This window comes from Canis lupus, chromosome 6 (genome assembly GCF_011100685.1).
Source record: "Canis lupus familiaris isolate Mischka breed German Shepherd chromosome 6, alternate assembly UU_Cfam_GSD_1.0, whole genome shotgun sequence".
In the NCBI taxonomy this organism is placed as follows: Eukaryota; Metazoa; Chordata; class Mammalia; order Carnivora; family Canidae; genus Canis; species Canis lupus.
The window spans coordinates 21,104,955-21,249,133 of NC_049227.1; the positions used below are offsets into that span (position 1 = coordinate 21,104,955).

Consider the following 144,179-nt stretch of genomic DNA (forward strand, 5'->3'; position numbering starts at 1 on the left):
ATGTACAGGAAAAATGGTATTGTTCTTTCAATCTACTATACTTTTGTTATGAGGAAGATTAAATTATTTTTTGTTTGTGCACTGTACCATTTCCTAAAATAGTTAAAAAAGAGGGCTTGATCTGAGTATCTATCATATCTACCATCAAAATGATTTGTGAAATAATTTGTGGAATATCCAGCTTATGGGAAAAAATAACAATGATTAATAAACATGAGGGAAAATGCTCTAACTATAATTAAAGAAATGTGAGGTAAAACGATACATATGATACCATTATTTTTAACTTTGTATGTCTAGCAAAGACCTAAAAATTTAATAACTTCCACTGTTGGCAAAGTCCTAGCACTGCTGTGATTAGCACTAATTCAAATAAAAGTGATGACCTATGTCATATTCTTTTGCCCCAAATTCTGCTTTCCTTTCTAATTTCTCAAGCTACTCAAAAGGTAGCATTAAAATCTCTTGCCACCACCATCTATTTATGTCCCCTGAACAAGACACTTAATGTCCCTTACCTCTGGATGAGAAATAAGACAAGGGGAGAGACAGAAATCAGCTAGATTTCCACTTGCCAATGTTTGCACCCCAAAGAGATCACCTCGTGTCTTAATTTGGGTTTCCCCAAAAGCAGTCTCTGACGACTTGGGTGCAGGTAGTTTATTTGGGATGTAATACCTAGAAGTAACAGTCAGTGGTGCTGAGAGCGAGGTAGGGAAGGGGTCACTGTCATTAGAGAGCAGTTCTGAGCTACTTAATGCTGTGGGCAACTGGAACTCATCCCCACCGGTGATGAGTACTGTATCTCAGAACTGCCCCTCTGAAGGACAGGAGGTGGGGGTCTCTGTTCACTGCCCCCCATTCCCCCTCCACGGAGGGTTACTCGGGTTTTGTTGACTTCCCTGTTCTACAGGCTGTCCTTCAGAAAAGTACCCTGAGGTGTAAGGGTGGAGATGTGTAGCAGGTACTTAAGGGAGAATGCTGCCAGCATCCATGAGGACCGTCCTCCAGAACTAAAGCTGGTATAGAGGTGGGCCGAGAGCATGGAATAGGGTGCACACAAGGCATGCACCTAGTCCTTATACTGGCCCTCTTGTCTTGTTGCTGTGATTAAGGAAAAGCCTGTGTTGAGGCAAGTTCCCCTAGCTCTACTGAGGCCTTGCCTTTTCCAACATAGTACTTCCTTTTATTAATAAAGATTTTATTTATTTATTTATTTATTTATTTATTTATTTATTTATTTATTTGAGATAGAGAGTGAGAGAGACAGTACGAGCAGGAAGACTCCCCATAGAGCAGGGAGCCCGATATGGGGCTCAAACCTACAACCCCGGGATCATGACCTGAGCCAAGGGCAGATGCTTAACCCACTGAGCCACCCAGGTGCCCTGCAACATAGAAACTCTCAGTTGACCCCAAGAAAAATATAAATATCTCCAACCAAGTGAGGTAGGAGTGAGGCAAGGAAGAATCTTCGCTATTTTTTTTTTTTTTTTTTTTTAGCTCTTGGGAAAGTCTTCCTGAGCCCCTCAGATGGATTTCTTCTCCCCCTACCCCAGGGCCCGAGTCTGAGGGCAGAAGTTGAGGTCCTGCTGATACTACAAATACATGACCCACACCTGCTGAAACCACCTGCAACTACAAAATAAGGTTCTGGAACTCAAGTTAAAGGCCCCTGATGTCCACTGTTATAAAGTCTTCCATTTTCTAGAACCTTCTGCCTCTAAGAGCTGACTGTGGCCTTAGAGGCACCATCAACATCCTCTGTCTCCCTGCCTTGTTCCTTTTCCTCAAGTGCTAGTCCTTGTGTGGGATTTTTCAGACTTCCCAGCCAGCCCTACATGTGTTAAAAATCTGGGGACATCGGTAATACCTTTCCTTCCCATATGGATTCTTACCAATTTAATGAAAAGATGCAAGGAGCCAGAGAAGGAACAAAAGCAAAACTAGTTTTATTTCAACAGCTGGATTGAAGAACATTGCACAACTGACCTTACAAATGGGCACATTGAGATCAGTATGATCCAGATTTACCCACCCAAGAAGTCGGAGCAAACACAGAAGAGCCTGCCTGGTCTTTACAAGGAGAAAGGGATGCCAACCCTTCTTGTATCTGGGAGGACATAGGTCCATGAGAGGAAGGGAAGGGCAGAGAGTAGAAGGGGAGGGAGGGAAGGAGAAAGTGAGAGAGAGATGCTCGGAGGAAGACCCCAGACACAGAGAGTGGAAAGGATTTAAGTGGCCACTGGTATGCCCAACGAGGAGGTAAGTCAAGCCTTGCCCAAGTACAGAAGTTCCCTTTTCTCACTTATTAGAGATCAGAAATGTTAACAGAACTACCTTCTCTGTGGGCCAACATGGGGATTAAGGAAAATAGGATCGGTACCCACTAACAACCTACTGCTTATTTCTTTTAGACCCCAAACCTATACTAAAGGGTACCGCCGACATTAATGGAAGGTTTTGTACATTAAGAACCTACTTTGTAGGGATCCCTGGGTGGCACAGCGGTTTGGCGCCTGCCTTTGGCCCAGGGCACGATCCTGGAGACCCAGGATCGAGTCCCACGTCGGGCTCCCGGTGCATGGAGCCTGCTTCTCCCTCTGCCTGTGTCTCTGCCTCTCTCTCTCTCTGTGTGTGACTATCATAAATAAATTTTAAAAATTTTAAAAAAAGAACCTACTTTGTAGAGTTCTGTAATGCCAAAAGGCCAGGTGTGAGGTCCCCAGTAACCTGTCTTCTCACACCACTCCTGCATTCATGGAAAATGATGCTGCTGCCCCTCCTGGGAGACCCCAGGCCTACCTGGACATCTCCAGGCATCCATATCTACCCGTCCCAACTCTGAGCACCAAAGACTGCCTCTGAGAAATCATTATTTACTGCAAGCCTGTTTGTGGGGGAAATGTGTCACAGCCACTAAGACACTTGTATTCTCAGCACACACTCATGCCTTTGGGAAGCCTGACCACAAAATGAGTTGATTTTAACTGTGTCTTGCAGGGAATGCAACTATTTTTAGCAATTATCTTTGGAGTCGCTGAAATAAAAGCTTCTGAAAATTAATGACTCTCACAAGGTATTGGCTTCTTGATATGCAGAGCTGAAGTGCATAAGATTATAGAAGAGTCAGGCAGAGGGTATTAAGGCAAGAGTGGGTTTTCCAAGAAGAGAATGCAGAAAGAGGGGGATCCCTGGGTGGCTCAGCGGTTTGGCACCTGCCTTTGGCCCAGGGCGTGATCCTGGGGTCCCTGGATCAAGTCCCGCGTCGGGCTCCCGGCATGGAGCCTGCTTCTCCCTCCTCCTGTGTCTCTGCCTCTCTCTCTCTCTCTCTCTGTCTATCATAAATCAATCTTTAAAAAAAAAAGAGAGAGAGAGGATGCAGAAAGGGTGGTGGTGCTGGATACAGGAAAGAGCTCTGGAACATGGAGTCAGGAAATCGGAGTCAAATTCTGGAAGTGAATGTTAAGTCAGCCAATGGAAGAGAGAAGAAATTCAAAGGAGGGAGGAAGGAATATCAAGTAGGATAGAGAACTGCATCAGAAAACAAGGGATAACTAATTAGATATGAGTGGAGGTGATGGTTGTCACTTCCAGGATGAAGCAGTGAAAAGCACATACAGAAGTATCTACCACCCTCAGAACTGAGATGGCTCCATGTTCCCTTGAGAACCTACCAGAAGTTACAGTACCATTAGCTGAGGCCCCTAAGCCAAATGGAGCTGAGCATGTTCAGTGTGCATGGCAGTAATAAAGATTTGTCAGGTTAAACCACTGTAAGATACAGAGGTTGTTATGGGAATATCCTATTTTCTTCTAGATCTCCTTTATTTTTAAAGATGTGGAGTTCAATCCTAGGACCCTGAGATCATGACCCGAGTTGAAGGCAAATGCTTAACTGCCTGAGCCACCCGGGCACCCTCTTCTAGATCTCCTATCCTGTTTCTAGCATAAATCCCCCAAGAACTTCATGAAAAACTGAGTTTCCCATTGTACATGGGATTGAGATAGGCACTGGTTCCACTGGTTCCATGCCATACCCTTCACTGCCATGCCATACCCTTCACTGCTCTCTGCCCTGTGCCCAGGGAGGGATAACCTTCCCAGATTGAATCACCAGGCATCCCTTATCTTCTGCCTCTTGGATGGAGGCAGCCAACCAGATGGGACAGCAAGAGCTCAGGGTAGGAAGGAAGAGGAGGTGGGATATTTTGTTCCTGGCCCTCAGCTGGGCTCTGTTGTGGCCCACCCACTACTGCCACTCCTGGCTGCCTGGCTGACCCTCTCCTACTTCTAGGGCTCCTTCAGGCTCTGCTAACACTGCTTCTCTCCTCCTGTCCTTACCTCTTGGTCCTGAGGGTGGTAGTGGCTCCCCAGTGCTTCTATTCCTGTGTGCTTCACCAACCCTTGCAGCTCCTCCTCCTGCCCACACCCAGATAAAGAGAAGACTCCATCCTTTTCCTCCTGGAACTCATGTTGGTTTACAAGGCTACCATCAATTTTACTTAATTTCAAAGGGTGAGATAAACCCAGCATGCCACAGGTCTTAAGAGCACCCAAGCAGCTGACATCTGGAGTACAAATAATTATTTCAAAACATTGTTCTGAAGGGGCCTGGGACATAGGAAGCATGTGACACACAGGGATCTGAATCTGAAAGCAAGCAAGCTTTTGTTTCAATGACATGTCCTGGCCCTCCACATCGGTCCATTTTACACTTACTGTGTAAAGCAGGGTGTCCTGGGTTGAATTGGGTCATAAATCAGGGCTACTAAGACACATTTAGAAACAAATCTCTTGTGGATTTCATCCTGGCTCTAACAGGCTTTTCAGGATGGGTTGGAGGGAACGTGAGGTGACAATAAACTCCTGGGGTATTATTTCTACTCTCCCCAGAAGTTCTCCCCTGAACCGACAGGGCAGGTACCCTCAGGCCCCTCCCTCACTGCCGCCTGCAGGAGTCTCAGTGCCGCACACAGAATCTGAACATCTCAGAACTTTCTTTTCTTCCCTTCCCTTGGCCCCTCTCAGACATGGAGTCAGGCATCCACATGATGAGCTGGTGGCAGGAGGCACCAGGAGGCAAAGCCAAATCACTGTGATTTGAGAGGAACATAAGCTAGATTCCAAATCCTGTTGGATGACGTAGGAGGGAGAGTGAGGACCGAAACAATTTGAGGTTAACCCAAGAGGTGATGCCAAATGGGAAACTGATGCTAATGAGTGAGAATGAGATATGTTAGTACACAAAGCAACTCCAGTGGATGCAATTCAAATACAATGTGAGTGATGCCCACCCCCCTAACCCCCCAGAGCTAGGCAATGCAGTGCACTTGTTCATCCCAGAGTCCAGAAGCCAGCTCAGTAAAGACGAATCCTTGCGGTTTTTCATTAAACCATGGTGGCTACCCCCCTAGCCTTTCACAAACATTCCCTAGCTTGTGTTTAAGGCATGGCTCTGTGAGCCAGGCTTAGGATAGGCTAGATTCTGCTGTAAAGCTGGAAATTCTAACAGGAGCTGCTACAATTTCTGATGTATCATCAGGTCAGGACACGTCTTGGAGTTTGCTCAATCCTGTGTCTCCCAATATGAACAGACAGAGGGAAAGAGTGAAAGTTATTATCCTTGCTGAGATTAACAAATATACAACCGAATGACTCTTTGGACCAAGGCTCTATCAAGTAGCTTTTGAGCAACAAGAGATAGAAAGACATGGTTCTAAAATCCTGAATCCTCAGATCGGAATCACATCCCTCCCTAACACTCACTTGCTGGGTGACCACTTCACTTGGACAAATCACTTCACTCCCATGCCTCAGTTTCCCTATGAAGTAGGGATAATAAGAGTATCTTCTTCACAAGACTATTATGTACAGTAAATGACTTTGTATGTTTGGTGCCTAAAATAAGCACATAGAGCCATGAAAGTACTTTTTATTCTTATCCCTGGATGGCTCACAGGCAGCTCACACTCAAATGTTCACTATGGAACTCCTCATTACCTTTCTCTTTGAAACACAAAATTTCTGTTAGGCACACTGACTTACTGATCTGGCAAATAACTTCATTTCCCCAGGGACCTAAACCCACTTGCCATTCAGACCTCGTTCAGACCCTGAACTAGATCCTCCAAAACAACTTCAGGATTTATGACCCTGTTTTCAGCCTCATCCTGAATCTTCATCCCCATCCCCATCCAACCCTTCACGCTGCTGCCAAAATGATCTCCCTAAAACACAGATTTGAGAGTGTGTGTGAGGCAGGCTACACTAGGCTATGCTACATAACAAACTCCAAATATCAAGGGCTAAACATAATGAAAGTTTCTTTTGCTTTAAGTAACAATCCAGTGTGAGCTGCATGGCTCTTCTCTGAGCTGCTTCCATATTTGTAGCTATGCTACCCATAGCCCATGGCCTGGGGTTCTCAACTCTGATCTCAGGATCACTTTACAGTCCTAAAGATACTTGCTTGCGTGGGTTATGACTAGCACATTTGACCACATTAGAAATTACAACAGGAAATTTAAGAAGCTTTTTCTATTTTGTTCATTTAAAAATAATAATAACTCACTACATGGTAATATAAATACCTTTATAAAGAATAAAATAACAAAACAAATAAGTAATCGAATGTTTTGCTTCAAAACAAAAAAAATTATGAGAAGGGTGGTGTTATGTATTTTTGTAAATCTTTTAAACATGTGACTTAGAAAAAGAGCTGGATTCTCTTATCTGCTTCTGCTTTCAATCTATTGTGATATGTTGTTTGGGTTGAAGTAGATGAGGAAAATCTAGCCTCCACAGATGTATAATTGAAAAAAGATTTGAAAAGGGAAAACATTGTAATAATGTTTTCAGATAATTGTGGATATTCTTTTTTGAAACTATCCCAAAATTTGACAAGTGCTTATTTTCTTAAAGGTTATTTGTGATGTAGAATATGAAATCCTATCAGTAAACTTTTCATACTCTGCTACTGTATGATGCTCCATCATACAGTTTGATGGATCTTTTGCTTGCATGACTTTGCAATATCATGCATTGATCATTTGAAAAATATTAGTTCACCGGCTTATGTAGATCTTCCAAATGTTGGCACATTTCATTATACAACATCTTTTTAAAATCACATCAATTAATATCACCAATTTCATCAAAAGGTCTCTAAGAATTGAAAAGCTGTCAAGTTCATGGTAGCAGACACATGTTTTTAAAGACTCTCATTTTCTCCTGGGAGATGCACTTTATCCACTGCAACAAATTCTGTCAGTTGTTTTCCTTAGAGTGATTGGTTCACTCCATTCATTCTCAAGAAAGTTTCTGCCAAATACCCAAATCTGAATAATCATAGTTGGTCAGTCATTCTTTCAAGTAATCTAGATCATTAAAAATAACTATATTTTCCAAAACAAAAATTTAGTAAAAGGAATGGCATTGTTTTATATTTTGAAAAATCTAATGGGCTTGCAACTCAGTTGTATTTTCTTTCTTTTTCTTAAGATTTCACTTATTTATTTGAAAGAGAGTGAGCAGGGGTGGGGGCAGGGGCAGGGAGAGAGGGAGAAGCAGATTCTCCGCTGAGCAAGGAGCCCAATGTGGGGCTCAATCTCAGGACCCCAGAATCATGACCTGAGATCAAAGCAGATGTTTAACCAACTGAGTCACCTAGGTGCCCCCTCAGCTGCATTTTCTCAAGACAGCCATCATACCTTGGTTTGCAAAAGTGCCCAATGCATACATCCTAATTCATCACACAAATAATAAAAAGATTTATACTGAAGGCTCAGGATCTAATAGAATTAATAATTTTTACTACTACATCAAGGACATTTATAAGTGAAGCTGGCATTCTTTTTTAAAGATTTCACTTTTTTGTTTGTTTATTGAGAGAGAGTACATAGGAGCAGGGGGAGGGACAGAGAGAGAAAAAGAGAAAGAGAGAATCTCAAATAGCTTCCATGCTGAGCACAGAGTCCGATGTGGGGCCAAATCCCACGGCCCTGAGATCATGACCTGAACCAAAATTGAGTCAGATGCTTAACCAATTAAGCCACCCAGGAGCTCCTGGCAATTTTTTTTTTAAGCCAAGTGTGTTGCAGTGAAGAACAGAGTGGCCACTGGTGTGGTGTAGTTAGTTGTGGTGCTATTGCCTTTATTCACGGTAAGTGCCAGTTTTATCATGAAGTAGTTTTTAGCTTTATTATGAAACAGTTTTGACTCTAGTTTGATCATGAAAATAGTTTTGAACTCACAGATCCCCTTCAAAGGTCCTGGGGGGATTCCCTGGGATTGGTTTTCTATACCTTGAGAACCTACTGGCCCACCTGACTCTGATTAATACAGTATTTTACATCTCTGCTCAATAAGCTTCCCATCACCCGGGGAAGTGCTACTCAAAGTTTTTCCACTTGAACTGGTACCAGTTCACAACCCACAACAACATATAGAAATTGAGAGTGAGCATTTAGAAATATTTACAGAAATTTTATGTCTGTGGAAACTGATGATTAAAAAAATTAAGGATTTGTATATGTCCTTGCTTTTTTACTTCACTTTGTAAACATTTACTTTTATTTTATCTTATGAAATATCCATCTGTGACAAACTAGAGTTTTTTTTTTAAGTTTCTAATTTCCAAATTAGAATTTTTTAAAAAAAAGGTTCTCTCCTGGGGTGCCTGAGTGGCTCAGTCTGTTAAGCATCTGCTTTTGGCTCAGGACATGATCCCTGAGTCCTGGGATCGAGTCCCATGTCAGGCTCCCTGCTTGGCGGGGAGCCTGCTTCTCCCTCTCCTCCTTGCTTGTGCTCTCTCTTGCTATCTCTCTCTCTCTCTCTCTCCCTCTCAAATAAATAAATAAAATATGTTTTTTAAAAGTGTCTTTCCTAACTCAGCCAGTATAGTCTTGATTACTGTGACTATGTAATAGGTCTTCAAATCAGATAAAGTGATTCCTCCTACCTCAATCTTCTTCAAAATTGTTTTAGTTATTCCAATTCCTTTACCCTTATATATAAATTTTATAATAATCTTGTCTATTATCTACAAAATATCTTCCTGGGATTTTTATATAAATTGTGATAAACCTGTCAATTTGTGGAAAATTGACATCTTTACTATGTTCCAAATCTTTAGTAGGTTCAGGCTTTCAATAAATGAACATGGTACGTCTCCATGTTTATTTAAATCTTTTCTTAGGGCATCTGGGTGGCTCAGTGGGTAAAGTGGCTGATTCTTGATTTCTTCTTCTCGAACCTATATGCCTTTTATTTGCTTTTCTTGCCATTGCACTAGCTAGAGTTTTTTTCAGCATTAGGTCAGTTTTTAGTTTGATTATAGAATGTACTTTGTATTATTTCAGCTCTTTTAAATTTTTTGAGGTTTGTTTTATGGTCAAGGACATGTTCTACCTTGGTATATGTCCCATTGGGTACTTGAAAAGAATGTAGAGTCTGCTATTGTTGAAAGGAGTGTTCTGTATGTAAATGTTGATAAGATCCCACATACTCATGTTACTGAGGTTTTCTACATCTTTGTTGATTTTCTATTTGTTCTATCAATTGTTAAGAAATATTTAAAATGCCAACTATAAATGTGAATTTGTCTATGGTTCCTTTCTTTTCAGTTTTTTTTTTTTCTTTTCAGTTTTAACTTCACATATTTTGCAGCTCTGTTGTTTGGCACTTACATATTTAAGACAGCTATGTCTTTTTGTGGATTAATTATTTTATCATTATATAACAGCCTTCTCTGTGATAATTTTCTTTGCTCTGAAGTTTACTTTATCTTGTATTGATGTAGCCACTTTTGTTTTCCATTGATTAATGTTTGTATGTCTCTTTCCATTCTTTTACTTCAACCTGCCTATATCCTTATTTTGAAGTGAGGTTCTTACAGGTGGCATACAATTGAGTCATGTTTCTAAATCTACTCTGCCAATATCTTTTAGCTATTATATTTAGATCACTTACATTTAGTGTAATTATTGATATCTTAGGGCTTACATCTCCTTTATTTGTTGCTCCTTGTTTGTTCTCTCAGTTTTTGTTTCTGATTTCTTTTTCCTTCCTTCCTGTGTTTTATTTGAGAATTTTAGAATTCCATTGGTTTTTTTTAAGTGTGTATCTCTTTGTACAGTTTTTAGAGTTGTTCTACTTGTTAGTGTATAACTTACCACATCTACTAGTGTCAGAATTTTACCAGCTTAAGTGAAGTGTAGAAACCTTACCTACATTTTATGTTTCTTTACTTACTAACAAACAATTGTAATTGTTTTAAGTAATTCCTCTACTAATGCTTTAGAACCACATCCAACAGTGTTATAATTTTTGCTTCAACTGTCAACATGATTTAGAAAACTAAAGAGGAGAAAGAAAGTATTATTTCCCATATTTTTGCTTACTGCGTTCTTCCTTCCTTCCTGGTATTCCAAGATTCTTTTATCATGCCTTTTCTGTTTAGAGAACTCCCTTTAATCATTATTGTAGGGCAGGTCGGTTGCCTATAAATTCTTTTAGTTCTTCTTTATCTGAAAATGTCTAATTTCTCCTTTATTCATCAAGGATATTTTTACTGGTATAGGATTCTCAATAACCAGCTATTTTATTTTAGTGCTTAAGAAATACTGTGTCACATCTTTCTGACCTTCATGTTTTCTTCTTTTTTAAAAAAAGTTTTTATTTATTTATTCATGAGAGACACACAGAGAAAGGCAGAGACACAGGCAGAGGCAGAAGCAGGCTCCCTGCAGGGAGCCCAACATGGGACTTCAACCCCGGACCCAGCAATCACACTCTGAACCAAAGGCAGATGCTCAACCACTGAGCCACCCAGGCGTCTCTGATCTCCATGTTTTCTGATTAGAAATCTACTGTCATTTATATTCTTTTTCCCCTATAGTTGTCTTTTTACTCAAGCTGCTTTCAAGATTTTTTTCCTCTGTCTTTAGTTGTCAGAAGTTCAACTATAATACATTTTGGCACAGATTTCTTTCAGTTTATCCTTCTGGGAGTTGATTCAGCTTCCTGAATGTGTAGGTTTATGCCCTTTGCCAAATTGAGGAGCTTTCAGCCATTATTTCTTCAAGCACTTTTTAAAACTCCATCCTCTTTTTTTCTCTTTCTGGGCCTTTGATGACATGAATACTAGATTTTGGGTTATAGTCCTATAGGTCCTTGAGGCACTGTTCATATTTTTTGGCCCATTTTATCTCTATAATTTCTATTCTATCTTCCAGTTCAGTTATTCTTTTTTTCTGCCCCCTCTATTCTGCTGTTAGCCCATTCACTGAGCTTTTATTTCAGTTATTGTTTTATTATTTTAAGTTCCATTATTTCCATTTGATTCTTCTTTAGATCTTTTGTTTCTTTGCTAAGACTTTCCATTTTTTCACTTGTTTCAAACATTGTTTACAATGCTGTTGAAGCAGTTATGATGGCTACTTCAAAGTCTTTGTCATATAATTCCAACATCTTTGTCATTTCAGTGTTGGTATCTATTGATTGTCTTTTTCATTCAGTTTGAGACTTCCCTGGTTCTTGGTTTGATGAGTGATTTTCAATTGAAACTGAACATTTTCATATTATGTTATGAGAATTCAGATCTTATTTAAACCTTCCATTTTATGGATTTTTCTGATATCACTCTGAAAGCAAAAGAGGGCATGCTGCCTCGTTCCTGCCAGATAGAGGTATAAATGCAGGTTTCCCACTTGGTCTGTGTTGACATCCAAATAGAGTTTTCCTCATTACTGCAGAAGATGGGGGTTCCTGCTCTTCATGTGGTCTCCATGGACACTTGGTGGGAGCTGCCTTGTAACCTCCAAACAGTGGTGATGCTGTGGCTCTACTTAGGCCTCCCATGGCATGCCCCAGAGGGGAGAGGGAGGGATACTCCATTATTACCAGGTAAGGGTGAAAGTCGACTCTCCACATCATCTCTGTTGTTACACAGGATGAGGATGGGGGAACTTGTTGGCATTAGATGAAGTGCCAACTTCTAAATTAGCATTCTCTGATACCATCCACTGTGAGAGCTGGATACCTTGCTAGATTGTCAAAAAAAAAAAGTGGAATTCTAGGCTTCCCATTCAGCCTTTGCTGGTGTGTTTGGGACTGGGGCCACAGTTTCTATGGTGTAACAGTAAAGCAGTTATTATCTGAAATTTTATCTCTTGTTAGGTTGGTCTTTTCCTGGTGCTTTGGCTAGTGAGGTCAGGTTTTTACTGGGGTGCTTTTTTGTCTGCTCCATTTGTGTTCTGGGTGACTGACTTTTTCAGCTCCAAGTCCAGAATATGAAGTGAAAATAAAACCAAGTGAGTTCACCAACATGTTTTTCCTTACTCCCTAGCCAGTATGCCTTTTTTTCTCCACCTTTCAGAGTCTTATGTTTGTTTTATGTGCAACATCCAGGAATTTTAGTTTTACTTAGCAGGAAGAATAGGAAAAATTACATCTATTCTGTCTTCTCCAAAGCAGAAAATCTAAAACTAGTTTTTAGAGGGGTGGAGGTGGAGTTACTAAAGAAAAAATAGTCATTCTTATCCTCTCTCCTTTCCCACCTTCTTTCCTACTAAAATTACAAGTCTTAACAACCTGGAGTATCTCCTTCCATTTTTCTCCACACTTATTTAAATAATTACAAACACACACACACATATACACACACTGAATTTTTCTCATGGTTTTTGCCAAAACAAAATCATGTTAGGTAAGTTCCTATGCAACTTGCTATTTTCATTAATAATGCATAATGAGCATCCTTTCAGGTCAATAGTCAATAGTCATAGATCTAACTCAAACTTTTTATTAGCTACTTAATATGCCATAACATGGAAGGGCCACACTTAATCCTAAATTGTTCTTAATTTTATTGCCTCAACAAATAATTTTATTTTTGTAGGCTAGATTGCCAAAAGTGGCGCAGATCAAAACAAACAATATGTATATTTTTAAGTTACATAAATATGGCATGGCTATGGTCCCAAAATGACTCTGATGATTCACATTTCCACCAATGATATATGAGAATACATGTTTCTTCCAGCATCCCTTCCAGCTCTAGGAATTTCCTCTCATTTTTAATTTTTGCCTGTCTGCCAGGGGTAAAATAGTATCTTCTTTTGATTAATATATATCTACTGGCCATTTGGATGATCCCATTCATGCCTTTTTCCATTTTTCTGTTGGGTGTTAGTATATTGCTCATCAGTTTGTGACAGCTCACTGTACAGTTTTATCTGTCATATGTATTACAAATATGTTTTCTCTGTCTAACTCCAACCTATTGCCAGAGCATTTTGTGAACATTTTCCTTATCACACTTACCATGTCACACTGTTCTTTGCTGACAATTGCTGTCTCTGCAGAGGCTGTGTCCCTGAAGCTAAGGATCATTTGCTAAACTCTATAGCCCAGTCCTAAGCAGTAATTTGTGCATAGTAGGTGTTCAAAGGGTGCTTAAATTGATTGTGGAATTTCCATCTCAATAAAAAGGTCCCTCCATGTTCCCTTTCCTTTGTGCCATCTGAGTGACGCATTAATTACAGATGTTCCATCAAATGTCAAACTAACCTCAACAATTACAACTTGAAGCGAAGAGCCCAGCCAAAATGACAGGACCCTTATCCCCAGGACTGAGATGTGGACATGAGGAAGGACAAGAAAATTGCACCATCTGCTTGAATTTAGATAAAAGGACTCATCTCATACAGGACATTGCATGAGAGGGGAGGGAATGTGCTTATTTGCTATTCCGGGTTATGAAGCCTATTTTCATGTTATGTGTCATTTATGGAACAATCTGATGTTACAGATGGCTTGAAGCTTTTATGCTATAAGAAGAGGGAGTGAGATAGAGGAGGAAGTCATTTCTCCTCAGTCTACAGACTGTCCCTCACTCCAGCAAACTGGGGAGCCTCACGGTCAGCCAAAGCCACCAAAATAAAGCATGATAGAGCGGGGGCTGGATGGAGGATGAAAGAAGGTAGGGGTGTGTGGAGGATAAGAAGTGGAGGAAGGTGTGGGGGAAACAGAGGGTACAAGTGTTTAAGGGACAGCGAGGACAGCAGTATTTGGGGAGCTCCCAGAGGTAGAAGAAGAAAGAATGCAGTCCTGGAAGCTGGACCAATATCAGTTCTAATCTTGCCTGTGTTGTTTACTAACCCCACTCCCACCCCATGCTGTCCAAACTGACTGGTCACCTTAATAGCACACAAAGCTGCAGGCACCAGCCCCTCCTAAATCCCACCTCTCTGTAGTGTTGCCATGGAAAATCTCCCTGTGTTCAGGTCCACATTGGGTTGCTTTTGTGTGCTTAATGCTCTTACTGAGTTGAAGTTTTCCACTAACTTGACCTCTTGGATGCAACAAGATTCATCTCTGGTTCCACGAGTCACCCTAATTTACCTGAGATTAAAAGACTAGTTTTTCCCTGATTCCATTTCCATAGCTGATCCTTGCTTCTGAGACCCTGATGTTAGAAAAGTTCAGATGTCTACATCATCCTGCCAGTTCCCAAAGGCCATGCATGGTCATGCCAGGGCATCTTCCACTGGCCTGATTAAATGCTCCCAAAAAACAGGGTCATGTTGTCCTCATATGGCAGACCCTGCAATAATGATGTGACCTGAGTGTGATGAATGAAGAGGGAATGTGATTAACAGTGTGTGTATTAGATTAGCATGAATGTGATTAGTATCTCATTACCCAGGAAAACTTTTAATTACAAATGTGAAAGAACTATATAATGAAAATACCAAAAGACAAAAAAGAAAACCTAAGTAAATTGAAATACATGCCATTCTCCTAATTAGGAAAAGTCGCTATTTTAAAGAGATGCCATTCATCCCTACTACGGAGTGAACATTTGTGTCTCCACCCCAAATTCATTTGTTGAAGCCCTAATCTCCAGTGTGATGGCATTTGTACATGGGGTCTTTGGGAGGTAATTAGGTTTAGGTGATGTCATAAGGATGAGATCCTTACGATGGGATTAATGCTCTTATAAAGAGAGGAAGAGACATAAGAACTCTTTCTGTCTTTCTACAATGTGAGGATACAGCAAGAAAGTGAACATCTACAAGTTAAAGAGGGGGTCCTCACCTTGTTGGAATTCCAGCCTCCAGAACTATGAAAAATAGATCTCCATTGTCTAAGCCACCCCAATCTAAGGTATTTTGGTAAAGCAGCTCAAGATGACCAAGACATTCCCTGAATCCCTATGATATTGTCCACAGTTAAAAATTGAGTTCCAACATTTTTGGAGGGGGAAAAGGAACACGTGCCTAAGAACAGTGAAGGAAATCTTGAAATAGAATAATGATAAGGAACCACATATCACAACATATTATGAAGCTGCAATAATAAAATAGTGTGATATTAGTCCAGAAATAGGCCAACAGATTAACAGAACACAATTTGAATGTCCAGAAATAAACAGATCAGAATTCAGTGTATGATAAAGATGGAATTTCTCATTGGTGAGAGCAAGGGGAGAGTTATTCAATAAATAGTGTTGCAGTACAACTGTCTATTCATTCAGGGAAAAAATAAGTTAAATTCCAACCTTATACCAGACACAAAAATCAATTGAAATGGAATTAAAAACTAAATGGAAAAAATAAACACTAAAGGTACCATAACACATTTACTTATTACAACAGCTCTAAAAGATAGCTATTTGATTCCCATTTTGAAGATGTAGAAACTCAGGCTCAGAGAAATAAAGTAGCTTACCTGAGGTCACACAAGGTCACACACCAGCAGTTCATAGAGGATCACAGACACATTGTTTTCCAGATGTCCCTATTCAGTAAATTTACTTTATAGTTTTCTTTCAACCTAGCTCATAACTCTTAGTAGATGATCTCCACCTCCAGTCCAGGACAGAGCCCAGACAAAAAACCTGATGAGTCTTAAGTTAAAAAGACCTCCAGTGTTGGAGCCTGGGTGGTTCAGTCAGTTAAGCGTCTGACTCTTGATTTTGGCTCAGGTCATGATCTCAGGATCATAAGATCAAGCCCTGCATGGGGATCCCCACTCAGAAGAGTGTCTGCTTGAGATTCTCTCCCTCTCCCTCTGCTCCTCCCCACCATGCCATCTCTCTCTCTCTCTCTTTCTTTCTCTCTCTCTCTCTCAAATAAAATAAATAAATCTTAAAAAAAAAAAAAAAACCTCCAGTCTCATAGCCTGGGTCCTCCCCATGAGGGTCACACATTCCCTGAACAGATGCCATAGGTATTGTCTTCTGGGCTTTAATGTTTTAGTGATGTAGCAGAGAATGCCCTGGGGGAAGATGAGCAGGTAGCTCTTGAAGAGACTGGAGAGGCCCTGCCTGTCAGCTCACTCCTTAGCCAGAGTTGCTCTCAAGGAGATGGAGGCTCAGCCATTTCACACTCCTCCTTGACTACATCCCAGGACTGAGAGGAACTCACAGATGGCTGGAGGCAAGAGAAACAGCATCCAACACCCGATGTGCTCAGTTCTATACTAGGGTCTTCGCAGAGTGTTGCAGAGAGCAAAGGGGTGCACAGTCAGCTCTCCTAACAACGACATCTACCACCTTCCACTTACCTCTAGTCACATTCAACTCCCCATAGTCCCCATCCCCTCACATGGCCTATAGCATCCCTGAGTCTAAGCCTATGCTTCCCCAATTCCTTGCAGACCTTCCCATTTCCCCAGTCCTTCCCAATTGCCTGCCTCTCTTAGACTCTCCCAGTCCAAGATTTCTTCTGTCTGCCCCATACACACAATTTGCACCAAGTCATTCCCATGTCCTCCACATCCAAAAAATTCCCCTCCACGTCCCTTCCATATTCCTAATTCTAGGAGGGAGGGCCCCTTTGGGAAAGGCTTAGAAAGATATGTAGGAGTCTTCCAGGGAGAAGGGTAGAAAAATAGAACTCCAGGTGAAACTAACATGGGGAGAACAAAGAGGCATAGATAGTAAAATTTCAGAGTGGCCTGAGTGAAGTGTGCATTGGCATGGAGGCTTGAGAGTGGACACCAACCAAATTTGAAGGATCCAATATTTATGCTAAAAAAAAAAAGTTGGGCTCAATCCAATAGGAAATGGATATTCTGGAAGGCACAAACCTCCTCTACCCCCCAGAGTTATAGGTTTTGTCTTGAAAACCCTTATGATGTCAAGAGTCTAAGACCTTTAACTTCAGGTTACTTCAAGTGATACTGGTTACATGAAATGCATAAGGCTGGTGCTATCTAGTCATCTCTATTTTAGTGGTAAAGCTGGAGAATCATAACTGTCAATCAGTATCTTGCATGATGCTTTCTAGAAACTCTTGCTGCCTTCAGACCCCTCTTCCAGGATCCTTCCTCAGGCTAATGAACTCAGATTCTGCCTCTACCAAGGACAACAAACACTGATCCATGACAAACAGTGCTTTCATATCCTGACACTTGGACCCCATGGATACTTAAACTTTGACATACATTTAAGAGCTTTGCAAACAGTATTCTTTCTCAATCCATCTCTCTCCTTCTCTCTTTTTAAATCTTTCTCTCTTCACATACACGTGCATACAAAAATTTTTTACAATTTCCTCACAAATGAGAAACAAATACAAAACATCACTACTTTAATTCAATTTGCAGTGGGCTGATCTGTAAATTATTGGCGTAAATAATAAATGCTAAATAAAACCGATAACAGCTGAAACTGCACAGAAAGAAGAGACCCTGTAATTGACTACAAATTGACAGGAGAATTAAACTCTTAAAAAAAAAAAAAAAACGGGATCCCTGGGTGGCGCAGCGGTTTGGCGCCTGCCTTTGGCCTAGGGCGCGATCCTGGAGACCTGGGATCGATTCCCACGTCGGGCTCCCGGTGCATGGAGCCTGCTTCTCTCTGCCTGTGTCTCTGCCTCTCTTTCTCTCTCTGTGACTATCATAAATAAATAAAAATTTATTAAAAAAAAAAAAAAAAAAAACAACTTTTAGATCTATAAATTTTGACCCAGAAGGAAAAGATGGACTTAATAGAAATGATGACTATTGCACAAAGTACAAGCCAGGATCAATAAAATTTGATACAGACAATATTTAATCAATACATCAATTTTTGTTTCAAATTTTAAGTGGAAAATAATTTAAAATGAAAATGATTTCAGCAGAGTTAACATTTTTGGAAATGGTCTAACTGTGCTCTGGACAAAACTGATAGGGGAATAAACTGGCTTAATAGAATTCACTCCAGAAAACACCTTCTGGACAGAAAGTTCACCTGAGTTGGTATAATTCTAAATAAATCTTAGATTCAAAGCATTTCAGGGTCAAAAGAGCAGGAGCAGGATGCCTGGGTGACTTGGTTAAGTGTCCAACTCTTAATTTTGGCTCAGGTCATGGGACCAAGCCCTGGGCTCCTTGCTCAGCACCAAGTCTGCTTGAGATTTTCTCTTTCTCTCTCTGCCCCATCTCTCACTACATGTGTGCATTCTCTCTCTCTAAAATAAAAAATAAATAAATCTTTTTTTTTTTTTTTTTTAAAAAGCAGGAGCAAGAATCCTTATGGTCAAAACAGAAGAGTCAACATGGTAAGGTCAAAACCTCCTGTGGTATAGCAACAGATTTAAGTGGACACTGTGCTGGGTGACTTCAGATGGCTTCAGAGCAGAGCCTTTAACCTTCTTTAAAAACTATTTTTTTAACTCTATGACTCTTAAGAAATAAGGCAGTTACACAGAAAGATGTGATATCTAGATGTGAAAAGATGGAGAACATTTGTCAATGAGGATAATAGGAGAATGGACTCATAAAGACCTGGAGATGAAATGAGCCAATCCTCAAAATACATTCAGCTTGGGACCTAGTAAGAGTGCAACAAATGTGATCTCTGTGGTAGTCCCAGTAGTACTAGTAGTATCTAAGAGGTTAATACAAGAGATTAACGTGTTAGTTATAAAACTAGGTTAGATTTAAAGAAACTTCTAGTATTTCTTGCTCTCCTCCTCAAAAGCAACTCCAACCAGCTCCTACTCCATTTCCTATGCATGCATTAGTGAACACACTCGTGAGCATGTGTGCGGGTGTGCACCACTACATGGGAGTCTGCAAAGCTCTGCCCCTGTCCCTTTGCTCTGGACATTCTTCTTTCTGGAATGCCCTGTCTCTCACCCCCACCTGAAAAATATTCATGTGTCCTTCAGAACCCAGATCAAATGTCATTTCTTCTATGAATTTTCTATTGGCTTTTCTGTCATGCTTTTAGAGCCTTTCATTCATATTTTATAACCTCATATTATAGAAGTTTGTTGCTATTTCCCTCTTAACTGAGTTTTTAAGGATCTTTCTCTCCTTCAGTTCTCAGCACCTGGCACCCAGCAGACAGTAAGTGTTTATTTAGCCCAGATTTACTAATGACATTGAAATTAGGATAAATCTTCCCTCTAAAGAGATTCATTAGTATAATCTAGCCTGTTTTGCAGAGAGAATTAGATTGTACTGCCTTTGAATAGGAACAATTCTAGTAGATGTTCAGATGAAATGCCAATTTAATGCTAAGAGAAATGTTCTGGAACATTCCACAGAGCTGTGCAGACATTCACTTGCAAGGTTTTTTTATTGTTGTGTTTGCAAGTGTTCCTAATCAGTGGAGATTCCCTTACTGACACAGCCAAGGGGATTAGGGAACTACCTCCACTATAGCCACAGAAGCCCTGGGACTTACACCACATTGACATCCAGAATGGTTTGATGCTCGGAGATGCATCCTATTCCAACTTACCATTGTGGCAGGATAATTTATTGAGATATTAACAAAATGAAGAAGTACAAGAACAGTAGTGTGTTTTGTGCTTTGGAATCTGAACATCTCCATGTCTGAGAAGGTAGCTAGCCCTTTGTTTTCTCTGTCTTCAAAGGGTTTTCAGAGCAGAGTCAAAGCTCCTGAAAGACAGTACCCTTCCCTGATTTTTGTGAAATCCTGAGATTACAAAGATGATTCTAGGCATCCTAGTGGAGGGAGATTGGTGAGTGCTCGAAGGTGGTGAGTATAAGGAGGAAACACAGGAGAGAGATTCCACCACAAAAAGAAAAAGATGGGATCCTCAGTAGTAGAATTATTAACCCATGTCCCAACAGAGCACAGAAGACTAGGCAGGACTTTTGGGGAAATGACTATATGGTGCACCCAGGAAGACTGGGCCTTGGTCACTTGCAGACCCAGTGAAAATTTTCATGTCTAGGCACTGGATGGAAGTTGAGCTTCCCAATTTCAAGGCACCCTATGGACTTATTATAGGTAAAGAGGATTGGCTAAAACCAGAATGGACAGCTCCAAATATTTAACTCCTCCTAATACCCTACACATCCCTCCAGGGTGGGTCAGAGGAGGAGAATGCCTTCCAGTAAAGATAATATAGAGTTTCCCATTGGCTAGGAAGGTTGCCAGCTCACAGTAGAAATTAAGAAGATAAAGAGAAGTGACATTTCTTGCGTAACATGGATCATGGTGGTGAATTCATTGGCTACATCATAAGAATATGCTGATGGAGGACACAGGAGCATGTGGAACCTGACCACTTATACTGGAGGTACCTCTAGGACATGTTCTCCCTGACAAGACTCCCCCTGCAACTCCTCAAGGGCTGTGCATTCACAGTTTTGCTTCCTCATGGCCTGGAAGCTGTCAGGTCAATGTCAGTTTATCTTGGTGTGTTGCAAGTGGACCCATATCAAAATCCTGTTTTACAACCAGCATTGAGACCTAGTGAACTCAATGGATACTACTCATATTTAAAGTTCTAAAACTTCTGTTTTTTTTATTTTTTATATATTTCTCATTTTCATAAAGTAGTTCATTTAGTCAATAAACAGGTATTTAATGCTTTCTATGGATTAGGCACTGTGCTAGGCACTGAGGATACAATAAGGAGTAGCCATTCCTAAATAATGACACTTTCTGTTGTATTCTTACAAGGACTGAATTAACAGCTAGCTCCCTGGATATCATATATCATTATGACTTTATAGCATGAAAGGAAAATGAGGAAGCTCCTGTTAGTCCAGAAGTTTTAAGTGTCTCACATGCCCAGGATGATGACAGCAAGCTCCTCTGAAGTAGATGACCTCTGAAACTATGGTAGAGTGTTAGAGAGAACACCTGTAGTTACCTCAGCACATGACATCACCATCCACCTAGTTCTGTGACTCCCAAGGGTGGTGACATGTGATTAGAGAATCCCCTGTAGAGCTGTGAAAGTATATGTGTCCAAGCCCTACTACAGACCAATTAGAATCAGAATCTGGGGATTTTCCAGATATATGAATATATTAAACAAGTTCCCAAGTGATTCCAAAGCCTGATACTTGGATCCCATGCCCAGAGATTCTGAATTAATTCACTGGTATTTGGCTTGATCAGAAGTTTTAAAAGCTCTACTGTTAGACTAAAATGTGGTTCCTGGACCAACAGTATCTCCTGGGAAACTATTAAAAATGCAAATTCTCAAGCCCTGCATGCAGACATACTGAATCAGAAACTCTGGGGGTGGTGTCTAGCAATCTGTGTTCTAACAAGTCTTCCGGGGATTCTGGAGCATGGTGGAGTTTGAGGACCATTGCTAAGAGTTGTTCAAGCCAGAAACCTGGGCGTGATCCTTGATTCTTCCCATTCATCCTCTTCCCACATTCAGCCACGTGTGTCTATTCTGTCTCCAAATAAATCTCAAATTCCTCTCTATTGCCATTCTCTTCATCCAGATGGCCAGCATATCTTACCTGGGGTTCTGTGACAACGTCCCAAAGCAGTGGTTCTCAACACTGGCTGCACTGATGCCCAGGCCCCTCTTTTAAAAAATACAAAATTATAAATATAAAATTAGATATAAAAGTAAATAAAAAATTATATGGTAGCTGGGTGGCTCAGTAGGTTAAGCACCTGATTCTTAATTTCAGCTGAGATCATGATTAAGGGTCATGGGATCAAGCCCCACATCAGGCTGTGCCCTGGGTGTGGAGTCTGCTTGAGATTCTCTCTCTCCCTCTCCTCTGCCCCACTCACCTTCCCCCCCCCTTTTCCCTTTTAAAAAAAAGTAAATACAAAATTAGATACAAAAGCACCTGTCAAACTCACAGAATAGTACACCCCAAAAATAGGTAAATTAAAAAATAAATTCTAAAAATAAGCAAAACTAAGTGTCTGACACAGAAGTACTTAATAAATGTTACATTGCATTACTGCCTCCAAAGAAAAAGTAAATATGTGTTAAGAATGAATTTTAAAAATCACAATTATAAATTTTTGAATCCAGAAAAAATATTGTAATATTTATATATTTCTTTCTCCATTATTTTGGTGTATATTCTGATTGCCTTTTCAATATGATGACAAGTTTATAACACGATTCTCAATGGAAAGAAGAGAAAGATAACTCTGTTTTTCCTCATATGGTTAAGTAAAAAAAAAAAAAAAAGAGGCGATCCCTGGGTGGCTCAGAGGTTTAGCGCCTTCCTTTGGCCCAGGCCGCGATCCTGGGGTCCCAGGATCGAGTCCTACGTCAGGCTCCCAGCATGGAGCCTGCTTCTCCCTCCTCCTGTGTCTCTGCCTCTCTCTCTTTCTCTCTCTATGTCTATCATAAAATAAATAAATAAATAAATAAATACTAAAAAAAAAAGAAATTTTTAAGTAGGTTCCATGCCCAGTGGAGCCCAACACAGGGCTTGAACTCATGACCCTGAGACCCAGACCTGAGCTGAAATCAAGAGTTGGAGGTTTAACTGGCTGAGCCACCCAGGTGCCCCCAAATTTTTAAATCACTTCTTTAAGCTTCATAATTTATTATCAGTATGTTGAGAAAAAAAATCCTATCTTGGAAAACCTCTATTAAGTTGTTTTCACATGTGAGCTTTAAGATTTGGAAGAATCTTCTGCAGAAGAGGTTTTTAGCTGTGCACATTGCAAACTTTGCTTCTCATCCCCTGCCCATATAGTTCTGGTACTAGGTACTGAAGGGCCCATTCCAAATATTGATTCAACTCTGGCCCTGAGCTGTCATATCATATCACCCCATCAGCTTTTACAGCAGACAGCAGTAGTATACCTGAAAGCCATTTCTATCATGAGATTGCAAGCAATAATTTAGCCATATGCATAGGTGACTGAAAACTACATATTTATCTCATTAACCTTAAACTAAAATGTATCCCCAACTTAGTTATAGAAAATTATCTGTAGTCCCTCCAAAGCTACTCAACATGAAGGAAATGCAGCGCAGGGGAAGGGAAAGTCAGAGTGAACAGAAACATCAGTCCTAATGGATTGCACTTAAAATATTTTACTTATAAATGTTATAAGGGGGTGTATGCAAGTATGGGACCTTAATTAAAGCTTCAAGCTTTATTGGCTTCATGGTATAGAAATAAAAAAGCAAGTTCACGGTCTGCTGGAAATGGATGCTATTATCTTGTATATACCCAGCACCTTTCTCCCCTTCTTTGGACAACAGAACCCCTCTTGCCAGACAACAAAATATTATTCCATGTGATCTGGAGTGAACATGTGAACTAGACATAGGTAGTTCTAGTATACCCTATTCCCTTGATGGGTTCGGGGTGGGCACTTATTATGAAAAAGGCCAATGAGCATCTTCTCTGGAACTTGAATCTGGGAGAATGACGTATTTTCCCTCTTGTGCTATACTTGCTATGATTGTGGGTTACGAGGTTAATATAAACTAGAACTAGAACTTCAGTAGTACAGAATGCTAAAAGAACAAACATTTTTTTAAAAAAGGAAGAAAGGAAGGGAGGAGAAAAGGAAAGAAGAAATTAAGACAAAAAAAGAAGAGGAAGAAGAGAAGTGGGGGAGGAGGACGAGGCAGCAGAGTGGCAAAGATAGGACGAGATGACAGATAGACAAACTTCAAGACACAAATTCAGCTTCTATATCCACTGTGGCTCTATCCACAAATGCTACTTGGCTCTTCTCAATTACATGATTCAGGGAATTCCCTTTCTGCTTAAACAGGCTTAACTTGAGTATCTGTCCCTTCCATGCAGAAGTGTGTTACAAGGGGATCTGACCTAGTCTACATTCTATGAAGCCAGGAGAGAGGGCCCTCAGAAAGCCACCCTTACACTGAGACTAGAAGGGGTAGGGATAGTGGGCAGTAACCTCCAAATCACTTTAACTTCTGAGTAATTCAGAACTGCCTGGTTGGCTTCAGAGCAGAGGACAAGAGCCTATAGATTTAATGAGATTTTTGCTCCTTTTGAAATGAAGAAAGATAGTGACAGTCCAGGGGTTTTTCCCCTCTCTGTACAGAAAGGCCAAATGAGGACTTTTCACTAGACTGAGAAGTAGAAGGGAGGATTTGTACCCTCCAAAGGTCAGGTGTTTCGTTCAACATGGGTTGGGCTTCTAACCCTACCTGAGGCTCCAGCCTCCATCCTCAGGAACTAGGAACTTGATCCTAAAGCTGATATCAGATGGTGCTCCATGGCAAGGACAGAGGATCACGAATTAATGGCCCCTACCCACAGAAATAAAAATGACATGTACTTTACAATATCACTCTACTATTCACAGAGATAGTTCTTCTACAATATAGTCTCTTTTAAACCTAATAACCTTATATATAGCTCATGTATTTAATTTGCATATATATATATATATATATATATATATATATATATATAACTATTGTATATAGATTTTTCCCCAAGAAATGAATGGCTAAGAATTACCCTTCTTAGTCATTTTTCCTGTGACACAATTTGAATTTCTTATCCCGGGGATCCCTGGGTGGCACAGCGGTTTGGCGCCTGCCTTTGGCCCAGGGCGCGATCCTGGAGTCCCGGGATCCAGTCCCAGGATCGAGTCCCGTGTCGGGCTCCAGGCATGGAGCCTGTTTCTCCCTCCTCCCGTGTCTCTGCCTCTCTCTCTCTCTCTCTCTCTCTCTATCACAAATAAATAAATAAATAAAATCTTTGAATTTCTTATCCCCATTTTATTGATAAATTCAAGGCACAAAGAATAACAAAACTGAAAATACAAGAAGTCCGATATGAGACAGAGAGATTATCTGGCCTGGCATGAGAACCGTTCAGAACCTGGGATAATTCTTGGTCACAATCACATTTCACAGAATTTTATTTTTAAAAAAGAAATTTCAAGCATGGAAGAATCTGTGGTTCAACATGGCAGCCTGAGTATCCCCAACCCTCCCTCATCCCATTCCTTCCAAGAGGTCTTGGAAGAGAGGACGTACCAAAGAAATATATTCAGTATCGATTTGAGAGGGTGGAAAAATTGAAAATACAATAAAGGAACATTATTATTATCATCATTGGCAACAAAGGGTAATGAGAAACTCCAGGCTTAAAAAAAATTATAAGAAAGTAAGGTCTAAACATGGAAGTAATTAAATGTGTCCTGATTTTAAGCAATCGATGTTAAGAATACAAAATCTTGGGGCACCTGGGTGGCTCAGTGGTTGAGCATCTGCCTTTGGCTCAGGTGATCATGGGGTCCTGGGATCGAAGCCCACATCAGGGAGCCTACTTCTCTCTCTACCTGTTTCTGCCTCTCGGTGTCTCTCATGAATAAATAAATAGAATCTTAAAAAAAAAAAAGAATATAAAAATCTTTTAACTTTGATGCTTTGACATTCTGATTTGAATGATCCAAGTGTTGTGACTTTATATCCATAGAAAAGAAAATGTAATCCTAGCTCAATCCTTGGTCCAGGCGTAAAGGATAATTACATCGTTGTAATAATGAGGACATTGGTTTGTATTCAACTTTATTGTCAACCTAATGGCAAAGAACAACTTGACTGTGTCTAAGGAATGGAATGTAGCTGTTATCCATCTTGGCAATGTAAAATAAAAAGATAGTCTTGGGGCACCTGGATGGCTCAGTCAGTAAAGCATCTGCCTTCAGTGCAGGTCCTGATCCCAGAGTCCTGGGATGGAGTCCAATATCCGCATCTGGCTCCCTGCTCAGTGAAGAGTCAGCTTCTCCTTCTGCCCCTCCCCCTACTTGTGCTCTCTTGGTGCACATTCATTCTCTCTCTCTCTCTATCTCTCTCTCTCATAAATAAAATCTTTTTTAAAAAGGTAGTCCTGGACAGCCCTGGTGGTGCAGCAGTTTGGCGCCGCCTGCAGCCCCGGGGCGTGATCCTGGAGACCCTGGATGGAGTCCCACGTCAGGCTCTCTGCATGGAGCCTGCTTCTCCCTCTGCCTGTGTCTCTGCCTCTCTCTCTCTCTCTCTGCATCTCTATGAATAAATAAATAAAATATTTTTAAAAATAAAAAAAAAGGTAGTCCTCAGAAAGGCGAGGTGGGAAGGTAAGCTGGGACAGAAGAAACAATAAAAGCAAACAGTAAGGTCCTCATCTTACAAAGAATGTAGAAAAATAACATTGATAAAATAAGAAATGTGAACATAGGAATAGCATTTAAACTATATTATATAAAGGTATAAATGTCATTTTTAAAGAATTAAAAACAAACATACCAACTATTGGGAGAATAAGACAGAAGGAAAAGTGTTCATGTACCCAAATTAAATTTTTTATAGAAAAGAAAAGGAAATAAAAATTGCTTGCAGTAAATAAAACAAAAAATAGAGATGTGAGTATATTTGACCTTTGAGTGACCCAGGTTTGAACTTCATGGGTCCACTTATGTGTGGATTTTTTTTTTCGATAAATACAGAATGGTACTGTGAGTATATTTTTCTTTTTTTTAAATATTAAATTTATTTTTTATTGGTGTTCAATTTGCCAACATACAGAATAACACCCAGTGCTCATCCCGTCAAGTGCCCCCCTCAGTGCCCATCACTCATTCACCCCCACTCCCCGCCCTCCTCCCCTTCCACCACCCCTAGTTCGTTTCCCGGAGTTAGGAGTCTTCATGTTCTGTCTCCCTTTCTGATATTTCCTACCCATTTCTTCTCCCTTCCCTTCTATTCCCTTTCACTATTATTTATATTCCCCAGAAGAATGAGACCATATAATGTTTGTACTTCTCCGATTGACTTATTTCACTCAGCATAGTACCCTCCAGTTCTCTTGTGATTTTCTTAGTAACATTTTTTTCTCTAGCTTATTGTCAGAATATATGGTGTAGCATACATATAACATACAACATACATGTTAATTGACCTTTTAAGTTGTTGATCAGGCTTCCCAGTCAACAGTAGGCTATTAGTAGTTAAGTACTTGGGGATTCAAAAGTTATATGCAGATTTTCAACTGCACAAAGGCTCCAAACCCCTAACCCCCTGCATTGTTCAAGGCAACTGTATTGTTTAGAGTCCAGTAGAAACAAACAGAAATAGTTAAAAAGAAGGTCTCTGGAGAGAAGAGTACATGCAGATGAAAGGCTGTTGCTTTTTGTCAATAAATGCTTCTGGATTATATGACTTGTTACCATGTGGATCTATTCCTGTGGTAAAAAAAAATTTTTTTTGAATTTTAATAGATAAAATTCTGGAAATGGATTCTCTGAGTCAATGACAATGTTATGACAATATCTTTTGACGGTGTTAAAAAAGAATGGATATGATTTAATAGTGCCCTACGGAGCAATGGTATCCCCCACAATTCAATTCTGCAAACATTTATTGAGTAAATAGATTCTCTGTGACAGGACCTCTGCTAAGCCATAGAGAGGATAAAAAGATGAATCAGACATGGTTCCTGCCTCCGGGAGCTTACAGGAAAGTAAGAGGAAAACATGAACACACAAGATAAGATAGAATGTACTAAAGGCATATAGTTCCATCAAAACCCAGTGGGTGCTGGGAGAAATGGGTGGCTATGGGATTTAACATGAGGCAATGAGGCAGCATGTGGCTCATGCTGCCAGGGCCCCACCCCATACCCTCTTAGCTCTCTCTAGTAAATACTGACAGTATCCCATTGAGAACACCTGTAACTCTTTACATAAAGGTGAAGAAGACCTAGACAGAAATATCATTATTTAGAGTGAGTGACCCTGGACCACAGCACCTCCAGACCACTGGCAGGTTAACAGAGAAATTCCCTGACCACAGGATTATGGTCTTTTTAAATAAAATACCTCCTGAGTGGAGGCCTTGAACATGGATAAAATTTGAGTAGGCAAAGATCAAGGGAAAGGACACTGCAAACAGAAAGAGTAGCAGGAGCACAGAACAGACATGTAAACACAGCTTTGCTTCTCTATGGGATTTCCTATGGCCTCTGAATTTCTCTTTTAGAGGATTCATCTGGCACTGGTAGTTATTTGGTTCATGCCTGTTTTCCCCACTTGGGTAAGCTCACAAAACTATGCATTAGCTTATTTACTAACTATATCCCCAATATACCTGACATCTGGAAGATGTTCAACAAGTTGATGGAATGAGAAATCCCAAAACAAGGAGTGGAGAGGGGAGAGACAGGATGGTAGCCTTATATACAAGCCTGCTCTTTGCCCTGAACAGTGACCGTCCTATCTGTAGAAACGGTGACTGGCATCTTGTAAGAGGCCCTCTCCACTGTGAACCTTCACCTGCAGTCATTTCATTATGCACTACTCTACCCCTGCCCACGACCTGTTTCTGTTTGCCCTGGATCCACTTCTTGCTTCCCACCCATCTCTTCCCATTTGCTACATCAGCCATTCCCTGGCTTCTGGACTCACCTGTGATCTGTACTCAGATATATCCATTTGATCACAAAATGTTAATTGAGTACTTTTTGTATACCAGACACTGGGACATGATGAAGAACTACACGTACTTAATTTCTGCCCCCTTTGAACTCACATTCTCCTGTGGTAAGCAGATAATCGTGCTCAAAAAAATATCACAGACTGTATTTGAGTGATATGAAGGCAATGAAAAAGATGTTACGAGGTAGAATAATAGTCGATCTAAATTAGTCCCGTGTTGCTGGAGGAGGAAGGGAGTTATAAAAGACTTTTCTGGGGAAATGACATTTAAGCTGGGAGGAAATGTTTGAGAGATAAGATTGGAGAACTTGGACCAAATCATTAAATCATTCAACCCCTTACAGATTGTATTAAGTTTTGCTATAGTAATACCAATAGCTTACAATAGCAACCTATTTCTAACTCATGTGATATGCCCATTGTGAGGCTTGTCTCTATATTCTCTTCATGCCTGATGGATCAGCCTTTATCGGGGCCAATGCCACTCTTATAAAAGAGGGAAAGGAAAGAAATGAGGAGCCATATATATGGCTCTTAAGCTTCTGCTTAGAAGTAACATACATCATGTTGGTCTGTGTTTCATTAGCCAAAGCAAGTTACAAGGCTACCTTTGTGTTCTACTGGGTAGGACTATACAATCTCCCTACAAGACACATGACCAAGCCTAACACTAGGGAGGCAGAGAAGTAGAACCCTTTGCTAGGGAGGGACATCATGTATTGAACACAAATATAATATCCTACATAGATTTTATCTTCAGAGCAATGGAAAGCCATTGAGGATCTTTAGCAGTAATAAGATACATTTTTTCTAAAAAATCACTCTGGTTACAGTGTGAAGAAGGTCTGGAGACAGTCAAAAGTGAATGTTAGTTGGGGTGTCTGGGTAGCTCAGTCAGTTGAACATGGGACTTGGTTTGGCTCAGGTCATGATCTCAGAGTCCTAAGAATGAGCCCAGTAGTTGGGCTCCACACCCAGTGGGGAGTCTGCTTGACATTCTGTCTCTCTCTCTGCCTCTACCCTTCCCCTGGCTCAGTTGCACACACTCTCTCTCTTTCTCTGCCTCTAAAATAAATAAATAAATTATTTTTTAAAGTCAATGTTGGTTGATTAGGGCAGTGGATAAAGGTGGGAGAAAATGATGGGTTATGCTAGGGTTGCGGAAGGAAGACATAAGTGGGTGAGTTAGAGAACATTTTTATGACATGAAATCTATAAGACCTTGATTATTTGTTGTGTACGGACAGTGAGGAAGAAAAGGAATAAAAATAGGATCCAGATTTGACTCTCTCTACCTTCACATCATAGTTACCCACAACCTCTTCCTTCACTAAATACTCCATATTCTACTAAATAATTTTCCTCTCCATTCCAAATGCTGTCATCATTCCAAGTGACTTCAGTATTTATTTGAGCAACCCATCCATTACCTATGCCTTCTGAATCCTGTGCCTTCTCAACTCAACTTCTCAAATCTTGTGCCTTCTCAACTCCTTCTCTGCTTCTCTTTGTCCATCTTCTTCCATGATCAAACTTTAGACTGTGTCATCATCCAACAAGAAATGCCATGCCTTTCAAATCTTAAATCCTACAATATTTCTTTGGCAACAGCTGATAATCATATAGGCTTTTTGGTTTTTTTTAAATCCATTAATCTAAAATAATAAATAAATAAATAAATAAATAAATAAATAAATAAATAAATAAATCCTTTAATCTTCTTTACTAACGTCTGACTTTCTCATCTACCTGGGAAAATGCCAACTCTGGATCAATCTAACATCTGCCTTCCATGTATCTATACTAGACTGTGAGATCTGCTGGAAGAGAATAATCATGAATAATGATATCTTTGCAAAATGTTGGTTGGAAAACTCAATGGGACCCTTCCTGCTGCTTGAGCATCTTCTAGGCTTCAGAAAGTTAGTCTCTTGAGCTTTCTCATCTATCTCTTCTCTGCATACCCTTGGGTTAAGACCTCACCTTCTACTTCCCAGAGAAAATAGAAATGCTATAGGACTTCCCCTTCCCTAGAGCTCCTTCAAAGGGAAATTACCTCTCACATTTCCTGTAGTCAGGGTATGGCCAAGACTCAATTCAGTGGATGAGTCCATCCACTGTCCAGCAAAACTCAGATCATCCATTGACCAGCCAATGGCCAATAATTGGCCATTGTAAGCCAATTTATAAGCCTGGCTCAGAAAAGTATCCAATCTCCCAAATCTGGAGTTGAGAAACCAAAGCACCTGAATGAAGGTCAGCTGGGTAGCCAGTACAATTCATGGGTACACAGAAGTTACTATCAAGTAGAAACAAAATGTAAATAGAATAAGCTGGTGGCAAAGGGAAAATGGAGCAGAGGGACATGGAGAAGACAGCAATTCCTTGCCATCCTTAGAGAGGGAGAATCTTAGTTCTCTGTTCCAAATTCTGTAAGGATGGCTCTCCTTGGGTTCCTAAGATTCTTCGTGTATTCTGTGGTAGACCTTGCTATTGCCTTATACACATTTCTTCTCCTCTTGTCCCCTCTGAATAATATAACTCTGATTTTGTTTGGAGGACAAAATGGCCAATTAAATGTATTTGCCTCCCCAAATCCTTTTGCGGACAGATGGTCATATGACTTGGTCTGACCAATAAGTGGTAGCCTATCACAGATGTCCCTGGAAATTTTTTTTTTAAGTAAAAAAAAAGACTATCAATTGACACCCACCTGTTACCCTTCCTTCCTGCCTAGAGATCAGGCATGATGCTTGACCAACAGTAAATATCATATGGCCAGGAGAGCAAAAGCTACATGTTAAGTGTGGTGAATCAGGTAGCTTGAAAGAGCTCAAATTCTTTATGTTTCCTTAAGTAGCTGTATCATCCTGAACTACCTACACCTAGAGTCTCATATTTGAGATTTAAATATAAGACCCCTGTTAGACTAAACATCCATACTTGGCTTTCTGCATGCAATTCTAGCTGATAAGCTCTCTTACACAAGCTTGAGTAGTTCTCTGTTCCTTGTACCCACAACAGCCACAATTGATAAAACAAAACATCAGATACATCTTTCTCCACCTACATGCCAACTCACCTACAAAATATACGCATCCACATCATCCTTTCCTTGCCCAAGAAGGAGGCCCTACTTGCTAACAGGTCCTCATACATTCTAGACTGTGTCTTCTCGTCCTGAAGAACCCTGCTCTGTTGGGGCACCTGAGTGTCTCAGTAGGTTAAGCATCTGACTCTTGATTTTAGCTCAGGTCATGATTTCAGGGTTCTGAGATCATGCCCCATGACAGGCTCTGCACTAAGCATGGAGCCTATGTAAGATTCTCTCTGTTCTTTTCCCTCTGCCCCCGCCCCTCCCTAATCTCTCTTTAAAAAAAAAAAGACAAAACCAAAAAAACTCTGCTCTGTCATCTGCCCCCTTCACTCCTTACCTCTTTGTTCTGGCCCCTGCCTATCAGTATTAAGCCTGAACAACTCTCTCTCATTTAAAATAAATCCTAGTGCCCTCAATCCCATCTCTCCTTCTTGTCCCCTACCCTGTACTTCCTGTCTTCTTCAAGGCTCTGTCAGGAATTATCTTTACTCTCAACTCCTGTGTCATTCCCTTTCATTCACTCCCAAAAAGTAACTTTATCCCCACCACTCTACTGAAAAATTCTTTTCTAAAAACAGAAGTATAATTGATGTACAAAAAACTGCACATATTTAATGTATACAGTGGGTTTGGACATATGCACACACCCACGAAGCCATCACCACCATCAAGGCAATAGACATATTTGTCACCCCCAAGAGTTTCCTTATGTCCCTTTGTTCGGTTTTGTCTTTTGTTCTTCGTGTGTGTGTGCGTGTGTGTGTGTGTGTGTGTGTGTGTGTGTTAAGAACATTGCAGGGGTGCCTGGGTGGCTCAGTCCGTTGAGCATCTGCCTTCAGCTTAGGTCATGATCCGGGGTCCTGGGATCGAGCCCCATGTCGGGCTCCCTGCTCAGCGGGAAGCCTGCTTCTCCCTCTCCCCCTCTTTCTGCTTGTACTCTCTTTCTTTTTCTCTCTCTCTCTCTCTCTGTGTCAAATAAAGAAATAAATAAAATCTTTAAAAAAAAAAAAAAGAACATTGCACATGAGATCAACCCTCTTAGCAAATTTTTAAGTGCACAATACAGTATTGCTGACTCTAGGCACTATACTCTATAACAGCTCTCTGGAATCAATTCATCTTGCATTTAAAGGAAAACTCTTGAAGTCTCCAAGAACAGAACACATTCTACACTCCAGTCACCAAACTTACTTGTTGTTTATAGAAAAGGCCATGCCATCTCTCACCCCCAGGCCTTGGTACAGACCCTCTCTGGGAAGCACTGCTCACTGTACCGCCCCAATCTCACCAGCATTTACTGGCCCTGCCTTGAACATGCCCTTCAGGTCTCGACTCAGGCATCTCAGTTTCCTAGAAGCCCTTCCTAAAACACCTTCAACCCCCTTGTTCCTAATTAAGCTCTCTGTGCCTCAGTTCCTCAACTACAGAATGGGGATATGAATAGTTCTTACCCTAGAGAATGTTATGAAAATTAAATGAGTTAGTATCTATAAATGCCTATGACCCTAGACTAGCACACAGCAAGCCCTACATAAGTGTTTTTTTTTTTTTAATTTATTTATGATAGTCACAGAGAGAGAGAGAGAGGGGCAGAGACACAGGCAGAGAGAGAAGCAGGCTCCATGCACCAGGAGCCCGACGTGGGATTCGATCCTGGGTCTCCAGGATCGTGCCCTGGGCCAAAGGCAGGCGCCAAACCGCTGCGCCACCCAGGGATCCCCTACATAAGTGTTTATTCAGTGAATAAATAAACAATTCACTTGCTGAAACTACTATAAGACCCCTGTATGGAAACTGCCTATTTGTCTTGCCTTCTAGACTAGTGGTTCTCAAATCTGGCTTTACAGGGGAATCACCTGGAAAGGTTTAAGAAAATTCTGATCCGGGCAGCTCCGGTGGCGCAGCAGTTTGGCGCCGCCTTCAGCCCAGGGCATGATCCTGGAGACCCAGGATTGAGTCCCGCTTTGGGCTCCCTGCATGGGGCCTGCTTCTCCCTCTGCCTGTGTCTCTGCTTCTCTCTCTCTCTCTATCGCTCATGGATGAATAAATAAAATCTTAAAAAAAAAAAAAAAAGAAAGAAAATTCTTATCCCTAAACCATATCCAGACCGATTAAGTCTTTGTAAAGATATTACTGGTCATAAATATTCCTTTTTTTTTAAGAGAGAGAGGGAGAGTGGGCCCAAGCAAGCAGAGTGAGGGCTGGGGAGAAGGAAAGGCAAAGGGAGAGGGATAAAGAGAATCTTAGGCAGACTTCTTACAGAGCCCCACTTGGGGCTGGATCTCATGACCCTAGACTAATGACCTGAGCCAAAATCAAGACTTGGACACTTAACTGACTGAGCCACCCAAGAGCCCTATCATAAGTATTTTTAACACATACACACACACAACTCTACTGTGTGACCAGGTGAAAGCCACAACTCTAAACCCATTGATTCAAATCCCTAGCTGTGCAATAAATTATCTAAAGAGTTTTTTTAAAGTACTGATGCCCAGGCCCTACTCAAGATTGCACTCAGAATTTCTGGAGGTGAGGTCAGACGTCAGTTTTATTATAAAGCTCCTACATGGTAAACAGTAAGGTATAAGAACCATGCTTTAAACCAGAGGCTGGCAAACTACAGCTCTCAGGCCAAACCCTGCCCCCTATCCATTTCTATAGAGAAGGATTTATGGAGACACAGCCACACTCAGTCATTTGCATATGTCTATAGCTGCTTCCATACTACAAAGTTGTACAGAAACTGTATGTCTCAGAAGCCCAAAATAGTTGCCTAAGACCCTTGTTTCAACATTATACCCATATTACTGAGCTTGGCGTGTGTCAGGCCTTTGAAAAATTAGTGTCCATGTTAATATCCACTCCCTCTCCCCTCTAAACTAACTGCCAAGATTCTTTTTTTCTTTTTTGCCTTAGCTTTATGGTTCAGTACAATAAATTCAGCAAGTCTCGGAGACAATGCCCTTTGTGGGATGTTTCACTAGCTCTAGGACACTTCATCAAAACAAAGCTCATTTTACTTTTCTACCAGTGAGTGGCTGCAAGCAAAGATTGCTCTCCACTTCTCCAATAAGCAGCAGTCCTCTGGGAGACTTGACATTCTCCATTTAATTACCAGTAACACAGTTAGATTATTTCCCCTGGGCATTACCCCATTGCAGCTGGGAAAGCCACTCATGCTAGCAGAGGGTGGGGTGTGCTTCCTAGGACACTGCTGTCCATGCCTAGCCTCAAAAACAGTAAAAACAGAGGAAACTTAACTCTAGGCCTTCCTCTTGGCTGCTCAGGTCATTTCATTTTCTCAAAAAAACAAAACCAGAAAATGTTTCAGCTCATTTGGCTCCGGGTTACCTCAAAAGAATGAGCCCCTTTTCAGCCTGTAGTTAGATCCCAAAGAAACAGCTGCAAATTTAAAATAAGGTAGTGTACCTGCTTCGGGTCTTTCCAAACCTTGTCAGAAATGCAAGATCACAGTGAATTTGGGAGAAGATACAGAGCCTCTGGACCACAGGGAAAGAAATTGGTGAGAATCATGGGTTATAGTCTTCCAAGGTCCTGTCCCCTCCTTGGAGGTTCAGCAGATGAAAATAGCCCCTTTCGTGGCATGGTGTGATTTTATTTCTATTAATCTCCCTTAGCTGCCAGGAAGATCCCACCCCTAGTTTTTGGGATGCTCCCAGGCCATTATTCAACTACTGACTCACTCTGGCTCCTTAGGAGGATCAGTTGTTACACAGCATAATTTAGTTTCTGCAAAACAGGACTCATTTCTTCTTGTCTGTTTGCATAGCAGTGCTGTGAGGGGGAAATCCAAGGAGATGTAGAATTGGATGATACTGCCAAAGTCCATAAAATCCAGTCCTCCCTCCCCCCTCCCAAACCTGCCTCTATCCAGGTTGTATCACTCCAGGATCAGAGGATTTTAGGGTGATTGCTCATTTTCTAAAGCCAGAAACTAAGTGACATAAGTCACTTATGTGACTGTATTTCCAACAGCCTATGTGACATCTCCCCTTGTATAGCTAATAGGTTCATCACACCTAGCATGTCCAGTTTCTCCCATTATCCCCAACCTCCTTCCTCTCCATGTAAATATGCAGCTGCAGTGCCCACCTGCCCAGTTGTGCAGGTTGTGTACAACCTGATGGTCACGCCTGATTTCTCTCTCTCCTCTAAGCTCCACATTCAGCCCATCAGTGAGCTTGGTCACCTCTGCCTCCCTAACCCTCTGCTACACCCCTAAACCACCTGCAAGGGATCCCTGGGTGGCGCAGCGGTTTGGCGCCTGCCTTTGGCCCAGGGCGCGATCCTGGAGATCCGAGATCAAATCCCACGTCGGGCTCCCGGTGCATGGAGCCTGCTTCTCCCTCTGCCTGTGTCTCTGCCTCTCTCTCTCTCTCTCTCTCTGTGTGTGACTATCATAAATAAATAAATAAATAAATAAAAATTAAAAAAATAAATAAATAAACCACCTGCAATACTCCATTTACCTGGAATACTTAGTGCCACTAACACAAAAATCTCAGCTTCTACTCTTGATTCTCCTACAACGTATTTTCCATTCAGCAGTCATAGTTAATCTTCTGAAATGTAAATCTCATCAAGACATCCCACTGCTTTAAGTCACCTGAAGGATTCTCTTTCACCTAGAATAAAATTCAGTCTCCTTTCCTTGGCCTCAAAGGCTAAGAGACCCAGGGTTTCTCATGGACATTTGGGGTTGGATAATTTTCCCAGCGGGGGCTGTCCTGTGCACTGCAGGCTATTTGCATGCCAGGAGTGTACCCCTACCCCAAATGATGACCCGGCCTCTCATCCCACTCCCAAGCTCATCTGAAGCCACCTCAAACCTCCAATGCTTACCCTACCCTGGTTCACCACTCTCTGTCGCCACTCTTCCACTTTCACGCTTGTTCCCAAATTCACATTTGCTGCTCCCCTGCATGGAAGGTCCTTCCCCCAGATCTGCACAGGGCCACTCTGTCCCATCAACCAGAGCTCAATGCAAGTTGAGATGCACCTCCTCAGAAAGACCTTCCCAAGCATCCTTCCCGAGCAGCCCAACCAACCTTTATTCTCTATCATTGCTCAGTTTTATTTCCTTCACAGCACCTGTTAGTACCTGAAATTATCCTATTCACTTATTTGTTTCTATCCTGTAGTCTTTTCCTGGATTATACTAAAACTCCATGAGACTTTATCCACCTGCTCCCTGCTGCTTCTTGAGTGCCTACGTAGGGATTGCATATAGTAGGCATTCAATAAGTCATTGTTGAAGGACTCATTGGATGGATCAGTAAGACTAGAATTCATGTCTGCTGGGGCTTTACACAGGATTCCCACCAAGGCCCCAGAGCAATTGGGTCTATTTCAAGAAAGTTATAATCAAAAAAAAGAAAAAAAGAAAGTTATAATCTATCACGAGATATATTATCTATCCCTGGTTAAGAATACAGGCTTCCTGAGTTCAAATCCCAGCTCTGCTTTCCATCAGCTGTGTGACCTTGGGCAAACCACTATAGTCTCTCACCGTCTGTTTTATTGTCTATAAAATAGGAATAAGAATGGTCTCTTCCTCCTAGGATTCTTGCAAAGATTAAGTGAGCTAATAAATACAAAACAGGCAGAGTTGTATTTTATATTTAAACATAAAACCAGAGTAAGTTCTGTGTGTTTGCTGCTTGGTGTTTGTTGTTCTGATATATTGTTTCACTGATCAACAACTTTTCAGGGGAAGATGACAACCAGTGCCTCCTCATCCACCTGCCCTGAGAGAAGAAAAGCAGTTCCACAGAACTTTCTACCAGGGACTTTTTCTCCCAAAAGCTATTTCCCTCTAGTTCAAATAAATCTGATTTTATCTTGGGCCCAAGCAGCAAACTACCTATATAGTAGTAACCTTTAATAGCCCAGAACAATATAATTGCCACCTCTTAGCATTCTCTTCTCCAGGGTAAATAATTCTAATGCCTTGAATGCCTACTTGCTTTTCCTACTTTCTGATCTCTTACATTCATTGTTCTCAATTTGGAAAAGGATCTAAATGAAGAAAAAGAGAGCTGCTGTTGCCATAGCAACTGCAAAGGGACCGACAACCCAGTTGGGATGAAATAAGAAAAGTCGAGTTGTTTATGTTTTGTTTTTTCCATTTTTCTGATTGAAAACATTCCATTGCTTTGAAATGGAGACACGTGACTGACACTGTCATTCTTATACAGTGCCTCCAGATTCTTCCCTCTCAACCCCCTGACTGGCAGTCTGATGAGAGAAGGTGCTTGGTGACATCTCTATTGAAAAGCATCCCCCGTTTTATCACTTTTAAGGCTGAGTTTTGTGTTCATCCAACATAGTACACAGCCTCTCTCCCTACTTCCTGCCTTGGTTTGCATTACAGTTGGGCACTTGCCTCCTCCCCAGCTAAACTGATAACCTTAAAAGATCATTATTCCCTATATTAAAATATATATTTTAAAATCACACAAATAAAAGAGCATTATACCACAACTCAATCTACATATATATTCCCTTCACATCACCACCAATTCTACAGCAAACACACAGATACATATATAAATGTTTGTTAACATATATATAATTATATGTGCTATTCTCAGAATTGCCTTATTCATATCACATCACACAGATATCAATATATTATTGCCCCTCTTTTCATTGTTATTATTTGCCTAGTATTACCTTTTTCAACTCTTTATTTTCAGACTTTATATATTTTTTTGCATTAGTTTATCACTTACAAATAATATATAAATAATTTTTTTATTTTTTAACCCAGCTGAGGGGTGGTTTAATAGAATGATTAAGAGCATAGTCTTAAACAGCAAAGAGTCTGGGTTTGTGTCCAGCTCCTATGCTTGAAACAAATGGCTTCATCTCTCTTAAACTTCAGTTGTCTCATCTCTAAGAGAAGAAACTACCTTGCAGGATTTAGTGTTAGCTTTTTTTTTTTAAAGACTTGTCTACTTGAGAGAGAGAGAAAGAGGGAGAGAGTGTGCATGAGTTGGGTGAGGGGCAGAGGAAGAAGAAGAAAGAATCTCAAGCAGACTCCCCCACTGAGTCCAACACAGAACTTGATCTCAGGACCCTGAGATTGTGACCTGAGCTGAAATCAAAGATTTGGATGCTTAACTGACTGAGCCATCCAGGAACCCCAGTGTTAAAGGTTAGCTCTTAACAAAAGCAGCTATTTAAAGACTAAAACATGGTATATATACACTAAATGGTGGCTATAGTTTCTGCCTTTTTATAGAAAAATTTGTCATTTACACTTAATCTGAATACCAACACTTGAGTTTATTTTCACCACCATATTTCAGGTTTTCTGTTGTTGTCTTTCTTAATTTTTTCCCCTTTTCTTCCTCTTTTTATGTAATTGATGTTTTCTTTGCTCAATTTTTCTAGTTGTTTTGGAGATATATATCTATGTCTATCTATATATCTATATCTACAGATATAGATCTCCAAACATATATATATAATACTAAAGTACAAACTTTGTTTTTCTCGCTACACTGGTAGTTAATCAAGATCTATATCCTCCTTCTGATGACCCTTTGTTTTCACTTCTCTCCCCAGCTGCCCACTCCACTCTCTGAGTTGAAAGCAGCTGAGTTTTTATTCTAAACTGTTGCCCTGGGATCCCTGGGTGGCGCAGCGGTTTAGCGCCAGCCTTTGGCCCAGGGCACGATCCTGGAGACCCAGGATCGAATCCCACGTCGGGCTCCGGGTGCATGGAGCCTGCTTCTCCCTCTGCCTGTGTCTCTGCCCCTCTCTCTCTCTCTGTGTGACTATCAGAAATAAATTAAAAAAAAAAAAAACTGTTGCCCTGTTTGCATTATGCATTAAATTCTTTACCCTTAACTATTTGTTGTGTTATCCTTGTGCTTTTTCAGGTCCCAGGTCTTCCTTTTTTTTTGAATTTCCATTTTCATTTTTGCTGGAGAACATCCTGAAATAATACTTTCAGAGAAGAGTTCTGAATGACACAATTCCTAGATATCTGTAGAGATGACAATGTCTTTAATGTCCCCATACTTAGCTAATAATTTGAATAAAGAATTTTAGGTGCAACATAAGTTTCTGAGAATTCCAAACTGTATTTTCTCCTAGGATCCAGTGCTGATGTTGAGAAGTCTGATGCACTAATCTAATTCTCTTTTTTTCTTTCTTGGAAGCTAGTTTCTTCTCTTCTGGAAGTTTCAAGAATGTTCTCTTTACCCTTGGGGTACTAGAGTTTATCTAATGTGTCCTGATGGGTATTTATTGCTATTATTGATACTGCTCAACACTCTGTGCTTCTGTCTTCAGCTCTAGGAAATTTTCTTTCATTGCTTCTGTCATCATACTCTCCCTTTCATTCTTTTAACTCCTTTCAGAACATCTATTTGATCAATTTTGTAACTTAAAGGTCTATCTGCCTGTCTTTTAATATCTCTTATGCTTTACACCTCTAGACCCTTTATTCCATGTTCTAGAAGAGTCCTTCACTTCCAATTTTCTACTTCAGTCTTCAGCCCTCTTGTTGACTTGAGCTTTGCTTTACAATCCTACTTTAAAATTTTAGGCCCTCTAATTTCCCATTTATCATAGTGGCTTTCTATGGTTATGACAGACTCCTGTATCTCTCTGAGGCACTGATACTAATGCCAATCTTTTCTTCCTTCCTTAATTCTTTCTCAAAAGTTAGTTTTTATATTTGGTGGGTTTGGCATCTTTCTTGTGATGTCAGTTTTTCTCAAATATTTGGTGATTTCTTTCCCCTTATATTTTGCAAATGAGGGTTTAGAAGGAAAATATTTGGCAGGTAGACTAGATTTCTTCAGCTCAAATAAAATCTCTATATACCTGGCAGCAAATTCAGGTTTTGATCCTAGAAGCTCTTCATCAGATGATTTTATAGTTTAGAGGTGGGGTGTGCAGTCACATATGATGGTGTGTGGCAGACTTCAAGGTGGTTCCCATGATCCCTGCCTCCTAGCATTCAGGTGCTTTTATTACCCCATCCCATTGGATGTGGTGACTGACTTCTATCCAATAGGATATGACAAGTGATGGGTCTCCTGATTATGTTACATAATGTAAGACTCTTTCATGCTAGCAGCCTCAAGAGTCTCCCTCCTCTCTCCATTACAAGGTTTGAAGAAGTAAGCTGTCATAAATCCTATAGCTATAAGGAAATTAATTCTGGCAACAACCTCATGGAGCTGGAAACAGAACCTTCCACAGTCAAGCCTCTAATAAGAACCAAGCCATGGTTGACAAGTTGATTCAAGTCTTGTGAGATGCTAAGCAGAAGATCCAGCTGGGCTATTCCCAAATTCTTGACCCACAGAAACTGTGAGAAAATGTGTCTTAAGTTGCTAAGTTTGTAGTAGTTTGTTATGCAGCAATAGATAACTAATATAGTGCTTTTCTTTTGGATAGAATGACTCCCTTCTCGGGGATATTGGTTAACTAAGTGAGTTATCCCATTTCTCTATCCTCAATGCCCATTTGTGAGAGTTTCCTTCTAGAAAACGAATACACACACACACACACACACACACACTGTAAAAAAGTATACTTTCAGCTTTATCTTGGGGCCAATGCCTGGAATCAGGAGTCCCAAAACTCCTTTTTGCTATAAAAAGCAGTAAGACTAAAGCATAACTAAATAAAAATGAGTGGCTATTTTCATGCAAAATTCCTAGATAAAATATTAGTGAAGAGAGTTCAAGAAAACATAAAAGAATAATAAATCATGAGCAAGTAGGATTCATTTTAGAAATGCAAAGACAGGGAACGCTGGGTGGCGCAGCGGTTTAGCGCCTGCCTTTGGCCCAGGGTGCGATCCTGGAGAACCGGGATCAAATCCCACGTCGGGCTCCCGGTGCATGGAGCCTGCTTCTCCCTCTGCCTGTGTCTCTGCCTCTCTCTCTCTCTCTCTGCGTGACTATTATAAATAAATAAAAATTAAAAAAAAATAGAAATGCAAAGACAACTTAGTATTAAGAAGATTTAAGAAAGTATCCATGAGATTCATCAGAGAATTTAGTATATAAGGTAACATTTCAATTCAGTGGTAAAATTATAAATTATTAAATAAATGGTATCAGACTGGTGGCCAGCTTTTTGAGTGAATAGTACTAGATCATCTGCTCATTTTTTATATCATAACAAGTCTCAAAAGGACAAAAAATTTTAAGTATAAAAAATTACTTGAAACAAATATGGATTTTAAAATAAATTTGGGGGAATCCCTGGGTGGCTCAATCGTTTGGTGCCTGCCTTTGGCCCAGGGTGCGATCCTGGAGTCCCGGGATCAAGTCCCGCATCGGGCTCCCAACATGGAGCCTGCTTCTCCCTCCTTCTGTGCCTCTGCCTCTCTCTCTCTATCATAAATAATAACTAACTAATAAATAAATCTTTTAAAAAATAATAAAATAAATTTGTAATGGGAAATCTTTCCAACTGTGGCACAAAATCCAGAAGCCATAAAAGAAAAGATTAAATAAATTGACCACATAAAAAATTTAAATATCTGCACAGCAAAAAATACAAACTGGTGCAGCTGATTATCTGTTTTGTGAAGAAAGAGAAGGGATCTGAGGCTTAGATATATGTAAACCCAGTGAGCCAGCAGAATGGCCTGGCCTGATCAGAGAGTGACTCTATATCAGAGACAAAGTGGGTGGACATGTCGAAGTGCATTAGAGGGTGAATATAATCCTGTCCACTACAGAACATCCACCAGGGACAAAGCACTATACACTTTGGGGGACAAAATGCTCAGCCATTTGACATCAGTCAATATTTTTCATAAATCACTCCAGTCCTGGCACAATGGGTACATCCAATAACTGATACAGGAGAGCAAAAAGCTCATCCTCCAACTGAAGATAACTCTGAAGGGTCATCCACACTTCAAAACTATCTGTAGGTCAGCTGAGGTCTCTGCTGAGACTGCTTCTTAGCCTAGTTTCTCCCTGTGCCCAATCCTACTTTCCCCTTTCCTTCTGGATTTGCTGATCCCAATAACATGCTTTAATAAGCCCCTTACCCATAACTCTGCCTTAGAGTCTCCTTCCTGGGGACCCAACGTACAGCACACACAAACAACATTTGAGAGTGCCTATTTCCCAAACCCTGGTCAGTGGTGGGATATATATATATATATCAAATTGGAAAGAATTAAGGTATAAGAATATATATATATAAGAATATATATAAGAATTATATAAGAATATATATAAGAATATATATAATATATATAAGAATATATATATATCTTAATTCTTTCCAATTTGATAGGTTGAAAGTAGTATCTCTCTGTTGTTTAAATTTGGAGGAACACAGACACTTTCATATGCCTTATTGTCATTAAGAGCACACACTGAAGCAACATTTTAGGAGGGCAACTTGACAAAAATATAAAAATTGAAAATTATGTACAGCCCTTTTTTACATTTTTAATTTATATTTTGAGTAACTGTAGTTTTATATGAAAGAATACAAAGAGATTCCAAGGACTTTTCATCCAGTTTTCCCCAGTGATAACATTGTGCAAAACTAGAGTACAATATCACAATTGGGATATTGGCATTGATACAGACCATTCATCTTATTGAGATTCCCCATCTTACTTATATTCATTTGTGTGTGTGTATGTGTGTGTGTGTGTGTGTGTTTAGTCCTATAAAATTTCACATTTGGATTCACATATCCCCATTAGAATTCACCACCACAGTGAAGACACTGAACAGTTCTACCACCACAAGGATGATTCCTGCTGCCTTTTATGACCAGCCCTACATACCCTCCAACTCTCCACCATCCAACCCCACTGCATCCCTAACCTCTGGAAATCACTAATCTGTCTTCCATTTCTAAAACTGTGTCACTTAAAAATGCTATACATAAGGGGAATTATATAGTAGGTGACCTTTGAGGATTGGCTTTTTTCGCTCAGTATAATTCCTTAGATTCCTTCCAGTTGTAGTGTGTACCAATAATCTGTTCCTTTTTAAAATGCTGAGGTATATTCCATGGTTCAGAATGCAAAGTAAGCCACAATCTGTTTCACTGTCCACGTGTTGAAAGACATCTAGGGTGTTTTTAATCTAGCAATTCAAGATCTAGACATTTAACCCTCAAATACAGTGACACAAAGGCAAAGAAGTGTTTACAATAGCAAGAAAAGAAAGAAAAAAATCCAACATTCATCAGTAGGGACCCAGTTAAACAAACTTCGTGAATTCACCTAATGTCTATGTGCCCCTATAGAGATATTCCATATATATAATGGAGTTACAGAAGAGGAAAGAGAATATGCTCCTTATGTGGTTTAGGGTTTTTAAAGTATAACTGACAGCCAAGGGAACAGAGAAAACAATGTTTTAGTTAATACCATCCTATAATTTACATTCCTGTCCAGTATCTATCTTCTCCCATTTCCTCATGTTGCATGGGGTAGGCCCTCACCAGGTTTGTAATGATTGGTAGTTAAAGCCAACATCCATGCATTGCTTCTTACTTTGACGGTAATGTTTCTAAAGATTCATCATTAAGTATAATATTTGCTCTATATTAGCATAGGGAATATAGTCAATGCCATTGTAATAGCACTGCTCAGTGACAGATGGTAGCTACAGAGCATAATGTACAGAATTATCAAATCACCATGTTGTATAGTTGAAACTAAACATTGTGTGTCAGTTACACCTCAATAAAAAAAAATTGCTGTATATTTGTGGTAGGTATCCTTTGTGTCTATTTCTCCTGTGTTTTAATCCTGAAAGGATGCTGCATTTTACCAATGTCTTCCCAGTACCCATTGAATGACTGTTACCTTTTAATCTCTAAATACAGTAGTATCTCTCTGTTGTTTAAATTTGGAGAAACACAGACACTTTCCTATGCCTTATTATCATTAGGTGTACACACTGAAGCAACATTTTAGGGGGGCAACTTGACAAAAATATAAAAATTGAAAATTATGTTACAGCCTTTTTTTACATTTTTAATTTATATTTTGAGTAACTGTAGTTTTATATGAAAGAATACAAAGAGATCCCATGGACTTTTCATCTAGTTTCCCATCCAGTATTTACATTGATTCCCCAACCTGAATTTCTCAGATAAATTCTACTTGATCAAAATATATTATTCTTTTTAATACATCACTAGATTCAATTATCTGGTATTATTTAGAGTTTTGGCCCCTACATTCATAAGTTAGATTAGCCTGTAATGGTAGTTTCTAGCTTGAAATCAGAAATAAACTAGTCTTATAAAATAATACTGGTGGGGTCTGATGTTTTTCTACACTCTAAAATGTAAGATGGGAGTGAGCTCTTCTCTGAGATCCCTTAGAACTTGTCTATATAACTACAAAAGGCTTGTGTCCCAGGTGATAGGGAGGGAAGGGCAAATTGATAGATGGGTCTTTACCTATTTTTTGTAAGTGTTTTCTATTGGCTTTCTTGGGCCAATTTTTGGTAATTTATATTTTCCTTGACATCTTTGTCCATTTTATCTAGGTTTTCAAATGGATTGGTATATAAAGTTATATAGTTGGATCATATCATTCATACATTTATTATGTGAATTCAACTATACATGTTCTATTCATTTTTTAAAAATCTTTTTAAAGAAAAGAAGAGGGGATAAAAGAGAGCCTAACAATTCAAACCAGGTGGGTAATTCCTCCTGTTATTCCAATTAAAGAAATTATGCCTCACATGAGCAAGATGTGAATCTGCTATTCATGCAATCAGCCTGTTTCTACATTTGAGTATCTCACCACTCCAAGAATAATTCAGTACTTTAAAGACATTTTTCATATAAGTCGGCCATGAATCATAAATATAATGATGGGATTCAAAGCTGAAGAAAAATCATTAGATTTTTGCAAGAGCATACCTATCTCTAACATCAGCCCAATTTACAAAAGAATTTCAGTGGCAATTTTCATTATTTGCAGTTCCTACCTCACCCTCTGACTTCAGCTAAGATGCTATACAAAGAAGTCTTCTAATTTAAAAATCTCTGCATCTGTGCTCTCTCTCTTGTCATGAATAATACCATTTGTATCTTCTCTCTCTGCCTTGATCACCCTTGTTGAGAGTTTGTATATTTTTATCATTCTTTCAAAAACTCCAGCTTGGGTTTTATTGATTATCTCAATTACTGTTTTCTTAAATTTATTTCTGCTTTTATTTTTATTAACTTGATCCATCTATTTTATTTGAGTTTATTTTGTTTTTGTTTTCTTGTCCACTGTTGCTGAGGTGTTATTTGGGATCTTAAAGGGAAACTCAGGAGTTCTTTAAAAAAAAGAAAACAGGGGATCTCTGGGTGGCTCAGTGGTTTATCACCTGCCTTTGGCCCAGGGCGCAATCCCGGAGTCCCGGGATCGAGTCCCACGTCGGGCTCCCGGCATGGAGCCTGCTTCTCCCTCATCCTGTGTCTCTGCCTCTCTCTCTCTCTCTCTGGTATGTCTATCATATGTCTATCTCTATGTCTATGTCTCTATGTTTATCATAAATAAATAAATAAATCTTTAAAAAAAAAAAAAAGAAAGAAAAAGAAAACAGTACATGCATTCTGACCCAGCAATTTCACATCTCTGAATCTACACTAGAGAAGGATTCACACATTTGTCCAAAGATGCTATATAAACATTTTCTTTTCACATTATTGTTTATTAACAAAAAAGGAAAAACCTAGAAGCACATCAATATGAATTTAACTTACTACCCTATGCTATAATAGGGTATAGTATTTTTATTAACAAAAAAAGGAAAAACCGGGATCCCTGGGTGGTGCAACGATTTAGTGCCTGCCTTTGGCCCAGGGCGCAATCCCGGAGTCTCGGGATCGAGTCCCACGTCGGGCTCCCTGCATGGAGCCTGCTTCTCCCTCTGCCTGTATCTCTGCCTCTCTCTCTCTCTGTGTGACTATCATAAATAAATAAAAATTTTTTAAAAAGGAAAAACCTAAAAGTACATCAATATGAATATAACTTACTACCTTATGCTATAATAGGGTATAGTATAATTCACCCTGTACTGAAATAGAATAGTATATAGCAAATAAAAAGAGAAAAGTAGAGCTTTGCAAATGCTGCTTTATGCCTTTCCTCTCCAAAGACCTATCCAGTTGTCTTTAAGCCATTTACTGAATAGTCTTTTCTCCCACCACTTGGATATGCTACCTTTGTAACATACTAAATCCTCATCTATTCTTGGATCTGTATTTTCACACTTTATTCCACACCATTGAACTATTGGTCTACCCCCCTGTCTATATTCTGCTGCTATAAATTTTGTTGTTTTATAATGTATTTTAATATATAATGAGCAGGTTATTTCTCATTACTCTTCTTCTAGAGAATGTCCCTGGTAATTGCTGCAAGTTTCAAGGGAAAAAAATGCTATTGAAATTTTGATTGAAATTGCATTGAATTTATAGATTTATTTAGTGAAAATTGACATCTCTACAATTTTGAGTCTTCCTATTCAAGTGCAAGGTTTGACACTCCATTGATTCAAATCTTCTTTTATGGCCCTCAATAGAGGTTTATAGTTTTATTCATATAGAGCCTTCACATTGCTTGTTAAGTTTATCCCTAGATATTTATGGCTATTGTCTCACAAGAATATGGAATTCGGTATTTCCAAAACTGAACTTTTAATCTACCTCCTCAAATCTGTTCCTTTGCCAGATCCTCCCCAGTGCAATTAGGACACCTGCACAATTTCCAGGAATCTGAGTCATTCCTGAATTCTCCTTCAACCCCCATCTAAGTCATGACCAAATCGAACTACACTTTCTCTAAAATATATCTCAACCCTTTTATCTCTCTCATCTACACTAGTTGTCTACAAGGAGACAACTCTCCTTGTCCAAGCCAAGCCACCATCTTAACTTACTGTAATAACTTGATAACTACTCTATGTCCTCTTTTCTTCTTCTGTTCTTTACACAGCAGCATCTTTTTTTAAGGATTTATTTATTTTGGAGAGAGAGGGAGAGCAAGCCTGGGGGGCAGGAGCAAAGGGAGAGGAAGAAGGAGTCTCAAGCAGATCCTGTGCTGAGTGTGGAGTCCAACATGTGACCCGATCTCACAACCCTGAGATCACGATGTGAGCCAATACCAAGAGTCAGGTGTTTAACCAACTGAGCTACCCAGCTGTCAAGGGGCATCTTTTTTAAAAGGCAAATTGACCAAATCACTCTCCTGCTTTAAAGCCTCCAATGGCTCTGCATTGCACTTAGATGAAATCCAACACCTTTAGTAAGGCCAACAAAGCCCTAAATGATCTGGCCCCTATCTATCAGTCACTTCGACCCTATATCCCACCACTATCCTTCTTGTTCATGACACCTGAGCCTCAGTGGACTTATCTCAGTTCTTCAAGTTATTGACTATGGTTAATTAGATCACTGTTTTTCTATTTCTTTACTTTCTCTACATAATAGAATTATAAATCTTAGTCTCATTGATTTGGACTTGGCCATGTGATTTGCTTTGGCCAACAGAATGTAAGTATATAGTGCAAACAGAGCCTTTAAATGGGCAGACATGGTTTGGCTCTTGGGATTTCTGCCATCTGGCAGGAGAGCACTCTGATTAGCTGCTGGTCCCAGACCAATAGACGAATGGAAGAGACCTGAGCCCACCCCATATACCAAGCTAGCACTCACCAACAATGAACACTCTTGAGCAGAACAATAGATATTTATTGCTTTAGGCCACTAAGATTTGGGCCAGCATTCATTACAGCAATAACTCACTAATGCACTAGTTCTTTTCTACCTCAGGGACTTTGTTGAATGTATACCTACTTCTCTAGACTGTGAATTTTAGAAGTGTTAAATCTATGTCTAATCTGTGTACCTCTGTATGGCTAAAGCCTAGCATAATATTAGTTATGTGGTAGTGTCTAAATAAGTATTCATGAGGTAAGTTACTGGTATGGTAAATACTACCTTTGATTTTATTAAACTTTGTAATGCTGTTTAGGTATATTATTGTTTTTATCTATTCTGTTATTAGTTATTTCACTAAGCTCTTATTGCTCCTAATTATTTTCCAGTTGATTCTTTTGGGTTGTCTGTAACTAAAAGCATATTGTCTGTGGTAGTAGCCTGTTAAACTGTGGTCCTGACAAACCATGCCTCTTGCTATTCACACCCTTGTGTAGCCCCTTGCCCTTGATTCTGCACTGGGCCTGTGACTTCCTTTTAATCAACAGAAGCCTAGAAGGTTCTATTTTTGTGCCTCTGTCAGTCTGCATATACCCTGTTAGAAGTCTGGTTCACCTGATGGAGGGACCACATGGAAAGGCCATATAAAGAGAGAGGAGAGAGAAACACTCTGATTGGCAGAATCATAACCAAACAAAAATGGTTGTTGTCTTAAGCCACAGAGCCTTGGGGTAGTTTGTCAGGTTGTTACATATCAATAAATAACTGAAACATCTGCAAATTACAACTTTGAGCGAAAAAAAAATAAGAGAGAGAAAGACAAACCAGGAAACAGATTCTTAGTGACAGAGAACAAAGTGATGGTTATCAGAGGGGAGGTGTTAGGGTGATGGGTGAAATAGGTGATGGGGATTAAGGAGTACGCTTGTTGTGATGAGCACTGGGTGTTGTATCAAGGTGTTGAATCACTAAATTGTATATCCAAAATGAACATAACACCGTATGTTAACTAACTAGAATTTAAATAAAAACTTTTAAAAATAAAATAAAATAGATTTGAATTTAAAAACAATAACTTTTGTCCCCAGTTGAAACTGTTATGTTACTTTATACTCCTGTCTAAATGTGTTGGCTGGGGGCCCCTGGGTGGCTCAGGCAGATAAGCATCTGATTCTTGATTTCAGCTCCAGTCAAGATCTTGGGGTTATGGGATTGAGCCCCACATCGGGGAGCCTGCTTGAGATTCCCTTTCTTCCTCTCCCACTGTCCCTCCCGGCCTTGGACACCTCCTCCTCAAATGAATAAATAAATCTTTTAAAAATAAGTAAGCAAATGTGTTGGCTGATTCTTTGATTCCATTTTGTGATCCATCTGAAAAACAATCTTAATTTGCTGAGGAAAGTAAAATTTAGAGGAAAGGTATCAAAATATTCATATTGGTTATTTCCTGAGCATGGCATTATGGGAGGAAAGACTTCCAATTTCCATTGTATTTTTTGTTACTTTAAACTTCTATACATAATGTTCACTGCTTATATACTAAAAATATATTAATAATAGTGATTGTAGGTGTCATTTTATGCCTCACTTTCATGTTTTACTGCAAAGTAAAATGGCTTTTCTTACTATCTGTATAAATGTGTATGGATTTTACATATTTTGCCATGTTAGGTACATGTCCATTTTTGTAATGTAACCAAATATTTAAAATCGGCATTGGACTTTGAAATTTATTAAATATGTTTTTGCATTTTTCTAAATTAAATGGTTTTCCCCCTTGATTTATTAACATGGTAATTTATGTAACCTAATATTGAATCATTCTTGCATAACTGATTCTTTTGGTAAAAGAACATTCCTCTTAATCCTGTAGAGGGTCTGCTACAGGAGGATTCCATGAGGAAGGGTTAGGGGCTGAGAAAGAAGTAAATCAGTTTCCCTAGTCCCTTCCAGATGACCCAACAGATAAGGAGTCTTTGTGCCCAAAATGCAGCCACTTTCTCCATTCTTTAAACTCAATCGTCCTGCATATTCTCACACTAGATCCCCTGTGATCCTAAACTACTTTGAGCCACACTGATTTTCAGTTGTGCCAAAATAATCACACTAATCAATCTAGATAACCAAATAATTGAGGCAAACAGCATGAAAGAGAGGTAGGAGGCTGAATAAAGGAGGAACCAACACCAAGTGAAGTAAAGTTAACACAAGAACCAGAAGAGAACTCTGAAGTAAGTATATAGGTAATGTACTAAGAGATATTTAAAAGTTGGTATCACATTCTTAAGTCAAAATTAGGCTGCCAACAATAAAAATAAGCAGAATTCTTGGAAATTTAAATAATGGTTTGCTAAAATTAAAAACCTGGCATAAAAGCTGAATAGCAGGACAAATACATATGAAGACCAACTTAGGATCTGGAAAATTAAAATAGTTTATCCTCCAGAAAGCAGTGCTAAAGTAAAAGTAAGGATTTTTCTATACCTGACACTGTCTCCCTCCATCCAATGCAGCTCTGGAAAATCTGGAAGCAATCTGATGAGTGGGATGAGAGGAGAAGCCTGAACCAGGAAAAAGAGAAGTAGATCCCCACCTTCTCCTTCCCCAATGTGGACTACCAGCCCAAGCATACCCTAGAAGCAGGAAGACAGAGGCTTTTCTTTTCCTTGTAAAAATCTTTAACCTGAGTTTGAAGTATTACATGGGCTATATTTGCTAAAATAAGACTTTTCTATGGCTTGAGATGAGTGGAGACCTGATTAACAATGACCTGGAAAGTCATGGGGCTTCCCTGGGATTTCTCTCAAGGCTATGGAATGGATTTGAACAGACAGTGGAAAACAAAAATAAAAGCACTGAGTGATTATCCCTACAGTCCTACTGGTTCCACTGAATGCCTCCATGTGGTCCTCAAGCTATAGAGTACATCAGACACTCTGTGGAGCTTGTTAAAAATGGAACTGGAGGCCCCAAACCTCAGAGAGTTGGCCCCTCCCTCCGGGTGGGGGTCCCAGCAATCAGCATTTTAAACAAGGTCCTCCCCCAAATGATTCTGATTAAGTTAACCGGCTTGCCACACATTAAGTAATACTCTTCAAACCCACTGCTCAACGGACGATCACTTTCCTCTGTGCCTTAATGTAAGCTTTTCATTTCTCTTAAAAGTCTCTATTTTCCCTTCAACAGCCTCAAGTGCCATTTCTTTGCAAAGCCCTCTTGGATTCCTTTCTGAACTCCCATTTTCTTCCCTTCCTTGGGGCACTTGTAGCCTCCTCCAAATTTTAGCATTACAGTTAAAAGCACAGGCTTTGGAGTAAAACAGACTGGGGGTTCAGGTCCCAGCTTGGCCACTTATTAGCGGTTTGACCTTCACCAAATTGCTTAACCTCCCTAAGCTTCATTTTGCTCACCTGTAAAATGAGAATAGTACAGGTAGAATTATATAATATCTGGAATTTCCTTTTCTTCTAATCTATATAGGGGTAGTGAGGGAGGATATGAATAAATCAAAACAATTATTAGCCATAGGTTGCTAATGGTCGAAGTTGGTGACAGGTGCCTAGGGGTTCATTATATTATTGTGTCTTTTTGTGCATGCTTGAAATATCCATCATAAAAAGAAAAATTAATTTAAAAACATGAATGCCCCACCAGGAAAACACCATCTAATGAAAAGGAACTGTTGGGGATCCCTGGGTGGCTCAGCGGTTTAGCGCCTGCCTTTGGCCCAGGGCATGATCCTGGAGTCCCAGGATCAAGTCCCACATCAGGCTCCCTGAATGGGGCCTGCTTCTCCCTCTGCCGGTGTCTCTGCCTCTCTCTCTCTCTGTGTCTCTCATGAATAAATAAAATCTTAAAAAAAAAAAAAAAAGAAAGAAAGAAAAGGAACTGTTGATAACCCACGAGAAAGACATAAATAGGCAAATGATTTTAAATGTTTGGTCTTTCTAATAGTTTTTCATGTAAATGCTATAAAGACGGTATCTCTTAAGTGATGACCAAATGATATTAAATAGTGGATATTAAGTACCTATCACAGTATCTACTGCCTAATTCTCAATAGCTTATTTTCATTTCTTCTTTATATTAAGGCAATTTCTGTATATGTCTTCCCTCCTCTCCCTGTGCTACATTGTGAACGACTCAGAGAAGAAACTGTTCCAGTCTTGAAAGTGCCCACAGTGCCTTGTACATGTACTTGGCCCAAACTAGGTACTCAGTAAATATTTGTAGAACAGGTCTTATTTATTTAACAAACATTTGCACGGCACATCCTGTGTGATTGGCACTATTCTAAGCACTTTACAAATATAAATCTGTTTAATCAAAGACTAGCCCAATGAGGCCCTCTGTCTTAAAGATGAAAAGCCAGAAAAAGCAAGATGAGTAGCATGTCCAGGATAACACAAAAGGAAGTGGCAGGGTTAAGATCTGAACTTGGGCATGCACTAGTCCCCAGGCCTGATAATTGCTGTGCTGTTCCTTATGAATGATGTCCTCACCCCCACCCCCACCTCCTGCTGAGGGAGCTGAAACCAGCCCACCTTGTGAATAAGAGCAGTGATTTGTCTTCAACTGAGTGCAGCCTCTGGCAAGGAGTTTCTATCCAAGAACCCCTGAAATGGCAAGTGCCAAAGCACAGCAAGGTAGGAGGATGTAGAATCCCAAGAGATGGAAAGAGAACATTACATACAACAAATCCAAAGAACCCAGAGGTAAGAACTGAGGTCAGGGTTGCAGAACAGGTTAAGAGTTGAAGCCAGAGAGAAGGAAGGGAAAAGAAAGCAAATGCTAGGGTAAAGAAATCAGGAAAGAAGAAGAGGAAGGAGAAAGTGGGGGAGGGGAAGAAGGATGGGGAGGAGGAGGAAAAGAACAAGAACAGGAGGTAGGGAGGAAAGTCAGCAAGCATGTGACCATTTTTTTTTTCAACACAGGGCCTGAACCCAGGATTCCAAGATCAAGACCTTGAGCTAAGATCAAGAGTTGAACACTCAACCGATTGAGCCACCCTGGCCCCCCTAAGGGTGTGACCATACACATCCAACCATACACACACCCACAGAGTGTAGAGCATATACAACCAACTCATATAACCATGGGGGCCACTGCATACAACTTCTCCCCAGATCCACCTCCAGTGGCATCACACTGGTGGCCTGAACTCAGTCACAGAGAGAGTATTTACACCAGGGAAATCGGCAAATGTTATAAATCAGAGCTTTTAAATTCTTTTAGCAAGCTGTCAAATATTTTCCAGCATACCATTGGTTTAATTGGTTTTATCCCAGGTGATCATCTAGTCTTAACCATCAAAATTTTGAGTTGTTTGTTTTTTTGTTTTTGTTTTTTGTTTTTTGTTTTTTTTTTTTTTGGTCAGCAGGTTCATTGTGCTTTGGTAGAACACGTTTGCTCACATGGCCAGGAGAAGAGAGCAATGAATGAATGCATGCATGAATGAATTTTCCTGAAGGGATTCCTGATAGGAACTCCTAAAGGAGAGGCATTATAAGCAATTTTGGTAATTGCAGCTTTTCAGGTGGCAAACGAAAGAGGCATCCCCTACAGACTGCAGTCAAGAACTCAAGCATCATTATTCAATCATAGACATCGCTCTATGAAGCACAGTAAATAGACATTTCCAGGGGATTTGGCAACAAGCCAAGTTTTTGCAACATCCTTCCCCTTTCATCAAAGAGAGTAGGTGAGTTCATGATGTGCATTACTCCACCAAAATAACCTCATGAACAAACATGGATGGAACTGCCCCAGCAGATGAAGGCTGTCCTGTTGCTCCAGGATCAAATACACAAACAGCAAACTGGCACATCTCAGACCTCGACTGTCTCCAACAGAACCATCTCAGCTGGATAAATCAAGGCATGTATTACTAATTTTTAATATCTTTAACAGGAAGTTTTAGTTTGGTACAAAGGTGCTATGCTAAGGTGGGATTACAAATTAGCTAAAGTGGGAATACAAGTTATCTATGAGACCTAACAACATACTTTCTGAATCTTAACCTGTTGTATAACCATGTTGTCAGGCCAGGAATGTTGAAAAAATGTAAACTGAAGAAGGATATGCTTTAAAAAAAAAAAAAAGCCAAGCAACCTGCATTGATTCTTCAGCTCATTTTGAATTCTCTAGGTCTATATTTGGAGAAGTCAATGTATAACCTAGCTAAATATTTTTAATAGATACTTTAGAAAGCTTGAGAAAATGTGATTGTGTCCTTTAAGAAAATCTGTTATCAGAGTAGCAAGGTAATAAAACAGCTGGAGCTAGAACCTGTTTTCACTACAGGTCCTGGCACCTAACAGGTGGTTGGTAAACACCTTGGTGTTGAGTAGAGGCAGCGGAGTTGTAGGACGAAAGGCATGGAGGGGCACCTGGATGGCTCAGTCAGTTAAGCATCTGCCTTCAGCTCAGGTTATGATCTCAGGAGTCCTGGGATGGAGCCCCACATCAGGTTCCCTGTTCAGTGGGGAGTCCCCTCTCCTTTTGCCCCTCCCTCATTGATTCTCTCTCCCTCCCCCCTCTCAAATAAGTAAATAAAATATTTTTTAAAAGGAAGAAGAAAGGCATGAAGCTTATAGGAAATGCTTCTCCTTTTCCAGCTTATGTCAAGCTGCTGAAAAAGAAAAGTTGATTAGTGAGGAATCAGAGGTCCTCCTTCTTGGAAAGAAGTCTCAGAGAAAGTAAAGCAAGCAGGATGCCAGAGGCAATAAACAGTAATTAGAAAATTAGGAAGCTGGGGATCCCTGGGTGATTCAGCAGTTTAGTGCCTGCCTTCAGCCCAGGGTGTGGTCCTGAGGTCCTGGGATCAAGTCCCACATTGGGCTCCCTGCATGGAGCCTGCTTCTCCCTCTGCCTGTGTCTCTGCCTCTCTCTCTCTCTCTCTCTCTCTCAAACTCTCTCTCTCTGTGTCTCTCATGAATAAATAAATAAAATCTAAAAAAAAAAAAAAGAAAGAAAATTAGGAAGCAAGAGAATCCCTTCTCACCAACGAATGAAAACAGGGCATCAGAGTTTTCTCAGGAAATAAGAAGACTTATTACAGAAGTCTTCTGTAAGTGTTTATGACTTCACAGATGATCTGAAGTTCAAACCACAGGAGCTAAGCACAATCTCGTAGGCTTTCAGATTTTGAAACTTATCCTTCTTTTGAGTCCTAACAGTATAATAAGGATTAAATTAAATTTTATTAAGAACAGCTAAACTGTATAAAGAAAAATGCTAAACCATATCAAGTTGTTCCTATTATTTAAATTTTTGCTTTAAAAATAATTTAAGTGTTAATATTCATGATCAGGTAATTATTATTAATTCTACTTAGAATTCTTCTAGTATAATTGACCAGGTAGGGTTTGAGGTAGAGACCTAAGAGCCTCGACCTTTTCTGAGAACTGCCTTTTCCCTTCTGGACATCAGCTCAAGTGACTTTCCTATGTGGCCCTGGTTCACAGCATGGTTGACTAGGTCAGTATAGACAGAGGCTCAGGCTGAGACAAATCTCTTTCTCTCTCTGGGGAATGTGAAGCTGGGATGCTAGGGATAGAGGCTAGGAACTATGGGAAGCTGTTTGAATGCTGGACATGTAACTTGGGAGTTCCTGGTCATCCAAGGACTGTAAAAGCAGACGACCCAGTCTCTTGAAAAAGTATGAAGCATATATACTGACCAAAAAATAGTGGGAATATGTGAGAGGTGCTATGCGGACCCTCAGTAGATAGTGGTTTCTTTCCATTAAAGTGATAGTTCCCTCCACCTAGAATATGTGGATGTCTGGCTCCTAGACTGACTTGATTCTTACTTAAGACCTCCAAGCTCTAAAAACAAAGATCTTTAAAAAAAAAATACCTGGAGTACTTCATGCTCATCCAGTATCCATTTCAAAAGATGGAGCAAGACTGGCTGGTGGCACTGGGTCTGCTGACTGTCTTGCTGTGACATAGGAGAACTGGAGCAAATAACATGAAGGGACACGAACTGGGGAGTGGAGGATCTTTATAAGCCTTATCAAATGTAATATTTACCAATAATCCTATTCCCATTCTACAGTAAGCACTCAAAAAGTATTAGTTATTAAGAGTAATGTCTGCTTATCAGCCTCCCCCTGGCATACATGGCATTCCTCACTTCAAATCAGATTCATACCTTTACTCATTTCTTTTCTCACTCCAAAAACACTTATAATAACAGTGCTATGAGTATGTAGAGATCCCCCTTTGGGTAAGGGAAGGCCCAGATAAAGAGGTGACTCAGAGAAATGAAGAAATGAGGAGGGGTGTTGTCAGCAGAGAGAACAATGTAGATAACAGCCAGAATGGAGGAGGAGTTATGACACTTTCTAGGGAACAAGTAGTTCATTTTTAAGACATAAATTCAGGGCATATTTCTCTTAGGATCAGAACAATCCAGTGGTTTTTCCATTTCCCTCAGGATAACAAAGTAGTTACAATGAATGGTTTACAAGACTCTATGTGATCTGCCTCAACTCACTCCCCCTCCCTCTCCCCCTCTGTTCCAGCCATACTAGCTTTCTTATGGATCCTTGCTATCACCCCAAGGCCCTTTCACTTACTGTCTCCTCCTCTAGATATCCACATGGCTTGCTCCCTCACCTCCTTCAAGTCTAGGTTCAAATATCACCTCTTCAGTGAGGTATTCCTTGAAGGCCCTCCCCTGTCACTCTCTACTCCTGTCTTGCTTTCTCTCCACTGTAGTTACTGCCTCTGATACACACCACCTCCAATTAGAATGAAGCTCTATGAGGTCAAGGATTTTGTTTCTGTTCACTGCTATATTCTTAGTGTCAAGAAAGGACAGTGCTGGGCACTTTAAAAGTGTTTAAAAGTGAATAAATGGATGTGGTTGCTCCCAAAATGGCTAAAACAAAAGGGAAGTTGTCAAGAACCAGATCACATGGAGTCCTGTGTGCTAAGATAAGGATACCGAACCCAAGCCTAAATCCTTCACGAATGATGTCAGCATGGTGTGGTCTGACCAGATTCATATTTAAGAATAATCTCTGGCTGAAATGAAGAATTGAGATTCAGGGGGCCTAGAATGAGAAGCAAGACCACTTCAGAGACTAAAGCTGTGAACTCTGTGAGAATTTATGAAGGTCTACTGAAGACTGTGACTGGGGGGAATGGAGCAAAAGGAATAGAGTAATGAGCATCCAAACTAAAAACCTGTAGGACACAATGAGTGACTGGTTGACAATAGCAAATAACTAAGAGGGGATATATGTCTTGAATGACTCCTTGGCTTCTGTCCTGAACTGGACCAACAGCCGTACTATCAAGTTAGGGAAGATGAGTGACAGTTTGAGGAGAAAGCAGTGAGTTCAGTTTTGTAAATATTGAATTTTACAAACTGATAAAGATGTCCACAAGTGTCAAGACACAGAGGTTTGATGTTCAGTAAAGATCTGGGCTAGACCAAAGAGTCTCATCACATAAATGGTAGTTGCAGGAGACCCAGCTGAAATTGTAGGTCATGGAATTTTAATGGAAGGCTTGCTGCAGCATCCTGTAGTTGGGGGTAAGAGATAGTAGGGAGTACTCACATTGATAGGCATGTAGGTGGGAAACAGATTTTACTCTCTTGCCACGTAGCAGTTTGAATAAGCCATCCCAATATAATCCCATGTGGTGGCTGATCCTGTACAATAATTAGGGATAGCACTATTGTTCACCTACACTAGGGGTGAATTTAGTCTTGTGGGCTAGCCTAGGAACCTAATCACCTCCTATTGTTTCCCTGGGAAAATGTATATCCCATTCACAAACCAAAGACTGCTGATATTATAAGGTAAGAAACCTCCATATCATTCCAGCTGTGTATCATGAATTATTCCACCTAAAAAACAACTGTTCCAGAAAATGGAAGTAAAGTTATGTTGCTGGCTCCTAAATAAGTTGTCGGTGCTGAGGAGCATAGGTCACCTGTCATACTTCAAGCTCTGAGATAGAAGGAATCCTTGAAGGGAAGAGTAAGGGGAAAAGAGAAATCCCAAGACAACATAACAGGAGTTTGGGGAAACGAACATCTGAGAATGCACTATAAAACTTGGCAAATATATTACACACCATCCATGGAATTCAGAGTGAAGGAATTTCAATAAAATAACTGGCTGCTCTAGTCAGGATTCTTTGGGCTGTAGTTAACAGAAACTCAAGGTGACTTAGGTAAAAATAATACTACTAATAATAAAATTAATTAATCAATTCTTAAAAATTTGAAGGAGGGAGCGCTATTGGCTCAAATGTCTGTAAGGTCAAGGGGTAGTGACTACAGCTTTAGACACAACTGGGTTCAGGGGCTCAGGTGATAACTACCCGATTCAGTTTCATTTCTTCCCATCTCTTGACTATGCTTTTCCATACGTTGGCTGCTTTATCAAGCAAGTTGACCTTCATCTAAGGAAGATGGCTGATACCAGTTTTAGGTTTAGCTTTTATCCTCCCAACAATAGTAATGGAAAGAGGATGCTCTTTTCCAATTACTCCAACAAAGGGAGTGATCACAACTGATTGGATGAGCTTGGGTCATGTGTCACCCCTAAACACGACAGCCAAAAGTGAATGGAACCCCCATTACCCACAGCTGGGTCACAGGCTACCTGGAACACAATCAGACTTAGTGTAGGAGAACAGAGTGATTCCCCAGAGAAAATAATAAATTCTGTCACCAGAAGGAGAAATATATGCTGGCAGCAAGAACAGCAAATGTCTCAGGGGAACCTGGTTGGGAAAAACCTTCCTTAGGGGCTTCTTTTCTTCAGAAGTCTCCTTCAGGGCTGATACAAAGATGTTTACAGCTCTAGTGAACTGGGGGAGATGGAAAAGATTGTGCATAAAGTGTGGTGAGGATGAATGTTGACTGAGGCATATCTCACACCTGTGAATGCATCAGCAGAGACTTCTCTGCTCCACCCACCTTCTTCTGCTACCTTCTTATGCGACAAGCTGATTTTAATAACCAGTCTTCTTCAGTGTCCAGGGTCATTTGATCTCTGATACTATTTGGCAGAATGATTGAGAAGGAGAAAAAAGAAAATTAAGTTCAGCAATTCTTGAGATTGAGGTGAGGATGAAACAGAGTACTTCTGAAGCTTGTGGATGTGCTTTGACATAGACTACCCCCTTCCCCTGCCCCTCACTGCAGTTTCATAATGGGTGTGGCCTTAGAGTATGACCTTTAGGTTACAATTCTAAGAAGAGAGAAATTACTATACTACACGCAGAGAGGTTGAATGAGAGGACTTGCCATATCCCCTCTTATATGTATCAGGGAGAGGGGCATGGGTTGGGGGAAAAAGGGCCTGGGATGGACCCAGCTAAGATACCAGTCAAGCAACCAGTATCAGCAGTTGGTTGAATAAAGCAGGAGGTGGAGCAGCAGTCCCCACTCTGGAGCTGCAGAGGTCAGAGGCAGGTAGAACATAAGAGAGGGACAGAGTCCTAACTAGTGACTAGAATACCAAGAGAAGGCAAATTGGAAGTATAAATCTGCTGCATGCGGCAACAGAGGCCCCAGGGTCCAGAACCCAGTTGTTTTAACAGCAATGCTAAGGCTAGGCGGGGAAAGTGAGAGCCAATTTCTGGAGGTAATTCAGGCTCAAAAACAACAGAAATTAAAGAGGGAAAAAATGCACAACAGAAGCCAAGTAGGTACATAGTTGGTCCAAATTGATTCATTTAGGTAATACATGGGACTCTGGAGTAGGTCCAAGGTCATGAAGCTTGGATGTTGCTCTATATATCTTAAAGAAGTAACCTTCTAAGTTCAATATCTGATACCAACCAATAATATGTTAAAAAACCTTAAGTCCTACTCTTCTGGGGCCACCTTTAGCCTGGTGTTGAAACAGTGTTTTTCAGTGAATTCTCTATTAAACTTGTTTCTTGACTTATGACCTGTCAACAAAGTGGGCTGTTGCTCCTAAAATATGGATCCAGCTTTTCTAAGGCCCACATCTTGGCTGGGCACTCCTTTGGGAAAGGTTCCTCTCTTGATGGATATTTTTCTGCTGAAATAGATCATCAGGTCTTTCAGTCTGTGTTCTTGTCATGCCTGAAGCATTTATACCTTGGTTAGGCCTTTCATTATAATCAGCTGCCCTTAGTTTGCTATTCCCTGCAAGGGCTCTGCCTAAATCACCTACGCATTAGAACAATTGCCCTTTTAGCTGTGGATCAAGTTATCTTTGGGGTGCCCTATGTAAATGAGAACACTTCAAAATGCTAATATATAATGAGCCAAAAGTTGACTGGCAGAGTAATAATACTACTATTATGAGTGGACTGTTGAGAAGGCCAAATAAGATCAAGAAAGAACATGGCTGGGAAAAAGAAGTGAGCTGACCAGAAGCAGGGACAGAAAATGAACAAAGAAACACAGGCAGGTAATGACTGACAATGGAGTTGGAGGTGATGTTAGGCTGGAAGTGAAAGGGAAAAAGACTAATTTTTTGGTAACTGTCATGACAGCTGCATAACAGAAAACAGTGTAAGACTTGGAAGTCTCTAGAGGAAAAAAAAAGTGAATCTTAATAGAGTAACTGATAGGATTAAGCCCTTGAAAAATGGTGTGTATGAGAAAGGCAAGTAGTACAGACACAAAGGGGAAAAACAGGGGCATCTGGGTGGCTAAGTCGGTTAAGCATCTGACTCTTGGTTTCAACTCAGGTCATGATCTCAAGGTCATGATCTTAGGGTTGTGAGATGGAGCCCAGAGTCAGGCCCCCCACCCTCACCCCTGTCAGGCTCAGCAGGAGTCTGCTTAAGATTCTTTCCCTCTCCCCCTGCCCCTCCCCCCACTCACACTCACTCCTTCTCACCCTAAAATAAACAAATCTTAAAAGAAAATTTAAAATAACGACAATAAAATTTTTCAAGAAAAGAAATCTAATGAGATTTTGGCTGTTTGGTGAACAATACTGGCTATAGTGATATAAATAGTGATACCATGACATAAGAAGGATGGGAGATAGGTAGTAGAAGTGAGCTAAATCCTCAACCATTTTTCAGGATGTAATTAGATAATATCTAAAGGGTGTTACATCGAGGAATAGGTAAAGGAGCTTATTATTTAGAAAATAGCTCAAAAAGTCAAAAATGGTCGCCTCCAGAGAACAGGAAAGGAGGTGGAGCAGGAGACTGCTGCTTCTCCTCACAAGCCCTTTGGTGCTATTTAATTATTTTTAGTTAGCATGAGACTTAGTGTCAGAAGAAGTTTTACTTAGTATCTGCCCTGTGCTAGGAATTTTATACATATTAAAACCTCACTCAAAACATCACAACAAGAACAAATATTTCTCTGGTGCTTACTGTGTGCCAGGTATTAAGTACTTTACATTTGTTGACCTACTCAATCTTTGCAACAACTTTATAAGTGGTTAATCTTATTTTCCTCCTTTAACAGAGGAGGAAATTGATGCACAGAGGGCAAGAAACTTGCCTGAGATCACACAGCTAGGATGGTGGTGCTGGGATCTGTGCCCAGGTAGCCCAGCTCCTAACCTTGACATCCTATGTGCCCTCTAACAAAGCCAAGGCACAGATATCTCAACTTGGGAGATGAGGGAATGTGGGAAAGACAAAGCCACTCTTCTAAGATCACACAGACAATATGTCGTGGGACCTGGTTTGATTACAAGTTGGACTCTCTGTGGCATCATGCAAACCTGCGTTTAAACAAATGAGCTATTCAAGAACATGGCTATTGTTCCCCACTGCTATTTAGCATAGTGCTGGAAGTTCTAGCCAGTACAATAAGTTAAGAAAATTTAAAATAGACTAATCAAACAAGAAATAAAATGGTCTATGTGTGCAGATGACATGATGCTCTATATAGAAAATTTCAAGGAATACACACACATGCACACATATGTGCACACACACACAAAACCCAAAAACCCATTTAGAGCTAATACATGAGTTCAGTAAGGTCATAGCATATAAGACAAACATACAAAAATCATTTATATTTCTAGGTACTCACAATGAACACATGGAAACCAAATTTCAAAATATAATACCATTTACAATTGCTCAAAAAAATGAAATATGTAGAACTCTAAATCTAAAAATAGTATGTTCAGGAATTATATCCTGAAAACTATGAAGTCAAAGACCTAAAAAGCAGAGAGACATACCATGTACATGAATTAGAAGACTATAATATAAAAATGTCAGTTCTCCCCCAAAGTGATACATAAGTTTGACATAATTCCTGTTTGGTCTTTTGTGTTGTCTGTTTTACTAAATCTGGCAATTGTGGTAACAACCATGGTGTCTGCCCTCATGGAGTTTATAATCTAGTTGAAGGAGAAAACAAAAAGTCTTTAAGCAACAAAATAATAAATAAAGGAACAATGGTTCTATAATAAAGAATATAGGAGACAGATTCTAGACAAGGATAGACAGAGAATGCCTCTCTGGCATGGTGACATGCAGAGACATGAGGTGTAAGGAGTCTAAAAAGACTCAAGTAAGGATAATCAAGGAAAAGAACATACAGAGCAAGGGCTCAGATGTGGGGGATGAGTTTGGAGTGTTCCAAGAATTAGAAGGAGGGCAGGGCAGCTGGAGCAAAGTGAGCAAGACAGAAGTCTGGAGAGAAAAGTAGGAGCCAAATCCCACAGGATCCTGAGGAGACCCAATAAAGTATCTCACACTTGCGAAACAATTGAGGGGAAATAAAATGATCTGATTCACCTTTTGTTTTTTTTTTTTTTTTTTTTTTTTTTTTTTTTTTTTTAAAGATTTTATTTATTTATTCATGATAGTCACAGAGAGAGAGAGGCAGAGAGACACAGGCAGAGGGAGAAGCAGTTTCCATGCACCGGGAGCCCGACGTGGGATTCGATCCCGGGTCTCCAGGATCGCGCCCTGGGCCAAAGGCAGGCGCCAAACCGCTGCGCCACCCAGGGATCCCTGATTCACCTTTTGAAAGAAGGAGAGAACGCTTTGCTTGAGCATCTGCCTTCAGCTCAGATCATGATCCCAGCATCCTGCATTTGAGTCCTGCATCAGACTCTCTGCTCAGCAGAAGCCTGCTTCTCCCTCTTCTGTTCCCCCTTCTTGTGCCCTCTCTCTCTCTCTCTCTCTCTCTGTCAAATAAATAAATAAAATCTTAAGAAAAAAATGTTCATGTCCAAAACCCAGGAATTTAACTGCTGGGTATAGTCTGGAGAGAAACTTCTCTTGCTTGTGTACAAGGAATCATATACAAGGATATTTCCCATTGGTAACAGGGAAAAAAGGAACTATTTAAATGTCTATTATCAGGGAGTAGATAAATTAAAAAATGGTATAGTCATACTATAGAATACCATCCAGCAGTTAAAAATCAATAAACTAGATCAATGTATACTATCCTGAAGAGATCTCAAATACACAAAGTTGACTAAAAAAGGCAAATTTGCAAAATGATACATAAAGTATGATGTCACAGACTGAGAGACATGATTTTTAGAAGTGTGGATTCTGGGACTAGTGCAGAAAGGAGAGGGGATATATTTGAGACTAGAGCAATCTTCAATCTTCAGTCCAAACTCAACATCTTGTTTAAACTCTCCTCACTTCTGACACCATTCTTACCACTGCCTTCCTATTTTCCCTTCCAACGCATTCCTTATCTCCCTCCCTCTCTCCTAGAATCCCCTAATCTAGGTTCAAGAGTGGGTTTCAGAGAAACTATAAATCTCCTAACATCATAAGTAAAATTTTTACATTTATGAGTATTTTTCCTGGGGAATGGGCCCATAGCTTTCATCAGATTCTCAGAGAGGTCAGCATCCCATAAGATGAAAATTCAAGAGAAAAAAATTTTCATAGAATACACATAACTCCAATATAGTTTCCTTGGTCTATCTTGCCCTGGAAGTAAGAGTCATTTCTCATCAGAAGAAAAAATATATATAAAAGAGAAAAAATGTAAAGTGATTTGTTCTGACCCTGTTTCCACTAGCCCTGTGCCCTGGGAGAAAGTGCCCCGCCTTTGGAAACATAAACATCTCTATCCTTCCTGGCATTCCAGGCCTCTCATCCATCACTCCAGTCAGGCTCTGGGCAGCAGCGACCAGCTTCCTTTTCTGCCATTCATGACCCTCTCCATCAGATGTCAGGGTCTGGCTCTGGCCAGCCTGTTGACAACTACGAAGATTTTTCTAACCCAGCTAAACAGCCTCTGTACCATTGAAGCTCTCCAGAGCTGGAGAAGCTACAAGAGAGAGGAAGGGACAACCAGTTTTGTAGAGGATGCTCCCACAGAGCACCTAAACCTGTAGGTCCAAGAGGAACTACATGGGTTCCCTAAAGCCTGGAGACCCTGGGATCTAAGTGGGCTCCTCTGTAACCCAACACTGTGGGTCCCTCTACTTCTATGTTCTAAACTCATAAATCAACAGGGGAAACCAGTGAGATAGGGACAGTTAACACACACACCTGGGGTCAACAGAGGGCCAGCCAGGCAGCTCTGTGGATCTTGGCTGGGCTTGCTCACACGTCTGGGGGTCAGCTGGCTGTCAGCTGATCAGGACTGCCTCTGCTGGGTGAATGGGTTAATTCAGCTCTGCACCAAGGGTCTCTCACTCTGCAGTACACTAGCTTGGGCATGGTCCCATGGCAATGAGAAAAGTACAAGAGCTAGCAAGCACTGAGGGGATCTGAAGCCTCTGCTTGCATCACACCTGCAAATACCCCATTGGCTGAAGCAAGTCACAGGGCTGAGTCCAGAGTGAAGGGGAGCACTGATCACCCTCCTCACAGTGGGCAGGCACTGCAGCCAGGTGAGAGCCAGTATTTAGAGGTCAGGCTCTGCCTCTTATCAGGGATGTCTTTTAAATTCTCTGAGCAAATAATACACTACTTTCTCACTTATCTGGTTAATGAATTTTTTTTTCTCTTAATGTACTAATACACAGTCCACAATGGATTGGAGAAATAGGTATCTTAATACACTATTGGTGGGATATTACATTTTTAAAGGGCAACTGAATCATACTTATGGTAGATTGAAAAAATAGCCTGTAACTCTTCTCCTCCCCTTTTCTTTCTTTCTTTAAATTTTATTTATTTAGGGCAGTCCCGGTGGCCTAGCAGTTTAGCCCCACCTTCGGCCCATGGTGTGATCCTGGAGACCTGGGATCTAGTCCCGTGTTGGGCTCCCTACATGGAGCCTGCTTCTCTCTCTGCCTGTGTCTCTGCCTCTCTCTGTGTGTCTGTCATGAATAAATAAATAAAATCTTTAAAATTTTTTTTTTAATAAAATCTTTTGGGATCCCTGGGTGGCGCAGCAGTTTGGCGCCTGCCTTTGGCCCAGGGCGCGATCCTGGAGACCCGGGATCGAATCCCACATCGAGCTCCCGGTGCATGGAGCCTGCTTCTCCCTCTGCCTATGTCTCTGCTTCTCTCTCTCTCTCTCTGTGACTATCATAAATAAATAAAAATTTAAAAAAAAATCTTTTAATTTTTTAAAAAAGTTAAATAATAAAATAAATAAATTTTATTTATTTATTTCACAGAAAGAGAGAGTGAGTGCACAAGCAGGGAGTACGACAGACATAAGAGGGAGAAGCAGGCTCCCCACTGAGCAGGGAGCCCGATGCAGGGCTCAATCCCAGGAACCTCTGCCAAAGGCAGAGGCTTAACCAACTGCTCCACCCAGGTGTCCCTCCTCCCCTTTTCAATGTGACTTTGCAACTCTTCCCACCAAGAATGTGGGTTAGTCATGTGACTTGCTTAGGCCAAAGGAATGACAGCAAAAGGTGATACACAGACGTTTTAATGGCACTTGTACATTGTGAATTGCCAAATCCACTGAGTTTAGAAGATACTATATGATGAACCTGAGCCAACCAGCCTGCTATTGGATGAGAGGCCATGTGAAGGAAAACCAAGGTACCTCAGTGGACCTGTGTGGACAGACACAAGCCAGGCTGAAATCAGCCTCACCTGGCCTAGAACAGAAAAACCACCCAGCAGAGCCTGGCCACATTACCAAATCCCAGAATCCCAGAATGAATGGATAAAAGATGCCAATTCATTTCATCATATTCTCCTAAGGGTGCTTTCCAGAAATGGAGTAACCACATAGCTTCAGTCAACAAATAATCTATTATGCCCCTACTCTCATGCGAATGATTATTCTAAGCATTGACAATATACCAATGAAAAGAAAAGAATATGAAAAATGTTCCTGTCCTCATGAAGTTTGCTTTCTAGGGTTAAGATAAATTTTAATAATAACCAAGTATAATATACTGTCTGAGCAAAAGTAATAAGCACTCTGGGAAGCAATAATAATAACATATGATGCCATGTTCCAGGCACCATTTGAATGAGGGGAGGGAGGGCTGAAAGGAATGCAATATTATAGGAGAAAGCCAGAGAAGGATGACATTTGAATCAAGATCTGAAAGGTAAGGGATATCACCTTGATATCTACAGGAAGAGCCTTCTGGTTAAAGGAAACAGCAAGGGCAAAGGTGGGCTGGAGCCAGTGCAGAGGGTGGGATTTGAGGTCAGAGTTGTGAAAGGGTGGGGTGCAGGTTGTGTGGGCCTGATAGGTACTATTGGTAGTCTTATATAAAACTTCTGTACACTTCTAATTTTTTTTAACCAAGTGTGTGTGTTCTTTTCAAAAAAATAATTTTAAGGGGATCCCTGGGTGGCACAGTGGTTTAGCGCCTGCCTTTGGCCCAGCGCGTGATCCTGGAGACCCGGGATCGAATCCCATGTCAGGCTTCCGGTGCATGGAGCCTGCTTCTCCCTCTGCCTGTGACTCTGCCTCTCTCTTTCTCTCTCTCTGTGTGTGACTATCATAAATAAATAAAAATTTAAAAAAAATAATAATAATTTTAAAGAAGTATATAGAGCAAAAACAAATAGCAATCCTGAGCTGCACTCCCAGATTCCAATATTAGTGGATCCAACATGTATTTTATCATAATCCTTGGCCATGCATTCTTAGAACTCCTGGGAGTCTGCAAGAGAGTCCTGTCATTTTTGGGCACAGGATGCCCTCTGCTGTTAGCTTCTGGATTGACACTCACAAGTATCACCTGAAGGAGCAAGGTCACTGTCCCAGTGGAAAAAAACATAACTAGTTCATGGAGGACCTCTGTCTTTCTTGCCAGTAAGCTTGACTATGTCAGGAAGCCCTTGAAAGACAGGATAGGAGAAGACATCTCCTAATCTTTACACATTCATTTTCCATACACATATTTGACTTCTTAAAGGACTCAAAATTTACCCACTTGCTCATTGGATCCTCTGCAAACTCCCATATGGCAAGTCATGCCAGATGCTATTAGCCCATTTTGCAGATGAGAGAATGGATGCTGGGAGGCTATGAGACACGCACTCTACCTCATTAGCCAGTGCATGCATAAAACCAGGATAAAAGTCAGGGCCTCCCAACCTCCACTCCAGTCTGGCTGAAACCCAACACAGGGTAGGTGGCTTACTCAAAGACACAAAGGTGAACCAGAGGGGCAGCTGGGTGGTTCAGTTGGTTGAGCATCTGGCTTGATTTTGGCTCAGGTCATGATGTCAAGGTTGTGAGATGGAGCTCCACATAGGGCTCCATGCTCAGTGGGGAGTGTGCTCAAGACTCTCTCTTGCTCTCCCTCTCCCCACTCACACACTGTCTCCCTTTCTCTCTCTCTCTCAAATAAATAAATAAATCTTTGGGGGGAAAAGCAAACAATGTGAAGCCACAAATCCATTATAAAAAGCTGTGAGTTGTCATTACCCCCAGCCAAGACTCCCTGTTGTGGTCCCTCCTGCCCCACTCTGAGGCTCCATCTGATTCTCTCCCTGCCCCTATTTCCACTCAGGAAGGATCCACGGAAGGTGTACTCAAGGAACCCTTGCAGTTTGGCCAAGGGTGACACAAAGGAAAGCGGGGAACAGACAAACATGAGCAATCTTTGTGGATGCCTGATGGGACAGAGGAGAGGATGTGGGCTCAGCAATGCTAAGGAACTGTGTAAGCTCCCCTGGGACATGGACACAAGTGCAAGAAAGAAAATGAGGAACTGACTGAGAGTAATTGGAATTGAGTGAGAAAAGCTGGAATTGAAAGAACTTCGTTCAAATTGACTAAGATTACAGTCCAACCTTCCCCACAGTGGGACTCAGAATAGAAATCAAGCCAGAGTATCTAACTGAAAGGAGGTGACGTGTTTGCACACTGGAGGGCTATAGCCTGAGGAATGTGTGCCCACTAAAAACAAGAGAAATAGCCCTGAAGCTGAACTCAAAAGACCTGCATTCCAATCCTGCCTTCCCCACTGAGATGGAGGTGGTTTAAGACAGATGCCTTCCCTTGCAGTTTACATTCACGATGCTTGATGCCTCGAGGGGCTCTGCTGAGGATACATGAAGCATGGAATGTAACCCTGCCTGGAAACACTAAACACTGTGAGAAGCCACCAAAGGACAAATGTGACCCCTCTCAAAGAAGGAAAAAAAAAAAAAAAGATCATACTGACTCTGCTCTAAAGTAGGTGGTAACTGAAGGGCTTTTTTGTTTACTAAAAGCAAACTATTTTTATTCTTCTATACTGGTCTCTGGCAAATGTGAAGGTAGTAGTGATAAAAGGCTGTGGTTTGCAAGTTTGTATACAAAAGCCAGGAGGGATCTAACTTGTCAGTTCTGAGATAGAGGAAGAGAGGACAATTCTCAAGGAAGGTGAAGGAGAGGGGGTGGCTGGAGTCTGATGCTCTCTGGAAGCTTAGGCCAAGGAGAAACAGGCTAGGAGATTCATGGCAGTGAGCATTTTTTGAAGTTGTGTGCTGTATGAAGTATCATGCAAAATTCTCTGCTACTTCCCCATGAAATCTTCAGTAAGATCTGCACTGCTTACTAATGCTTAGGGAAGTGTGATTTCTTTTTCAGGGGATGTAAAGAAATCCCAAGTCCTGCTTTAACTGTCTCACAAGGTGAAAACTAAAGTAATTCATAATGAGAAGCCAGAATCCAGACTGTGGGGACATCCTCGGCCTCAGGAATTTCAAAACTACAGAGAACAGGACATCTTTATTGCAGAAAACATTAAAATATAGTCTGATAAATATGCTAAAGGCTATTCCAGAAATATACAAAGTATTATATTACACATTGGAGAGAGTAACTAGCTCTACCTGAGAAATCGAAGAACGTTTCACAAGGTAAAATGCTAGTTGGACAGATGGAGAAGTAAAGAGGAAATCATTCCGTTAGAGCTAATACAGTCTGCCTCGAAATAGTCATGTCTCTCTTGACTGCTATGGACAACACAGGAAAAGAGGGCAGAGACTTAGGAAAGCGTATCGGCTGAAATGAATGAACAGGCAATAAATTAGAGCGCTTAAAAAGAAAATACAGATGAAAAAAGAAATCATGAACTGTTTCATAACTGTGAGATTAGATTAACAACATGAAGAAAGTATTAAACTAAGCAAAGAGGTTTATGTTGGTGATGACAAAGGTACAGCCCACATGAAGATCTAACCATTATAAATATTTATATACCAGGGGCTGCTGGGTGGCACAGTTCATTAAGTAACTGACTCTTGATTCCAGCTCAGGTCATGATCTCAAGGTGGTGAGACTGCAGTCTGGGGTCAGACTCTGTGCTGGGCATGGAACCTACTCAGGATTCTCTCTCCCTCTTCCTCTGTTTCTCACTCTCTAAAATAAAATATGTGTTTACATATGTTTACATACTAAATAACATGCCTTCACAATGCTTCTTACAGCAAAGACAGCAGAACCTACAAGAACAAGACAAAAATGCAATGGCATTAAGCATTCATTCCATTTTCTTAGCCCATGACAGATCAAGTAGATAAAGAATAAGTAATGATAAAAAGTTCACAAAAAAACATAGCTTATGAGTATGAGCTTATAAATATAAGCATAAACCTGAATATTCAGTCAAAAACTGTTTATTGAGGACCTACTATGTGCCCAGTGTTATTCTAGTTAATAGACGTTAATAAAACAGAAATAAATCCCCATGCTTGGGGACTTACACTCAGTGCAGAAAGATAGGATTACTAGGTCAAGGTGATATCTGCCACATTTCTCAACTCTAAACTATTTCTCAACTATTACTATTTCTCTTTTTATAAAAATAAATTTATTTTGGGTAGATACTCTGAGATTCTGTCTTATTTCTCATCATACATTTACGTACTAGTTTTAACATCCACTGCTGATTTTTGCCTTAAAAAATCATGACTGTCATGATTACCAAAGAGTGATTTTCTTCTGATTCTTTCACTGCTTCCATATTTACCAGTTGCAATCCAACTGTAAGCAAAAGGTTTCCCTCCTCTATTCATCTAGGTATATGGATAAATCTATTAAATCTATTTGGATTTGTAGATCCTTATCTAATGCTATAGATCATTATCCATTACTATTTATTTTTTATTTATTTGGTTGTTCAAACTATCCCCAGTTTGGCCAGTGCAGGCCCCTCAAAACTGGCTCCTGAGTCTTTTTAACATATCCCCATCATTTTAGTTTCTTCCTAGCTTTCTGGTATAACAAATATTCCCAGATCATATTGTATATTCCCTGCTCTTGCTCTGGAATCAGCCATTTCTTTCAGAAGTTTTGATTCTTGGGGTGCCTGGGTGGCTCAGTTGGTTAAGTATCTGACTCTTGCTTTCTGCTCAGGTCATGATCTTAGATTGTGATACTGAGCCATGCTTTGAGCTCTGCACTCAGTGGGAAGTTTGCTTGAGATTCTCTCTCTCCCTCTCTCTGCCATCCTTGCCCCAAAATAAGTAAATTATTTTTTTTTAAAGAAGTTTTGATTCTTTTGATTGGGAGAATTATATTTAAACACCATGATATGGGTCCTAGGTATGTGCATTGTTAGTTACTGGGCTGTTATTGCTGCTAGCCCACCCCATAGATAGATAAAGAAAGAGACAGAGATATATATACACAATATATTTATTTCTGGCATTTATTACCAATATTTAAAACCATGAATTCACACTGATAGATCCAGTTCCAATCCAACACCACTGGGTTTATTCTAGCCTTTCCTTTTTCCACATTTTTCCCTTTTCTAGCATGGAGAAACCTTTCTTGTGATCCACAACACATTTCTTTATTAAGATTCACACAAAATAGTTTCAAAATTGTGAATCTTTTAAAAACCAGATATTTGGGGGCACCAGGGTGGCTCAGTGGTTGAGAGTCTGCCTTAGGCTCAGGTCATGATCCCAGGGTCCTGGGATCGAGTCCTGGAACAGGCACCCCACAGGGAGGCTGCTTCTCCCTCTATGTCTCTGCTTCTCTGTGTCTCTTCTGAATAAATAAATAAAATCTTAAAATAAAACAAGAAAACTCAGATATTTTGAGTTCTGTTTCTGAGATATAAAAAGACTATGGATTGGTCTTTTTGATTTAATAAAAAGAGAGGAAAAGGAGAGCCCAAAATATACACTGAAGAAAGGTCCTACAGGTATAAAAACAGGTCTTTAAAAAAAAAGAAAAGAAGAAAAGAAAAGAAAAGAAAAGAAAAGAAAAGAAAAAAAAAGAAAAGAAAAGAAAAGAAAAGAAAAGAAAAGAAAAAAGAAAAGAGTTCTTTTCAGCAGACCAACAAGAAACCCCAAGTTCACAGATGAGAACTCCCATCCCCATTCAAGCAGGAAGAGAATCTCACATGCAAACGGTATATTGGATCCTAAAATTTTCAGTTCAGAATTATGTTGCCTCATGAATTTGAAGCTACTGAGCTTCTAGATTTATCTTCCTACTTCCTAAATTTTGTATCATTTCTTTTCTTTCCTTTTTGTTGTCTTTTTATGCTGCATGCTGGGACAAACCATCACAGATGTTATTTTCAATGGTGTTTTTTCAATGATCTAATGTATCTTGAGTTTTTTACAGCACTGTGCTCTTTTTAAGATCTTTAATGGCTGCTTCTCATATCAGCCTATAAAACGGTTTTGAATGTCATTTCTTGTCTAATGACTTAAAAATGTGAGTTTTGCTTGTTTTAAGGTCTGTCTTTTCTATATTTCTCTATTTTCCCATTTCCTCATGCCTTGGTTCTTCAGTTTACTCATATTGCTACCAAACTCTTGATAATGTTATTTCCCAAACATCTGGTGATTCCTGAAGGTGTGTTTATCTTTCAGTTGACAAAAAGAATAACATAGAAGCTCCAAGAAATTCCAAGAAATAAAAAATGTAAAACCAATTACCCATAGAAGAAAAAAACAATATCAAACTTTTTAACACTGAATATACAGAAGGTAGGCAATGTCTATGAATTTCCAAAATAAAATTATATACAATCTAGATTTCAAGCTCTATTCCAGTCTAAGAAGAAAACCAGTGCCATGAAAGCAAAGCACCAATTTCATGAAAAAGGGAGAAAAAAAATCCTAAAAAAATTAGTTGAAGAAGCAAAAGAAAATGTTAAAATCATATAATTGATAATTTCAGAAATATACTATAAGAGTGGCACCTGGGTGGCTCAGTCAGTTAAACAACTGACTCTTGGTTTTGGTTTGGGTGGTGATCTCAGGATTGTGTGATCAAGCCCCACCCACATCCAGCTCCATGCTGAGCAGAGAGTCTCCTTGAGATTCTCTCCCTCTGTCACTCCTTTACTCTCTCTCTCTCTTTCTCAAATAATAAATAAATCTTTTAAAATATATTCTGTAAGAAATCACATATATTTAAAAATCATGTTAATAAAAAATAAATGGGATGCCTGGGTGGCTCAGCAGTTGAGCATCTGCCTTCGGCTCAGGGTGTGATCCTGGGATCCAGGATGGAGTCCCACATTGGGCTCTCTGCAGGGAGCCTGCTTCTCCCTCTGCCTGTCTCTGTCTCTCATAAATAAATAAATAAATCTTTAAAAAATAATAAGTAATTTAATTACTTAGAAATTTTAAAAACTGGGGCACTGGGCTGGCTCAGTCAGAAGACCATGCAACTCTTGATCTCAGGTCATGAGTTTAAGCCCCACATTAGGTGAAGAGAGAACCTAAAAATAAACAAACTTTAAAAACAATAAATCTTAAAAACCATGCTTGCTATCATTTAAGATATCTCAATGTAAGAGCAGCATAGCATCAAGGAGTAAAGTCTGAACTTATAATCTCAGAGATCAAGCTGAGAGACTCCTCGAATGAATTACAAAAGAACCAAGAGATTGAAAGTCTGAGGTAAACCCAGTTCAGAGAAATAGAGAATATAGAGATTCCTCCATTGGTCCATCAGTAGTTTGAGAAGGAAGGAACAAAGAGAACAGAGGGGATAAAATAAGAAAGGAAATAATGTGAGAAACTGTTCTGCCAGGTGGAAAAATATAAATCTATGAATAGCCAAACTATGCATAAAATGTAGCAGAGTTATTTTTTCAGACATTCAAGAATTCAGAAAACTGACCTCTCATAGAGCCAGTGGAGGGGGAGGTGGGGTTGGTAGCAGAGGGCAGGGGCAGAGGGAGAGAGGGAATCTCAAGCAGACTCCATGCTGAGCACAGAGACCAACACAAGGCTGGATCTCATGACCCTGAGATCATGACCTAAGACGAAATCAAGAGTCGGACACTTAACTGACTGAGCCACGCAAGTGCCCATTTCATGCCCTTATTTAAAAAAAAAAAGTGGGGGAGGGGGGCTATAAGGTAGAATGGAACCAACCTAAGAGTATAAGAAGTGGAGACCCTTGGCCATTTGTGCAGCACCTAGTTTATACCCAAGCTGGGAGTCCTAGAGGTTCTGGGGCAGGTGTCTTTACATATAAAGAAGGTGGTCTTAGGAATCTGTTGGAAATATGAGCAATCTTAGGGAAGTCACAAAGATATGCTTCTTGGGTTGTGGGCAGGGGTGGGCATGGAAAAGGGGAAGGAAATCAGAAATTTTAGGACCAAAAAAAAAAGAGAGAGACAGAGAGACAGAGAGAGAGCCATATAAGGAAGTTAGGATCAAATATGAAGCCAACTAAAGTGTAAAGTGATTCTGAACTAGATCCTATGGATGGTAAAAGAGTCTGTTTCACCCTGATACCCCAGAATACTTACCTTTGGGCATGCGGTTTCACAACATAAGATCATGTTTTCTTTTCTAGAAGTCCTATCATACTACTTGGTTCTGCAATGAAAGATAGTTATATTATCATAATATTGTAAGTAGTGTTTGTTCATTTTCAATTTCTGTGCCAAACCTATTTAGCAAAATGTAAATGTTATCAGCCTTGCAATGCACAGAAGTTGGGAGGCAGACGGAAGTAAAAAAAATGTAAGAGCATTAATTTCCACCATTTTGATAGTACCAAGAGATACTGTCTAAAGATAATAGAACAAAAATTAAATTTTAAAGATCATATTTACCTTATAGGAATGATCGCTAGAAGAACTACAAATAAAAAGGTAGCTAGTTAAATTTGGAGGTGGGATTTTAACTAAGATTATTCCTTAACTTTCAAAATTGAACATCAATAAATACTGCCTATATATGATAAATAAAAAAGTAAAAGTATAAAAATATTATTTAAGTTAAGGAAGCAACAACCAGAATACTTAAAAAGAGAAATGGTTAAAAAAAAAATAGGTTATTCTGGGGAGTGGAATAAGAAGTGAAAAGTCTGGAAGTGAAAGACTTTCACTTTACATGTTATGGTTCTGTATTGCTCAGCTTTTTTTCTCATATTTGTGTTCTAATTTAATAATGATTTTTTAATGTGTTAAAATGTTAGGGCAACCACTGAAAAATAGAATAAGATCTATAATTTCCAAAACCCAATATGAAAAAAATGAACCAAAGAAACTCAATCAATGCAACAGTAGCAGGAGAATGGAGGGGGGGGTGAGGGGGGGACAGATCAAGGAATTACTATAAACAGAAAATATAAAACAGGATGAAAAAAAGGAAGCAGGGATCCCTGGGTGGCGCAGCGGATTTGGGGCCTGCCTTTGGCCCAGGGCGCGATCCTGGAGACCCGGGAATCGAATCCCACATCGGGTTCCCGGAGCATGGAGCCTGCTTCTCCCTCTGCCTGTGTCTCTGCCTCCCTCTCTCTCTCTCTCTGTAACTATCATAAAAATAAATAAAAATTAAAAAAAAAAAAAAAGGAAGCAAAACTTTTAAAAGGCAAGTTGATCAAAAGGTAACTCTATTGCACTGAGAGAAATATATTAATTTAAGAAATAAATTTATAAAAGGTTTGGATATATTATGTATGTCATGTTAACAGCACTAAAATTAAAGTGGGAATTCAAGGAGGCCCTTAGGAGAAGAAAAGGGAATAGAGGGTTGTGTATTCCTGGGGCTACAGGAGTGAGGTGAGCTGAAATCATAGCTGAGTCCAGCCAGGTACAGCAGGGTGTCCTCCTGTGGCTGAATGGGGCCAGCCCATGTCTGACCACTCCATTAGAGAGCATTATAGGCTGAACTGTGTCCTCTCCCAAACCACATGTTCAAGTCCTAACCCCCAAGACCTTCAAAATGTGGCTGTGTTTGGAGATGGGGTCTTTAAGGGAGTTAAATAAGTTAAAATGAGGTCATTAAGGTAACTCTAATCCAATATGACTGGTGTTCTGAGAAAAGAAGACAATGTGAAGATGCAGGAAGAAGATGCAAGGAGAAGATGTGGCCCTCCACAAGTCAGGGAGATGGGACTCAAAAGAAACCAACTCTGCCAGCACCTTGATCTCAGACTCCAGAACTGTGAGAAGTCCCTCAGTTTTTGGTAGTTTGTTAGGACAGCCCTAGCAAAGTAGATACAGAGGGTCTCCTCTTCTTGATAATGATACTACAGTTAGAAAAGTCACATGCCGATGCAGTGGACACAATAAACAAATTATAGGCAGAACTGTATATGGGTCTAGAAGGTTCCACTTAGGCAGAAGGTCTGGGGTATAGTTTGGGAGGTTTTTGTGACGTTAGAAAAGTAGGAGTGGGAGATGGGCTTGAGATCCAAATTTAAGGAACTGGGCTGAAGCTGTGGTTCTGTTTATCTCTTCCTGACACGGTCGTAACTTAGGTAGAAGACGTTGGTAAAGCTATGTTGCCTCATTCTGTTACCAGACGGCCACTCATCAGTGGCAGGCAACACCAGTGGCAGACAACACTAAAAATCTAGGCTCAGTCTCCTGAGGGCTTGTGAATTGGGCTTTCTAGCAGTCAGACAGTTCTCTTGTTTGCTTTTCTTTTTTTTTTAATATTTTTAATTTTTTTAAAATTTATTTATTTATGATAGTCACAGAGAGAGAGAGAGAGGCAGAGACACAGGCAGAGGGAGAAGCAGGCTCCATGCACCAGGAGCCCAATGTGGGATTCGATCCTGGGTCTCCAGGATCGCACCCTGGGCCAAAGGCAGGCGCTAAACCGCTGCGCCACCCAGGGATCCCTCGTTTGCTTTTCTTATCCCTTGCTGTTAAACGGAAAGACTGGGCCTGATTTTAAAATTCAGACAATAGAAGATAGTCAACAAACGATATTAGTAATCTCCGATTAAAAAGTGAAGACTCAAAGTAAGGAGAGGCTAATCAATGGACCAGAATAGAGTCTAGAAAGACTCACACATATTCAATTCATTCATTTTCAACAAAGGTGCCAAGTCAATGAAAAAGAAAGAGAAGAATTTTTAACAAATGATGCTAGAACAAATGAACATCCATACAGGAAAAAATAGAAATGAATCTCCACCTCTGATCACTGCACACGCAAAAATGAATTTGAAATGGACCATACACCAAAATGCCAAAGACACAAAGCCCCACTTTTTTGAAGAGTGAAATACTTGAGCGGGAACTTCATGTGCCAATATGCACATGAAAAGGTGCTCGCTGTCATTAGGGAAAAGTAAAAGACAGAGACTCTTTGTTTTTAAGTCCTGCTACCGGGGATCCCTGGGTGGCGCAGCGGTTTAGCGCCTGCCTTTGGCCCAGGGCGTGATCCTGGAGACCCGGGATTGAATCCCACATTGGGCTCCTGGTGCATGGAGCCTGCTTCTCCCTCTGCCTATGTGTCTCTGCGCCTCTCTCTCTCTCTCTCTCTGTGACTATCATAAATTAAAAAAAAAAAAAAAAATTAAGTCCTGCTACCCAGCCACGGGCTGTATTTTCCTAAAGCAAAAATACCTCCCCTAAAAAATTAGGGGAAATAAAAGAGATGGAAAGCAAGAAATTCATCATTAAGAATGCTAATTAGGGATCCCTGGGTGGCGCAGCGGTTTGGCGCCTGCCTTTGGCCCAGGGCGCGATCCCGATCCTGGAGACCTGGGATCGAATCCTACGTCGGGCTCCCGGTGCATGGAGCCTGCTTCTCTCTCTGCCTATGTCTCTGTCTCTCTCTCTCTCTGTGTGACTATCATAAATAAATTAAAACCTTTAAAAAAAAAGAATGCTAATTAACACAGTTTTGTGGAGAGCAATTAGGCAGAATTGAACATCATCTTACCTGCAATGTAAAATGCATGCTTTGACCCAGCACTATCGATTGTAGGGATAATCTAAAGAAAACCCATCCCCCTGCATAAAGACGTACAAAAGTGTTTGCTGCAGTTGTATTTGGAAGAGCAAAAATTTGGAGACTCTAAAATGCCCACAGGTATGGGGAGTGGTTAAGTAAACTTTGGTGCTTCCATTATCAGTATGAGGGATGTAATCGTTAAAATAACAAGGTAGACTTGTATTTACTGACATAGAGAGATCTCCAAGACATATAGACCTATTGCTAAGTGAAAAAAGAAGTCACCAAACAATGCAAATGGCTCTATTTACATTATTAAAGACTTACAGGAAGGTGAACTTTTTTTTGTAAGTAAAGGCAAAGGTAAATTTCGAGAAGGATATGCATGGGAACATAAGAGTGTGTCTTTGGGTGCATAGGTGGTAAGGATAATCACTTAAGTATGGTAAGTACATAAGATGATAAGTGATACCATCACTTTTTACTCTTTATCTGTTACTTGAATTGTTCATAACTAGGATGAATTTACTTGTTCCCCATGTATCTAAAAAAATAACAAAGCTGCTTTCTTAAGTACTGAATATTAATTATTAATGAAACTAACATGTATAGGGTTTAGCCTTACCCTCTGGTAAAAGCATTACATATGTTATCTCCCTGAATCCCGCAAAATGGGCACCGGTGTTCATTATATGACCAAGTGCATGCTTAGAAGGTTTTATTTTTTTTTAATTAATTTATTTATTATAGTCAGAGAGAGAGAGAGGCAGAGACACAGGCAGAGGGAGAAGCAGGCTCCATGCACCGGGAGCCTGATGTGGGATTCGATCCCGGGTCTCCAGGATCGCGCCCTGGGCCAAAGGCAGGCGCTAAACCGCTGCGCCACCCAGGGATCCCTTAGAAGGTTTTAGTGGTGCTCAGTGGCACCTTAAAATCATCTGAGGGGCATTTGTTTTTTGTTTTTTTTTTTTAATTCTGATGGTCGGAACTCATCTTGGATCCATAGGACCAGAATCTCTTATGGGCCCCCCCCCCCCAGCACCTGCGATTTGCATAAGCTTCAAGAAATGATTCTAATGCGCAGCCAGTGTGGAGAACCAATGGTTGACATTGTTCTTGATGCTAGGCCACACTGCTAGTAAATAATACAGCATGGCTACACTGCCCCTTCATTATAGGTATAGATGTAGACATAGATGGTACAGGCATAGCTGTAAGTATAGGTCTACGTGTAGGTATAGATACAGATAGATGATTAGATATAGGCATAAATATACATATTGAATACATCTATTTTGGGGGCACCTGAGTGGCTCAGCGGTTGAGTGTCTGCCTTTGGCTTAGGTTGTGATCCTGGGGCCCTGGGATGGAGTCCCACATCAGGCTCCTGGTGAGGAGCCTGCTTCTCTCTCTGCGGGTGTCTCTGCCTCTGTGTGTGTGTGTGTGTCTCATGAATACATAAAATCTTTTAAAAAAAAAGAATATATCTATTTTTTCAATTATGGATGAAGAGCACCTTAAGTATCAAACGGACCATGCAATGTTCTCTCTTCCTGTTCCCTCTGATATACCCATCCTGTTTCTGCCTTCCACAGCGGTCACCAAAACTCCTGAGGGGTGATACACGAAATATTCAACAATCAGACAGCACAGGCACTGACCCATCAGAATGGACCCTGGACTCAGCACTAGAGCGGGATTTGGGCTTTAACCTTCTGGTCACTGGCTCCTGAGGATGTGAGAGTTTTCCTCCGGAAAGGCGGCAGTGGAATACCACTCGGCGGGCTCAAGACAGTAGCTGGTTTACAAATGACTCTTGAAATAGTTCCATATTTTAACTAGATCAGTAGTGCCAGCGCCTGCTTGTGCCCAGACCGAGGTCTGAATGGTGGTGGTGGTGGTAGTAGTGAGTGTTTTTTAACGGTTGTCCTGAGACAGTCTGCCTGTCAGGCAACTATTTCAACTATTTCCACCCAAAGACTTGCTTCTTCAGTGTTGAGAGTAAAAGAACATGGCTGGCAAGCAGTCTGTGATCCACACCGGGCTGCCCCCACCAGCTGCTGTGTGCCTGGCAGCCCCCCACTCCCAGCCCTGCTCATTCCCAGCTCCAAGGGGGTTTGTCACTTTGCTGATTACTGCCATGTTTCCCTCCTGAAGTGGCAGCTCCAGTTGTTTCCCAGATAATTTCCAAGATGCTAATTGCCACCTGCTGATTTCCTGTAAACACTGTACTTTACACATGTGATTAATCAGAAAGCTGTGGACTGTTCTGAAGAAGCGTGTGTGCCTGCGTGTGTGCGCGTACCCGTTTCATTACTGTGGTGAATTTAAATCACAGGCGATGTTTGCTCACAAAGCCACATTAGCGAAACGGCAGGGAAAACAAAATTACAAAACACCATAAACTGCAAGTTCACAGACTATATAAACAACAATTCGAGTCAGCCCGACAACTCGCTGAGTCAATTCTGGTATGGAGCAGCAGGCACGGAGCATCTCCAAAGGAGACTTGGAATCATAGGTGCTTATGTTTCTTAAAGAAACTAAAACTGAAAACATTTTCAAAGGTTTCTGGTAAAGAATGATGTCTGGTTTCAAGCTCAACCTTGTACCAAATCCTGGGTCTTCCTCTGACCACCCATAAGATCTGTACAAATTCCCTGAACCTTCAAGCTCCCTTTCCTCATCTGTCAAATGGAGATAATTTCCAAGACACTGGAGATAGCATGTAAAATACTTCTATTACATATTAGTCAGAATTGCTTGGGTCGTTAGTAAAAGAAATTTAATTCAAAGTGGCTTAAACAGGAATGCCTGGGTGGCTCGGCAGTTGAGCGTCTGCCTTCAGCTCAGGGCGTGATCCCAGAGTCCTGGGATAGAGTCCTGCATCGGGCTCCCTGCAGGGAGAGCCTGCTTCTCCCTCTCTATGTCGCTGCCTCTCTATATATATACCCCTCATAAATAAATAAGCAAAACCTTAAAAACAAAACAAAACAATGGGACCCCTGGGTGGCTCAGTGGTTTAGCACCTGCCTTCAGCCCAGAGCATGATCCTAGAGTCCCAGGATCAAGTCCCCCATCAGTCTCCCTGCATGGAGCCTGCGTCTTCCTCTGCCTGTGTCTCTACCTCTCTCTCTCTCTCTCTCATGAATAAATAAATAAAATAATAAAAAACAAAACAAAACAAAACAAAAACAAAACAAAAAAACAAAGTGGTTTAAGCAAAACAAGAACTGGAATGACTCAAAAATAAAGACCAGGCGCTCTGACTTCAGGTGCTATCGGATCCAGATGCTCAAAAAATGACTTTGGGACTCTGACACCCTCCCCATTTTGGGCCCCTGCTTTCTTCCCTGTGGACCTCTTTCTCAAGCAAACATTATTTATGGCAAGCTGGTACACTAACCATAGCTCCACACATATATCTTATCTTCCCAGCAACCACAGAGAACTGGTATGGATAGTACTTCTCTTGGAATATGACCCACTAGCCCATTCTCAGATCACAGTTTGGGTGTGGTCAAGTGTGTACTTACTTAGACCCTACCCAAACTCCAGATAGACACAGAACAAGCCACATACATACATGAAGACCCATATCAGCAGATGTACTGAGTGATGAGAGAGAGAGAAGTTTGCTCAGCTCAGAGAAGAGTTGGTCGGCCCTTCTTACATATTCTCACACAGGATGACTCCATTTCAATCCTAGGCCAATAAGGTCAAGTGGGCAGTCCACAGACCTAAACCTAGACACATCTGGCCAGGGTAACAATTTGCCATTATCTGTTTCTAAGCCTGTCTGAAGGCTTACAGCACTTCCTACAAGAAATTCTCATCATATCCTTACCTGCAGTGCTAGTCTTGAAAGTATAGGACTCATCAGTCTACCTAATAACTTAGCCTTTTTATGTGCTCTATCCACTTGTGGAGCAAGATAGGATCCTCTGCCCCTTCATTTCCACTGTCCCTCCTCCTAGACTTGCCCCCTAATGTGAAGAGAGTCCTTTAGTGTGATAATGCATCAGTTATCCTATGAGAGTTGATCAATACAAGTCATAAAGGTTTGATGTCTTTAGGTACCTTGCTCTAAAAATTGTGAGAATTCAAGGCAAATGGGTCTTATCAGACAGATGAAAGGAGCAGGTGCACAAGAAGGCTGTTGGCTCTTATTAGAAAAGGATGGAGGGATGGAGATCAAGATAAAGGGGACTTCCTGGCACCCATGAAAGGCAAACTTAGCCTGTCTGAAAGGTAATACACATAACACAAAAAAGAATGTTGGTAGCAGCCTCTGGACTCTGAATCTCTTCCTGACTGGCTAGGAGAACTAAAGTCCTTTCTATAATGAACTGAGCTGACTAACCTTTCCAGTCACTGTGAGTTAAAGGAACAGAGACACAGCACAAAGTGATGGTGAAAAGCATAGACTCTGGATTCAGACCATCTGGATTTGAATCAAGGATCCTACACTCCATATGCAGGACACCTTGAACATGTTATTTAACTTCTCTGAGCCTCGGTTTCCTTGTTGGTGAATAAAAAATAATAATGGTATCTACCTCCCAAGGCTGGTATGAGAAGGAAATTAGTTAATATATACATGAACCATTTAAAACTGAACCTGGCTCATTATAAATACTAAATACATATTAACTTTATACAGACAGCAACCTGGACTCCCTTACATCAGGGAACCTCCTTGTTTATATGTACATGGTTGACTGGGTGAACACCCAGGACAAGTGCTGAGTCTCTCTCTAGATTTGCAGAGGCAAAGTAGCGGTGACCAAGAGAGGTGTGGTTTGCACCCAAGGAACTTTGATTCATTCACCAACTGCTACTTGCTTTTGCTGCACTTGATTTTGATGTAACGGGTTTTTCTTTTGTTTGGCAGTGTTGGAGCAAGCTCTTCCACTGCCTTACTCTGAAAATAAAAGGTCTGTGGTGTACTTTTGAAAAGACTTGGCACAGTCAATTACAAGGGTGAGGCGGGTTGGTCACAAGATGGCTTACATGGACATCAGCCTTTGCTAACAACTAGGAAGCAACACCACAAGCAGGCACTGGGGTCATAACAGGTGTTCCCAGAACTCCAGATGCAAAGACCAGTTATAGCCCAGAAAGGTCACTGTGCAGGTATCAGATGATGGTAGAGACTGCACTACAGACCAGCTCAAACATGGTTTGCCTTAAGTGTGCTTGCAGTTGTGGTGGCCCACGGTATCTTGTCAGTCATCTTTACATTCTGGCATCCCCAATCTCCCTCTTTTTCACCAATTCCCCATTCAAGTCACTACATTACTGCGTGTCCTCTATTCCCACTCACCTTGAGAACTCCTTTTCCTTATCAAGCCAATTCCTGCTCACTCCTCAAGCATAACTGAATTTCAGTCTCCTCCTTGAGGTTTGTTTTGACCACTTCCAAACGCTCTGAATTGATACTTATTACCTGATACAATCATGTAGAATTCTATACTGTCTTACAACAACCTCTTAAGACTAGGGCCTTGTGACCAAACATCCATTAGTTTTACCTGTATTCCTTCATTCCTTCTGCTGGTAGTAACATCTGCCCAATTTTTCTCTGGGGGAAAAAAAAAAAGCCCTTTTAAACTCTTGGTCCATGTGGCTCAAAAGGCTCAGTTCCCAGGATGCAAATATGACCCAGGCTGACCAATCAAGTATTCCATCTCCCTGGTCACAGTGATTGGATCAGGGGTGGGCACATGACCCAAATCAACCCTATGAGCTTCAGTTCCTGGATTTTTGCTGAAACCACTGAAAAAAAGGAGAAGAAGGAACTCTCTTGCAAAAGACCTGCAGCCACCATATAATGGGAAAAAACCTCCTGAAAATTAGGCCACTTCAGAAAAAAGCAGAGCTGATAAAATGAGGGAACAAGGTGCCTAAGGATATGATCTAGGTCTCTAGATACAGTTATGCCTAAACCTAAATATCTCCTAGCCATTTCAGTTATATGAGATAATAAAATCCCTTCATTCATCCATGTGACAAATATTTATAGGAGCCCTACTGTGTGCTGGGCACTGTTTTAGACACTAGAATACTTTTTTTTAACCTAATACAATATAAGCTAGATTTCTTTGGTTACAACTGAAATCACCCTGGTCAGCAAAGTCTTCATGTCGCTTCATTAATACAATTGTATTTAATCTCCTTCATGTGAATGCCTCTTTTTCCCAAGTAGATCATACACTCACTGAGAATGGAGACCACACATATTTCTCTGTATCACCAATTGTGTTATGTACATACTAATTAGCAAATTGCAAATTATTTTTTTAAATTTTTATTTATTTATGATAGTCACACACACACAGAGAGAGAGAGAGAGAGAGAGAGAGAGGCAGAGACACAGGCAGAGGGAGAAACAGGCTCCATGCACCGGGAGCCCAACGTGGGATTCGATCCCGGATCTCCAGGATCGTGCCCTGGGCCAAAGGCAGGCACTAAACCGCTGCGCCACCCAGGGATCCCTATCCTCCTCTTATTTAAAGATTTATTTATTTTAGAGAGAGAGAACAAGAAGGGGAGGGACAGGAGAGAGGGAAAGAGAATCTTGAGCAGACTCTCTACTGAGCATAGAGACTGATGAGGGGGCTCAATCTCATGACCCTAAGATCATGACCTGAGCTGAAATCGAAAGTCCAATGCTTAAGCAACTGAGCCACCCAGGAACCCCTTTTCACCTTTTATATAATCGCCCAACAGCCTTTAATGAAAATGGTCACTCTGTTCTTTCAACACCTGTTTTCCTTAGATGCCATGATACCACACTCTAGTGGTCTGTCTTTTTACATCCTAGTTATTTTAATTCAGGCTTCTATGTGTTTTCTAGAGCTGCCATAACAAAACACCACAAACTGAGCGGCTTAGCAGAAGTTGATCGTTTCACAGCTCTGGATGCCAAGAGCCTGAGACCAAGTTACCAGCACATCCATGCTCCCTCTGAAGGTTCTAGGGAAGGATTTCTCCTAGCTTCCAATAGTTCTTTGGCTTTTTCGTTTTTTAAGATTTTTATTTATTCATGAGAGACAGAGAGAGAGAGAGAGGCAGAGACACAGGCAGAGGGAGAAACAGGCTCCACGCAGGGAGCCTGATGTGGGACTCGATCCCAGGACTCCAGGATCACACCCTGGGCTGAAGGCGGCACTCAACCGCTGAGCCACTGGGGCTGCCCAGCTCTTTGGCTTTTGATAGCATAACTCCAGTCTTCACATGGAGTTCTCCCTGTGTGCATAGGTCTATTTCCAAATTTCCCCCTTTTTATAAGGTCACAATCATACTGAATCAGGTGTCCTTCTCCAGCATGGCCTCATCTTAACTAAATACATCTACAATAACCATATTTCCAAATAAGGTCACATTCTGAGCTACTGGGGGTTAAGACTTCAAAATATGTATGGGGAGGCACAATTCGACCTATAACAATTCCCCTCCTCTACTGTCTACTCAACAATGGGGTTGTGTTCTTGGAGCATGGATCTTCCTTCTCTCCCCTTATATATATATCTGTGCTCTTTCCCTATATGTTTTCATCAAATCTGATGGCTTTAAAATATATGCTGATGACTTGCAGATTTCTTTTTTTTATTTTTATTTTTTTTTATTTATTTTTTATTTTTTAATAAATTTATTTTTTATTGGTGCAGATTTCTATCTCCACTTCTGACCTCTTTCTTGAGATATACCCAACTATTCACTTGACTCTTCCATATCTAATAGAGATCTCAAAATTATGGCATCCAAAACAGAATTAATTTTCACCACTACTCCACTCCCAACAAACAAGACCCTACTAGGTCTCCCCACATCAAAAACTGTAGTGTCATCAACCAAGTTGCTCAAATAAAAAACTGAGGAACCAGGGATCCCTGGGTGGCTCAGCGGTTTAGCACCTGCCTTTGGCCCAGGGCACAATCCTGGAGTCCCGGGATCGAGTCCCGCGTCGGGCTCCCAGCATGGAGCCTGCTTCTCCCTCCTCCTGTGTCTCTGCCTCTCTCTCTCTTTATCTCTATCATAAATAAATAAATAAATCTTAAAAAAAAAATGAGGGTCCCTCCCTCTTATGTTCCATAACCAAGCTATGACAAATCCTAACAGTTTTGCATTCAAAATATATAGAACAGGGATCCCTGGGTGGTGCAGTGGTTTAGCGCCTGCCTTTGGCCCAGGGCGCGATCCTGGAGACCCGGGACCGAATCCCACGTCAGGCTCCCGGTGCGTGGAGCCTGCTTCTCCCTCTGCCTATGTCTCTGCCTCTCTCTCTCTCTCTCTCTCTCTCTCTCTCTCTCTGTGTGACTATCATAAATAAATAAAAATTAAAAAATATATATATAGAACATATCCATTTCTCTCCACCTCTGTCGTCACATCCAAGTCCAAGCCATTACGAATCTTTTGACAAAAGTAAATCCATAGGCCCCTATCTGGCCACTCTTCTTTACCTTCTCCAATCCACCCTCAACATCAGTGTGATTTTGATAAAGTGTACATCCTATTACGTCACTCAGTAGCTTTAAATCCTTAAATGCCAATTTCTAGAATCAATTACGTACTCTTTACCATGGCCCACAAGGATTTTCCAACATAGTCTGGGCCCTGCCTGCCTCCATCCTTACTCTGGACCCTCTCCTCCTCTTGCTCATTATGCTCCAGCCACACTGGTCTCCTTTCAGTTTGTAGAACACTTCACACTATTTCTCACCTCGAGGCCTTTCCATACCTCACTATTTCTCTTTCTAGGAATGCTCTTCCGTAGATTCTGCACACATATGGATCCTTCTCATCCTTGAGACTCCAGCTCAAATATCAAACCTTAGAGAATCTCTTCTCTGATCAAACTTTCTAAAGTGACCCCTGCCTAGTTACAGTCTATTCTGAATTTATCCTGTTTATTTATAAGCGTACTTGTGTATTATTTGTCTCCTTCTCCAATCTCCACAAGAACGTAAGCTCCTAAAGAGCAGGAATCAAGTCTGTCCTTTCCACTGTGTTTTCAGTATTTCAATACTTCACCTGAAACACAATTAACTTCTATCTATGTGTTTAATGGATGGGTGGATGAACAAAAAAAAATAGGCCCTAGAAATCCTCTTATTCAAATCCCTGTATGCTGAGTATTCCCTTAGCAGACTATTTCCAGGAGTCTATACGAGAGATCTCTTTTTCCTAGAGACAGAGAGATACCCCCACTTTCTTGCAGCAATGGGCACATTTTGCATTTCCTTCAACATAAAGTTCAAATTCCTTCCAATCTGTCTGTAAAACTTCATTTTCCACAACTTCCTTCCCCATAATAAATTCATAGCACACTCAACTTCATACCATTACATGAAAATACTACCCATGCTTATAATGTTACCTCCCTTGGGAATGCCTTCCTTCTTCCTCCTGCTAAACATCTTTTAAGATTCCCTCTATGAAGCTTTTCCTGGTAGCCAGAGAGGTTATTACTCTGTCACGTCAGAGGCCTTCATACATAAATACCTCTACCATGTTTACTCTGATATATGACAATTCAACACCTCGATATATTACAGTGAAACTCACAAATTACAAAAATAAAGATAAAATCCTGAAAGCAGCTCGGGACAAGAGGTCCTCAGATACATAAGGCTGGCAGCAGACCTGTCCACAGAGACCCAGTAGGCCAGAAGGGACTGGCTTGATATACTTAAAGTGCTAAAAGGGAAAAATATGCAGCCATGAATACTTTATTCAGGAAGGCTGTCGTTCAGAATAGGAGAGATTGCTTCTAAGATAAATAAAAACTAAAGGAATTCATGAACACTAAAACAGCCCTGCAAGAAATATTAAAGGGGACCCTTTGAGAAGAGAGAGAGACCAAAAGTAACAAAGACCAGACAGGAATAGAGACAATCTACAGGCACATCGACTTTACAGGTAATACAGTGGCACTAAATCCATTATCTTTCTATAATTACTCTGAATATAAATGGACTAAATGCTCCAATCAAGACATACGGCATCAGAATAGATAAAAAGCAAACTCTATAAATATGCTTACAAGAGACTCATTTTAGACCCAAAGACACCTCCAAATTGAAAGTCAGGGAATGGAAAGCCATTTATCACACTAATGGACATCAAAAGAAAGCTGGAGTAGCCATCCTATCAAACAAACTGTATTTTATTTTTTATTTTATTTTTTAAAGATTTTACTTATTTGGAAAAGATAAAGAGAGAACACAAGTGAGGGGGGAAGGGCAGAGGGACAAGTGCTTGATCTCAGGACCCCAAGATCATGACGTGAACCAAAGGCAGACCCTTAACCAACTGAGCCACCCAGGTACCCCAGACAAATTAGATTTTAAACCAAAAACTGTAGTAAGAGGTGAAAAAGGACACTATACTTAATATACAATTCTATTTCCCTATTTTACTCTTACTTTGAGTAAAAGGATTATGTTTTATACTTTGCCCACTAATGCCTAGCATGGTGCCTAATAGATAGCCAGGAAAAGAATTGTTGACTACTATACATGCATATATAGTTGAAATTTTTCATTATTGTACTGCTCAGTGGAGTGAAAGGAACTGGAACATATTAACAGTTATTATTCTGTCAGCTATCTGACCATCATTAATGAACCAGTGGAAGTGGTGATTTTTAATTTGTGAAAAAGAAAACTATTTCAACTAGTTATGGCTTGGTTAATACATCATATTTGAAAATACTCTGTTCAAAATAGACACACCAATATAGATACTCAACCTTTTCATGTCTGCTTTTCAATTTTTAAAGAAATGCTGTAAATGTTCAGGGCATAAAAGAAATGAGATGTAACAGGCATTACGAGGAAATTGTCTAGCTTGGATTTTTTTTTTAACTTTGCATAGGCATAGATAGCACTTCCTGGAACTATTTAACGTATAGTTAACTTAAACTATAGTTTGCTTTTATGGTAACCCTACTTTTGGCCAATGGGTTTTATTTTATTTTATTTTATTTGGCAATTTTTTATTTTTTTTATTTTTTTACCGTTCCTGGAAGTACTACAATACCAGGTCAATGTGCAGAGTGGACGGAGCAAGCTCCTATTCCATCTCCCTGCTCCAAAAATCCATTTAATATATTGTCCTCGGATAGAGGACGTATCAGATATTAAACTGATAGAAACAGATACTACACTTGATCTTAGCCAAAAGGCCGAGAAGCGATGGCAAATGTTTTTTTAAATAGTTTTTTTTTTATTTTTATTTATTTATGATAGTCACAGAGAGAGAGAGAGAGGCAGAGACACAGGCAGAGGGAGAAGCAGGCTCCATGCACCGGGAGCCCAACGTGGGATTCGATCCCGGGTCTCCAGGATCGCGCCCTGGGTCAAAGGCAGGCGCTAAACCGCTGTGCCACCCAGGGTTCCCCGGCAAATCTTTTTAAAGCAAGGCATAACCCTATGGTTTCCAGCCAAGGAGCTTGTGGATCAGCACCATGGACAGAGGAATGGCGTGTAAAAGGTTGCTCTAAGGCAGTTTGTGCAATGACCACTGTGATGTCAGATATACTACCGAGAAAGACTGGTGTGAACATTCTTCTAGGGATCATTTGAAGACAGCGGCTTTGGATTTGGGTCAACTCAGAGGGTAGTCTTAAGAAAATAACCACTCCTCCAAGATGTCTCCAACTAGTATGCTCTGCTTCATACTTTGGATTTATTGACCTATATTGATTCACTGTTTTTTCCACAATCTGTTCAGTTCTCAAATCACCAACATTTTCACTACAAAGTAAATGTAAACACCTAATTAGAGAATGTGGAGGACATCTGTTCTTCTTACCTGTCCAGCATTTATGAGCCTTTTCTCTTTGCAAGCCAGCTTTCAAACAAACAACTGTTTTTAAGATAGTATTAAGGAATTCTTGATGCTAATGAGAAGCGTTTGATGGTATGGAAGTTATGCTGAAACTAAGAGTCCCTGTCTTTTAGCAATACATTCTGATAGTTACACATGAAAAATGTGACGTCTGGGATTTGCTTCAAAAAATTCACGAAGTGATAGAGGCACAGAGAAGACAAGACTGGCCATGAGTTGCTGACTGTTGAAACTGGAGGATGAGACATGATAGTTAATCCAGTTAATTCTTTCTTATGTTTGAAATTTTCCATTAAAAATATATGTATGTGGGCATGCCTGGGTGGCTCAGTAGGTTAAGGATCTGCCTTAAGTTCAGGTCATGGTCTCTGGGTCCTGGGATCAAATCTCCTACCCAGCAGGGTCTACTTCTCTCTCTCCCTCTGCCCCTTCCCCTGCTCATGCACACTCTCTCAAACAAATTCTTAAAAAAAAAATATATATATACACACACACACACACACACACACACACACACATTTTACTGAGAGGAAAGGGAAAGGGAAAGGGAAAGGGAAAGGGAAAGGGAAAGGGAAAGGGAAAGGGAAAGGGAAAGGGAAAGGGAAAGGGAAGGAAAGGAAGAAAACCTACATCTGAGGTATAATGAACAACAAATCCCAGTACCCACTGCTCCAAGAGAAGCTCTGAGGAGGTTAGGCTATAACTTTCCCATGCAGATGAGATTTTCTCTTGTGGAAGATGTCCATGTGATGGAATAGGAAGTTCAGATGTCTATAGATGATTACTTTCTTGAGGAGCAAGATGTTTCAGGAGAGCAGTTTCGAAGAAATGAAACCTTTCATGTACTATTCCCGACAAGAAGCAGCTGGGCGGCATTGCAGGGACTGAGGCTGAGCGTGGAAGGTGGTTGATGGTAGGCCCAAGGTCAGTAGTACACTAAAGTTCTAAGTTCGATCCAAAACAAAAACAAAACAAAACACTGTTCAAATATGATAGGATAGATAAGTAGAGGGAACCAAGATATAATGCCAAACACATTAGGATGGAGAGGAGCTAAAATATGAAGAGGGTGGAGAGGTTCAAAAGGAAGACACATCTAAATACTGGGCGGGGGGGGGGGGCGGTGTCCATTAGGTAATTTTAATTGTAGCAGTCATGTCAGAAGCAAATAAAGAGCCAAAAAAGAGGCTGGGGGATAAAATAAGAAAGTGAATGTAAAAGTGCTTCAAAATCTGTGAAACTGCACACACGGCAAGAACTGCTCAAAGGCTGTGGACAGCGGCTGAGGTTGAGTGCCTATAAGCACTTGCTACATGTGACAAACACAAAAAGTCCTGCTTCATTGAGCTAACTTTCTGGTGGGGGAAACAAATAAATGTATTTGCCAAGTGTGTGGATTCCACCTGCTTCATTTAGAGAGAAAATGTGGCCTCCATCTCACTGCAGTCCCCACCATCCCCTACTGTCTTACACTCTGCCTACTTCACTCGTTTATATTAATCTGCAGGAGTTCTGCAGGCTTATGAGCCATGCTCTCCAAAGTCCCTGAGCTGCTTGTGATGCCTGCCTCTCCTAAAACCACCAAATGGCCCCATGAGAACATAAAAGCACATAAAAGACCCTTTTCTTCTCTGAAACTGAATCCTGAGTTGCCACTAATCTGAAGTTACCTTGGGTGGTTACGTCACCTCACTGAGAGCTTAATGTTCTTACCTGCTGCGTGGAGGCAATCATGTCTGGTTTACAGGACTTCCGTGAGGACTAGACATTGCCTAACCAGCTCTTACTCTTCTCTGGGATCTCATCCTTGGCAATACCTCTTCAAAGAAACCTACTCAGACCTCCTGACTAGGTCAAATCCCTCTAATATATGTGGATACTCCCACCATGTTCCTCTTCCTGGTAGTACCTGTGGGCAATTATAATTGTACCTTAGCTTATTTGATTATTTGACTAATACCTGCTCCTCCCAACAGGCTTGGAAGTGCAAGAGTGCCATGGATCCTGCTTTTGCTCACCACCTATCATCATGCCTGCCACAAAATACACGCTCAAAAAATACTAAAAAGAAAAGTGAACTGCAAAGACAACCCCTGGCACATACAAGGTACCCAATAAATTCTCTGAGCCTCCCTCACCTAATGCCTGTCACATAAACGACACTCCTAGCTTCTGGGCTGCTGGAATTTGTAGGCTGAGTTTTAACTAAGGCTTCTGCTGAGAAAGAGTAGTCACTAAGCTCTTCTAATAGGGCCACCTACTCCTAGAACAGAGATTTTTGTTTTGCCCGCTGATGTATATGCTAAGTGCCTAAAACACCGCCTGGCACCTCGTCAATGAAGGGATGGATGGGTGGGCAGGCAGGCGTCACTCTTGAGTTCCACAGGGGTGAAACTTGAGTTGGGGGGTGAGGACAGCTCCTCCGCAGTGGCGGGTGGAGAGGGAAGAGCGGGACTCTGGGTCAGGACCCCCTCTGTTCACGGTCAGCCACATCAACTTCCCCGAGCGAGGGGCCTAAGAACCCCCAGATGAAGGAGTATCCCCAAGCCAGCCCTGGGGTATGGGATGGAGCCGAGCACAAGCGCTCCCGCTCCCGTGGAAGAGGCAGCGAACTGCTGGGGCGCCCCCCCCATCGCCCCTGGGGAATGGGACCCAATGGGAGCTGCCCCCGCTGCTCCCGCCCTGGAGGACCGACGGGCCGCCCCGCGCCGCCCTGGGGGTGGGACCCGGCTGCTCCCACGTGGAGGACCGACGGGCCGCCCCGCGCCGCCCTGGGGTGGGACCCGGCTGCCCCCGCTGCTCCCGCGTGGAGGACCGACCGGCCGCCCCGCGCCGGCCTGGGGGTGGGACCCGGCTGCCCCCGCTGCTCCCGCGTGGAGGACCGACGGGCCGCCCCGCGCCGCCATGGGGGTGGGACCCGGCTGCCCCCGCTGCTCCCGCGTGGAGGACCGACGGGCCGCCCCGCGCCGCCCTGGGGGTGGGACCCGGCTGCCCCCGCTGCTCCCGCCGGGGAGGACCGACGGGCCGCCCCGCGCCGCCCTGGGGGTGGGACCCGGCTGCCCCCGCTGCTCCCGCGTGGAGGACCGACGGGCCGCCCCGCGCCGCCCTGGGGTGGGACCCGGCTGCCCCCGCTGCTCCCGCGTGGAGGACCGACGGTGGCCCAGATGCTCCCGCACGGGGTGGGGGTGGGGGCGGGGGGGCCGCCGGGCCGAGCCCCCAGCTAGGGCCGCAGTCGGGCGCCCGGCGCCGCTCGCAGAGGATGCCCGGGACCCCTCCGCCAGGCAAAGGAGTCCCCGCTCCCTCTCCCTTCTCCGCTGTAGAAAGGCCCTGGCGCCGCCTCCCCAGCCGTGCTCCTTCACCTCAGAGACGTCTCCCCGCCTCCCAGACTCCGCGGCCGAGGGAAGCCGCCCACTCTCCTTTTCCACACTGTGCCATCTTCTCCCGCAAAACGTGCGCTCGGCCCCGGCTGTGTCCCTCCGCCCCCTCCTCGCTTCTCAAGTCCCCCGGCGGCGAGTGGCCGCGCCGCGCCGCGCGCTCTCGCGAGAGTCCGCCACACGGAAGCCCCGCGCCCGCGAGGAGGCCTCCCGGGACCCCGCGGCGCGCGGTGGCGGGCGGCGCATGCGTGGCCGCGGCTCCCAGCGCCCCCCGCGCAGCCAGCGGGCGGGGCGGAGCGGAGCGGACCGGGCTGCGCGCGCGCGGGGCCGACCGCCTTCCCCTGCGAGGCCTCGCTGGGTCCCCGTGGCCGGGCTGCCCTCGGGGGCGGTACCGCCCGGCGGCTCCCGTCGGCGTGCGGAGGTGTCCGCGGACGGACGGCCCGGACCGCCCTGGCCCCGGAAGAGCCTGGCGCCGGCCTCGGACGCCGCGGGCCCGACCGGCCACCCGCAGCGGCCTGGACGCGCCGCCGGGGCCGAGCCTCGCACCCCGCACCCCGCAGCCCGCACCCCGCACCCCGCAGCCCGCAGCCCGCAGCCCGGGCGGGGCCTGCACGTCCGGCCCCACCCACCCGGGGCCTCGCCTCCCCGGAGCCCAGCCCCCTCCCGGCCCGGCTGTCCAGCCCCCGCCCACCGCTTCTTTTCAGTCCCCTTGAAATCTCTCCCGGTCCCCTGGCCTCGGTCTTGCGGACGTTGCACTAAAAGAGATGCACCCCGGAACAGCACACCTGGTTCGGAGAAGACGCCGGGTCTGGGACCTCAGGGTGCACGTCCTCCTCTTCCAGCGCCCGGGATAGATCTGATGATGAACGAGCCCCGAGTGCCCGGCTCCGGCTGACGCTGCCGTTCTGCACTTCCCTGCCCTCCCAGCCACGCTTCCAACGTCAGTAAGCAGCGAGCTCCGGGAGGTTTAGGTTTATTTGGCTCTGCTCTGAGCTAGGCGCGAGGCTGACCTCCCCACCCCCCAGCCGCGGGTTGGAGCATGGCTGCATCCCTGGACCCTCAGATCGACGTCCCCCTGGAGGTGGAGGGATGCTTAATAATGAAGGTGGAGAAGGAGCCCGAGTGGGCGGTGGAGCCCTCTCTGGAAGCATCGGAGGGCTCCGAGTCCGAGACCTTCCGCAGATGCTTCAGGCAGTTCTGTTACGAGGATGTGGCTGGACCCCATGAAGCTTTCAGTAAACTCTGGGAACTTTGCTGCCGGTGGCTGAAGCCCGAAGTGCGTTCCAAGGAGCAGATCCTTGAGCTGCTGGTGATCGAACAGTTTCTCACCATTTTACCGAAGAAGATTCAGGCGTGGGCGCAGAAGCAGTGTCCCGAGAGTGGAGAGGAGGCGGTGGCCCTGGTGATACATTTGGAGAAAGAGGCTGGAAGGCTAAGACAGCAGGTGAGAGAGGACTTCTTTTTTTTTTCTTTTTTCCAGATTGTTGTATTTAGAAAGAAGGGGACGCATGACAGACTCCTAACTCTGGGAAGCGAACAAGGAAGGGGAGGTGGGCAGGGGGGTTGGGGTGACTGGGTGATGGGCACTGAGGGGGGCACTTGGCAGGATGAGCACTGGGTGTGATGCTATATGGTGGCAAATCGAACTCCAATTAAAAAAAATTGAAAGAAGGAAAGAAAGAAAAAAAGAAAAAAGAAAAAGGACAGGTAAGGGGGGGCGGGGGGGCGGGGCAGGGATGCCTTGCAGATGGGGCTTGCTATGGAGGGAGAAGTGGTACTAATGAGAGACCTTTAAAGTGAATCTACTTAAAAGAGGGTCCAAATTTCATATTAAATAGAAAGATTTAAAAAAAAAGAACCCTTGCTTGAAATATTATTTTGCAAATGAAGCTAGACATTATGCATCAAAATACTTAAGTCTCTGGAGTGTTTCTCAGAATTTATGTGAGAGAACAATACATTATGTTTTTCAGGGTTGGACTTTCGCAGCCTGATCCTAAAGAGGGCCGTTTACTTGAGGAAAGAACCACAGAACTTCATCGGTTATCCCAGGGCCCTCTCTAGTCCTTTAATATTCCAATGTGTGTCTTCTGAAGTGCCCTGGATGCCATCATCCTTGTCACTCTTCTCTGGTTTAACCACCGGCTCCTCATTTGTCAGTGGCATTTCATGGTCTTCTGGTTGTTTTCAACAGCCCTTTCATTAACCTCATAAAATCCTGCAAGATTTGCAGTTTCACCTTGCACGGGATTTGCATTCGTATAAAGACCTGACTGTCAGCAGGCTGCTGTGTTGGTCAGGGATAGACGCGACATGTGGAGATTAATTTTACGTTTTCAGTTCAGTAGTGAATGTATCTTACTAATCTGTGAACCTTAATAGATGTAAGCACTCAACGTCTATTTTTTTTAAAAAAGATTTTATGTATTCATTCATGAGAGACATAGGCAGAGGGAGAAGCAGGCTCCCTGTGGGGATCCCGATGCAGAACTCGAACCCAGGACCCAGGGATCATGCTCAGTAGACGCTCAGCCACTGAGCCACCTGGGTGTCCCTCAGTATCTATTCTAATAATAAGGAGGCTCTGTATTTTACTCCTGATAGATTTTTCCTTCTCTGTATACTAAGAAAGAGCACTGTCTTGTTTCCTTATACCTAGACTTCTGGACGGTACTATTTCTCCAATGCCCTTGGGGACTCCATTGGGAATGGAGTGAAATTTTCATTCCTTCCCACATCTTCTGTCCTTCTCTGATATGTTTCTGGGGGGGGCTTTGGCCCTCATTGGGCCCTGTTTTCCTCCCTCTTTCCATTACAGCACTAGCTTTTATTTCCCAGGTTAACAGCCCTGTGCACTCAGAGAAGCAGGCCCCACTGGGAGCAGCGTGGGAGGTAACGGACTTTCAGCCAGAGCAGGTGGAGACCACTGGAGTGGTGTCTCTGGAGGAAGCTGGAAGCCTCCACTCAGGACACAAGGAGCAACTGAACCGAAAGAGAGAGCATCGGCCCTTACCCAAGAATGGTAAGAAGAACTCAGAGCATGCCCAGTGCAGAGACCATGGCAGATGTATTTTGTAACCCTAACACCGTGACTTACTCAGATAGGATCCCCTCAATACCTTTTTGAAAATAAATTGAATATTTGGGGAGAAAGACTTCTTTAGCTTCAAGAGGTGGGAAGATGCACAGCATAAGTAAAAGGCATATCTTAAAAATGGACTCTGGGGAAAACTGAGCTTGCCCAGACTGGCCTCAAGGACTTGCAGTGAAATGTAAGAATCTCCCAGTCTGTAACCAGCTTGAATTTTTCTGTCCTGCCGTGGATATATGTGTATGTGTTCTTGGCTGACTATATAAACAACTTTAAAGACTGTGTGGAAAGGGAAACAAGATACTTACTTTAAAAAATTGACTCACAAGTAAGGTGTCACAGAAGTAGCATATGAGAACAATAAAGAATAGATTTCATAGAGGAAGGAGCACAGGCTCCCTAGCTGCCCTGGACATTAATAAGTCAAGTAGGAGGAAATTGAACACCCTGTCTTTCCCTGTCCACTGTGATCTCTCCATTCCAGCAGTCTGGTGTCAGGCTGAGAGGAATGGAAAGATCATTGAACTTACAGTGGAAGGCTTGGGTTTTATACCTTCTTGTCTCTGCCCCTCTTGTCTGTCCGACCTAGGGCAAGTGATATGGGAAGGAACATTGATGCACAGAGGTTAAGCGATGAGGCTTTAGGGGCAGACAAACCAGACACAAAACCTAGGTCTGCCATCCTTTATCTGTGCAGCCTTGGTCAGGTTACCTAACTTCTCAAACTTTCCATTCTGTCAATTGTAAAAGGAAAGCAATAAGACTGTTAGTGTAGATTGAAGGAGGCAGCATAAATGGACCAATCAGTACATTTGGTGGTCAGTAAATGTTAGTTCCCTTTCTCCAGTAATGGCACAATTATTTCTAAACTCCAAATCTCACACAGATTTTATACAACCCCTCACCAGGTAGCAAGATTCACTGCTATGTACCCAAACTCCTTATCTTTCCTGAAATTCATGTTGTGATAGAATTCATTGCAAATATTAATGTTTTCTGAATTTCGAGGTTCACATAGATCACATGCTCTGTTACTTTAGCCGATAAGCTTAGTCCAGTAAATTTATAGTGTATTTGGATTTTGCCACCCCAGGGTGATAAGGAACTCACGAAGTGGAAAAGTATGTACTTACCAGGAGGGTGCCACTGTGCCCGTGCCACTCTCCCCACTTGAATGCACACTGCCTCTAATAGCTCGCTGAGGGATCCCTGGGTGGCGCAGCGGTTTAGCGCCTGCCTTTGGCCCAGGGCGCGATCCTGGAGACCCGGGATCGAATCCCACATCGGGCTCCCGGTGCATGGAGCCTGCTTATCCCTCTGCCTGTGTCTCTGCCCCTCTCTCTCTCTCTCTCTCTCTCTCTCTCTCTCTGTGACTATCATAAATAAACAAAAATTAAAAAATAAAAAAAATAGAAAATAATAGCTCGCTGAGAAACACACACTGAACAGTATCTTTGCTTTTCACCATTTTTTTTTTTTTTTTGTAAAAATGAAAATCCTTTTTTGGATTTCTTTCAGTTAGCAAAAATAGGTACTGATATCAATGTCTTTTGCAAAAAAACAAAGTGGCATCACATGAACTTTCAAGAAGCAGGGGATATCTGTATTATGTTTCCAAGGAAATGATTCAGTTTGCTTCTTTGGAAAGTAGTGGAGCAATATTTTGAGTTCTTTTTTTTTTTTTTTTTTAAGATTTTATTTATTCACGAGAGAGACAGAGAGAGAGGCAGAGACATAGGAGAAGCATGCTCCCTGCAGAGAGCCCAATGCAGGACTCAATCCCAGGACCCAGGAATCATGACCTGAGCCCAAGGCAAATGCTCAACCACTGAGCCACCCAGGTGCCCCAAGCTTTTGAGTTCTTGATCACAGTAATATTCATTCTGCAAGTTTTCCCTAGACAGTGAGTTCCAGAGTTGCTTTGTGTATGTTTATATATGTTCCTCCTGGTTTTTGAGGGAGTGTACTGTGTATTTGCCTGTCACGTCCCAGACCATGTATCTATGTATGTATGTATGCTAACTTCTTTATCATATGAAAGCATTGCTTAACTTATGCTAGAGATTGCAAACTGGTAACTCACATGCCACGTCAGACTTGTTGTGTTTCACCTACAAGGAGTTTTTGGTTTGGGGATTTTATTTGTTCGTTTTCAGTTCTCAAGTTTAAAAATTTTTGAGATTTTATACAAAAGTCCAGATTTCTGGCTTCTCCTGAAAAAAATTAGAAGCTCTCAGTATCCCAGGCCCACTGCTGCCCACTGAAGCATTAACTGGAAGTGGGCATCAGCTGTATGTCCTTTCAGTGGTGTGTGTGCTGTCCAGTTCCCCCATTCCTCACCTGGGCCCTTTCACAAGGCACTTTGTCTGCTAACTCCCTGAGATCACTCACATTTGTGAGCCTGGCTTCAGGGTACCATGGTTTCGAATATTGTTCTGAACTCATTAATGAAATGACCAATTTATATTTGCTGTCTTTTTTTTTAATATATGTTCATTTCTTAAAAGGAGAAGCTGCATGAATTAAAGGGCCTAGAACCTTGATTGTTCCTTTCTCTTTTTGCAGCTCAGCCTTCTCCCTGGGTTCCTGCCCCTGCTCACGAATGGAACAGCATGGATCAGGAAGTAACAACCACACGACAACCTGTTGTGTCTCAGGTACGTGGTAAATCTTCTCTCTGCCTTCCCTAGGGTATTCGGTCCCATGAATTTCCTGTGCCTTCACTGTCCTCAGACTTTTACACTGTTCCCCCCTGACTCCTTTTGCAGAGAAGACTGGACCCAGCCTTCTGATTAATGAGACTCCTTGCTGGATCATCTCTCTTATGATTCTTTATAATATCTTCTGCTTCATTTGGCACATCATACACACTTGGTTCCCTGATTTTAATTCTTCTCTGGGGCCTTTCTGTGTTTCCTCCATGATCATTCATCCTTTGAAAACCCATGTGGTTATCTTGGTAGTCATTGCTGTTAGTGTTGTTACAGGGACCAGTGAAAGATGTCCACATGGCGAGAGGTTTTTCCTACAAAAAGAGCGTACATCAGATTCCCGCTCACAGAGACCTGTACCGGGATATTAGGAAAGAGAGTGTTGGGAACATGGTCTCCCTGGGTAAGGATTCTTTCCCTTTTCACATAAAAGATTTGGGGATTTTTGATATCTTTATTTCTATTGATTATACATTAGTTAAAAGTGTCAACACCTAAAGGACCTCCTTGGGTTATCTAGTCATTTCTGTGGCCAGCTCACCAGACCTAGTAATCAACTGTCCCTGTACTCTTCCCCACTCCTTCCTCTCTTCCAGTTCAAAATAGATACACATTCTTCTAACTTAAGGATGAAAACATTGGTAAGGTATTATATACGACTGTCATATCCTTACTACTTAAATATAAGCTTATACATACTCACTAGACTAAAAGCTTTATAAAGTCACAAGGTCTCTTTATGATTTGTTCTTGTTTAACTGCAGTAACCCAACACTTTGCATACAGCTGGACCCATGGGTGAGTGGCCAGAAAATAATTGTTGGATGGATGGAAATCTTACAGATGGAAGGAAAAAAGTAATATCAATACAATAACCTCGGCGGTATGTTGTGAATTATTTAAATAGCACAAATTTACAGGCACACATAACAACTGAAGTGTCACTTTAGAAGCAAACGTCTGAAGGATTGTCACCTGCGTTAGTAGTAGGCATAGGGGATCCCTGGGTGGCTCAGCGGTTTGGCGCCTGCCTTTGGCCCAGGGTGCGATCCTGGAGTCCCGGGATCGAGTCCCGCGTCGGGTTCCCGGCATGGAGCCTGCTTCTCCCTCCTCCTGTGTCTCTCTCTCTCTCTCTCTCTCTCTCTCTCTCTCTCTCTGTCTATCATAAGTAAATAAATAAATAAATCTTTTTTAAAAAAAGTAGTAGGCATAATAAGTAGTTTGTTCATACATAACGAAAAAATCAAAGACTGCTTATTAATAAAATTACAGGCCTAAAATGTGTACTAGCCCATACTAGAGAGGCTGTAGACGTGTGCTAATAGGGTAGCCACCAGCCACATAGGGTTATTTAAATTTATAGAATTAATTAAAATGAAATAGTTAAAAATTAAGTTCCTCAGTGGCCATAGCCACCACCAGAATATTTATTTATTTTTTATAATGTTATGTTTCTTCTTTCTTTCTTTTTTAAGATTTTATTTATGACAGAGGGGTGGAGGGGCAGAGGGAGAAGCAGGCTCCATGTAGGGAGCTGGGTGTGGAACTCGATCCCGGGTCTCCAGGATCACACCCCGGGCTGAAGGCAGCACTAAACTGCTGGGCCACCGGGGCTGCCCACCACCAGAATATTTAATAGCTATTTGGGTCAGCACAATTATAGAACATTACTGTCATCATAGAAAGTTCTGTTGGACAACACTACATGTAGCTTCTAAAGTTTAGAGATTATAAACAGGCTATACCAAACTCAGTGAATAAAGATATACCAACAACTGCTTATAATTAGAAAGCAATTAAAGCAACTGAAAGAAATGACCAGAGTAAGGTGGCACTGATGACACAGAGATAACAAGGCAGTCCTCCCAGAGCAGTAGGCATCCCAGCTGTCTGCCTGGGTTTGCACATGCAGGTATTTCCTACTGCAACCTCAGCTCACATGCTGTCCAGACATGGCATGCTTTATGAGAGTCCTGAGTAAAATGTGCCACTAGTGGGATGGGGATCATCTTCCAAGAATTCAGATTTAGCCCACTACCTTCATACGTACAGGTGACCCTTAAACAAGATGGTTTGAACTGCGCAGGTTCACTTCTACATGGATTTTTTTTTCAATAAATACTGTGAATATGTTTTCTCTTCCTTAGGATTTTCTTAATAATATTTTCTTTTCTCTAACTTATTTTATTAAGGAACTACAGTATGTAATATATATAATATACAAAACACGTGTTAATCGACTATGTTATCAGCAAGGCTTCTGGTCAGCAGTAGGCTATTAGTTAAGTTTTGGGAGAGTCAAAAGTTACACATGGATTTCAACTGTGGGGTTGGTTCCCCTAACCTCTACTTTAAGAGTCAACTGTGATTACAGTGGAAGGACCCAAGTCCAAAAACACCTGCCCCAGTCTTTTATCATATATTGTAAATGAATGGCTTATAGGCTGATTCTAGCCTATACACATATTTTGGCTTTGCACAGAGTTTTAATTTAATATTAGTTTGTAAATCCAGATTTTCTATATCTCTTCAAAAGTCAAATATCAGCACAGGCCCACCTTCTCACATAGCAGCAATTGGCCAGACCCAAATCAAGGAGCTCATGCTGAACTGCCATATTTTTCACTCATTTGCACTGCCTGCCTGGTACTTATAGATATTTGAGCTTTCATTAACCCTACGCTTAACTCTCTCATATGAAAATAAAGAGCAAATCTCCATCCCCATGGTTCCTTCAGAAAGGATTTGATGTGATGCTCCTTCTCTCGAGAATTCTGTGAAGTTTCTGTGTGTAGTATCCAGAGAAGAAACCAAATTTTATTACGTCCCTATTGGGCATTGGGATCAGACAATTTTTTATATAATATTCCCAGCATTTCTGTGAACAGAGGCCAGCATTCCCTAGGAAACTGAAACTCCGAGATTAAGAAACTTTCCCCTGGTCCAAAAGGAAAGCAGGGTTTACTGAGGTCAGGGTTCACAATTAAGACATGTTGATCTCCACAGTGCTGTAAGACAACAAACTATTGATGTGCTTCCCTGTCCTTACATCTCTTTCCTATTAACCTTGCCAGATGTATCCCAAAATTCTTGACTTATCTCTCCTAGCCCCAGAGTGTGTGTGTGTGTTGGGGTGGGAGTATGTGGAGAGCAGATATAAGCACACTTGATTTTATAATTTTAAAATTTTATAATTTTATAAGTATGTGGAGAGCAGATATAAGCACACTTGATTTTATAATTTTAAAATTTTATAATTTTATAAGTATGTGGAGAGCAGATATAAGCACACTTGATTTTATAATTTTATAATTTTATAAGTGTTGTCCAAATGCTAGTTAGGAGTAAACACTGAACCCAAAACAATGTGAGACACTGAGAGGGAATCAAAGTTAGTAAAATATATGTTTTTTACCATTAAAGGTTTTTCCTTAACAGCTAGCTGGAGAAAGAAGTGGTACATATGTGAGAAGTAAAATGGGAATATAAGCTAGTAGGTGATTGTGCCAAAGAAGAGAGATATAAGGAAAACTATAACTATACAATAAGTAGTAAGAATTACCATGCTGTGCACTGTCATGGCTGAGGAAGGCTCTAGAAGTGAGGGGGATTGGACAAGACCTTTCAAGGATAGGTGTGAACATGTCCAGGAGGGCATACTGCAGCAGCAGATTAGGGCGTGCAGCTTTGACCTCTGGGTTTACCATGGAATGTGTTTCTCTTCCTGTAGGAAGTACTGCATCTGCATCTAGCAAGATTGCCCGGTTGGAGCAAAGAAAAGAGCCCTGGACTTTAGGTCTACACTCTTCTAACAAAAGGAATATTATTCTACGAAGCAACCACATCAAGGAGAAGCCAGTTCATGCCACTCAGATCCCTGCACGAAGTGCGGGGAGAGTATGGGGCGAGCAGCAGCACTGGGGTTTAGAAGACGAGAAGATAGCAGGCGTTCATTGGAGCTATGAGGAAACAAAGACTTTCCTTGCCATTCTCAAGGAGTCTCGCTTTTATGAGACACTACAAGCTTGTCCCCGAAACAGCCAGGTGTATGGGGCTGTAGCCGAGTGGCTGCGTGAGTGTGGCTTTCTCCGAACACCGGAACAGTGTCGGACCAAGTTCAAAAGCCTCCAGAAGAGCTATCGGAAGGTGAGAAATGGCCACGTGTTGGAACCCTGTGCCTTCTTTGAGGACATGGACGCTCTGTTGAACCCCGCAGCCCATGCTTCATCTGCTGATAAGCCAAAGGAGATTCTCTCTCTCCCCAGACTAAAGAGAGTTGATATCAGTGCTAAAGAACAGATCAATTTGGTGGAGGAGGAAGATGCTGCAGAAGAATCTGATGGTGATGAAATAGGCATTGAATTTATCCGGAAGTCTGAGATTCGTGGTGCCCCTGTCTTGTTTCAGAACCTCAGTGGTAAGAATTGTGCTCTTTCCTTTGGGTATGAAAATGGATGATAGGGGCTTGTGGTAAAAAGAGTAGATGGGAGGCAGCCAAACCAGGAGAGTGCTGTCGTGAGCACCTTGCCACTAATCACTGAACGTACTCTCTGGTGTTTTTTGCTGCCTTGGGACAGTCTGAGTAATGGCCGTGGAGGTTCTTTCTCAGGCTAAAGCACAGCATGGATTTGAGTATTTGGAGCCTATAGAAAGATGATAGAGGGGATCCCTGGGTGGCTCAGTGGTTTGGCGCCTGCCTTTGGCCCAGGGTGCGATCCTGGGGTCCCGGGATCGGGTCCCGGGATTGAGTCCCGCGTCAGGCTCCTAGCATGGAGCCTGCTTCTCACTCCTCCTGTGTCTCTGCCTCTCTCTCTCTATGTCTATCATAAATAATAAATAAATAAATATTTGAGAAAAGAAAGATGATAGAGTCAAAGGACTGGGGAGCCCACATCTGAGGACTGGTATAAAGCAACCAGTTGTATTGAATTATAATAAGTTGTGTTAAGTTATATATAATAAGTCAGTTGTGTTGGGTTCTAGTAAGTCGAAGATACCTTTTTATACACTCTAGGGTAACCAGTTGAACATATAACTAACTAGAGTAAAAAAACTGTAATTGTAGAAGAAGACAAGAAAGGAGAGAAAAAGGAACACAGAGTAGATTATTCCAATGGAAAACACAGGAAGATAGTAGACATAAATCCAAATACATCATTAATTACAAACTTAAGAGACTAAGATTGTCAGTCATTTAAAAAAAAATACTCCTTACAGGAGATGCATGTGAAGTGTAAGACGCAGAGACCTTGAAATTAAAAGGTAGAGAAGATATACTATATACCATGTAAACAAAAGCTGGTGTTGAAACTGGGGACATGCAGAACTAACCCGGTAGTTAATGATTGGGTGACAGTAGACACACTGTATAAGTACTTTGAGCTTCAATTTTCTCATCAATAAAACATGACCCAGGATTCCAGGATCCTTAGTGTTAAATGAGGTGGTAGGTAAAAATGGAGGAAGGCATTCTGCAGATGTTAAACACAGATATCTCCGTTTTTCATGATGTGCATGATAAAAAAAAGAGAGGCAGAGGCAAAATAAGAGAGAGACTTTATTCTGGTTAAATGCAATGAGACATAGCTGGGTGTCACTATTATTAGGAAAGTTTCTCCACTCTGCCTTATGAAAAAGATGCCTGGGTGGCTCAATCAGTTAGGCGTCTGTTTTAGGCTCAAGTCATGATCTCAGGATCCTGGGATTGAACCCTGCATCCTGCTCCCTGCTCAGTAAGGAGTCTGCTTCTCCCTCTACCTCTGCCTACCCCTTCCCCTGCTCATGCTTATGCTCTCTCTCAATTACATAAATAAATAAATTCTTTTTAAAAGAAGATGGTAAGTTCTTAGAGTGGAAAAATCAGGCTAGGAGAGTTGGGGGTACACTCATGACTACATTCAAAAGAGCTCAGAAAAACACGGGGAAGATGCATCATACTTGTACAGGTGCTCCCCAATCTGGAAATCCGTAGACACAAGGGCAGACCCAAACATGGGAATGCAGTGCTATCCTGGAGGAGATCACCAGGCAAGACTGAGGATAGAAGTGATTTCTTCATACTCGCAAAACACACAAAAACCATAGTTTAACAAACTGTATTCAGACATGTCCTGAGAAGTTTGATTCTCCCATAGAAGCAGAACATCTGCTCATTCTTGTGAGTCATTTCATCTCTCACAGTAGAGGACTCAGTGACATCAAAAATGACTCTGGATTAGTTCTCCTCTTCAAGGAAAACTGACTTAACAAGTGTCCTCCTCTGTTAGTTTTAACCATTGGAAAAGATAGTTGTACCCTTAGTTAATCGCCATAGCAATGGCAGATCTGAGGGACTACATTCTTACTCTACCAAATAAACTTTGAGACCAGTTTAACAATTTCAATTTAAAAATCCTATTGGGAAAAAAAATAAAATAAAATAAATAAAAATCCTATTGGGATTTTGACTTCATAGATTCATCTGATAATTGATACCTGTACAACTTGAGTCTTTACTATTCAGAAACATAGCGCCTCTCTGTGTCTTCTAGTTCCTTGATGACTTTCAGTAAATTACAGATTTTTTTCTCTCATTTTTTGCATATCTTCTCCCCCAGCATATCATAGTTCCTGTTGCCACTATGAATAGGTTTTCTTTTACCCCTTATGTTTAGAGGCTGCAGACTCTTTTTCTTATATCTTTGAATTTTATCCTTCCATGGCAGGTGTACACTGGGGGTATGAAGAAACCAAGACTTTTCTTGACATCCTCCGTGAGACTCGGTTTTACGAAGCTCTCCAGGCTTGTCATCGGAAGAGCAAGTTGTATGGGGCTGTGGCTGAGCAACTGCGTGAGTGTGGCTTTCTCCGGACACCGGAACAGTGCCGGACCAAGTTCAAAAGCCTCCAGAAGAGCTACCGCAAAGTCAAAAATGGTCACGTGCTAGAGTCCTGCGCGTTCTACAAGGAGATGGATGCCCTGATAAACTCTCGGGCCTCTGCTCCTTCCACCAACACCCCAGAAGAAGTCCCATCACCCTCAGGGCAAGAGGGAGAGGATATTGAGATTGAACCCCAGGAACCAATAGGCTGGGAACCGGAGGAGGCCTCACAGGAGGCGATGGCTGAAGATTCTGGCAGCGAGAGAATGAGTGAGGAGGAAATTGTACAAGAGTCAGCATTCCAGGGGCCTCCAGGTCTACTGCCAAGCCCAAGTGGTAAGGACCATCAAGGGGGAAGTATGATTTACTGCAAAATCAGTAACTGAGCGTATAGCTCATGAGTATTTATTCATTAAGCAGACATTGAGGATCCTGTGCTGTGTGAGAAACGGGGGACCTAGTAATGAACAAAACAAAGTGTCTTTCTCCTGGTGCTTCTATTCAAAGAATTCTAGTGATTCAGGCTTTGGGATCTCAGCCTTGGTTTTTGTCTATTTGGGTCAGTGTTTCATGTCACCTGAAAATACTATGGGGAAGAAGAACTTGCAAAAAAAGTCAGAGAAAGAGGTGTGTCCATAGGCTCAGAACACAAAAGTCTCAGTCCTTTGTGACATGCCTGAGAAAAAGGTCAGGCAGAGGCAAGATTAGAGAGAGACTTGACTCTGGTTCCCCGCCCCACCGGCATGTTTCCCACAGACTGCTGGCGCCCTCGTGGGCATCAGTCCCAGACTTCAAACTTTCAAGACTAAAATCACTGTCTTCCTCTCTGCGTCTTAGCTCTTCCCTGTGTCCTCCCACATCCTGACCTAAAACTTCAGAGACCATTTTTGGTGCTTTCTCTCTCATGATTTACATCCAAGCAGATACTGTCTTTCCGCCTGTTGTAGAACATCTGGACAGATCCCCTCTTTAGTTAACACAGCTACCAGCTGTGGTAGGAAAGTCTCAACCTTTCTCTGCTTCTTGCCAAGACTTTTGTAACAGACCACCCCAATCCAGGTTTCCTCATCAGGCTTGTGTTAAGATTCCACAGCCATCCTATCTTTCTGTCCTTTCTTTCCAGCATACTCTGCTCATTCAAAACAAAGGCTAGAGAGGGGGCATCCATGTGCTTTCTGCTAACGTCTATACAGGAAATTATAATTTGAAGGCTGAAATCGTTAATTCTTATATAACCCAGGGTTTGGTTACTGGAAACAAAGTCCTTTAGTACCATCCCTTGTGAGTCTCATTTTTTAAATCGAGCTGCAGACCTGTTGCTAAATCGTCATACTCTGTCTAGCCAACCACGAGGCTGTGACTTCCTCCAAACCCCAGGACAATGTTGGACCCAATGAGAACACTTCAAAAGAACTGCTAAATGAAAGATGACATTGTTAGGGCTTTCACTTAACTTAATGGACTGATTGATGGCTGCCTTCCTCTCCCCGACCCATCCCACAGCCCCCCCCCCCCCCCCCACTTGGGACAGAGAGATATAAGCAATCTCAGCTCAATGTCTGCAAGGACAGGGATGTTCAAACTGGCAAGTAGAAACAAGGCAGCATAGTAGAATGCTGAAGAACAGAGGTTTGGGGATCAAACAAACCTGGGTGAAATAATACAGTCTCTGGAATTTGATTCAAAACAATCTGGGTAGAGGGAGCAGAAAGCAGGTGGGAATAGAAGGGAAACTAGATTGGCCATGAGTAGATCATCATTAAAGCTGGGTGAGTGGCTCATGGAAATTCATTTTACATACTATAGTCTCTACTTTTCTGTGTGTTTGAATTTTCCATAATAAAAAAGTTCAAAGCCACACAGTTAATAAGGAATCAAGATGGAATCAGAACCAGAGCAGTATGATTCCAAAGCCTGTGTCTTTTCACCACATCATACTGTGTGTCCAGAAGACCTCCTGGAAAAGCTGGCAGCAAGATGCACCTTGCAGTGAACGTGGGACATAGACAACAGGGTGAAAGGGAGGGAATTCCAGTTTGAGGAATGATGAGAATTAAGATTTGAATTTGTGTGGTCTATGTGTGAGACAGCTGGAAAAAAACAGTGACAAGAACATTTGAAGAGAAGGAAGAAATAGCCTTGGGTAGGGTATGATTAGATATCAGTGAACTTGGAAGTCCATTGAGGAATTGAAACCGGATCACTGGAATCTGCTCTGAACACCAGCGCAGTGTGTTTTAGCACAGATGTGAAATTTTGAAAGCAGGATGGATGAGAGTAGAACCTCAAGGAGAATGCTAAGTTGGTCCCCTGTTAACTCAGGATATGGGTGGAGAATAACAACTTGGATTTCAATTCAGAAACATTTCAGAAGGCCTACTTCATACTAGGTGTTACTGACTGCTCGTGGAACTGAATAAAAATAAGGCATAATGAATCAGAGAAGGGTAATAGGACCCAAGAGGCCAGAGAAGTATGCAGGGATCCTAACAAAGCCCCATAGGCCATGCTCTATATGTTAATACAGGACTGGTCTGAAATTACAATCACTTTTTTTTTTTTTTTTTTCAGATTTCGAAATTGGAGGTAGTTTCAAGGAGGACACAACACAGGTAATATATAAGGACATGGAGCAGCATAGGGCATTAATAGAAAAGTCTAAAAGGGTCATTTCCCAGAATGCTGATCCAGGTAAATACTGCAAAAGGGAATACATCTCAGGAAGACAATGGGAAAACCTTCAAGGAATCAGACAGGGGAAGCTGATGTCTCAGCCTAGAGATTTAGGGAAAGCTGTAGTTCATACGAGGCCTTTCATGGGGAAGAGACCCTACCGACTTCTCAAATATGGAGAAAGCTTTGGAAGGAATGCTCGTCTTATGTGCCGAATGACCCACCAGAAGGAAAATCCTTATAAATGCAGTGTCTGCGGAAAGTGCTTTGGTAGAAGCAGAAGCCTAATCAGACATCAAAGAATCCACACTGGAGAAAAACCCTTTAAATGTCTTGACTGTGGGAAAAGCTTTAATGACTCCTCCAACTTTGGTGCCCACCAGAGAATCCACACAGGGGAGAAGCCCTACAGGTGTGGAGAATGTGGAAAATGCTTTAGTCAGAGCTCGAGTCTTATCATACATCAGAGAACCCACACTGGAGAGAAGCCTTATCAGTGTGGGGAGTGCGGGAAGAGCTTTACCAACAGCTCCCATTTCAGCGCCCACCGCAGGGTTCACACTGGCGAGAACCCCTACAAATGTGTGGATTGTGAAAAAAGTTTCAATAACTGCACACGATTTCGAGAGCATCGGAGGATCCACACTGGAGAGAAGCCCTACGGCTGTGCCCAGTGTGGCAAACGTTTCAGTAAGAGTTCTGTCCTCACCAAACATCGGGAGGTTCATTCAAGGGAAAAGCTTCTGCCGCACCCACCGTCCTCATGTTCCCCAGAGAACCCACCTAAGGGAAAGACTGATGAATTCAGGAAAACTTTTTGACGTTGACCTCTTCTCCTCCTACATGCCCCCATTAGCCATTTTACCCCAGCCTCACCGTTAGAAGCAATCTTTTCTTAGCTATGAAGTGTAATTCCCAAGATGAGCTTGAGAATAAACTATGGGTCCACCTCATGTTCTCACCTCTGCCTCTAACTTGACCAGTCCGTTCCTCTCAACTTCTCCCTTAGCAAAGTGGAGAAGATGTCCTGTGTGGGTTCAGAATGACAGTCCCTTCAGGATGTCAAGACCTCTGCTGTGGGATTGCCAAGTTCAGCACCATTCAAGGTGACTCCACATGGAGGAGAGTTGTTTTCAAGCAGACCCAACATGCTGAAAGTTTCCTGTTGCCCACCACATAGGATCCTGGACCCAACCTGATCACAGATCTCTTGTTCGGGTAGAACTTTCAGGAGTCTGATCAGATTGACACCACATCTTAGTTTTGAAGACAAAAGGGACATTGAGATTGTAGCGCTTCCTTCGGAAGTCTGTTGCACTATATACCCTTTTGGTCAAGGTGATCCACACTGCTAGGGTGGAGTCCCTGTATTGTCAATGAAACCATGTAACTAACACCTCGGCCTCCACAGAGAAGAGAAGCACCTGCTCACCCACCATGCTAACCTTCTCCAGACCTGAAGACCAAAACCCCCTGGGCTGCTGCTTCTCATCCTCTGATCCAGTTCCTCTTACCATTTCTTGTAAGTCCTACACTTAACCTCCAGGGTGTTCTGGATGCTCTCATCTGACTCTCCTGAACCACCAGGCCCTCTCCAGAGTAAAGAGGATGCATGTCCATGGTGGGTCTCATTAAAGTAGAATCTTCACTCAGACACATTCTACTCTACAACTGCTCTGGTTCTTACCTAGATACATGACTGGCATGTTGGCATATTTCATGCCCCCCAGCCCCAATACTTTAGTAATATTATATTAATGATAGTTTTCTCAAACTTTAAGGGGATAGGGAAAAAGTACAGTAGAAACTGAAAACTGTCACTGTTTCTAAGACCAGTCAGACTCCTTAGGCCTGCTCTAGATCAGATAGCCACCTCATTCAGACTGTGACCTCCAGGGCTATTTGTTAAATACACTATCCTTTTCTGAGTCTTCTACTCCCTGTTCTTAGAATCATCAACCCAATTGTAGAGCCCTGAGTAATTTATATAACTCTATAGCTTACTGAGTAAACATGGAAGGATTTACAGAAACCTCCAATCTACAACACCATTGTCGTTTTCCTATTTAAAAAATCTCTTTGATAATTCCTTAGCACTAGCCCAATAGGTCTTGAAGGAAGAGCGAAAATGGGGAGGGGAGAGACAGGGAAGTAGTTGATTCATTTCTGGAAGTTACAGATGAAACCAAGAAATCTGAACTTCCAAAGGTGGTTGCTCCAGGATGAGGCCAGTGACATTTATACCCTTAGTACATAGGTAACCCTGGGGGTGGGGGGAGGGAGGGTTTGATTTGGGAAACAGGTCCTAAGTTTGGTGGAAAGACAGCCACAGTCAGAGCTGTGCATAGCTTCTTTTGATCTTATCTCTTCTCTGCTTTGTCAGATGTTCTCTTATTTGAAGACCTCTGGAGATAATATTTTTCCTTTGAGTATGTTTGAACCTTTCATAGCCTATTCAACATTGTACCAAGTGGGGTAGGCAGCGTAGAAAGAAATCCATTTCATGGTGCCAGAATAGGATGTGGCCTGCTGGATGGCAGGTGACTCAGGTACACATTGATACATGTTTCTGATTTACATTTGTTGGAGATGTTACAATTGTTCACACCTCGGTAGGTTGGTTTCCTGCGTGTGGTCTGAATTATAGACTTCTAATGGTAAGTGCAGTGTCATGTCATTAGTGTGCCTAGCACAGTGAGATGCGTGCGGTGCCCGTGGGCGTGTGCTTTGTGTAGATGTTCCGGAATTCCAGCTCTAGAGAAGATGCACATGAATAGAAATAAATCTCCACTTAGTAATACATACACAGGATTGATACTTATATCAAAGCATGATTCAGGAAAGTAGATGATTTATGCGTAAGTATTTATTAAGTACTGTTATGTGTAAGGCCATGTTCCAGGCTCTATGAGAGGAAGCGAAAATAGAAAAGGACATGGTGCCCCTACTCAAGGAACTTGCAATATGACAGAGGAGGCATTCCAGCAAAAGGTAATTAATGCCATTCACCTTCATGTCACTTGCAAAAGACCAATGACTCAAGCATGAGAAAATCACCATCGCTTGCAAAAGAATTTTTCTGAATTGCCTAAAATTGTATACCTCTGCCTCTCAGATGTCCCCAGTGGCAGAAAAGGTGCAGGACCAATTCCATCTCCAGTGGAACAGACCAAGTCTGTGTGAGTTTCACATGTCTGGGGTCACACAAAGGTGCAACCCAAGTTCCCTGCCTATAGTCCTAGTGGTAAATCGGCTTTTGGACGTGGGTTAAATTGCCTTCATGAACTCTGTCTCTGCTGAAGAAATAGAAGATCCTACTTATCATCTTAGACCAAGACAACTTACATTTTGTCTTTTTTCAACTGGAGCATGAAAGTCCAAATGAATAGTGTATGTCTTTTATATCACATAACATTGCCTTTATGAAGATCCATAGGAAAAGATTTTTTTCTGGGTCTTGGTACCAGGGAAAGCTCTGATCCTAAGCAGGAAAAAAAAATTACAAACACTGTGATTTTTATAACTTACTGCTTTTCTCTCTTTGTTCTGGCTGCTGGAAAGCTCAACAAAACATACAAGCCACCTCAACCAACTACCTAAAACCTATATTTGTTTAATCCTATTTCATTTCTTTGAAGATTACCCCAATTCCTATTTTTTTAAAGTCGTATGAACAAATGGACATTTTATTCTCTGACATCTTATCCAAGGCACTTTGGAAACTGGCTTGTATTCCCTGCCTACACTTGCTTTGTTACCCCCACAAATACCTCCAGTTCCTACCAGTGATTTTATTACACATACAACCTACCTTGTTTATAAATCTTCTTTAAAATGGAAACTTCACACATATGCTTAAGCTGTTCAGGGCAGCCTGCCCTGGGGGAGCAAGCATTAGACCAGAAGCCAAAAGGGACACGTTTTAGTCTTGTCACTATCGCTTAACCGAGTGTTGTTTGACAAACCTCAGCCTCTCTGGGCCAGTGTTCCTTAGCTGAAGAGACATGGAACTTGATTGCCAAGACTGCTCTGGCTCTAATATTTAGTGAGACAGCAGGGTGTGGTATAGGTGAGGAAGAGGTCATAAGACCAGGTAGCCCTCCTGGCCCACCGCTGCAGGCCGCATCCCAGGCTACACTTCATACTTTAGGAAGAAGGAGGCTGTGAGCAGCCCAGGAGCTTGCACAGTGAGGAGAAAGACTCCTCATTCATGTTCAGCAGAAGGCGACTTGTGAAGCTCCTTGGTAGCCGATGGCAGGTAGCTGCAGTGAAGAAAGCCTGTATGTGAGGTCTCCTGCTCAGCAATGCACGAGACTCAGCTGTGAAGGAGCTGGGGCAGCCCCAAATGCAAGGCATGTGTGAGCAGCTTGCACAGCTGTTGGCTTTAGCCTCTGAGTGCATTCCAGGTATCAGTGTATGTCTCTTCATTGTTTTGTATTCACATTCACTTAGATGTCTTCTTGAAAACTTGTATGTGAAATAAATGTCTAAAGTAAGTGACTCCTGTTGGTGTTTGCCATAATTTGAAGGAGGTGTTCTGTTAAGGGAAAAGACTACTGATCCAAGAGGTCATAAAAGCATATCCCAGTAGCTCTCTTAAAGAGTCTTGGTGTGATCCCAGCTTCCTGCTCTCCCACAACACAGACTCTTTGTGAGTTCCCAGCTGTCCATGTGCAGCAGCCCTTGGAGCTGTCTCCACCACTGTCCCAAGCATTGGCTCTGATTCTAGGGTGGAGTTCATCCCAGAAGCACATAGCTCATGTACTCTGAGTGAGGCCCCCACCCACAGCTTTTCCTGGTGGTGAACAAGTATCGACAATTTCCCCCAAAGATGCAGGATCCCCCAGTGTGGCTTTGGATTTACTGTTTTCATTCAAAGAGTTCCAGTGGTTTCCATTTCACCCTTGTTCCCCTAACAGTTTCAAATCCACAGGTCGTAGAGCCAACGTGGAGATTTTGCCACTTGGCAAGGATGGATTTCCAACTAAACTCACAGGTACTGTAGGAGGAGCCACAGGATGGATTTAGAGAGCCATCCACCTAAAGGTAGGGTAGACTGCATGCATCTCTCACCTGGGCTTTGTAAGCCTCTACTCTGTGCAGCCAACTGCAGCAGTAGACCACAACCATTCACCCAAGGAAGTGAAGATGATGGCTTGCAACACTCACGTGCACTGTTCTGTCAATGTTGTCCCACAAAAGCCTCCGTTCCCTCACAGACATTTAGGTCTGTGAACTGAGCCAGGTCTGGGAAGTTAGAGGAGAGACTTCAAATCTCTAAGGGAAAAACAAAGTCTTAAGGCCTAAAAATTTTCAATTCCTATAAACCAGTTAAACTGATTAGACTTGAAGGGAGAGAATGAATGTTTTTGTGTTTAAGAACTAAAAGGAATGTAGCTGGAAGGTGGGGAGTGGGAGGTGCAGGCTTCCAGTTATGGAATGAGTAGGTCACGGGATGACGAGCACAGCGTAGGGAACATCATCAGTAGTACTGTACTAGTGAGTGGTAACCGGGCCGTGTGGATACACTGGTGAGCATAGCACAATGAACGTACTAGAGCTGCCAAATCACTAGGTTGTACACTTGAAACTAACACTGTAGGCCAACTATACTTCAATTTTTTTCGAAAAGGAATATAGCTAGTCACACACCCCAGACTCCATGATGAGTCCAAGGGCTTGAAAGGCAAACGATGCTTTGGGTTCAAGAGAGGTGAAGACCCAAACCCATTTGGAGGTGGTAAAACCTGAGAATAGGGAAGAGGGGGCAAGACCCTGAAAGCCTTTGGCCTTAAGGCATAAGATTGCTTGGGTACCTAAGCACAGAGCCCATGGAGCATGCCAGTGTGTTTGGTGTGGAAACTCTGGAATTCTCAGTAAGGGACTCCTCTTCCAAGAACCCACCCTGTCCTGGACGAGTGTGATTCGGCACACACCACGTCCAAGGACCACTCCCAACAGCAGCACCATGTGGCAGAGAGGCACATGGCGGCGGCAGCAGGCACAAAGAAGCTAAGGCATGAAGGTAGGACATGGGCATGCTTCTCTTTGGGACTGCTGAAACAGAGTTCTTGGACAGTGTGATGACAGAGAGATGCAAGAGTGCAACAGTGGGCTTCCCACCAACACAGCATGTGAGGACTCAAGCCAATTCTGGTGAAAAGAAATGAATCACTACTCAAACCCGGGGTCTGGAGCAGCACATCCCTTGTTGGAGTAGAAAGAACACAATGGGGATCCCTGGGTGGCGCAGCGGTTTAGTGCCTGCCTTTGGCCCAGGGCGTGATCCTGGAGATCCGGGATCAAATCCCACGTTGGGCTCCCGGTGCATGGAGCCTGCTTCTCCCTCTGCCTCTGTCTCTGCCTCTCTCTCTCTCACTGTGTGCCTATCATAAATAAATAAAAATAATAATAATAAAAAAAAGAAAGAACACAATGTGTCCAAAATCCTGGATCCTAGTTGAGCTCTGCTGCTCCATCACACAGTGACTGAGTTAAATTATTTAGCTGCTCTGGGTTTTGGGGTTGGGCAGTGTGAGTGGTTCCCAATCTTTTCCACTTTGAGAGGCCCAGAGAGGGTAGCTGGCTGAGGAAATATATATGTGCAAAGTCCATTTGGAAACTCTTTGCCAGGGGCTCCTGGATGGCTCCGTTGGTTAAGCACTGGACTTTTGGTTTCAGCTCAGGTCATGATCTTGGGGGTGTGAGGTTGAGCCCTGTGTTGAGCTTCATGCATGGGACCTGCTTGGGATTCTCTCTTTCCTTCTTCCCTCCCCTAGCTCTCACTCTCAATCTCTTTAAAAAAGAAGAGAAAGATGGCTTCCCAGGGGAATTCTATCAAACGTTTAAAGAAGAAACCATACCTATTCTCCTAAAGCTGTTTGGAAAGATAGAAAGAGATGGAGTACTTCCAAATTCGTTCTATGAGGCCAGCATCACCTTAATTCCAAAACCAGACAAAGACCCCACCAAAAAGGAGAATTACAGACCAATATCCCTGATGAACATGGATGCAAAAATTCTCAACAAGATACTAGCCAATAGGATCCAACAATACATTAAGAAAATTATTCACCATGACCAAGTAGGATTTATCCCTACACAAGGGACACAAGGCTGGTTCAACACTCATAAAACAATCAATGTGATTCATCATATCAGCAAGAGAAAAACCAAGAACCATATGATCCTCTCATTAAATGCAGAGAAAGCATTTGACAAAATACAGCATCCATTCCTGATCAAAACTCTTCAGAGTGTAGGGATAGAGGGAACATTCCTCGACATCTTAAAAGCCATCTATGAAAAGCCCACAGCAAATATCATTCTCAATGGGGAAGCACTGGGAGCCTTTCCCCGAAGATCAGGAACAAGACAGGGATGTCCACTCTCACCACTGCTGTTCAACATAGCACTGGAAGTCCTAGCCTCAGCAATCAGACAACAAAAAGACATTAAAGGCATTCAAATTGGCAAAGAAGAAGTCAAACTCTCCCTCTTCGCCGATGACATGATACTCTACATAGAAAACCCAAAAGCCTCCACCCCAAGATTGCTAGAACTCATACAGCAATTTGGTAGTGTGGCAGGATACCAATGCCCAGAAATCAGTGGCATTTCTATACACTAACAATGAAACTGAAGAGAGAGAAATTAAGGAGTCAATCCCATTTACAATTGCACCCAAAAGCATAAGATACCTAGGAATAAACCTAACCAAAGATGTAAAGGATCTATACCCTAAAAACTATAGAACACTTCTGAAAGAAATTGAGGAAGACGCAAAGAGATGGAAAAATATTCCATGCTCATGGATTGGCAGAATTAATATTGTGAAAATGTCAATGTTACCCAGGGCAATTTACATGTTTAATGCAATCCCTATCAAAATGCCATGGACTTTCTTCAGAGAGTTAGAACAAATTATTTTAAGATTTGTGTGGAATCAGAAAAGACCCCGAATAGCCAGGGGAATTCTAAAAAAGAAAACCATATCTGGGGGCATCACAATGCCAGATTTCAGGTTATACTACAAAGCTGTGGTCATCAAGACAGTGTGGTACTGGCACAAAAACAGACACATAGATCAGTGGAACAGAATAGAGAACCCAGAAGTGGACCCTCAACTTTATGGTCAACTAATATTCAATAAAGGAGGAAAGACTATCCATTGGAAGAAAGACAGTCTCTTCAATAAATGGTGCTGGGAAAATTGGACATCCACATGCAGAAGAATGAAATTAGACCACTCTCTTGCACCATACACAAAGACAAACTCAAAATGGATGAAAGATCTAAATGTGAGACAACATTCCATCAAAATCCTAGAGGAGAACACAGGCAACACCCTTTTTGAACTTGGCCACAGTAACTTCTTGCAAGATACATCCATGAAGGCAAAAGAAACAGAAGCAAGAATGAACTATTGGGACTTCATCAAGATAAGAAGCTTTTGCACAGCAAAGGATACAGTCAAGAAAACTAAAAGACAACCTACAGAATGGGAGAATATATTTGCAAATGACGTATCAGATAAAGGGCTAGTTTCCAAGATCTATAAAGAACTTCTTAAACTCAACACCAAAGAAACAAACAATCCAATCATGAAATGGGCAAAAGACATGAAGAGAAATCTCACAGAGGAAGACATAGACATGGCCAACATGCACATGAGAAAATGCTCTGCATCACTTGCCATCAGGGAAATACAAATCAAAACCACAATGATAAAAAAAAACTTAAAAAAATAAAAAAATAAAAAAACACAATGAGATACCACCTCACACCAGTGGGGAAAATTAACAAGGCAGGAAACCACAAATGTTGGAGAGGATGCGGAGAAAAGGGAACCCTCTTACACTGTTGGTGGGAATGTGAACTGGTGCAGCCACTCTGGAAAACTGTGTGGAGGTTCCTCAAAGAGTTAAAAATAGACCTGCCCTACGACCCAGCAATTGCACTGTTGGGGATTTACCCCAAAGATACAGACGCAATGAAATGCCGGGACACCTGCACCCCAATGTTTATAGCAGCAATGTCCACAATAGCCAAACTGTGGAAGGAGCCTCGGTGTCCATCGAAAGATGAATGGATAAAGAAGATGTGGTTTATGTATACAATGGAATATTACTCAGCCATTAGAAACGACAAATACCCACCATTTACTTCAACGTGGGTGGAACTGGAGGGTATTATGCTGAGTGAAGTAAGTCAATCGGAAAAGGACAAACATTATATGTTCTCATTCATTTGGGGAATATAAATAATAGTGAAAGGGAATAGAAGGCAAGGGAGAAGAAGTATGTGGGAAATATCAGAAAGGGAGACAGAACATAAAGACTCCTAACTCTGGGAAATGAACTAGGGGTGGTGGAAGGGGAAGAGGATGGGGGGTGGGGGTGAATGGGTGACGGGCACTGCGGGGGGCACTTGACGGGATGAGCATTGGGTGTTATTCTGTATGTTGGTAAAATTGAATACCAATAAAAAATAAATTTATTTAAAAAATAAAAATAAAATAATAAAGAAAAAAAAGAAGAGAAAGAAAGAAGAAAAAGAAAAAAAGAAAAAGAAGAAAGAGATCCAAAGGACGGAAGGAAGGAGGCCGGAAGAATGAAGAAGGAAGGAGGACTGAAGGAAGAGGAACCCCCCCTGGGAGGGTCCCCCCGCCCCTCCCCCCGCCCCGGCCCCTCCGCCCTCACCCCCACCCTCCCGCCCTCCTCCCTCCCTCCCCCACGCTCTTTCCTTCCTCCTCCTCCTTGCCCTCCCCTTCCTCCCTTCCCTTCCCACCAAGAAAGAAAGAAAGAAAGAAAGAAAGAAAAAGAAAGGCAAATTCCGTGCCAGAAACCCACCCCTCACCACCATTCTGACACCTGCAAGTTGCAAAACCTTTAATTAGATAACCATACATGTTAAGAGCAAACACCTTGTCCACTTACTCTGTACTAGGCATGGAGCGAATGTTCTACAAAATGTTGCATCAGACTCCCGAGCATTCCGTAGCAATACCTTCATTGTACAGAAAAAGAAGCCTAGAGAAATAGCCTCTGAAACTTACACAGCAAAATCATGAACGATCTAAGATTTAAATTCAGCTCTTTCTCAGAATCCAAACTCATAGCAACTGTATTTTACTATCATAGAGTTTCTAGCTCTATTATCCGCAAATTCCAGATTTTGCTTATTTTGAGAAAATGCGAGGTGGGGTGGGAATGATCTGGGTTGATTCGGATTCTACCCTGTAGGGTCTGAATGACTTTGAGAGTCTTGGGATCAGCCTGTGTTGTTCTTGCCCCGAAATAATGTGGCGCTACAAAGATGCATTAGCTCGTCTTTCCTCTTGAGCACTTGTGGTCTACAAATTGACATGAAACCCAATTGCACGTTAGCGGTGAGAAGACTTACGACGCTTGTCTTCCTGCCCCTCTTAATGAAGGACTAACAGCCAAGTGGGGGACAAGGCAGGAGACACACTGTCCCTCACTCAGAAACTGTGAAGTGTGATGACCAAGATCATGAACCCTACAGTCAAACATTCTTGATTGTAAAATTTGGCTCTACCACTTCACTGTGTGACTTTGGGTAACATCATCTCGTGGATCCTCCCATCTGTTCCTCTGAAAGATGAGGAGGGTAAGAGTACCTGCCTGTATTACGTTCCTAGGGCTGCTGTACAAATTACCCAAACTGGGTGACTTAAAACAACAGAAATTTATTCTCACAGTTCTGAGGCCACATGTCAGCAGCCAGGGTGTCAACAAGACCATGCTCCTTCCCTCGCTGCTTCTAGCTCTTGAGGACCCTGGTCCTGGCACATGGCACCATATAACTCCATTCTCAGCCCCCGTCTGTCTTCCCCCTGCCTTCTCTACATCTCTGTGTGTCCTTTTCTGTCTCTTCCAAGGACACTCTCGTTGGACTTAGGGTTCGCCCTAACCCAGCATGATCTCACTGTGATTGATCCTTACCCATATTACATTACAAAGCCCCCATTTGCACATATGGTCACATTCCGAGGTTCCAGGTGGATGGATGCAGGGGGATGCGGGGGGATGCTATTCAGCCCACTGGGCTACCTCATAGGGTTGTTGTGGGGAGTGAATGAGATAATGCGTATAAAACATTCTGCTTAGTGCCAAGCACATAACAAATAATCAGTGTTAGCTGTGCCCATGTGTGCATACACGCTGTGTATACATACAGATGCATGTGTGCGTACATGTGTGCATGAGTGTGTGTGCATGCACGTGTGTGTGTGCATGAGTGTGTGCGCAGGCATGTGTGTGTGTATAACTATTTTGTTACTGACTAGATTTACCAAAGGCTTATTTCATTACTTATTTAGCCAAATGACTCTGTAACTTTTAACACTTCTGACTCTTTGTAAGTGTTCTACTTTGCTTGTTTCTGGTTTTGTATTATTGCCTCCCTTTGTCTTTTTTATTTTTTTAGGCTCATTGATGTTATTATTATCATTTGTTACTCTTCTCCAAAAACTGCTCTGGCTATTGGGCACTTAGTGTGTCTGTTTTCGCACCAGGCGGCCTTAAAGCATACTGGTGATTTTCTCTAGTGAGCCTTTTCTTCACTTTTACTCAGGTGAGCGTTTTGCTCATCTTGGAATGGTGAGCCAGTCCTCACTTGTTGTGAATTACTTTTCTCTAGTACTTCTTTATGGTGTTATAATGAGCCTCTTCCATAAATGACTCATAGATTTTACAGAGACGATGCACACTCTTTTTGTAAGGTGTGAAGTTCAGAACATGTCTTCTCTTTTTCCAATCCTTCCTTATTCATGATATTCATATCTTGCCTCCAAAGACCACTGTCTCTCCGGACCCATGTTGTGCCACATTATCAGCTTCTTCCGGAGATCCTTGCAGCTCTGCCCCCATACCCACCCTGGTCCCAGCAGAGTGCCCTGAGTGGGCGTGTCCACACCCTGGGTGGTGCTGGGCTTTGCAGCGGGCCCCTGCAGTCTGTGATCAGAGATGGACTCTGAGCTCCCGGCAGAGCTGAGTGGGAGACAGGCTCTGGGGGGGGGCCTGCATCGTACCTACCTTGGTGCTGGATGCTGAGCCAGGCCCCAGCTAACTAGACTCTAAGCTAAGGCCCCACCCGGATTTTTGCTTCCTTCCCAGCAGTGCCCATTTCCGAAAAAATAAAATAAAATAAAAAAAAAGCAAGTCCACACCAAATACTGGACTATTTATTGCAAAGCTAGACTGGCAGTGCAGGAAGCAAGGAAACCGAGCACAGAAGGCCCTTCTGTAACAGAGGAGTCGGGGGCCAGGAGAAGGAGAAAGAAAGGGGGTGGCAGAAATGAGCTCATGCATACACAGCAGCCTCTTCCAACTGCTCTTCTGCTCGTAGGAGCTTCCCCGTCGGGGAAAAACGCCTGTGCCGGGCAGGGCTGGCAGCGCGCTCCCCAGGCTGAGGGCGCTGAGGAGCACAGAGGAATTCGGAGAGCCCAGAGCATCCTCAGACCTTGGCAGCAGTCTGTCATCAGGAAGGACAGGCCCACGTGGGGGAAGCGGGTGGCCTGGCTCCCCTGGGCCTCCACCCCAGCCGCACGAGCAGGAGGCCGCCCGTCTGCAATCCGGACGAGGCCGCAGGAACACCACCACCTCAGTGTCACCGCCCCTTTAGTATCAGGCGGGTTTTCCCATCTCCAATGAAGAGCCTACAGAAAAGATGGCCCAGTGAGGTCTCTGAGCATCTGGGGCTCTGGAGAGACCCAGCCCTTCATCAAAGATCTCCAGGCCCAGAATTCTCCAGAAAGATGCTTTTCTGAGCCTTCCCAGCCTCAATAGCCAAATCCTGTCCCAGCCCTTTCCCTGAAGATGCTCATCTCTGCCTTTCCAAAAGCAACAGGCAGATTTATCCGTGATGCTTTGCCCGAGCCAGTGGCTAAGCCAGGACTGCAGGTGGGCAGTGAGGGCGACACTTCGCACCAGCCCCACCCAGCGACTGTGCTCTCTCAGACTGTGGGAGGTATGCTTAGCTTGGACCAGACCCAGATCTTAACCCCTGCATGACCTGGAGCAGAAAACACAGGACCCTACAGACCTTGGAGGCTCACAAGAGGGGAGTTCGGGGAAATGCAGTAAAGCAGATAGGCTCCTTTCCCTAATATCAACCTTATTACCCACCCCGCTGTTTATGCTATAGCGCGTGTGAATGGCACCTGCTAGCAGGCCTGCTCTTGGGGGCACCATGGCCATGAATTTCTCGGTGGACAGGGCTCCCTGGAGTTGTACGACACCCCTGGGAGGAGCCACTCCTCTCCCACCCTTGGTCCACATGGTTGCACAGGGAACCATGACCTTGCCTCGAGTCCAGACACAGCCAGTAAGCGTGCCTGACCCCACGGCTACAGTGATGGATTCAGACCCAAGCTGGGCCAGTCCAGTGAACATCAGACCCCGGACTTTTGCTAAAGCCGTTGTTCTAGTTCCTCTGGAGTCGTCGAGCTGCTGGCATATGAGCCTAGAGGTCCTGGTGAGCATCTCTGCCTCTCCTGGAGAGCCTCTCAGAGCATGAATCCCACTCAGAGGGGGGCAGAGACCATGGCCTAAAGACACTGCTTGAGAACCCACCCGAAGCCAGTGCTACCCGTGAAGTTTTCAATTATGTTGAGCCAGTAAATTCCCCCTGGTGACATAAACTGGGTTGAAATGGATTTCTGCTGCCTGTAACCAAAGGTCCTAGAGTCATGATCTTTGCCTCTGAAGAAGCCTCTGTCTTCCCTTCTTCAACCCCAAGTTGAGATTCTAGCCCCAGATGCTCTGGAAATCATCACCAGGTATCCATCAGAGGGGCCAGTGACCATGGGTCACACTCCTACCTGATGAGCAGTCCTACAAGCAAGCTGGCCAGGAGCGGGCCCAGCCAGTAGATCCAGTGGAAGTCCCAGTGATTGGCCACCACGGCAGGTCCAAAGGCACGGGCAGGATTCATGCAGGCTCCAGACACAGCACCCCTGCAAACACCCAGCCGGGCGGTCACCAGGATCCCGACCAGGCCCCAACTCATGCCAAGTTTGTTTCCCCAACTAGGTCTAGGTCACACTCCACCCAGAAACCCTCTTGAAGCCAGCATATCGTGGGGCTTGGCGGAGGGAGGAGGGATCCCAGAGAAGGCACAGGCGAAAGGGCTATTAGCCAGGAAGTGCTATTAACGGCAGATGCACCACACATCCTTCTAGAAGAAAGGCCAGCAGAGAACGCTGTGATGACAGGCAGAGAAGATTCATCTGGGTCCTTGCCAACGTTGAAAAAGCAGTCATCAGGTAAGTAAACAGATTTTGGAGTCGAGCTGACCTGGATTCAAAACCCAGCCCAGCTATTTCTAGCTGCGTGACCTTTACTGAACCCCTCTGTGTTTCACAGGAGGTGAGAGGACCTACCTCACAGGTTGTTGCCCGGAATGAACGAGATCATGCATTTAAGAGCCCGTGACTCACACGTAAGTCACATACAAGGATTTCATCGAGCTACCCCTGTTGAGGCCTGTGCTGTGCCACTAGCTTGGGACCCAGCGTCTCCTACAGCGGTGGGGCCCTCCTCCAGGAGCCCCTCTCCTCTCTGGATCTGGGGTCACCCAAGCTGGAGTCCTACAGGCCTCGCCAGGTCCCAAGTCAGAAGGCTCAAGTCAATTGCAAAGGAGCCAATAGCCGCTAGGGGCAGGAGAGCACCGCTGCAGCTCTATGCACACCCGACCCCCCACCCCCGACTCGACCTCCCAGGAGGATGGGCCTGGAAAGGCTCCACTGGGTGTCCCCGAGGAAGGGAGCAGGTGCGCCTTAGGAAGGGGCTCCCTTGCCCCCTTTCCTGGGAGACTCGGGCTCTCGTCCCACGTCTGTCCTTAATTTGCCACTGTCCAATGACTTGACATAAGTCGCTTGTGTTCTCTCTGGCCTCGTTTTCCTCAAATATGTAAGATGGGAGAAATAATCCCAGACCCAGGCTTGCCTCCTGAGCCTCCTGAGGGGCACAACCTAAATGAGTCAGTGGATATGCAGGCTCTGTGTAGGTCTGAGGCTAAAACCTGCCCACCCACTGGCTGAACACACAAGCTTTCAGAAAATGGAAAACCTCACATGAGAAGCCAGTTTCCTGGGGCACCTGGATGGCTCAGCGGTCGAGCCCCCGCCTTCGGTTCAGGGCGTGATCCCGGGGTCCTGGGATCAAGTCCTGCATCGGGCTCCCTGCATAGAGCCTGCTTCTCCCTCTGCCTCTCTCTCTCTCTCTCTCTCTTTCTCTCATGAATAAATAAAATCTTTTAAAAGAGAGAGAGAGAAGTCAGGTTTCTGACTTCCCTAGAACGACTTTTGGGTCATGTTCCCTGACAGCAATAGATTACTAGAGGTGAACAGTCGTGCCTCCTTAGATACCCCAGTCCCCACCACTCCCTGTTGTCTGCGAATGCCGGCTCACTTCCTCTGTTTGCGTCACCTCCATAGCCCCCATTAGCTACCGAGTCTTTGACTCTCAGGGAAGCCCTGCAGGCCTGACCTGACCTCCTCCAGGGCTTGGTCCAGGACTGGCCACAGGGCCCACTGCTCACCCCGCCAGGATGTCCACGGTGACGGCAAAGCCAATGGAGAATGGAGCCAGAGGGCCCTGCGTCTTCTCGTTGATGGCGCCCATGCACACGGCCAGTGCCAGCAGTGTCGTCAGGATGAGCTCGGCCACCACGGCCCCCACCACCTGCCCTGGCTCCTGGACTGTCACAAAGGCTGCCCCAGACGCGTTCCAGAACCTCTCTTCAGGACTCACTGCCTGCGGAGAGAAGCGCTCAGCCTCACAGCGGGGGCAGGGAGAAGGCTGGGAGCCAAGGGGAGGGGGACTCAAAGCTCATGCCCCCAATCCTTAGAGTGGTGACCAGTTCTGTCCAATCCGCTCCAGTTTTTACTGTGTGGCTCAGTGAGAACCATGGGACTCCCTGAGCCTCCTTTTGCTCATCTGTAAAATGGGATCGCCCAGCAGTGGCTGCAGGGGGTTGTGAGTCCAGAGCTTATATAACTAGATGACGCTCCTTGAGAAGAACACAGAAGTTCCTTACTCAACACACCCTGAAACCACATGTGGTCAGATGAATCCACCGCTAGACCCGCAAGGCCCCTTGGAAGGTGAAGCCCCATTAGTTTCTTGGGGAATGTTGCCTCAGGGGTCGTCCCAGCACCTGGAGAGGGAAGGCGGCAGAGCAAGCTTCCGGACCCTGGACCTAATCTGGACTCTGCTGCTTATGAGCTCGGCTGAACGTGGCCCAACCCGACTCCGCAGTGCCTGTGTTTCCTCCTCGGTAAAGTGGGGGTGCCAATACAGCCCCCAGCTCAGGCAGCGAGGGCCCCCTAAGAACTGACTGTGGCTTCTCATGATGTCACGGGGAGATTTAACAAGAGAAGACATATAAACTGCCACATGGGAAGGATGTGCCCTGCAATGCTCACTACTGTGTTGGGCAGGTTTGCAAGTGGCCTGGCCTGAGGGAGAGCTTGGGAACTGCTTTGCACTGAGTATCAGAGCGGGAAGGTCCAGCTTCATTCTGTAGCGGGGTGGGGGGCTCTCAAAGGGGGGCATGGGGAGGCCAGGGCAGGGGAGCCAGGGAGATGGGACTCGAGACCAAAGTCTGCAATGGGCTAGCACTTGCAGCTACGCACCATACACCAGCCGGCCTAATAGGCATCCTCCCCTGCCCCCCAACACACAGGTCCACACAGCCTACATCTTGCGGGGGCCCCCAGTTGGACTGAGACCTAACAGCAACAGGGAAGAAAGAAAAAGAGAAGCAAAGGCCGGAGGAAGGGAGTCCATCAATGAAGTTACATGTGGAGCTATAAAACTTCTGTGGCGGGGAGGAGGAGCTGGCAGGAGGGAAGGTTCCAGGTGTAGACCGAATATTACCTCCCATCACAGGTAGAGGGACTCCACGTAAAGGCAGGCAGCCTGGAGGACATTCAGAGAAGCTGGTCCAGGAGTTTATCAAGGAGAGTAACCCTCAGTTTGTAGGATGAATGAACAAGTGAATGAACAAATGAATGAACGAATGAATGAACGAGTGAATGAATGCATGCATGCATGAATGAATGAATGAATGAATACACATACAAATGAATGAAAACACACTAGAAACATTGTCCAAAGCCATTGCCAAGCTCGAAATGGCCTCAGGAAGAGAAACTTCAAGTCCCGAGTTCTGCTTCCTGGTCTTTCCAGGGAAGGGCTGTGTCCAGACATGGACAGAACAGGGTGTGTTTAGTGAGACCCAAAGGCCCCCTTCCCGGGAAAAAAGGACCCACCCAATCCCGCTGGAGGAAAATCTGACAGGAAAAGAGCGGGGCACCTCCGATGCCCTGCCCCTCCCCGCTCCCCCGTGGGGCTCACCCACCTTGGCCAAGGCGGCCCCGATCAGCCCCCCGCACAGCTGGGCGATCCAGTAGGGAAGGAGCATCACCAGGTTGAGGCCTCCGATCAGCGTGGCTGCCAGGGACACTGCAGGGTTGAAATGTCCTCCACTGTCACCCACAAAAGCAGAAGGAAGCCACTGAGACCAAGGCCTAGGCAGGCCCCCCGAGGGAATGCGTCCCAGCCATCCCCCCACGCCACCCCCCGGCCCAGGCTGGCCTTGCAGCACCAGAGTGAATCATGGACCTTGGTCAAGTAGAAACCAGGCACGGATCCCACCCATCTTCCCTGAGGTGCCAGGTGGTGGGGGGAGGGTTGTGGGGGAGAGTGGGGAGGAGAGGGCAGCCCCATTCCTGCCCTGCACCCAGACCCCAGGGGGCCCAGAGGAAGACATGGTGGGTGACCATCCCTCAACTCCTTCCAGACTGGCTCAGAGGCCCAGCCCTGGAGAGGAGCAGCCCCGTTTCAGAATGGGACCCCAGACTCCAGACTGGTAGACAGAGAGAGGTACCCGGGCCCTGGAAAAGAGCTCCCGAGTGGCTGAACCCTGCTCTCCCCAGGCTGAAGTAAAGCCCCCTTGGAACGTCGGCAGCACAGCACCCGGTGCAGGCTAAGCTCACCCTGTAATTCCCAGGTCTCCCCTCTGGGGCGCTCCACCTGGCCTTGCCTCCCGGCTCTGCCACTTACTGACCACGTAACCTTGGACAAGTCTTGTGACCTTCTGTGGTCATACGGTGAGCAGGGGGTGGCAACTACCCCCAAAGACTGTTGTGAGGCTTCACTGAACTCCTTTTTTTTTAAATTTTTTTTTTAATTTTTATTTATTTATGATAGGCACACAGTGAGAGAGAGAGAGGCAGAGACACAGGCAGAGGGAGAAGCAGGCTCCATGCACCGGGAGCCCGACGTGGGTTTCGATCCCGGGTCTCCAGGATCACGCCCTGGGCCAAAGGCAGGCGCCAAACCACTGCGCCACCCAGGGATCCCTTCACTGAACTCCTATCTAGAAAGTGCTTAGAGCAGCGCCTGGCACTTGACTCGCATTGTCTATGTGTGGGCTTGAGAAAAATAATGTAAAAAAAAAACCCTCTCTTCTTGGGGCTCCTGGGTGGCTCAGTCCGCTCAGCGTCTGCCTTCGGCTCAGGTCATGACCTCAGTGTCCTGGGATCAAACCCTACACAGGGCTCCCAGCTCAGTGGGGAGTCTGCTTCCCCATCTCCTGCTCTCCCCTTCTGCCCCTGCCCCACTCCCTTGCTCTCTTTCTCAAACAAAACTCTTTTAAAAACTCTTTCAGGGATCCCTGGGTGGCGCAGCGGTTTGGCGCCTGCCTTTGGCCCAGGGCGCGATCCTGGAGACCCGGGATCGAATCCCACGTCGGGCTCCCGGTGCATGGAGCCTGCTTCTCCCTCTGCCTGTGTCTCTGCCTCTCTCTCTCTCTCTGTGACTATCATAAATAAATAAAAAATAAAATAAAATAAATAAAAACTCTTTCAAAAACAGGGGATCCCTGGGTGGCTCAGCGGTTTAGTGCCTGCCTTCGGCCCAGGGCGTGATCGTGGAGACCCGGGATCGAGTCCCACGTTGGGTTCCCTGCATGGAGCCTGCTTCTCCCTCTCTCTCTCTCTCTCTCTCTCTCTCTCTCTCTCTCTCTCTCTCTCTCTCTGTCTATCATGAATAAATAAATAAATCTTTAAAAAAAAAAACTCAAAAACAACAAAAAAAAAACACCTCTATTCTTCCCATGTTATGGTGGGGAATCTGGGGTTTGGAGAGGGACTTCCCCAAAGCCACAGAGCTCGCCACAGGCTGCAGAGGTAGGATTTGAACCCAGACAGCCTGACTCCCCAGCACACACTCCATCTACGATGCTCTTGGAACCCTGAGTCCATGCCCAGGGTCCCTGCCGGTAGCTTTGCTCCCCGGGCTGGTGGCTCAGAGCTGGTCTCACCTGATGTTTCCCAGGGTGGCGATGATGAGGCCCAGGGCCAGCCCGTGGGCCAAGGCCGGCTGCAGCCGCCCGGTGTCCGTCCCGTTCTCGATGACAGACAGGCACCCGATGAAGATGAAGAGGGCAGAGCCCAGCAGCTCCACCAGACAGGGTTGCAGGAACCGCTCGTACCAGGACCCGCGACTCCTGCCCCCCATGCTTGGCTCCTTCACCTTGCCACTGCCAAATTCGGGGTCACACACAGACACGGCTGCCTGCGGTGGGACAAAGGGAGAGTGGGCTCAGGTGGGAGGAGAGCCCAGAAAGAAGCCCCCAGCGCCCTGGCCTCGAACTGGTTCTCACACCCCCTTGGATGGCCGGGTTCCAAGGGCAGAGGCCAGCAGTGGGCTCACCTCTGCAGACATCAGGGCCAAAGGGACCTGGCACCTGCGCTTGCCTGAGCCGCCTGGGAAGCCCGCACCTGCTCCCCGGGGCCCTCTTATCTCCAGGGCCGGGGCTGCTGGTCCTGCTCCAGGCTCTGGCTCTTTTAAAGGGTTGCAGAGGCTCCCTGAGGGTGCCAAGAGGGCAATAAAGCGTGAGTGGGAGGCGGCCCTGGGGCCCAGGAAAGGAAGCACTTTCTATCTCAGCTGGGCGGGGCAGGGGCGAGGGGAGGATTGCTGAGCCGCCTGCCAACCGGGGGAAAGGCCCTGGCCCAGCCGCGTCGCCGGACAGCGTCGGGCCCTCCCTGGCAGGGGGCGGCCGGCCCAGCGCCCCAGCGCCCTGCGGCCTCCAGCAGGGTCCAAAGGAGACCGGCATGTGGGCACGAGGGGGTCCCAGGGGGTTGGGAAATAATGGCCAACTCATCCTCAGTGATTTTTTTCCTGGATTCCCTCAGATATCTCGTATCCCAACAACCGCGCTCACTTCACCCTCACAGCCCGATGCAGGATGAGTGCGTGGATGCAGAGGGATGACCGGCCCGATGGCCAGAGGCAGCCGAGGCGACACCGTGCGCCGCGGGGAAGCCTGCGGGCCCCGAAAACAGGCTGCTTGGACCTCAATCACGATTCTGCCGCCAACCAGCCGTGGAACCTCTCTGCACCTTGCTATTCTCCGTGACGTGCACCAGCGACGTGCGGTCGTTGTGTGACTTGAATGAGTCAATATAACAAAGGGTTTACAACAGTGCCGGACACACAGTCGGCACCGGACCAGTGTCTACTAATTAAGAATATAGATTTAGGGATCCCTGGGTGGCGCAGCGGTTTGGCACCTGCCTTTGGCCCAGGGTGTGATCCTGGAGACCCAGGATCGAGTCCCACATCGGGCTCCCGGTGCATGGAGCCTGCTTCTCCCTCTGCCTGTGTCTCTGCCTCTCTCTCTCTCTCTGTGACTATCATAAATAAATAAAAAAAATTTAAAAAAAAAGAATATAGATTTATGTTTATATATTTATATTTATTGAGCAATTTCTACATGTCTTCTACCTGCCAGGCACTGAGCTAAGTACCTTCTATGTAGCATCTCATTTAAACCTCAACATCAACCCTGTGAGGTGGGTACTATTATTATAGCAAGTTACGTGGGGAAGTGGAGATTCAGGAAGTTATATTTGCCAGGGTCACAGAGGTTTTGTGATTGTGAAACTGATGGGCTAAGTCACAAGGGATCAATACTGCATGATTCTATCTCTATGAAGTCCCTGGAGTAATCAGATTCATAGAGACAAAGAGTAGATGGTAGTTGCCAGGGGTTTGGAATGCAGAGGAGAATGGGGACTTATTGTTTAATGGGTCCAGAGTTTCAGTTTGGGAGGATGAAAAAGTCTTAGAGATGGATAGTTGCACAACAATATGAATGTACTTAATGCCACTGACCTATACTTAAAAATGATTGAAATGGTGAATTTTATGTGGTGTATATTTTACCACATGGGGTGGGGGGAACTTGTGGGTTAAGCCACTGCAGTCTACTGCCTTTCTAGATGTATGGATGCATGGATGGATGGGTGGGTGGATGGATGGTTGATGGATGGATGGGTGTGGATGGATGGATGGCTGATGGATGGAGAGAAGGAAGAAGGAATAAAGGAAGGGGCAGAGGGAAGGAAGGGAAGGAGGGAGGGAGAGAGGAAGAAAAGAAGAGGAAAGAGATGGGCTTCTTTATTCATCCATTCAACAAATATTTAAATACCCTACTGTGAACTGGTTCTTTTTTTTTTTTTATTTATGATAGTCACACACAGAGAGAGAGAGAGAGAGAGAGAGAGAGAGAGAGAGAGAGGCAGAGACACAGGCAGAGGGAGAAGCAGGCTCCATGCACCGGGAGCCCGACGTGGGATTCGATCCCGGGTCTCCAGGATCGCGCCTGGGGCCAAAGGCAGGCGCTAAACTGCTGTGCCACCCAGGGTTCCCTGTGAACTGGTTCTAAGAGCTAACTGGAAATATAGCAGTGCACAAAATGGGCAAAGAGTCTTCTGGCGTTCCTAACTATTATCTTGGTGTTTTTCTGTACAGATAGAGACACATAGAGAAATAATGTCAGGGATGAAAGAATTTAATGAAAATGTCTACCATCTATTGACTACGCACTATGACCACATATCTAACACTGTGCTAAGCACTCTGCATATATTCACAACAACCCCATGATTTCTTATCCTCATCTTCAGATGATAAAACCCAAGGCACAGAGAAGTTAAAGGACTAGCCCAAGGTTGTGTAGACAAAACCGTATCTGCTTCAGGACAGAGAGGACTCATCGAGGCTGGGACAGTTTGCTGAAAGCTCTTTTCAGCGGGACGCCTGGGAACACAGCCCCTCCTTTGACTATCTGCACATGTCAGGAGGTTTAGGGTTGATTGTCTTAAGACCTGTGCTCTCCCTCTGTACCCACAGCCCACTGTCTGGTACGAGATGTCTCTTATGCCCTTCCTCCCCTGTCCCTGCAAATGGCAACAAGACAACTGTCCAGCCTTCTGCTTCCCCCATCTCATCACACTTTGCTCAGGTCCTGCCAAGAGCTGCTTCCAGGACATTTTTCTCCTGGTTTCACCCAGGCCTCTCTGTCAGTTCTTGCTTAGTCTCTTGAAAAAAGAACCAAATGGTCAGGGCGCCTGGGTGGCTCAGTTGGTTAAGCGTCTGCCTTCGACTTAGGTCATGATCTCAAGGTCCTGGGATCCAGCCCCAGTGGGGCTCTCCGCTCGGCAGGGAGTCTGCTTCTCCCTCTCCTTCTATGCTTCCCCCTGCTCCACGTTAAATAAATAAATAAAATCTTTTTTAAAAAATCAAATGGTCATGATACACGTGCCAGAGTCTAGGCCCCGCCCCAGACACCTCCCGTGCATTCCTTCAATTAATATTTACAATCATTTGGTATCTTCTCCACTTCACAAGAAGCAGGAATTCCCAGCTGGAGCTACTATAACTCCTCATCTGGGCCTCTTGCCTCACCCAAATGTAATCTGTTCCTCTGGTACCGTGAGCCAGGAGGGCACAGTTGGGCACTTGGGTCCAAGTGGGGGTCAGGCTTCTCCGCCTTCACCCTCTGGCTTCTCTTTAAGCCTCGGTGTTTTCTTCTGGAAAAGTGGGCTAATGGCGCTCCCCAACCCCGTAAGATTAAATGAGACAGTGCACTTAGCACAGCGCCCAATTCCAAGCAGGTGCCCCGTCAATAGTACCTATTACTACAGTTCATCGGAGTATCCACGCATCAGAGGCGCCAAACCCGTGCAACAAAGAACCCAACGTTTTGATGGCTTAACAAAATACAAACGGATCCACTGTTGATAGCATAGTTCACAGCAGGCCCTTTATGACGTCATAACACAGGGATCCAGGCCACTGCCACCTCGGAGACCCACCATCTAGGTCACCAGCCCGCAGATGGGGAAAGAGACAATGTAGGGGAGGTGTGCCAGATGTTTTATGAGCTAGGTTGTGAGTCCTGATGTGGGAAACAAAGGCAGAAGAGGAATTATTACATTTCCTTACTACCTACAGCCCATCAACAAGTCCTTGAAACAGGCAGAGTGACATTCCTCTAGGGACTCAACTGCTTCGATGTTGGTATTTCGCTAAGGGCAAAAGGCAATCCTAGCTTGACCCCCAGGATCCTGTAAGTCTGCTTTAACATATAAAAATTCCTTTGGAAACTTCCTTTATCTCTAACCCCAAAGATACATGTTGGCCATCATCCCCCAAGCATAAGAGCCACTGATATCCATCTGAAGGGTCTCATGACTGAGTTCTTACTAAACAGTGAAAAATGACCTTTTCCCAACAATAGCCAGCCCCCTCAGGATCCTGGAAACCTTGTTTCCAAAATACCCAGGAGGCTTACCCTCTCCCAAACCCCCCTCCCAACTTGATAATGGGCCACTCCTCATGACCCCCATGCAGCTCTCTCTGCCCACGGGTCCTGTCCTGGTGCTTTTAATAAAACCATCCTTAAGGATTCTTTCTTGGGGGCAGCCGCGGTGGTGTGGTTTAGCCCCGCCTGCAGCCCAGGGCATGATCCTGGAGACCCACGTCGGGCTCCCTGCATGGAGCCTGCTTCTCCCTCTGCCTGTGTCTCTGCCTCTCTCTCTCTCTGAATCTGCATCTCTATGAATAAATAAATTTAAAAATCTTAAAAAAAGTCTTTCTTGGCCACCAGCTTCCAACTCTAACATCTCTCCTACATCAGGTCCTTCCCCTGACTTCATCTCCAGCCACATGAACCTTAAACAATGTGTCGGATGAGCCCGGTTGCCCGCACCCCTCCCTGCACCTGCTCTCCCCACAGTTTGGAGTCCTGTTTTGCCCTCTGTACCAGCTTCGACTCCGCTCTCAAATCTCAGGCCAGGCATCCATTCTCCCCGACTCCTGGGCCAATTAGATGTCTCTCCTCTAAACATGATGCTCCCTCGCTAGAGCCAGGGCCAGCCTCTGTAGCTCCCAGACTGGTGGCTGTCCGGGGAAAAACTGAATGTCTTTCAGGCAAAACGTGTTTCTACAACTGAAGATTTCTTGCCGGGCCTGATGTCTCCATACACAGCGCCCTGGTCTCCCCAAACCACTAGAACCACTAGGTGGGCTAGGGAGATAGTGTCTTCTTAAGAACTTGTTTGGCTTGGCCAACTTTTTAGTTTTCCAATTCCAGGTCTGGTTGACATGACCAAAGCCTCTAAGTTTTATCCCTGTTTAGTTCAAGATGTCTCTGTCACCATAGGCACCTGTCTGCCATCCACCTCCAGTGCCTGATAGAGTATAAAAGCAGGTCTATTTTATCCTGTCACACTGCCCACCCCCCTTCCTTCCTTTCTCACCTTAATAGCTGCAGTATGGTATAAGCACGTGATGCTGGCACCATGGCAGCTATCTTGAGACCATGAGGTACAACTCTCCAGAAGAGTTTTTTGAGAAAAATCCAGAGAAGGATTTTTGATGAGATCGCCAAGCCACCAGACTAACCCCAAGATCAACTACTTCAGGCTTTCTTGTTAAATAAACCTGCACTTCCTGGATTGTGTATTAGGGCACCCCAGAGAGCCCCCACTGAATTCACAGAGGGACTACAGGGTATTAGAAAATTCCAAGGGAAATACAGTGATGCTCCATATCTGTCAGACACCATGTGACTGACTAGCTGGTGGTTGTTCAGAGTTGTAATATTAAGTGGCCTTACATTCCTTCCAATAAAATCATGCCTTTGCAAAGCTGGTTTTACAGGGGTTGCCTGAGTAAGAAGTGAGTACCACATAAAAATCAATGTAGAAGAGGAAAGGTGGATGGTAGTGTCCAACGAGATACCAGGGTCTGGAAAACTGAGCAGTGCCCAAGGGTACATACATCCCACGGGTAAATGACCTGTAGCATTTAAGAATAGAAGTTACTTAAGAACTCATTTTGACTGAGCTATTTGAGGGCAGCCCGGGTGGCTCAGTGGTTTAGCACTGCCATCGGCCCAGGGCATGATCCTGGGGACCTGGGATCAAGTCCCACACTGGTATCCCCCTCTGCCTGTGTTTCTGCCTCTCTCTGTGTCTCTCATGAATAAATAAATAAAATCTTTAAAAAAAAAACTGAGCTACTTGAATAGTCAGTTGAAGATGAAATAAAAATATAAATAAGATATTTTCCCTTTCAATAGACATGTATTTTCTTGTCAAATGGCTACTAAGTTATTCGGACATAAATACTTACTATGTTTTTTGGACCTAACTATCTATTTAATAAATAGGACAGATTAGATCTTTTGGCCCAGGAAGGGTGTGAACCAAGAAAGTTTGGGAGCCTCTGAAATAAACAACATATGTTCTGTTTCAGGAACAGGGAGTTGAGTTTTGTATCACTTGTAGCAAAGCAGAGAACATTTCCAGCTGATACACCCCCTCCCCAAATCCTGGCAGTGCTAGGCCTTCAACTTAATAATTTCTTCTTGAAACTGGCCACTATTTGTAACGCATACGCTTGATCCTCCGGGCTGATCCTTTTCTGTACCTGAGGACAGGTATAGAACCTTAGAGCGGGCAGCCCCAGTAGCGCAGCGGTTTAGCGCCGCCTTCAGCCCAGGATGTGATCCTGGAGACCCAGGATCGAGTCCCACGTCGGGCTCCCTGCATGGAGCCTGCTTCTCCCTCTGCCTGTGTCTCTGCCTCTCTCTCTCTCGCTCTGTATCTCTCATGAGTAAATGACATAAAAATCTTTAAAAAATAAAATAAATAGAACCTTAGAGCAGCACCCCTCGGCCTCTGGGGAAGCAGTGGCTTTCTTTCTATATAAATAACTGTGCCACTGTCTTCCGTGCGCGGTTACTTGGAGCTCAGGGCAGCTTGGTTGTTGGAGAGGAGCCTAGTCTGTTCACCTGTCTCTCTGCTAAGCGGCGGCTTTCGTTTGAACCTGAGCCTGTTCTTTCCTTGTAGCAGCCACCAGCACCCTATTTTCTCCTCTGCAGCGTACAGGTTCAAATATTGATGTCTTGTTAAAAATATTTTGTTTATTTATTTATTTGAGAGAGACAGAGAGAGAGCAAGTGGGAGGATAGAGAGGGAGGAGCAGGCTCCCCACTGAGCAGGGAGCCGATGCGGGGCTCGATCCCAGGACCCTGAGATCATGACCTGAGCCGAAGGCAGATGCTTCACTGCCTGAGCCCCCCAAGCGCCCCCAAATGTTCATGTCTTTTGAGTCACTGGTAACCAGACATCGGGTATGTCAGTTACCGTAGAACCTTTTACAGCCAGGAGGCCACCAGACTAAGGAAGCAGCCAAGTAAATCTCACCAGGAAGGGTTCCTTGGTCACCATCTGTATATGTTGAACAATTAAAATGGTAGAAGAATGGCCCCCATTTACTGAGGACCTCCTGTGAGCTGGCACTGCTCAGCACAATCAGAACATTCTCATGTCTTTTCTTTTTTTTCTGCTTCTGCTGTTACCCTTTTCTGTACTATCCAAACTAAACAACTCTGCAGGGGAGGAAAGCCAAATGGCCAACAAACATGAAAAGTCACTCAATCTCTCTAATAGCCAGGAAAAAAAATAATTCAAATGAAAGCAACAGAACAGAAATTTTAAAAAACTGATTAACATCCAATGCTGACAGAGGGGGAAATAGGCGAGCTCCTGACTTCTTGGCAGAAATGTGAATTGCTACATGATTTTGTGACACAAACTTGCAGTATTTATCAAATATTTAAATTCACAGACCCAGCAAGCATCATATTTGAAAATCAATCCTATAAAAGAAAAGCTCCAATAGGTAGGAGTAAATGTACAGGGATATTTATTTCATCATTTTTTATTGTAGAAAAATATGAGAACTATCTGAAAGATTGTATTTTTTTTTTAATTTTTATTTATTTATGATAGTCACAGAGAGAGTGAGAGAGGCAGAGACACAGGCAGAGGGAGAAGCAGGCTCCATGCACCGGGAGCCCGACGTGGGATTCGATCCCGGGTCTCCAGGATCGTGCCCCGGGCCAAAGGCAGGCGCCAAACCGCTGCTCCACCCAGGGATCCCTGAAAGATTGTATTTTTTAAAAAAATATTTTATTTATTTATGAGAGAGGCAGAGACAGAGAAAGAGAGGCAGAGGGAGAAGCAGGCTCCATGCAGGGAGCCCAATATGGGACCTGATCCCCGGACCCTGGGATCATGCCCTGGGCTGAAGGCAGCGCTAAACCGCTGAGCCACCCAGGGATCCCCCAAAGATCATAATTATTGAAAACAGTTGAGGGACGCCTGGGTGGCTCAGTGGTTGAGTATCTGCCTTCGGCTCAGGGTGTGATCCCGGGGTCCCAGGATCAAGTCCCGCATCAGGCTCCCTGCATGGAGCCTGCTTCTCCCTCTGCCTGTGTCTCTGCCTCTTTCTGTGTCTCTTCACGAATAAATAAGCAGAAAATCTTAAAGAGAGAGAGAGAGAGAGAGAAAACAGTTGAACTAAGTAGAAATGTCTTCTCCAGAATGCATGTCTCCTTTTAGTGTCCTGAATATTCCATAGTTCTACACACCCTCAAGCCTTTGGATGGTCTGTTTCCTTTACTCACTCTGTTCCCTAAATCTGGCAAAACCTTACTCATTCTTCAAGTCTGAACAAAGAGATGATAATGTCTGTAAAGGGAGTAAGAAAGTATCATGGAAAATGCAAATCATGTGAGCTGGCTAATAATTTGATGACTGTCACCAAGTGGAAGAAGCCAGACACAAAAGAGTACGGGTTGTACAATATGAAGTTCAAAAATAAGCAAAGCAAAGGACCGGACACGTGGAGATTTCCAGATGCTGTCACCTTCTGTCTCTTGATTGCTCAGAACAGGGTGAGTTCACTTTAGGAAATTCACTGAGCTGTTATAGTTTGTGCGCTCTTCCTTGCATATATTACACTGCAATAAAAAGTTGCAAATAAAACCAGTCTGTGTTTACAAAGTTACCTTCCGGACAAAGCCAGGCGGAAATCTGCAGGTGCAAAAATCTATGGTCCCTAGAAGAGAGCATTGAATTCAGTGTCTGTGTCATGGACTGTCACATTTTATGCCCATAAAATAGAACACGCCCATTTAGAAACTGCCTTTTTAAAAAATTGGAAGGCTTCACTATGCCCTTTATTATTCCAGAAATGGAAATTGTTGTCAATAACAAAGGTCAAGGGTCATCAAGGTCATCCCTGACCTCATACAGAGCATTTAGCAAACATGACCCTGCCGACTCTTCATGGCAGGTATTGAGCCTGTTTGAAGTTCAACGACCTGGCAACTCACTGAAGGTCATACGTAACTGGGCTCAGAATCGGTTTACTAACTGGAGAGCCTATGCTCTTCATCTCTACAAGAGGTGAACTATCTTGGGGCGCCTGGGTGGCTCAGTGGTTAAGCCTCTGCCTTGGGCTCAGGTCATGATAGGGGGGCCCTAAGATCCAGTCCCACTTTGGGCTCCCTGCTCAGCGGGAAGCCAGCTTTGCCCTGGCTTCCCGCTGCCCCTCCCCACCGCTCCTGCTTTCTATCTCAAATAAATAAAGGTAATATTTAAAAGGAAGAAGAAGAAGAGGAAGGGGAAGGGGAAAAGAGGAAGGGGAAGAAAAGGGAGAAGTAGAAGAGGGAGAAGAAGAAAAAAAAAAAAAAAGACTACTTCTGGGGCAGCCCAAGTGGCTCAGCGGTTTAGCGCCGCCTTCAGCCCAGGGTGTGATCCTGGAGTCCCAGGATCGAGTCCCACGTCAGGCTCCCTGCATGGAGCCTGCTTCTCCCTCTGCCTGTGACTCTGCCTCTGTCTCTCCCTCTTGTGTCTCTCATGAATAAATAAAAAAATCTTTTAAAAAAAACTATTTCTCAAAACAGAAACCGGAAGTATCTTTCAGATTTTTAAAAATTATTTCTTAAATAGCTTTACTGAGGTATAGCTGATACACAATGTTACACATATCTAAAATACACAGTTGATGTTTTGACATATGTATCCACCCATGAGACCATCCTCACAATGAACATATGTATCACCCCCAAAGTTCTCTTGTGACCCTGTTCTCATCTGTAGGCAATCACTAATCTGTTTCCTGCCACTTTAAATAAATTCAAGGGGCACCTGGGTGGCTCAGTGGTTGAGTGTCTGCTTTCAGCTCAGGTTGTGATCCTGGGGTCCGGGGATCAAGTCCCGCATCGGGCTCCCTGCATGGAACCTGCTTCTCCCTCTGCCTGTGTCTGCCTCTCTCTCTCTGTCTCTCATGAATAAATAAATAAAATCTAATTAATTAATTAATTAATTAATTAATTCGAGTTTTCCAGGATTTCACATATGTGAAATCAAACAGTATGTGCTCTTTTCCATCTGGCTTCCTTCCCTGGTTGTATTTATTTTAGGTTCATTCACATTCTAGCACATACGAAGTCCTCTTTCTCTGGTTGGTGTGTAGTGTTCCACTGTATGATGACCCTACAACCTCCTTACCCCTCGCCCCTGGATGGACACGGTTCCAGTTTCTGGATGCTGCCAATAAAACTGCAATGAACATTTTTGTAACAAGTCTTTCAGTGACATGTGCTTTCATTTCTCTTGTGTGAATACTGAGAGGGGAAAGGTGGGTGTGAATTTAACTTTTAAGAAACTGCCAAGCTGTTTTCCAGAATGGCCATACATTCTCACCTGCAGCATATGAGCCTCACCAACAGCGGTTACGACCAGACTTTTGGAATTTAGACACCCTAATTTGCACTAATTATGACTCATTTGGTCGATCATTTTTTTCATGTGCTTATTTGCCATCAGCATGTCTTTTTTACTGAAATGACTGTTCAAATCTTTAAAGCCCATATTTTAAAATTCTGGTTCTTTGTTTTCCTGTTACTGAGCTTGGAGAATACTCTGGATGCAAATCCTTTTTCAACTTTGTGTGTGGCAATATTTTTTTTCCTAGTCTGAGGCTTGTCTTTAGCACTGAGAATTTGACATTTATAAGTGTCACCATTTATAAGTCACCATTTATAAGTGTACATCTCAGTGGTGTTAAGTACATTCATGTTATTGTGCAGCCATCACAACTATCCATCTAAAGAATTTCTTCATCTTCTCAGACCACAACTCTTTACCCATTAAATAATCACTCCCCATCCTCCCTACTCCCCAGCCCCTGACAACCAGCATTCTACCTTCTGTGTCTGTGGATTGGACTACTCCAGGTACCTCAATACAGTATCTGTCTTTCTTTTAAAAAATATTTATTTATTCATGAGAGACACAGAGAGGTAGAGACACAGGCAGAGGGAGAAGCAGGCTCCCTGCAGGGAGCCTGAAGCAGGACTTGATCCCAGGACCCCAGGATCATGCCCTGAGCCGAAGGCAGATGCTCAACCGCTGAGCCACCCAGGTGCCCGGTATCTGTCTTTTTATGTCTGACTTGTCTCACTTAGCATAATGTCCTGAGGGTGCATCCATGTTGTAGCAGATGTCAGAACTTCCTTCCTTTTAAAGACTATATAATATTCCATTGTGTGGATATACCACATTTTGGTTATCCCTTCATCCATTGATGGATATTTGCATTGTTTCCACCTTATCCTTATTAAATAATGAATAATGCTACTATGAATATGAGTGTCATAATGCTTTCTTGATGGCTAACTAAAGAAAGAAGGAAGGAAAGAGAAAGAAAGAAAGAAAGAAAGAAAGAAAGAAAGAAAGAAAGAAAGAAAGAAAGAAAGAAAAAAAGAAAGAAAGAAAGAAAGAAAAGAAAAGAAAAGAAAAGGAAAAGAAAAGAAAAGAAAAGAAAAGAAAGAAAAGAAAAGAAAAGAAAAAAAAGAAAAGAAAATTTTTTCTTAAAATTGCAGAAGTTGTCTTTTTCCTCTGTGTCAGTGGTTGGCTTCCCTGACATCTGTCTCCCTTCCTCTGTCTCTCTCTCTCACCTGCCCTGTCCCTGTAATGAATGCCTGGCATGAGCGTCTGCTTAAGAGAGAATTCCTCTTTCTTTGGGTGATAGCCTCTTGATTTTCCTGGAGGGACCCACAGGTCCTCCACTGGCTCTCAGTTTACCCCCATCTGAGCAGAGCTAGCAGCCTCCCCTCAACTCTTCTGCTCCCCAACTTGGTCCTGGGGCCAGCCAATCAGACACTCCAAACCCCAGGCCATCCTGAGTGGCTCAGGGATGAGCTTATGGTCCACGTCAGACCACGAACACGCACTTCTTGGAGATTGTTGGCAATGGGATGTGTCTTTCTCCAGTGCTGCCAGGAGCAGGGGGTAGAGACCAGGAGCCCTCAGCAGCTATCTTTGTCACCATGAGGGATGAGCCCGAAGAGTGTGGAAAGCATGCAGAGGAAAAGAGAGCAAACAGGGAGAACAAGGTGGACGACAGCTTTCTTATGCTCCCCCTCCCCCTGTCCCGCCCCAAACCTGCCAAGCTGGACTTTCCTCGGCCTTTTCAGGTGTATTTCCTTCCTTCAGTCAGTTGGAGTTGGTTTCTTTCCAAAGAAAGAAAGAGAGAAAAGAAAAGAAAGAAAGGAAAAGAAAAGAAAAGAAAAGAAAAGAAAAGAAAAGAAAAGAAAAGAAAAAGAATCCACTGAACACATTCTCTTTTCTTCCACAGCTTTCATTTGTTTTTCAGATCTCAGAACTCTGAACTCTGAGCAAGCAAATCTTTCCTTGGTGTTTCAGGACCACAGACAATTGCTGGTGGGTGGGGGGCAGGGCAGATCCTTAGTCATGGGGTGGTGCACTCTTCCACCCAGAACTGAGATGATTAAGAGATAATGTCTCATGAACTTTACAGTCAAATCAGGGAGATGTGTCAGGCACATGATAACTGTTACATAAGCAAAATGTGAGAGCAAAAGCCACCTTCAGATTAACTACCCTGGTGTTTATGGCTGCCACCAGGATGCCCCCCACCCTCCGGTCCATCAGACAGTTGTGCCCTCTTTGTCACAATGCCAGAAATTCTGACAGTAAGAGAGTAAGAGCAGACATTTGCATTCCCAGTCATCTTTCCATGGAATGCAAATACTTGGTGAGAGTATCCTCAAGGGGAAAGGAAAGGGACAAGTGGGACCCCAGCCAGTAGCCCAATGCAGAGGGCTCAAAGGACATGGCAACCTCTGGTTGGAGCTACAAGGTCACACCCACTGCTGGGCCAGGACTCTCTGGGGTTTGGGCAAGAATGGAAGTCAAGTGGCATTGGACTGTAATGGGCACAGGACCCCAGGAGCAGTGGGGTAGGGGTGGATAGGAAGAAAGCCAAGGTCAAGGACTTGGCTAAGTATACTCTGTAGTCAGGCACTGGCATGTTGAATAAAACCCAGAAACTGGAGATGCCAGTGTGAGATGGGGAAAGGAATTGAAGTTAAGACCACAGGTGCGGGGGCACCTGAGTGGCTCAGGGGTTGAGCATCTGCCTTTGGCTCAAGACGTGATTCTGGGGTCCTGGGATTGAGTCCTGCATCAGGCTCCCTGTGCCTATGTCTCTGCCTCTCTCTCCCTGTGTCTCTCATGAATAAATAAATAAATTCTTAAAAAAAAAAACCCACAGGTGTCAGAGCCCTTGGACAGCAATGGTTAACCCCAGGTACAGTGGATTCCTGCCTACTTCCTTGAGACCCAACAATAAAACTGTGAGGCAGGTGTTCTAATTATTAACCCATATTACAGAAGAGAGAGTTGAGGCTCACAGAGGGCAAGTGCTCTGCTCAGGACCCCACACCTGTGAACTCTGGAGCTGGAATTCCGCCCAGACTGCATCCAAATTGGTGCCTTTTTTATTCTTTAACCTTGATGAAATGTCATCTTAAGATTTTTTTTTAACTCTTTAGGTTTGGCAACTCATTGTGCAAATTATTTTATGTCTGTCATCATGGTCACACATACGTACAAAGTACAAACATACAGCACTAGTGGAGCTGTATTTCTCAATTGTAAACAATTCTGTCCTTCTGCTCAGGAGAAACACAAACACTTCTATCAACCCAAATAATAAGAATTTTATCTTTGATATACAGATTGTTATCAGATTAAAAAAATTTTCCAGTTAAAGATAAAGCATACCTTGTTTTTTAAGGCCAGGAGTGGACAATTTGCTAGAATCAAAATACTCGGTTCCTTGATAGCTAGTGAGGTTTTTTTAGTGAGGCTCAAATTCAAAGGCTTTATTTTAGGCTCAAATATATGGAAATTTATATTGGGATTCAAAATCATAGATTAAAGATGTCTAAATAGTATTAGGAAAACTGGCTACCCTTATTAAAAAAAAAAAAAAAAGGTGAATGTCTGCTTCATTCTGTACCTAAAGATAAATTCTAAAAAAACCTAAGGTTAAAATGTAAAAGAAAGACTATAAAAAGTACTAAAATAAAACACAGGCAAAAGCTTTCATAATCATAAAAGGGGAGAGGCATGACACACATATGAGACACCTATTATATAATAAAAGGGTCTATTGACCTAACCAGATAAAATATGGAACTTCTTTTTTTTTTTTTAAGATTTTCCTTATTTATTCATGAGAGACACAGAGAAAGAGGCTTAGACACAGGCAGAGGGAGAAGCAGGCTCCATGCAGGGAGCCCGACGTGGGACTCGATCCTGGGTCTCTAGGATCACGCCTTGGGCTGAAGGTGGTGTTAAGCCGCTAAGCCACCAGGGCTGCCCAAATATGGAACTTCTAAGACAGAAAGGAAAAATGATTACCAGGAACAAGAAAAATGAAAAACTGGGGGGAAAAATATTGCACACAAGGATAAAGTGTTACTCTCTATACTATGTACAGTTCTTACAAAGCAATGTGAAAAAAATCAGAGAAAAGTGGTCAAAAAGCACAAACAGGGAATTTGTAAATAAAAATTTCACAATAATATGTGAAAAGACAGTCATCTTAAGTGTAAGAACATCAGTGAGACATCACTTTTTCTTTACTAACTAGACTGATAAATTAGAGGTTTGATAATATCCAGTGTTGAAAAGTATGTGGTAAAACAGGCTCTCTTGTACATAACTGATGAGAATGTAAATATAAATGAGAATATTTTGACAACACATATCACAGAGTAAAATATTATATGCTCTGCTCTGACCTATCAGGTCAGTTTCATTTCTAGGAATTTACCTTATGGGGATAAATAGATAGTATGAAACGATTTACCCACAATGTTGACTGCCACAGTATTTTTAATAGCAAATTAATATGGAAGCCATATAAATGTCCATTAACAGAAGACTACTTAAGTAAGTGGTTGTTCTAAATGATGATGTGAACTAGAGGCTGGCGAACTATGGCCTATGGGCCAGCTCTGGCTGGTTGCCTATTATTTTATTGACTAAAAGCTAAGAAGGTTTTTACATTTTAAATGTTTATTAAAGACCTCTATAATATCCTCTTGATCTACAGAGTCAAAAATGTTAACTATCTGGCCCTTTAAAAAAAATGTCAGTTTCTGTATATAGATCTCTATGTAGTATTGTACAAATTTTGGAATAAAGATGTGGTTTCTAGGGGCACCTGGATGGCTCAGTCCTCTGGGCCTTCGACTCTTGATTTTGGCTCAGGTCATGATCTCAGGGTCATGGGATTGAGCCCTGCCTGGAGCTCTGTGCTCAGCAACGGAATCTGCTTGAGATTCGCTCTTTCCCTCTGCCCCTCCCTCTGCTTGTGTTCTCTCTCTCTCTCTCAAATAAACAATGTAGTGTCTAAAACAGCATGTGTTGGGATGCCTGAGTGGTTGAGCATCTGCCTTTGGCTCAGGGCATGATCCAGGATCTGGGATCAAGTCCTGTATTGGGCTTCCTGCATGAGCTTGCTTCTCCCTCTGCCTCTGTCTCTACCTCTCTCTTTGTGTCTCTCATGAATAAATGAATAAAATATTTAAAAATATATATAAATAAATAAAACGGCATGTGTCATATGATTCCATTCAGGTAAAATTAAATACATATGCCACCTATGACTGGACATTGAGATTCCTGAAATATGGTCACTATTGCATTGTCACTATCTTCGAATGATATAAAAGATCTGTTTTAAATTTTACTGGTAGGGGTGCCTGGGTGGCTCAGTTGGTTAAGCATCTGCCTTCAGCTCAGGTCATAATCCCCAGAGTCCTGGGATGAGCCCCACATCAGGCTCCCTGCTCAGTGAAGAGTCTGCTTCTCCCTCTCCCACTCCCTCTCCTCCCCACTTGTGCTCTCAAGTAAATAAATAAAATTTTAAATAAATAAATAAATAAACTCTACTGGTGGTCATAAAAGAGAGCCTAATGATATATACAAAGACATTGTGTTCCATATTGGTTTTTTGCTGTTGTTGTTTTTAAAGACTTTATTTATTTATGAGAGAGAGGGGAGGGAGGGGCAGAACACAGGCAAAGGAAGAAGCAGGCTCCATGCAGGGAGCCCAACTC

At 43.0% G+C, this 144,179-nt stretch overlaps 2 protein-coding genes, 1 long non-coding RNA gene and 1 other non-coding gene across 8 annotated transcripts; 1 reads left to right on the forward strand and 3 right to left on the reverse strand.

The window, feature by feature from the left end:
- Positions 1-46,678: 46,678 nt before the first annotated feature.
- LOC111096268 lies at positions 46,679-93,392 on the reverse strand. Of its 4 annotated transcripts, none has more exons than XR_005360784.1 (4): positions 93,148-93,392; positions 90,452-90,732; positions 74,539-74,608; positions 46,679-46,720 (listed from the first exon to the last, which is right to left on the reverse strand). It is a non-coding gene; the product is annotated as an uncharacterized LOC111096268 (long non-coding RNA). The 4 variants fall into 4 exon arrangements; XR_005360785.1 differs by lacking the exon at positions 93,148-93,392 and adding an exon at positions 91,502-92,482; XR_005360782.1 differs by lacking the exon at positions 93,148-93,392 and having other exon boundaries at positions 90,452-92,506.
- Positions 88,945-89,135, reverse strand: LOC119872425. The gene has a single exon (XR_005361514.1). It is a non-coding gene; the product is annotated as a U2 spliceosomal RNA (small nuclear RNA).
- A 431-nt stretch (positions 93,393-93,823) lies between the features above and the next one.
- Positions 93,824-112,997, forward strand: ZKSCAN2 (zinc finger with KRAB and SCAN domains 2). Its single transcript, XM_038540004.1, has 7 exons — positions 93,824-94,606; positions 96,001-96,184; positions 98,819-98,910; positions 99,241-99,367; positions 102,695-103,381; positions 105,669-106,160; positions 108,396-112,997. Exons 1-7 carry the CDS (start codon positions 94,202-94,204, stop codon positions 109,316-109,318), a joined length of 2,910 nt encoding a protein of 969 aa, XP_038395932.1. The 5' UTR covers positions 93,824-94,201; the 3' UTR covers positions 109,319-112,997.
- A 7,686-nt stretch (positions 112,998-120,683) lies between these two features.
- Positions 120,684-128,464, reverse strand: AQP8 (aquaporin 8). Of its 2 annotated transcripts, none has more exons than XM_038540006.1 (6): positions 128,314-128,464; positions 127,854-128,107; positions 125,889-126,015; positions 124,065-124,279; positions 122,344-122,478; positions 120,684-121,179 (listed from the first exon to the last, which is right to left on the reverse strand). In XM_038540006.1, exons 2-6 carry the CDS (start codon positions 128,048-128,050, stop codon positions 121,131-121,133), a joined length of 723 nt encoding a protein of 240 aa, XP_038395934.1. In that variant the 5' UTR covers positions 128,051-128,107; positions 128,314-128,464; the 3' UTR covers positions 120,684-121,130. The 2 variants fall into 2 exon arrangements, with proteins under 2 accessions (XP_038395934.1, XP_038395933.1); XM_038540005.1 differs by having other exon boundaries at positions 128,246-128,428.
- Between the last annotated feature and the right edge of the window lie 15,715 nt (positions 128,465-144,179).

Excerpts from the sequence above, each read along its gene's own strand:
- ZKSCAN2 (XM_038540004.1), top strand. The coding sequence starts at position 94,202 with ATGGCTGCATCCCTGGACCCTCAGATCGACGTCCCCCTGGAGGTGGAG. Across the intron at positions 99,368-102,694 it reads TGGGAACATGGTCTCCCTGG|GAAGTACTGCATCTGCATCT; the intron begins GTAAGGATTCTT and ends CTCTTCCTGTAG. Across the intron at positions 103,382-105,668 it reads CTTGTTTCAGAACCTCAGTG|GTGTACACTGGGGGTATGAA; the intron begins GTAAGAATTGTG and ends CTTCCATGGCAG.
- AQP8 (XM_038540005.1), bottom strand. Across the intron at positions 126,016-127,853 it reads GCCACCCTGGGAAACATCAG|TGGAGGACATTTCAACCCTG; the intron begins GTGAGACCAGCT and ends TGTGGGTGACAG. Across the intron at positions 122,479-124,064 it reads ACCGTGGACATCCTGGCGGG|GGGTGCTGTGTCTGGAGCCT; the intron begins GTGAGCAGTGGG and ends GGGTGTTTGCAG.